Genomic DNA, 144,179 nt, shown 5'->3' with positions numbered 1-144,179 from the left:
CCATAGCTTATTTCTTATTCTTGACATGTTACATGTCAATTGTGCTTGAGCTCCCTGCCATCTTAACTCTAGGACCGAGGGTCAGAGCAGCCCCCATGTGGCTTACTTCGAGTTACCAGAGCAGAATGGAAGAGAAAATGGCCAACTGTGACTGCCTCTTAAAGCTTCCATTGGGAAGTTACACAGTCATTTGATTGTGCTGAAGTTTAAGGAGGGACAGGGGAATATAATCCTACCATGTTCCCAGACTAGGGGATATAAGATATTTAGACCATCCCCAGTGACTACCAGACATATGCTGGCTCCTATGAGAACACAGAGAAAAGAGCAACTAACCTCCCCTTGGAGTAGAAAGGGTCAGAGCTGGTTTTGCAGAGGAATAAATGCTAAGTATGAAGAGTTTTTTAACTAGTCAAGAACAGAACAGCATTCCAGGTAGAAAAACACATAAACAGTTCATTTGCCCAATAAATTTGCATGTGTTCGAGAATAATAGGGGGCAGAAGGAGAGGGTATGTGTGTTAGGCTGAAAACACAGTCAGGGGCTAGGTGTGATGAGGGCCCACATGTAGGGTTAAGTTTACGCTGTGATGACTGACACTATCGTTATCGAAAATTTGGTCCTTGTCCCCGATGCCAAATGAGAATAACAAGGACGAGGTTTTGAGGATAAAGGAAAGAGAACTTTATTGATCTGCCAGCAAATGAGGAGAGTAGCAGACTAGCGTCTTGAAAACTACCATCCTGCCTTGTGGGGAGAAAGCAGGCGTATTTAAAGGAAAGTCTGGGGCTGGGGTTAAGATCAGAGGAACAAGCAAAAACAGCAAGAATGCCCACCCACATTAATCAGTAACAAAGACTGCACAGTAACAAAGGACATAAGTTTTAGTTCCCAGCAATGGAGAGAGAGGATGGGAAAAGCAGTTTCGCTTAGAAATTATCCATCACACAGTTTTAGACTTGTGGCCCTGTTACAGTATTTCATGATGAGGACGTTTGGGGTGGGGCAATTCTTTATGTCTGGAACTGTTCGATCCATTGCAGGATATTTAACATCCTGGGCAGCAGACACTCCATGCCTGTAGCACCCCCAATAATTATGACATTCCCAACTCCCATACCCATTCCAAACAACCCCAGATTGGAAGGAATACCACCCCCTGTTGAGAACCACTGGTAAGTGAGATTTACTTACATTTTCTTCTAAGATGCAGGAAGTATAACCACATTTTGACAAAACTCAAGAAATGCCAAGAAGAAACAAGTTATTGCTAATAAACAATTGCCACAAAATATAAACTGTAGAACAGTAGCAGTTGGTGATTATGGTATAAAGACATTAGGCAGTAGAAAATATGCAATTTACATCATACCCCTCTAACTCTGCCCCTCAAGAAAGGATTGTTTTCTCTGTTTTCAAGAAGAACACAAGTGATTGAGAGTAAAGGATCGGAGAGAACTGAATCTGCTCTAATTTATTTTTTTTAAATAGACATCACTAAGTTTGCTGCTTGAATAACATTTTCCAACACAGCCCAAAAGGATTGTGACACACCACTGCTAACTGCTATTATAGAATTTAAGTTGGGGAATGACTTTATCTAACTTATATTTTTAACAGATCATTCTGGTAGCCTGATGTAAAGTAAGAGCGGTTTGGACTTTTGCAGAAGTCCAAGCAACCAATACCGAGGAATAAGAAACATAGTGAACTGGTTGGATTCAAAACACCTTTAGGGAGGAAGGATCAACAAGATTTGTTGCCCACTGACTAGAAAGAGTGAGTAAAAGGGAAGAGAGGAGGCTGAGGAGAAGCCAGAAGCCATTAAGGAAACAGATGATGAGAGACAGCATAATGTAGGCATACGGTTAAAGAAGGAAATTTACAGCAACTGACATAGTGAATCAGCCAGGCCAACAGTCTCGAGATCCTGTTCTGCAAAACTCTAGTCCTGCAAAATGTCCTACATAAAAAGCATTCTGTGGTCAATTAAGTTTGGGAAATATTGTATACTCTCCCCACATGGAGATTTACTATATGTATTAGTAAGAAACCAATTTAAACTTTAACCCAGAGCATACTCTGTGTATTTGGTCTCAGAACCCTTTTTACTCAAAAAACCCATTAAGATTCTGCAGGGGACTTCCCTGGTGGCACAGTGGTTAAGAATCCACCTGCCAATGCAGGGGACACAGGTTCAAGCCCTGGTCCAGGAAGATCCCACATGCCGCGGAGCAGCTAAGCCTGTACACCACAACTACGGAGCCTGAGCGCCTAGAGCCTGTGCTCCACAAGAGACGCCACTGCAATGAGAAGCTCGCACACTGCAACCGAGAGTAGCCCCCGCTCACCGCAACTGGAGAAAGCCCGCACGCAGCAACAAAGACCCAACACAGCCAAAAAATAAATAAGATAAGTAAGTAAATAAATAAATAAGATTCTGCAGAACCAGTGTTCCAAGGAACACACTTTGGGAAACAGTTCAAAATCCATGTAGGAGAACTCCTCCAACTTAACAAAAAAAACCCAACTCAATTAAAAAATAGGCAAAGCACTTAAATAGACAGTTCTTCAAAGAAGACATACAGATGGCCAATAAGCACATGAAAAGATACTCAACTCATTAGTCATTAGGGAAAAAGTAAGAGCATATCAAAACCACATGCGATACCACTTCTCACAGTTCTGAAGGCTGGAAATCCAGGATCAAAGTGTCAGCAGGGTTGATTTCTTCTGAGGCCTCTCTCCTTGGCTTGTAAACTTTGCCTTGTCACTGCGTCCTCATACTATCACCCCTCAGACTATGTTGTCTGTGCCCTAATCTCTTCTTCTTGTAAGGATACCAGTCACATAGGATTAGTGCCCACCCTAATGACCTAATTTTACCATAATTACCTATCTAAAGCCCTATCTCCAAAAACAGTCACATTTTGAGGTCCTGAGGGTTAAACCTTCAACATAGGAATTTGAGGGGCCCACAATTTACCCCCTAACAGAGGATAAGGTGGAGAAGCAATTAGACAAATGGACAATGCCAATTTACGAAGGAGCAAAGTGGTACTCTGATATATGTACTAAAACTGCCGGTAGAAAATGAAAAGGCTTCAGTAGGATAAGAAACTAGAAAAACCAGAACTAAGATTAAAAGGCAAAAAAATACCTTGAAGAGAAATGCTCGCAAGCTTTGTTACCAACAAAGAATTCACTCTTTGATGTGAAGAGAGTCTTTTAAATCAATTTTTTAAAAAAATCCAGATGGCCCTGTAGAAACATACTAAAAGATATGAAGAGGAAAATCCAGAGGAATACAAAAGACAATTAAATACAATCATGTGTAATCACTAGTTATCAAAGAAAAACGAATTAACACAAAATATTTCACTTATCACACTGACACGTATTAAAAACACTGATCTGGTAAGAAGTGATTGTGGGCAACGTGCAGAAAACACAAATTATCACGTGAGTTAGTTCCAACAGATAAATTAGCATTGCCCATTCAAAGTGTATAATCTATAAGCCAGCAATTCCACATCCATTGCACATGTAAATTCATTGCAGACTTGCTGACAGTAGCCCACAAATTTGAAACAACTTAAATGTCTACTGTTGTGGACTGAACAGTCTCCCCCCACAAATACATATGTCGAAGCCCTGACCCTAAAGTCACTGTATTTGGCAACAGGTCCTATAAGGAAGTGATGAAGGTTACGTGAGGTTATAAGGGTAGGACCTCAGTCCTACAGGGCTGGTGTCCTTATAAGAAGAGGAAGAGATACCAGAGATCTCTTCCTCCACACAAGCCCAGAGGAAAGGCCATCTGAGGACACAGCAAGAAGGCAGCTGCTCACAAGCCGGGAAGAGAGTCCTCACCAGTAACTGAATCTGCCAGCACCTTGATCTTGGAATTCCAGCCTCCAGAACTGTGAAAAAATAAACGTCTGTTGTTTAAGCCACCCAGTCTGTGGTAGTTTGTTATGGCAAATGCAAAATATCAGTCAAAAGTTGGTTACATCAATTACAGCATATTCATACAACTGGAGTACCATGGAGGCTTTCAGAAGAAACGTAGATTGATTCACATGTAACGCCATGGAAAGATGTTCCACCTTTATTATGTGATAAAATACAAGTTATCAATACATGTATATCATGGTCCCATTTAAAAACAAAGTGCTATATAGGCTCATGCAGATTTTTCCAATCTGGAGAGATCATGGAAACAAGGAGGGAAAAAGGGGTAAGAAAAAAAAAGAAATACTCACAGAAGTTTCACTTTTTTAAGTCATACACATCTGTAACTCTTATATTTTAAGAAAAAGCAAGGTTTTATAGTTAATTTGTAAATATATATATTAAAAAATAATAAATTCATGTTGACAGAATTTTCCAAACTCCAGAGGTAATTAACACCCCTTGAGTTTGCCTGTAGCATTAAGAGTTAATTCATTCCATAGCCTGGGCTTTATCTGAGTGATAATCCGACGTGATAGAAACCTGCCCTTTTTCCCCCCCAATATTTTATTACAAAAATTTTCATACATACGTAAAAGTTGAATTTTACAGTGAATCTCTATATGCTCACTATGTAATTCTACAATTCACATTTTACTATTCTTGTTTTATCACATATCTGTCCACTGCTCTATTCCTTCACCCATCCATCTTATTTTTTATATAAGAAATATACATATATTTCAAAGTAGGTTGCAGACACAAGTATACTTCCCCCTAAATATTTCCATATGTGTAGCATGCTAACTGCTTTTAAACACATAATGAAAACCCTTTCACACACCAGAAGAGACCACACACTTAACCTGAGACTATCCAAAGGAGAGGCTTAGAAAGAAATGGGGTTTGGAGGGGACTTCAAAAGGACTAATTAGGTTTTGTGTGCCACCTTAGTCTAACCTTCACTGAGAAAGTGCAGAGAAGCATCCACACCTCATAGCCAAACATCAATATGTTTGTAATTAATCAAAACTGCAAGTTAAGAAAAAATCAGAGGGAAAATAAAGATCTGGACAAATACACTGCTGTGAACCCTTTCCAAGAGGAGTTGGTGGCTCAGACTGGGAGGTTCTGCCCTGGTTGGCTGTAAGCCTCTAGCTTCTGGGAAGATAACACCAGCCAAGCATCCTTTCAAGTCCTTGAAGATATGGTCTGCTTCTGTTTGCCTATAAATATTTGCATGTTGGTATCATTGAATGTTCTCAGTTTTTTTCAAGCACTGTTTTAACTACAGAAACTAACCCCAAACAGCTTAAGACTGTTATGTAACACGCAGTGCAACAACTTATCCACCCTAACCTGAGAGATTTATTTATTCATTTTCAAGGTAGACCCAGGTTTTAAATTTTCCGATTAGCAAGTAACCTAATAGAATTAAAAAGCCATGCAAATCACCTTCCCTTTGATAGACGGGCCTGCCCACCAACCTGGTTTACGAGAAAGCAAAGCAAAGCATTTTTCTTCCTAAACCAGAGATTACACTGGCTCCTGCTTTGACGAAGGTGCCCAGCATGGTCCGTGAACATAACTGAGGAACGTAAATGCTCGGATTCTTTGCTACGACCGTGCCTTTCCACGGGTCCTCCCAGAATTAGAACTGTGAATACCTCAGCCCCCTCTCGGGAATGTGACACCTCTGGAAACCTCCCCAGAACTTTTGTTTCCTTGAGAGTAGGTGCCTTCTGTGATCATGGAAACACCTAAAGTTCCGAAGCTTAAGACTGCCAAAATTTTCTGCAATGAGGCACTATTTAGTAGAATAAAAACACCAATAGAACATCTGCCACAAAGATTAGAAAATCACGAGGTTTAATTATTTCACTACCTGGCCAGGATGTTCCCTCCGCCCCCATCCCCCAATGACAAACTACAGATGGCACATGTAAGTACAATCATGTGGGATTCGTGGGTGCTTGGACGGCATGCTTGCTTAAGAAAGAGGAGAATCCAAGGGGGGAAAGCAACTTACATGTCCATTTAAACGTATCTGTTCTACCTTACATTCCCATTTCTTTTTCCTACTTAAAATTCAACAATCCATTAAAAGCTAAATCCGCTAAGACTTTAAGTGGCCTTCATGGAGAGGAATAAATGACATTGCATTTATCTGTTGAGAACATCAATGGAAAATTAACTGGAGAAAGGAAAGATTAATTAATAAGAGCAGAAATGACTACTTAACTTCCTTTGATGTTAGAAATTATGAAAGAGTAAAATAACCACTCTATTTTATCAGGCACAATAAAACAGAGGAGGCAAAGCAAGAGGAAGCAAATGAAGTATTGACCTAAAAAGACAGGGGCAAACGTTCTGCCCCACAGCCCAGACTGCTTGGGTTTTTGAACAGAACTCAGGACCCCTCATTACTGACCTTGGGGCCGCCCACTTCTGTCTCTACACCAGAGATGGAAGTCAAGTGCTCTGAGAATCTAGCTGTCCCCATGGATCAGCCCAGCTTTGGAGGGAGGACCCATCAAACCCCAGCCTAAGAACTTTGAGCAACTCCCTAGAAGCAGCCGTACTTCCTGATCTCAAATTCCTGACAATCTAGTTGGAAAGACTAAATAAACTCACATATAAACCAAAGCAGTACACTTGGAAAGCAGGAATGGAAGACAGAGAGAAGCAACAAGAAAGGAAGATCCAGGAAGCTTTAGATCTCTAGGGAAGAGGGAGCAGGTCTCTGGAAGCTTGGAATACTGAGAAATTAAACATCCATGTCAAGCTTAATCAGATCTCCAAGGAGCAGGCAACTGACATCTGGTCTGCCCAGCCAATGCCTGTGCTAACATGGAATCAGTTTAATTATATTTACACAAACATGATGGAACAATATAATCACAGCATCAGACTCTCCCAACTTCCATCCTCCCAAAGCATTATTTGAATATCACAAAATTGCTTTGTAAACAGAAAGGCACACATACAATTGCTATAAATCCTGTAACGGCGCAATTATAGCTTGACCATTGTTTTGTTGTTGTCATTCACAGGACTTAGCAAAATGCCTGGTCCTTGGTAGGTGCCAAACTAAGAAAAGCTAAGTAAATCATCAAGATGATAAAAGCAAACTCTTTATAACTGAACTTAAAAACCACACAAAGGAACTGACAATTTTATATGTTTTAACTAGGTATCTTTTAGGGTTATTTGATTTTGTTGATTTCTAAAAGAAAAGAAAAAAAACAGCGCAAGAGATGTTTTCCTGAAATGAAATCGCTTTGCACAGGAATCTGACTTAAGGCTCCTAAATCTTCACATTTACCAGAACTTCCAAGTCCGTTCCCCTCACACAGGCCTCTGAAATAACTGATATCACCTCCACTCCCCAGGCTGAGGAGACAAAGCAGGAGGAGTTCCATATTCGGACGCCAATGCACAGCCAACGACACACATCCAGCTTAGTTAGGATGGACCGGGTCTGCCGTCCCCATTAAGCTTATTGCCCGGAGAGCTCAGCGAATTTGCATACAGCCATTGAGAAAGAGAACTGATACCAGAAGTGACAGCTCCACACTGAGTGCCTTGATTCATAGAGTGTTCAGTGACATAAATTTAAAGGCCAGGGCCCTCAAGCAACGTTTTAGGTTGGGCTCTTTTCCCCTTAATTACAAAATAAACGAAAGCAAGGAAGGTCTCCACTCTCCAGAGGCTCCCCTTGAAACACTGGAGCAGGCTGTTTCCAATTCAATCCTATGCCCACTGCCCCAGATCAACAGACCCTTTGGTTCACGATGTCATCGTCTGCCTTCCTCCACCGCAGGTGCAGGTGGGTGGCGACAGAGCCCAGCTTCTCTCCCAGAGGTTCCTTCATCTACAAAAGGAATAAAACCAGAGGAATTGAGAGGCGGTACCAGGACACTCATGTGACCAGGCAGCTGCACGTGGCAGGCCTTAGAGCTATTAAATTAACACACCCTCAGCCAGGAGGGAGGGCACCCCAGTCAGAGGTGGGAGACATCTGCCCGCTAACAGAGCGACTCCACGTGTGAGCCACAGACGAGCAGTGTCAGCATGATGTGAACACTTCTTAGAAATGCAGAGTCCCAGGCCCCACCCCAGACCCACGGAGCCAGAATCTGTATTTTTACAAAATCCCCAAGGGATTCACAAGCGTACTGAAGTTTATGGGATACTGTGCTAGAAGATCGACAAAAGAAAAAAGTTTCAGCAGCAACACTCCCATAATTAGAAATGCCTGTTTATCGGGTTTGGAAAGAGCCCTTGATTTAAATGATCAGAAAGCTAAGCTTTAACGTAGCCTCCATTCACAGGGCTGTCACAGTAAAATAGGACCAAACCTGTGTGTAGGCCATCAGTGAAATGCTGGCCCTGGTGCTGTGATTATCACCCCTGGAACATGTGAAAATTCTGATTCCACGGCCCTGCCACCAGACACCCATTCAAAGGGCTCTGCTAAGACCTAGAAACCTGCCTGTTGTAACAGGCTTCCCAGATGATTCTGACGCAGATGGTCCCGAAACACACTATAATAAACACCTCAGGGTTTAACCATTACGCCGTGAACTCAAAAGAAAATGATGTTGGTGTTAGACGTTCTTGTCCCCATCAGCCGGAGGGGGAGACATCAGGACTATGGCATGAAGCTGGACAAGGAGTGAACCTTGTCTACTCCTAAATACATCTCTCTCCCACACACACACCCCCCTCCACATCTATGCATGTGCTAAGCTGTAGAGCAAGGTGCTGCAGGGAATATGGGATTCCCGGGAGTGACGGGGGCCGTGGGGATTGTTTATAAGGCGGCTGGTTGGTCATAAACCTGTTCCTAATGAGGACAGAAGGGGGTGTCTGAACCACAGCTGGTGCAGTTAATTGGTGGGAAAGTTTGGGGCTCTGTGGTTCACAGTTTAGGGAGTTCTGTTTAGTCTAAAACAGATGACAACACGGTTATCTCTTGCAGATTCAGCCTGAAGGTGGGGGTAGTCAAACCTACACTAACTCTTACTGGTCCAGGTAAGACAAGTTCTTATATACCATAGATACTGATGAAATGATTTCTGTTGAGAGTTGACAAGACTTTAGAAAGCCTCTGGCCCGTGGACCACCTACATCAGAATCACCTGGTGGGCGTGCGGGGGTCGCTAGTTAATCATGCACTATCCTAGACCCACACACCAGGACTACTGCCGAACTGCCAGAGAGAGACGCCAGGATTCATGTTGTTTTGGAAGCCCCCATGCGGTTCTGGTGATCATCGGGTTTAAGAACCACAAAGACTTCACCTTCTAGGTGAGAAAAGCAAAGTGACATGCCACAGTCCCCAGCCCTGATTCCCCATTGAGCGCTCTACTAGGGGATGGGGGAGCTACCTAGACAACCTCCTCTGCCCCTGGGGCCGTCCTGGGAACCAGGAAAGCAGAAACACCGCTTTGAGGGAACTTTGTGCCAATCGTGGCCAGATCTTTCTCCCTATTTTTATTTGTTACAACCCCCAGTGGAATCCTGAGTGGACACTTAAAATGCAGCATCTTATACAATCCAGAGTCTCTGGCCTTACCCCAGAGCACGGCTCCAAGCTGGAAGAATCCGCCCTCAAGAAAAGAGCTGATGTTTATACCCACTCTACATCTGTTTGGGATTATACACAGTGTTTAGTATGAAAAAAAAAAAGGAGCAATAACATTTACACAGGCATTATCACAGTCTCTTTCTGAATTTTGCTCCGGAAAAGAATACAAACCTAGATTTTAAACCAAAAAAGCAATGTTTCATATGCTACCATTTGTGTTAAAACAAAAAGGAAGATAATTGCATACACATGTTACCTGCTTTCATTTGCATAAAATTTCCCCTAAGTTGCACAACAAACCAGAGGCCTGTGATGGGAGAGGGCTTTCCATTGTGCAACTTTTATACTTTTAAAGTTGTGAACCTTGGAATTGTACTGCCTACCTAAACTATTAAATTCAGTTTTACTTTCTTTTTTAATTGACGTGTAGTTGATTCACAATGTTGTGTTACTTTCAGGTGTACAGCAAACTGATTCAGTTATTTTTTTTTCAGATTTTCCATTATAGGTTATTACAAGATATTGAATATAATTTCCTATGCTATATAGTAAGTCCCTGTTGCTTATCTATTTTATGTATAGCAGTTTATATCTATTAATCCCATACTCCTAATTTATTCCTGCCCCCTTTGGTAACCATAAGTTTGTTTTCTACATCTGTGAATCTGTTTGTTTTGTAAATAGATTTATTTGTATTATTTTTTAGATTCCACACATAAGTGATATCATATATTTGTCTTCGTCTTACTTCACTTAGTATATTCTCTAGGTCCATTCATGTTGCTGTAAATGGCAAAGTTTCCTTCTTCCTTATGGCTAATATTCCATTGTGTGTATGTATGTGTGTGTGTGTGTGTGTGTGTGTGTGTATATATATATATATATATATATCTCACATCTTCTTAAGCCAATCATCTGCTGATGGGCACTTGGGTTGTTTCCATGTCTTGGCTATTGCAAATAGTGCTGCTATGAACATTGGGGTGCATGTATCTTTTTGAATTAGAGTTTTCTTTTTTTCTGGATATATACCCAGGAGTGGGATTGCTGGGTCATATGGTAGCTCTATTTTTAGTCTTATAAGGAATCTCCATACTGTTCTCCATAGTGACTGTACCAATTTACATTCCCGCCAACAGTGTGGGAGGGTTCCCTTTTCTCCACACCCTCTCCAGCATTTATTGTTTGTAGACTTTTTGATAATGGTCATTCTGACTGGTGTGAAGTGATACCTCATAGTGGTTTTGATTTGCATTTCTCTAATAATTAGCGATGTTGAGCATCTTTTCATGTGCCTGTTGGCCATCTGTATGTCTTCTTTGGAAAAATGTCTATTTAGGTCTTCTTCCCATTTTTTGATTGAGTTGTTTGTTTTTTGGATACTGAGTTGTATGAGCTATTTGTATATTTTGAATATTAATCCCTTGTCAGTTGCATCATTCACAAATATTTTCTCCCATTCCATAGGTTGTCTTTTCATTTTGCTGATGGTTTCCTTTGCTGTGTAAAAGTTAACTTTGATTAGGTCCCATTTATTTATTTTTGCTTTTATTTCTTTTGTCTTGGGAGACTGATCTAAGAAAATATTGCTACGATTAAAGTCTGAGAATGTTTTGCCTATGTTCTCTTCTAGGAGTTTTATTATGTCATGTCTTATATTTAGGTCTTTAAACCATTTTGAGTTTATTTTTGTATATGGTGTGAGGGAGTGTTCTAATTTCACTGATTTACATGTAGCTGTCCAGCTTTCCCAACACCACTTTTTGAAGAGACTGTCCTTTCTGCATTGTATATTCTTGCCTCTTTTGTTGTAGATTAATTGACCGTAGGTGTGTGGGTTTATTTATGGGTTCTCTATTCTTTTCCATTGATCCATATATCTGTTTATGTGCTAATATCACACTGTTTTGATTACTGTAGCTTTGTAGTAAAGTCTGAAATCTGAATGGGTTATGCCCCCAGATTTATTCTTTTTCCTCAGGACTGCTTTGGCAATTCTGGGTCTTTTGTGGCTCCATATAAATTTTAGGATTATTAGTTCTGTGAAAAATGTCATGGGTATTTTGATAGGAACCACATTAATCTTTAGATTGCTTTGGGTAGTATGGCCATTTTTTTAAATTGGGGTATAGTTGTTTTACAATGTTGTGTTAGTTTCTTCTATACAACAAAGTGAATCAGCTATATGCATACACACATCCCCTCCCCCTTGGACCGCCCTCCTCCCCCCCCATCCCACCCATCTAGGTCACCACAGAGTACCAAGCTGAGCTCCCTGCGCTATACAAGAGGTTCCCACTAGCTATCTGTTTTACACATGGTAGTGTATATATGTCAATCCCAATCTCCCAGTTCATCCCATCCCACTCCACCTTCCCCCCAACCCCGGGGTCCACACATCCATTCTCTACGTCTGTGTCTCTATTCCTGCCCTGCAAATAGGTTCATCTGTATCATTTTTCTAAATTCCACATAAGGGGGAACCCTCGTGCAATGTTGGTGGGAATGTGGATTGGTGCAGCCACTATGGAGAACAGTATGGAGGTTCTTTAAAAAACTAGAAATAGAACTACCATATGACCCAACAATCCCACTACTGGGTATATACCCTGAGAAAACCATAATTCAAAAACAGACATGCACCCCAGTGTTCATTGCAGCACTGTTTGCGATGGCCAGGACGTGGAAGCAACCTGGATGTCCATCGACAGATGAATGGATAAAGAAGATGTGGTGCATGTATGCAATGGAATATTACTCAGCCATAAAAAGGAACAAAATTGGGTCATTTGTAGAGACGTGGATGGACCTAGAGTCTGTCATGCAGAGCGAAGTAAGTTAGAAAGAGTATGGCTATTTTAACAGTATTAATTCTTCCAATCCAAGAGCATGGGATGTCTTCCCATTTCTTTGAATCATCTTCAATTTCCTTTATCAATGTTTCATAATTTTCAGCATATAAGTCTTTCACCTCCTTGGTTAAGTTTATTCCTAGACATTTTTAATGCAATTTTAAACAGACTGGGGTTATTTTTACTTTCTCTTTCTGATATTTCACTATTAGTGTAAAGAAGAGCAACAGACTTATGTACATTAATCTTGTATCCTGCTACCTTGCTGAAGTCATTTATTAGTTGTAACAGTTTTTGTATGGAGACTTTGAGGCTCTCTATATAGAGTATCATGGCATCTGCAAATAGTGACAGTTTTACCTCTTCCCTACCTATCTGGATACGTTTTTTTTTTTCTTGTCTGATTGCTGTGGCTAGAAATTCCAATACTATGTTGAATAGAAGTGGTAAGAGTGGGCATTCTTGCCTTATTCCTAAATTTAGCAGGAAGGCTTTCAGCTTTTGTTTTTAAGAAAAGATGACAATGAATGCTGCAAAGTTGATAATCTACAGCACAAGCTATTCTTAGTCCAGCAGGACCATGTGACTCACCAGGGCCAGCCCAACCCTCCTGTTTGTCTGCCTTGCTGGCACCAAGAAAGAGCTGGGATGACGTTTCTCCACTGGGCATGGGATAAACCCCTCCATCCCAAGCATGCCCCAACCCCTACTCACCATTCACTAACTTAATCTGCACAGGATTTCGTTTTCCTAAATAACTTCAGAATTATGGCCACAGAACTAACCTGCATAGTAAGGAGAGGGATTGATCAGAACACCACAGGCTGCATACCTGGCACCACTTACCTGGCATCTCTGGCATCCAGACACCAGCCAGAAGCCACCAAATAACAAAAATCCTCAGCTCACAGACAAGTAAATATTTGAGGACCACGAGGAGTCCTCGAATAAAAACCAACTGAAACCTGGGTGTTTCCCTGCTTAATGCTCCCAGGTGAAACTACTTACCCATCCCTATAAAAAAAATTGTAGCAGGAGTTCTTAATATAAGATCATAAAATTCAGATATTTTCAGGAAAGAAAAAATATGTATATTGTTCTAAGAAGATTCTCAAGGATTTCTGACCCCAAAAGGTTTAAGCATCATTGTTCTGGAACATGCATCTCAATGTGTGGTCCCAAGACTTCCCATATCAGGACCACCCAGACGAGAACACTTTTTAAAATGCATATTCCTACATGGAACAGTATTCGATTCCAACTTCCTTGAGGACACGATGCTAAGTGAAATAAGCCAGACACAGAAAGATAAATTCTGTAAGATCTTTGTTTATATGTGGAATCTGGGGGGAAAAAGACTCCAACTCATAGAAGCAGAGAGTAGAATGGTGGCTACCAGGACCTGGGGAGGGGGGGAGCTGTTGGTCAAGGGGCACAAAGGTTCTGTCATGCAAGATGAATAAGTTCTGGAGATTTAATACGCAGCACTGTGACTACAGTTAATAATACTGTACTGCATGCTTAAAATCTGCTGAGACAGTAGATCTGAAGTGTTATCACCGCACAAAAAAATAGTAACTCTGTGAGGTGATGGATGTGTTAATGAGCTTGATCGTTATAATCATTTCACAATGTAAATGGATATCAAATCATCACTTTTTATACCTTAAATATATACATTTTTTATTTATCAAGTATATCACAATAATGCTGGAAAAAATAAAATTTAGAGGAAAAAAATGAATTGTGCAGAAGGCACTGCATTTCCCGTAGGTGAAGAATTTATTTTCTCCTTAGAACACTCTTCAGGGTGGGATGGGGGTGGAGAATGAAACAAAAACCCCACATTTTTTTTTTTCTTGGCCGCACCAGGCACATGGGATCTTTGTTCTCCAACCAGGGATCGAACCCGTGCCCCCTGCATTTGGAGAACAGAGTTTTAACCACTGGACTACCAAGGAAGTCCCTGTAACAGCTTTTTAAATGCCATATTCAAAGGGCCAAATCTCCATCCTTACAAACCCTTCTTTAAAAAACATGCCTGACTTATATTTAAAGATTAAAAGAGGGCTTCCCTGGTGGCGCAGTGGTTGAGAATCTGCCTGCCAATGCAGGGGACACGGGGACCAGGGTTCGAGCCCTGGTCTGGGAAGATCCCACATGCCGCGGAGCAACTAGGCCCGTGAGCCACAATTACTGAGCCTGCGCGTCTGGAGCCTGTGCTCCGCAACAAGAGAGGCCGCCATAGTGAGAGGCCGGCGCACCGCGATGAAGAGTGGGCCCCGCTCGCCACAACTAGAGAAAGCCCTAGCACAGAAACGAAGACCCAACACAGCCAAAAATAAATAAATAAATAAATAGCGTTCCCTTTAAAAAAAAAAAAAAAGATTAAAAGAAAGTCTGACTTGTTTACTGATTATTAACTTAATTACCAAATATAACAGTTTACATTCTCAACGTATGATTTATTAAGCATGTAAACCTGATATTAACTCATGCCCAACTTGGTACAATGAGAGATAGCCTAATACGTGGAACTCCAAACATGTTGCACTGTTTTTACACCCTTCCAAGGTTTAATCCCATCATATCTGTCAACTGAAAAACCTCCTCATCTGATCCAGAGGGTTTTTTCTCCCAAGTTTTCTTCTTATGAGTCAAGATTTGTCCATGTAAAATTCCTTTTATGTTGGTATTTTAATTGAACACTAAAAAATAATAGTTCATGGAATACAAGATTTAGTGTAGCACATAAAAAAATAAAATGACAATAATAAAAAAAAATCCATCTCGCTCACATAAATTAAGGCAAAGCCCTAAAAGTTCAACCTATGACTATCATATATTCTGCAGTTGATTTTCCATTTTCACCCCCAAAATGCCATAAATTACAAAGTATTAGCATGCAGCAGTGCAACTTGGTACCGATCAGACACATAATTCTTCTCTAAAACATCTCAGCCATTTCTTATCCTATCTGCCTTTCCAAATCTTTATTAACTCCACCAAAAGAGCTTATTGAAAGCCCACCTGCATTGTGACCTCAGGGGCTTTCAGCCAGTAAAAACAAAACAAATTAGAACTCTGATATTCACATACATACAGGGGAAAATCAATAGTTTTAATTTTCACATGGAGGCCCACAATTTTCAACTGACGGCCTCAGCAGGTTTTAATGGACACAAACAATTTACTTTTACTGTTTTAATTGTTTTTAGTCAATCACTTTTTATTGCCCCTCTCCATCTGACTAAACAAATTAATCGAGCTATATTCATAAATGATGACTGGGTAAAACGGCCAGTTATGTATATTTTACTATTTGAGTCTCAATTACAGGCAGCATTAGGAAGTAGCTGGCCCAAAAGGTAGCCTCAGTCATTAAAGCAGAAAAGGGAACAAGTCAGAAGGAAAATGACAGAACAGTGGCCCTCTGTTGGCTTAGGGCATCCGCGGGCAGCTGTTGGCAGTCCCCGATCTCCGCTCTGAGTGCAAAGCGGCCATCTGCTGTCCCCCAGGGAGGAGAAGGGGCAGAGTCTCAGGTTACTGGGGTGGCAAAGGCCTTGAGAGCCTGCAGGCAGGTGAGGGCTGTTTTGCGTCGAGTTAATTAGGAGACTCGGCTACAGCTCAGGCAAGCCTGAGGTCACATATGCAGACTATGGTGCACGCCACCCACTTTCTTTGGAAGCAAACCCTCTCCTCTCTCCAAAAACCTGTGAAATCCTGGAGCTGAAAGCTCTTGCCTCTAAACAGTTCATCTGGGCTAGTTTTATGCCTCGCAGGCAAGCATGAGAAACCCCCCTGCTCACTGAAAAAGCTTCAACACAACCCACATTTTCCTGCTTAAAAAAAAATCCCTAAAAGTTGATCTGTAAGAGCCTTATCAAAGACAAAAGTCTTTGCCACCAAGACATTGTTACATTTTAACTCCTACATCTGCTTTGATCACATGGTCCAGCCCTGGGCTTGACTGGAATCACTAGTGAAAGTTAATCAATCCCAGCTGTCATCATGGCTTATAGGATGGAATTTTCCAGAACTGTCACGAAAGTGCTTTCTAACTTTGAAGAGTCATGGCTTCTTGGTATCTCACTAGGGATGGTTGTATCCTAGTGGGTTTGGCATTTGCAGATTCAATTACATGCACTGGCCAAAAAGAAAAAAAGAGGGAGAAGTGGAAAGGGAAATAATTGAAATAGTGCAAATGACTTTGCCCTCCATCCACTTGATGAGCGTATGTCCCAGAGAGAACATGAGATTGGAAATAAGACTCAGCTGTCCCCACAGTCACTCTAAGCCCGAGCCAACTCTTAATCACATCTGGTCTCAACTGAAGAAACCACAGAGAGTTCCAGTTCAGGGGGGAGAAGGTCCCTGTGTTGGATTTACTGTGAGAAGGAACCGTGGTTCTGGGGCTGCCCTCCACGTGCTCCTGACGCACTGCCTTTAGAACCTTCCCCGGTGCAGGAATGAACTTCCCTGAGCACCCGTGGGCATCGCAGTTGGAAAGTTCTGCTGTGCCTAACAAATCCAGAAGACTCTTCTACTGTAGTGTGATTTATGTACACGTCACAGCAGTCAAACCCGCAGAATCTCTGATTGACCAAAGGGCAAATAATTACTCCTTTTAATTGTGATAAATCACCCTGGAGCAGGCAAATATTTGATTCTCAATTAATTTCCTCGGCACTCCCGACAGTGACAGCACAGCTGCTCTGTCACTCCTTTCCCTTCCCTATTAGGACTGGGTGCAGATCTGAGTGAAGGGACAGGTGGCTGACAGTGACTTATAGGGGACAGGCTATGCTCTGAGAGCATGTGATAAAAGCCCTGTGATAAAAGCCAAAATTATGAGGAAATTAATATGCAGCTCAGAATTGGCATTTAGATATACCAGATAAATCAGAGGCCATCCTCAGATATTGCAAAACTGCTAGAGAAGAAAAGATGCTGAGTGTGGGAGCAGTATGTGCCTCCAGTGTCAAAAGAAGCAATCGTTTCTTTGAGAATTCAGTTGCCTGCTTTCCTCCTCTCCAAAGACTGGGGTTATATGGAGGAGCAGGGGACTAGGAGAGTGTCTTTCAGGCTCCACCCCTCACTAGCTACGAGATGGTATTCAAATTACATAAATTCCCTGTGCCTCAGTTTTCTCACCTGCAAAATGGGAAGAGTCACAGTGCCTACTTCTTAGGGCGGTTATTAGGACCTAGTAAGTTTATATAAATACTTGTTGCATAAATGAATAAATAAATGTTAGTTGCTCTTATTACTACTCACAGCAATATCATCTTCATTACTTTGGAAGTTTTAAATGCAGAGAATAAAGCAATAACAAAAGGAGCTAATACATACAGCGCTTCTATGTACCTGACTTAGCAACATGGCAAAACGTCCTCCAACTATATACCCTTTCCACAGGTACAACCCCTTTCAGGAGGGTCAATGTATCCTAGTGGGTCTAGCATTTGCAGATTCAATGTGTGTGAGGAAGTTGTGACACAGTTCTCTCTTCTGTCTTCTTTCTATACAGCTGCGTGGAGAGCTGTGAGATCCAAGTCTAGGGTACTGGGGAGATCAAATAAAGTCTCATAATCTTCTTTGGTCTGGATCCAAATGACTTAAGAGGAATAGGGAACTCTACATGTGCCAGCCCAGATTATCAGACTTCTCAGCACTGAGATTTGGGGTCTGTGGTAGCCATTTTCACAGAAAGTTCAAGGGCAGCACACTCAACCATATTACATAGTAAAGATGCACACATAAATTTGGATCAATATTACTGCCTGGACTCTGAAATATGGCTGCATGGGATATCTGGGTTCGAATCTGCGCTTGGAGACCTACAGGGAAGAAGAACAAAGTGGCATCACGTTGACTGTGCATCCTGACAGAGATGGAAGATGCTACACCCCAGTGCTGTCGAATTCAACATATTTTGCTGAATTGCCTCCTCTAGACACTTAGGATATAGTAACTAACTTAAGTACATTGTCCCAACCCCTGTGAGGCTTCACAGCCCACAGAGGCATCAACTTTTAACCTAAGGATGGGATAGAAAATTGCATCATCTATGTTCTTTGTTTACAAGCAAGACTGACTCCAAACAAAAGAGGAGTTAACTAGAAGGACAACTGTGGTCACTTGCAAAGATGGCCCTAAATTCTCACCCCTCCCAATCTCCATGCACTTTGCATGTAACGTTGCAGTGCCCACCCACCATAGCTGGGCTGACCTGCTCCTCCCTTTGACAGTAAGCTCAACTGTGACTTGCTTTGGCCAAAGGGATGTTAGCATATGTGATATAAGCAGAGGCTAAAAATGGACTCTTTGGGTAACAAGATGGTGTCATTCTCTTTTCTCGCACCTGCCCTCTAAGTACAACCAAGTACCATAGCAGTAATTGAACAGATGACCATAAAAGGAGGAGAGAGGAAGGTGGGCTGGCTAGGGACCTCAGGACTTCAGGAACAAAACACAGTAAGTTCCCTGGGTTTTCTTCTCCCACATGTCCCAGACCGGATACCAGATAGCGTATAACCCAGAAACATCAACAGGCATTAAAAAACAAAATAAAACAAAAACCACAAGAAAGTCTGCTATATCCTGGGCCAAGCCCTCGTCAGGGAATTAGAAAGGAGACCCATATCCAGTGACAGTGATAGCCTGATCTACCTGCAACATCAGCACCAGCAGAGCTCCAGGGAACAAGCCATTTTAATCTTCCCACAGCATCAATAAGAGAGAAACGTGGGCAGGTGGGATCAACCCACATCTCACACCAGGTTACACGGGCAGAGCTAGCATCTCTGGCACTCCACACAAAAGGCAACCCAGATCTGGCATTTCCAGCCCTTCACTCAGCAGCAGGAGGTGAACGAGGCCTGGACCCTTCTGGTTCCCCACCCAGTGGCAGAGAACCACCAGAGCTTGTGACTCTTGGCCATCCACCCAGCTACAGGCACTTTGCTTCCTGAGGCACTGCCAGAGAGAGAGTGAGAAGCCCACTTACACCAGGTGGCCAAAGAACAGATTAGGAGAAACCCTCTCTGTCCTGTAGGTCCAGAAACCTTCAAGTCCCACCTAACAACACCAGGTGGCACAGGAAAGTGCCCACCTTCCACCCCCCAACCCTGGGCAGCACCAGGAGGGTCCAGCAGCTGGGATCAGCAGGGAGCCAGAGAACAAAGCAGAGCAAAGTAAAACTAAACTGTCACTGAAACTACAGCCCACAAAAGTAGCCAGAACCTACACACTAAACCAAACGAAGTGACTTTCTGCTAAAATTAAAGAGCTAAATAGGGTTAAAAACGAGGAAAACCTCAACTTGAATGAGAAAAAACGATCAACTGACACCAGGACTGAGATGAATAAGACGTTTGAACTATCTGATGAAGATTTTAAAGTAGCTGTCCTAAAACTGCTTCAACGAGTAATTATTAATTCTCTTAAACAAAGTAATATGTTCTTAAATTAAAACTTCAGCAAATAAATAAAACATTTTAAAATGGAAATTACAGAACTGGAAAAAACAAAAACTGAAATTAAGAATTCAATGCATGGGCTCAAGAATAGTGTGGAGATGACAAAATGAAGAGTCAGTGTGAGGACAGATAAACAGAATTTGTTCAATCTGAGCAAAAGAGAGAAAATAGAAAGAAAAAAAATGAACAGCATCTCTGGGACCTATGGGACACTAAGAGAAAGACATTTTTATCTTTGGAATCCTTAAAGGAAAAGAGAAAGCATGGAGCAAAAAAAAAACAAAGAAAAGAAAAAGAAAGTTCAAAGAAACAATGGCTAACTTCCCAAATTTGACAAAAAATATAAACCTATGTTTTCAAGAAGTTGTGTGAACACCAAATATGATAAACCCAAAGTAATCAACACAAAGACACGTTATAAACTCTTGAAAACTAAAAACAAAGAAAAACCTTAAAAGCAACCAGAGAGGAACTGGTTACTTAACATTACTTACAAAGGAATGCCAATTTAAACAATTTATTTCTCATCTGAAACCATAGGGACCAGAAAGGAGAGGCACATTTTTCAATGGATAAAAGAAAATAACTGTCAACCATGAGTTCTGGAACTGGCGAAACTGTTGTTCAAGAAAAAAGGGGAAATAAAGACATTTCCAAATGAGAAAAAAAATGAAACTCTGTCACTAGCAGACCTACCCTTAAAGAATAGCTGAAGGAAACTCTCAGACCAGAATGAGAACGATAACAGAAGAAGGATAAGAAATTCATTTTAGGGCTTCCCTGGTGACGCAGTGGTTAAGAATCTGCCTGCCAATGCAGGGGACACGGGTTCGAGCCCTGGTCTGGGAAGATCCCACATGCCGCGTAGCAACTAAGTCCGTGAGCCACAACTACTGAGCCTGCGCGTCTGGAGCCTGTGCTCCGCAACAAGGGAAGCCACGATAGTGAGAGGCCCGCGCACCGCGATGAAGAGTGGCCCCCGCTCACCACAGCTGGAGAAAGTCCTCGCACAGAAACAAAGACCCAACACAACCAAAAATAAATAAATAAATAAATAAATAAATTTATTAAAAAACAAAAGAAATTCACTTTAAAAAAAGGAAGAACAATGGAATTGGTTTAAAGGGGGTTAAAATAATAGACTATCCTCATACTCGTGAATTGTTTAAACCATATTTTATGGGTGAAGCAAACACTGCAACATCATTTGCTGTGGTACTTAAGGCATGTAGAGGAAATACTTGAAACAACTGTATTTAAAAAGTAGGAGCAGAAGCTAGCACACCATTGTAAAGCAATTATACTTCAATAAAGATGTTTTAAAAAATAAAAATAAAAATAAAAATAAAAATAAAAAAAAAATAAAAAGTAGGGGTGGGACTTCCCTGGTGGCACAGTGGATAAGAATCTGCCTGCCAATGCAGGGGATACAGGTTCGAGCCCTGGTCCCGGAAGATCCCACATGCTTCGGAGCAACTAAGCCCGTGTGCCATAGCTACAGAGCCTGCGCTCTAGAGCCTGCGAGCCACAACTACTGAGCCCGCAAGCCACAACTACTGAAACTCACGTGCCTAGAGCCCGTGCTCCTCAACAAGAGAAGCCACCGCAATGAGAAGGCTGTGCACCGCAAGAAAGAGTAGCCTCCGCTCACAGCAACTAGAAACAGCCCACATGCAGCAACGAAGACCCAATGCAGCCAAAAATAAATAAAATTAAATCTTTTTTTTAATTAATTAATTAATTAAAAGTAGGGGTGGTACAGAGACCTAAATAGAACTAAGGTTTCAATACTTCGTTCAATGTGACAGACATCAATACCAGCAAGAGTTATGGGCTGTGATAAACTCCATACATATATTGTACAACCTAGGGAAACCATTAAAATACATAAATAAATTACAATATAAAACATAACACAAACAATAAAATAGATACTAAAAAAATATATAAAAGAATTCTTTAAAATATTCAAGTAATCATAGGAAGGCAAGAAAAGAGGAGCAGAGAAATGAGAAGCAGAGGAAACAAACAGAAAATAATAAAATGGCAGAGTTAAGCTCTAACATATCAACAGTTATTATAAATGTAGGTAGTCTAAATATACCAATTAAAAGGGATTCACAGAATCGATAAAGATTCATGACCTACCAATAGACTGTCTATAAGAAACTCACTTCAAACACAATGACAGTGTTTGAAAGTAAAAGAATGGAAAAGGATATATCATGCTAACATAAGTAATAATTTTAAAAAGCAGAAGTGGCTACATTAATTTCAAGTAAAGTAGACTTCAAAGCAAAGAAAATTACAGGGGACAAAGGAGGACATTACATAATGACAGAACAATCCATTCATCAAGAAGTCATAGTGATCCTAAATGTGCATGCACTAAAAAACAGAGCTTCAAAACATATGAAGCAAAAACTAAAAAGAGAAATAGGTAACTTTACAATTATCACTGGGTGTCAACACCCTACTCTCAGTAACTGACACATCTATTAGATAGAAAATAGGCAAAAATACAGAATAATTGAACACTATCATCAACCAACAGGAACTAACTGGCATTTATACAACACCCAACAACAGCAGAATACATTTTTCAAGTGCCCATGGAACATTTACCAAGATAAACCATAACCAGGAACATAAAACAAACCCCAACAAATTTAAAAGAATTAAACTCATACATTTTGTTTTTCAACTAAAATGGAATCAAACTATAAATCAATAACAGAAAGACAAAAGGAAAATCTTCAAACACTTGGAGATTAAATAACATGCTTCCAAACAATCCATGAGTCAAAGGGAAAGGCTCAAAGGAAATATTTTAAAGTACACAAAAACCAAATGAAAATTAAAATATAACATTTTAAAATATGCGGGGTGTAGTTAAAGCAATGCTGAGAAAAAAATTTATAACACCAACTGCTTAGATTAGAAAAGAGAAAAGGTCTCAAATTAATAATCTAAGTTACTACATCAAAAAAATTAGGAAAAGGAAAGAAAAATAAACCCGAGGCAAACAGAAAGAAGGAAATAAAAATAGTAAGTGCAGAAATCAATGAAATTGAAAATGAAGAAAATAGAGAAAACCAATGAAACCAAAACTGGTTATCGGGAGGGAAAAAGACCAACAAAATTTTAAAACTTCTAATAAGACTGACAAAAAGAAAAAGAAAAAAGACGCATATCACCAATATCAGGAATGAAACAGGCAGATCAGTACAGATCCTGAAGCCATAAAAAGGAAGATAATAAGGGCACACTAAAAACAACTTTACACATAAATGCAACAATTTAGAAGAAAAACATCAATTTCTTGTAAACCACCAACTATTAAAATTAACCAAGATGATAGGTAACTTGAATACTCCTATAATCATTGAAAAAACTGAATATACAATGTTAAAGCTACCTATAAAAGAAATGCTCTGGACTAGGCAGCTTCCCTGGAGAATGTAAAGAAGAAACAACACCAGCTTCGCACAACCTCTTCATCCAGAAAAAAAGAGGAGAAAGAAATGCTTCTCAACTCATTTCACGAGGCCAGTATTACCTTGATACCAAAAACCGAAAAAGACGGTAATAAAAAAGGAAAATTACAGAATATCTCTCACGCTACCTAGATGCAAAACTCTTTAATGACATACTTCAAATAGAATCCAACAATGTACAAAAAGAATTATACACTATAATCAAGTGGGATTTATTCCAGGTATGCAAGGCTGGTTCAACATTTGAAAATCTATCAGTGTAATCCACCATATCAACAGGCTAAAGGAGAAAAATTATATGATCATATCAATTGATGCAGTAAAAGCATTTGACAAAATCCAACACTTATTTATGATAAAAACTCACAGCAAGCTGGGAATAGAGTGGAACTACCTCATCTTGATAAAAAGCATCTATTACAAAAACCTACAGCTAATGTCATACTTCATGATGAAAGGTTGACTGCATCCCCCCTAATACTGGAAACAAAGTAAGATGTCCTCTGTTATAATTCTTATTTAACACAGCACTGAAATTTCTATCCAGTACAATAAGCAAGAAAAAGAAATAAAAGTCACGCAGATTGTAAAGGAAGGAGTAAAACTGTCTCTATTTGCAGATGTTATAACTGTCTATATAGAAAACCTCAAGGAGAAAGAAAGAAAGAAAGAAAGAAAGAGAGAGAGAGAGAGAGAGAGAGAGAAAGAAAGAAAAGAAAGAAAGAAAGAAAGAAAGAAAGAAAGAAAGAAAGAAAGAAAGAAAGAAAGAAAGAAAGAAAGAAAGAAAGAAAGAAAGAAAGAGGCCTTCTAGAACTAACAGGTGAGTTCAGCAAGGTATTAGAGTACAGAATCAACCAACACACAAAAATCAGTCACATTTCTACATGTTAAAAATGAACATGTGGTAACTGAAATTAAAAACACAACAGTGTTTACCATTGCACCAAAGAAAATGAAATGTTCAAATATACATACAACAAAATAGACATCGGATCTGTATGCTGAAAATCACAAAATTCTGATTAAAGAAATCAAAGAAGACCTAAATAAATGGAGAGCTATACCAAATTCAAGGATTGTGTTTCAACACATTAAGGATATCTACTCTTTCCAAATTGATCTATAGGTTTCATGCCATTTTTATCAAAATCACAACAAGGCTTTTCATAGACATAGACAAGCTTATTGTAACATTTATATAGAAAGGCCTAAGACTTAAAAGAGCAAAAATAATCTTGAAAAAGAAGTACAGAGTGGGAGGATTCACTGTACCTCATATTAAGGCTTATTATATGGCTACAGTCATCAAGACAATGTGATATTGGTTTAGGGAGAGACACATTGATTGATACAACAGAACAGAGAACCCAGAAATATACACACAAATATATACAACTTATTTTTCACAAAAGTGCAAAAGTATTTTAATGAACGATGGCCTTTTCAACAATTGGTGCTGGAGCAAATGAGCACCCATAGGCTAAAAATGAACCATGACTTAAACTTTACACATTATGCAAGAATCAACTCAAAATGAATCATGAATATAAATGTAAAATGTAAAACTATAAAACAGACATAGGAGAAAATGTTTGGGACCTAGGGCTAGGCAAAGAGCACTTAGACTTAACACCAAAAGCACAATCCACACAAGGAAAAACTGATAAACTGGACGGCATCAAAGTTGAAAGCTTCTGCTCGTCAGAAGACCCTGTTAAGAATATGGAAAGACAAACTACAGACTTGCAGACAATAAATCCATCAAAAGGTATACAGCATATATACAGAACTCTCAAAACTCAACAGTAAAAAAGCAAGCAATCCAATTTAAAAATGGGCAAAAGAGATGAACAGACGTTGCACTGAAGATAATATACAGGTCACAAATAAGGACATCAAAAGATTTTCAACTTTATTAGCCATTAGGAAAATGCATATTAACACCCCAATGAGATATCACTGCATACCTATCAAGTGTGAGAGAAAACATAGTGACAAGCAAATGCCAGCGAGGATGCAGAGAAACTAGATCCTTCGTACACTGCTGGGAATGATAAGTAACAAAGCCATGTTGAGTTTGGCAGTTTCTTATACAGTTGACCCGTGAACAACATGGGTTTGAACTGTTCAAGTCCACTTATATGCAGATTGTTTTCAATAATAAATAGTACAGTACTACACCATCTGTGGTTGGTTAAATTGGCAGATACAGGGAACCATGGATACAGACGGCCGACTGTAAGTTACAGGCAGATTTGTAACTTCAGGGAGGGTTAGCACCCCTAACCCTCACCTTGTTCAAGGGTCAACTCTACAACCAAACATGCAACTACCATATGCCCCCCACCCCGGCAATTGTACTTTTAGACATTTATCAAGAGAAACAGCAACTTATAATCACACAAAAACCTGTACGCAACAAAAAGCAACTGTTAATAGCAGCTTTGTTCGTAACAACCAAAAACTGGAAACAAACCAGATATTTCTCAGTCAGTGAATGGTTAAACTAGGTCGATTCTGTGGAATACTACTCAGAAATAAAAAGGAACAAACTTAAGAGAAAAACAAATACCGTATACTAACACATATATATGGAATCTAAAAAAAAAAAAAAAAAGAAAAGAAAATGGTCAGAAGAACCTAGGGGCAGGACAGGAATAAAGATGCAGACCTACTAGGGAATGGACTTGAGGATACAGGGAGGGGGAAGGGTAAGCTGGGACAAAGTGAGAGAGTGTCATGGACATATATACACTACCAAACGTAAAATAGATAGCTAGTGGGAAGCAGCCGCATAGCACAGGGAGATCAGCTTGGTGCTTTGTGACCACCTAGAGGGGTGGGATAAGGAGGGTGGGAGGGAGGGAGATGCAAGAGGGAGGGGATATGGGGATATATGTATACGTATAACTGATTCACTTTGTTATAAAGCAGAAACTGACACACAATTGTAAAGCAATTATACTCTAATAAAGATGTTAAAAATTAAAAAAAAATAAAACAACAAAAAAAACAACAAAAAAAAGAAATAGAAAATTATATGTAAGTTAAATAAAAAAATTTTTTCTGTTGCAAAAAAAAAGAAAAGGAACAAACTTGATATCTCAACAACTTGGATGAATGGCCAAAGAATAATACTGCGAAAGAGCCAATCCCCAAAGATCATATACTGTATGATTCCATTTAAATAACACTCTTGAAATGACAAAATTACAGAAATGGAGAAAAGATGCGTGGTTTCCAGGGGTTAAGGACTGGGAGTGGGGTGTAGGGGATAGAGAAAGGTGGTTATGGCTATAAAAAGTGATCTTTGTCGTGTTGAAACTATACTATATCTTGACCATAACGGTAGATACAGAAATCTACACTTGTGATAAAATTGCAAAGAACTAAATATATATATGCACACATAAGTGAGTGCAAGTAAACTGGAAAAATCTGAATAAGATCAGTGGGTTACATTAATGTCAATCTCCTAGTTGTGATCCTATAGTTTTGCAAGACATCATCACTGAGGGAAATTGGGTAAAGGGTACATGGGATCTTGCCATCTCTCTTACAACTTCATGTGAATCTTTAATCATCTCAAAATAGTTTTTTAAAGGGAAAAATTAGAATTTTTTCAGTGGACTCGAGTATTAGGACTTTATCTCTTGTGCCTCTACCGTCACCATGAAAACATGCCAGGACGAGCCTGCTGGAGGATGAGAGACATGTGATGCATAGTCAGTCACCTTAGCTGCCCAGACAAGGCCACCCTAGATCTGCCGACAGCCAGCAGATCTGCCCCAGTCATGTGAGCAACCCGAGCAAATCAGCAAAGCCAAATGGCAGCTGACCCCAGACACACATGCAACTAAGGCTTATTGTTGAATGCTACTGAAGTTTTTGTGGCTGTTTCTCATGCAGCATTATTATCCCAACAGATAACTGATACAATAACCATATCTCAGGAAAGACACAATCAAGGTAACTCAGAAAGGTAGGCAGCCCAGCTGTAACAAGGCTCCCACACGCAGCAACACAACTGCTCCCACCATTTTTTGTACTTGAGTCCTTTGGCTCAATTACAAAAGATTCAAATTCCCAGGGGAGTGTCTACCTGCCTTCACTTGAATCCTGTGCTCATCTCTTTGCAGGAAACAGCAAGACACCTTGACTGCATGCAAGGAGAGTGTGCGGGACCCCAAAGGAAAAGTGGGGTACAGGAAAAAGAAGGGATTATGGATGCTAGCCAGGCAAAAATGACAGATGTCCTCTGCCAGGATAGACGGGGTGTATTTAGTTACACTAGGGTGATGATCAGCTTTTAAACATAGATTTAGAATTCACAATTCTAATTTTTATCATTTTAGGGGAAAACAGCTTTGAGAAATTAGGCCACATTGAGACACAATGTGACAGAATGGTTTAATAAATATTTGGACCCTGGAACCAGATTGTGTGGGTCTGAATTCAGCTCTTCTGCAAAATTACAAACATCTTGACTTTGGACAATTAATTTGAAAAATGCCATATCCTCTACCCAGATATTAAAGATTTATAATTCTTATTACTACATTAAAAGTTCTGGAAATCTTATGCAGTCTCAGTTTACCACCCACTACCCTTGTGACCTTGGGTATGTCACTTAACCTCTCTGTGTTTCTGTGTCTTTATCCATAAAATGGGGATAATAACAGCACCTATCTCCTGGGGTTGTTGTTGAGACTTAGAGAATGCATCTGTAAAGCATTTAGAAGGGTGTCTGTTCTGGGACTTCCCTGGTGGCGCAGTGGTTAAGAATCCGCCTGCCAGTGCAGGGGACACGTGTTCAGTCCCTGGTCCAGGAAGATCCCACATGCCGCGGAGCAGTTAAGCCCGTGTGCCACAACTACTGAGCTTGTGCTCTAGAGCCCGTGAGCCACAATTACTGAAGCCCGCGCACCTAGAGCCTGTGCTCTGCAACAAAAAAAGCCACCGCAATGAGAAGCCCATGCACTGCTATGAAGAGAAGCCCCCGCTCTCCACAACTAGAGAAAGCCCACGCGCAGCAACAAAGACCCAACACAGCCAAAAATAAATAAATAAAATTTTTTTTTAAAAAAAAAAGAATGGTGCCTATCCTAAATAACAGTGTTACCTGGGACATAAACTCTTTCATTCTTTGTTTGAATATGGAAGCCCCTTGCTTTATCATTCCTCCCGGTGAGAGACGACAATTTATAACATTTGATCTGTGAGCTTTAACAACAAGAAAGGCCATATGTCACATCTCATCCCTCTGCAATTGGGGGAAATAACTAAAGAGCCGTAAATCCCTAAATCTTTATTTTAACGGCTGTAGTGACAGATCCTTTGATACCCAACATCCCATTTCACTATTGTAAATGTCTCATTCCTCTCAAGGTTTCAAAAGGATGCTTTACAGCCATTCCTTCATTGATCACATGGCTTATTGACATGGCCCAGCTGAGCCAACTGAGGCTTTTTAGCAGCATGGAGCAGCTCTCCCTCCATTTGGGGGCGTTTTGATTAATAGTCGATTACCACAACAGCTGTGTGGCCAGCGCACATCAGGCCCCAGTGGAATCAGATTAAGGGGAGCCTCCTGGTGTAGTGGATTAAAGAAGTAATTTTTCCTCTCTGGAGACTTGGGTTCAAACCTCACTGAAGCCACAAGAGAAAACAGGTTTTGTGGCCTCAGTCCATCCCACAATTTGTCAACATCCAGCAGGAGCAAAATCCATCCTGAAAGCCATTAATCAAAGAAAGTGGACTCATCAGAGCTTAGGATTGATGGGATGTGGGGAAGCTAAGAGGCTACAAGTGACACTCTCAGCCTAGTTAGAAAAGGGTTTGAGGACACAGGCTCAAAGGTGGATAAAGGTACAGACGATAACATTGTCTGTACTTCCACTTCCCCTTCCTCCACCTCTGGCAACCACCCATCTACCTTGTATCTCTGGAGATTTGCCCATTCTGGACATTTCACATAAATGGAATAATACAATGTACAGCCTTTGTGTCTGGCTTCTTTCACTGAGCATAAAGTTTTTAAGATTCATCCACGTAACAGTACTACATTCCTTTTCATAGTTGAATAATATTCCCTCGTATGTATATACCATGTTTTGTTTTCCTGTTCATCAATTGATGGACATTTGGGTTGTTTCCATGTTTGGGCTATGATGAATAATGCCACTATGAAAATTCATGTATGAGCTTTTGTGCGCACATACATTTCCAATTCCCTTGGGCATATACCTGGAGAGGAATTTCTGGGTCATATGGTAACTCTTTAATTTTTGAGGCAATGACAGGCTGTTTTCCAATGTGTCTGCACAATTTTACATTTCCACCAGCCAAGTAGGAGAGTTCCAAATTCTCCACATTCTCACCAACATTTATCATTATTTATCTGTTTTACTGTAGCCATCCTAGTGGATGTGAAGCGGTAATGTATTGTGGTTTTGATTTGTTAAGCATTGATTTGTTAACCATTATTGGCCATTTATGCCTCTTGTAGAAATGTCTAATCATATCTTTTGCCCATTTATTAACTGAGTCATCTTTATTGTTGAATTGTAAGAGTTCTTATATATTCTAGATACTAGTCCCTTATCACATACAGTGATATGCAAATATTATCACCCAGCCTCTGAATAGCCTTTTCACCTTCCTGATGATGTCTTTTGTGGTTCATTTGTCTGAACCACAAATGCTTATGGTTTTGGTGAAGTTCAGTTTATTTCTCTCTGGTTGCTTGTACTTTTGGTTGGAGACTCTATGGCAAAGCCATAGAGAAGACAGGAAAAGAGGAGGATTTTGGATCACTCAGAAATGTTGTAAAGGCTGCTTATTTGCTTTTTTTTTTTTAACATCTTTATTGGAGTAAAACTGCTTTACAATGGTGTGTTAGTTTCTGCTGTATAACAAAGTGAATCAGCTATACATATACATATATCCCCGTATCTCCTCCCTCTTGCATCTTCCTCCAACCCTCCCTATCCCACCCCTCTAGGTGGACACAAAGCACGGAGCTGATCTCCCTGTACTCTGTGGCTGCTTCCCACTAGTTATCTATTTTACATTTGGTAGTGTATATATGTCCATGCCACTCTCTCACTTCGTCCCAACTTACCCTTCCCCCTCCCCATGTCCTCAAGTCCATTCTCTACGTCTGCATCTTTATTCCTATCCTGCCCCTAGGTTCTTAAGAACCATTTCTTTTATTTTTAGATTCCATATATATGTTAGGATATATATATCCTATATGTGCATATATATATTAGCATACAGTATTTGTTTTTCTCTTTCTGACTCACTTCACTCTGTATGACAGTCTTGAAGTCCATCCACCTCACTACAAATAACTCAGTTTCATTTCTTTTTATGGCTGAGTAATATTCCATTGTATATATGTGCCACATCTTCTTTATCCATTCATCTGTCAATGGACACTAAGGTTGCTTCTATGTCCTGACTATTGTAAATAGCGCTGCAATGAACATTGTGGTACATGACTCTTTTTGAATTATGATTTTCTCAGGGTATATGCCAAGTAGTGGGATTGCTGGGTCATATGGTAATTCTATTTTTAGTTTTTTAAGGAACCTCCATGCTGTTCTCCATAGTAGCTGTATCAATTTACATTCCCACCAACAGTGCAAGAGGGTTCCCTTTTCTCCACACCCTCTCCAGCATTTGTTTGTAGATTTTTTTGATGATGGCCATTCTGACTGGTGTGAGGTGATACCTCATTGATTTGCATTTCTCTAATGATTACAGTAATGTTGAGCATTCTTTCATGTGTTTGTTGGCAATCTGTATATCTTCTTTGGAGAAATGTCTATTTAAGTCTTCTGCCCATTTTTGGATTGGGTTGTTTGTTTTTTTGATATTGAGCTGCATGAGCTGCCTGTATAGTTTGGAGATTAATCCTTTGTCAGTTCCTTCATTGGTAAATATTTTCTCCCATTCGGACGGTTGTCTTTTCATCTTGTTTACGGTTTCCTTTGCTGTGCAAAAGATTTTAAGTTTCATTAGGTCCCATTTGTTTATTTTTGTTTTTATTTCCATTTCTCTAAGAGGTGGGTCAAAAAGGATCTTGCTGTGATTTATGTCATACAGTGTTCTGCCTATGTTTTCCTCTAAGACTTTTATAGTGTCTGGCCTTACCTTTAGGTCTTTAATCCATTTTGAGTTTATTTTCGTGTACGGTATTACGGAGTGTACTAATTTCATTGTTTTACATGTAGCTGGCCAGTTTTCCCTACACCACTTATTGAAGAGGCTGTCTTTTCTCCATTGTATATTCTTGCCTCCTTTATCAAAGATAAGGTGACCATATGTGTGTGTGTTTATCTCTGGGCTTTCTATCCTGTTCCACTGATCTATACTTCTGTCTTTGTGCCAGTACCATACTGTCCTGATTACTGTAGCTTTGTAGTATAGTCTGAAGTCAGGGAGCCTGATTCCTCCAGCTCCATTTTTCGTTCTCAAGATTGCTTTGGCTATTCGGGGTCTTTTGTGTTTCCATACAAATTGTGAAATTTTTTGTTCTAGTTCTGTGAAAAATGCCAGTGGTAGTTTGATAGGGATTGCATTGAATCTGTAGATTGCTTTGGGTAATATAGTCAGTTTCACAATGTTGATTCTTCTAATCCAAGAACATGGTATATCTCTCTATCTGTCTGTATCATCTTTAATTTCTTTCATCAGTGTCTTATAGTTTTCTGCATACAGGTCTTTTGTCTCCTTAGGTAGGTTTATTCCTAGATATTTTATTCTTTTTGCTGCAATAGTAAATGGGAGTGATTCCTTAATTTCTCTTTCAGATTTTTCATCATTAGTGTATAGGAACGCAAGAGATTTCTGTGCATTAATTTTGTATCTTGCAACTTTATCAAATTCATTGATTAGCTCCAGTAATTTTCTGGTAGCATCTTTAGGATTCTCTATGTATAGTATCATGTCATCTGCAAACAGTGACAGTTTTACTTCTTCTTTTCCAATTTGGATTCCTTTTCTTCTTTTTCTTCTCTGATTGCTGGGGCGAAAACTTCCAAAACTATGTTAAATAATAGTGGTGAGAGTGGGCAACCTTGTCTTCTTCCTGATCTTAGTGGAAATGGTTTCAGTTTTTCACCATTGAGGATGATGTTGGCTGTGCGTTTGTCATATATGGTCTTCATTATGTTGAGGTAAGTTCCCTCTATGCCTACTTTCTGGAGGGTTTTTATCATAAATGGGTGTTGAATTTTGTCAAAAGCTTTTTCTGCATCTATTGAGATGATCATATGGCTTTTCTCCTTCAGTTTGTTAATATGGTGTATCACATTGATTGATTTCCGTATATTGAAGAATCCTTGCACTCCTGGGATAATCCCCACTTGATCATGATGTATGACCCTTTTAATGTGCTGCTGGATTCTGTTTGCTAGCACTTTGTTGAGGATTTTTGCATCTATGTTCATCAGTGATATTGGCCTGTAGTTTTCTTTTTTTGTGACATCTTTGCTTGGTTTTGGTATCAGGGTGATGGTGGCCTCATAGAATGTGTTTGGGAGTGTTCCTCTCTCTGCTATATTTTGGAAGAGTTTGAGAAGGATAGGTGTTAGCTCTTCTCTAAATGTTTGATAGAATTTGCCTGTGAAGCCATTTGGTCCTGGGTTTTTGTTTGTTGGAAGACTTTTAATCACAGTTTCAATTTCAGGGCTTGTGATTCGTCTGTTCATATTTTCTATTTCTTCCTGGTTCAGTCTCAGAAGGCTTTCTTTTTCTAAGAATTTGTCCATTTCTTCCAGGTTGTCCATTTTATTGGCATATAATTGCTTGTAGTAATCTCTCATGATCCTTTGTATTTTGGCAGTGTCAGTTGTTACTTCTCCTTTTTCATTTCTAATTATGTTGAGTCTTCTCCCTTTTTTTCTTGATGAGTCTGGCTAGTGGTTTATCAATTTTGTTTATCTTCTCAAAGAACCAGCTTTTAGTTTTATTGATCTTTGCTATTGCTTTCTTCATTTCTTTTTCATTTATTTCTGATCTGATCTTTATGATTTCTTTCCTTCTGCTAACTTTGGGGGGTTTTTGTTCTTCTTTCTCTAATTGCTTTAGGTGTAAGGTTAGTTGTTTATTTGAGATGTTTCTTGTTTCTTGAGGTAGGACTGTATTGCTATAAACTTCCCTCTTAGAACTGCTTTTGCTGCATCCCATAGGTTTTGGGTCGTCATGTTTTCACTGTCGTTTGTTTCTAGGTATTTTTTGATTTCCTCTTTGATTTCTTCAGTGATCTCTTGGTTATTTAGTAGTGTATTGTTTAGCCTCCATGTGTCTGTATTTTTTACAGATTTTTTCCTGTAATTGATATCTAGTCTCATAGCATTGCGGTCAGAAAAGAGACTTGATATGATTTCAATTTTCTTAAATTTACCAAGGTTTGATTTGTGACCCAAGATGTGATCTATCCTGGAGAATGTTCCATGAGCACTTGAGAAGAAAGTGTGTTCTGTTGGTTTTGGATGGAATGTTCTATAAATATCAATTAAGTCCATCTTGTTTAATGTATCATTTAAAGCTTGTGTTTCCTTTTTTATTTTCATTTTGGATCATCTGTCCATTGGTGAAAGTGGGGTGTTAAAGTCCCCTACTATGATTGTGTTACTGTCGATTTCCCCTTTTATGGCTGTTAGCATTTGCCTTATGTATTGAGGTGTTCCTATGTTGGGTGCATACATATTTATAATTGTTATATCTTCTTCTTGGATTGATCCCTTGATCATTATGTAGTGTCTTTCCTTGTCCCTTGTAACAGTCTTTATTTTAAAGTCTATTTTATCTGATATGAGTATTGCTACTCCAGCTTTCTTTTGATTTCCATTTGCATGGAATATCTTTTTCCATCCCCTCACTTTCAGTCTGTATGTGTCCCTAGGTCTGAAGTGGGTCTCTTGTAGACAGCATATATATGGGTCTTGTTTTTGTATCCATTCAGCCAGTCTGTGCCTTTTGGTTAGAGCATTTAATCCATTTACATTTAAGGTAGTTATCGATATGTGTGTTCCTATTACCATTTTCTTAATTGTTTTGTGTTTGTTATTGTAGGTCTTTTCCTTCTCTTGTGTTTCCTGCCTAGAGAAGTTCCCTTAGGATTTGTTGTAAAGCTGGTTTGGTGGTGCTGAATTCTCTTAGCTTTTGCTTGTTTGTAAAGGTTTTAACTTCTCCGTCAAATCTGAATGAGATCCTTGCTGGGTTGAGTAATCTTGGTTGCAGGTTTTTCCCTTTCATCACTTTAAATATGTCCTGCCCCTCCCTTCTGGCTTGCAGAGTTTCTGCTGAAAGATCAGCTGGTAACCTTATGGGGATTCCCTTGTGTGTTATTTGTTGCTTTTCCCTTGCTGCTTTTAATATTTTTTCTTTGTATTTAATTTTTGATAGTTTGATTAATATGTGTCTTGGCGTGTTTCTCCTTGGATTTATCCTGCATGGGACTCTCTGTGCTTCCTGGACTTGAATGACTATTTCCTTTCCCATATTAGGGAAGTTTTCAACTATAATCTCTTCAAATATTTTCTCAGTCCCTTTTTTTTTCTCTTCTTCTTCTGGGACCCCTATAGTTCGAATGTTAGTGTGTTTAATGTTGCCCCAGAGGTCTCTGAGACTGTCCTCAATTCTTTTCATTCTTTTTTCTGTATTCTGCTCTGTGGTAGTTATTTCCAACATTTTATCCTCCAGGTCACTTATCCATTCTTCTGCCTCAGTTATTCTGCTATTGATTCCTTCTAGGGAATTTTTAATTTCATTTATTGTGATTTTCATCATTTTTTTTTTTTTTTTGGTCTTTAGTTCTTCTAGTTCCTTGTTAAACGTTTCTTGTATTTTCTCCATTCTATTTCCAAAAATGGATCATCTTTACTATCATTACTCTGAATTCTTTTTCAGGTAGACTGCCTATTTCCTCTTCATTTGTTTGGTCTGGTGGGATTTTACCTTGCTCCTTCATCTGCTGTGTATTTCTCTGTCTTCTCATTTTGCATAACTTACTGCGTTTGGGGTCTCCTTTTCGCAGGCTGCAGGTTTGTAGTTCCCATTGTTTTTGGTGTCTGCCCCCAGTGCGTAAGGTTGGTTCAGTGGGTTGTGTAGGCTTCCTGGTGGAGGGGACTGGTGCCTGTGTTCTGGTGGATGAGCCTGGATCTTGCCTTTCTGGTGGGCAGGACCACGTCCAGTGGTGTGTTTTGGGGTGTCTGTGAACTTATTATGATTTTAGGCAGCCTCTCTGCTAATGGGTGGTGTTGTGTTCCTATCTTGCTAGTTGTTTGGCATAGGGTGTCCAGCACTGTAGCTTGCTGGTCATTGAGTGGAGCTGGGTCTTAGCATTGAGGTGGAGATCTCTGAGAGAGCTTTCACCATTTGATATTACGTGGGGCCGGGAGGTCTCTGGTGGACCAATGTCCTGAACTCAGCTCTCCCACCTCAGAGGCTCAGGCCTGACACCCAGCCGGAGCACCAAGACCCTGTCAGCCACACGGATGTTTGAGGGGCATGGTTCGTTATGGATAGGTCACGGAGCTCCCTGCAGTCAGCCATGGCAGACTCTGAGCAGAGCTTAGACTTCCTGATGGACTGTGCTTATTTGCTTTTATCAAAAGTCACAAACTCTCCAACCCAAGAGACCAACAGTGTGGGGTGTGCATATCTTTTAGTTGGCTCACAGAGTGGTACTGTTTTCATGGATTCAACATTTAAGAATCTGGATTCCCAGCAACTCCAAAAATATTTGAAGGGCTGGCCATACAAGGTCATTTTTTTTCCATGCCCTGCAGGAACCAAGCAGAGGCTGCTGCTTTAGCTGGGCATGTACTGTCCTGTTCATCATGCTCATCTGTCACCGCCTCCATGGGGACCCTCTACATATTTAAGGCTTAGTCCTGGCTGTGTTAAAGACATCTCAAGTCACCATTAGTCCCATTTTACAGATGAGACCACCGAGGCTCAGAGAAGAAATAACTAGCCCCAAGTTGCATAGCTAGAATTTGGTTGAAACGTGATTTAAGCCCAGTTCTGCTTCATTTCAATTGCACGTTCTTGACCGCCATGCCCTTCTGCTTGTGTGTCAACCACTCAGACTCTGCTACTCATCCCTTCCGCCCTCAACAACAGCAGATAGTCAATACAGTCACAAATATACACTGAGCACAATTCTAGGTCCTGAGGATGCAGCAGAAAACAAAACCAGTCCCTCCTCTTGTGGAGATGACCTTCTAGTGGGAGGTAGGGAGGGATATAAAGACAGGTGAAAACCTACAAGATATATAACGATATGATGAAAACAAAAGCTTGGCGAGGGGACAGAGAGGAATGGGAGTGATACTTTGGATAAGAGGGTTAGGGAGTGAAATAAAACAGAGGTGTAAAAGACAAACTCAGTGCCAAAGAAACTGGAACGTGATGCTCAGGAGTCAGTGAAAGAAGCTGCAGCATTCAAGTCACAGTAGAGGCTGGACCGGAGCTGAATCGTGAATGTAAAACGTGCTAGAATCATCAGTGATTGTCTATCATGTTCACACACTTTCCCAAGTGAAACCTTCCACCCTCAGCCACTGGAGCCGAGGTAGCCACACTGTATCCCCTACCACCTGCACCACACGCCCACCTTCCTTGGACAAAGCTGACTGGATGAACAAGGGGTGCAAGATCTAAGGGCAGCCAATCAACCCAAGAGCTGTCCAGTGACCAGTGATGTGGCCTAGCTCGTAAGACTGAGCAGAGCTAGTCAGATTCTTCTGCGCACACATTTGGTCTGAGAAACACAGAAACAGCGGCAGCGAGCTGTGAAAGCTGCACAAAAGAATGACACGCCAAGGCCATTTATAAGTTGAGGTTATAAAGGGGAGAAACTGAGTAAGCACAGGGAGCTGCTCCAATGGGCATATAAAGGATGGGCTGGATAGACCTGTGCTCAGCACCCCTTGTGCCCTTTTCCAGGCATGCCTTCCTCTTGAAGGTACTACACTTCCCAGAGCGCCGTGCAGCTGGGGCTTGCCATATAAACTAGGTTCCATCAGTCAGACCCATGTGAGAAATGACACAGAGGTTTCTGCTACATAGCAGGCAAGCATGATAGTGAAGACGGGGTTGAATTCTTCCACAGCCAGTCCCAGTGGGCTGAAGTCTTGTGGGCATCTGCTTTTCCTGGCTCAGTGTGGCTCTGGAGCCAACACATAGAGAAGCACCTTCAGGATCTCCAGAGAGCAGCTGCCGTGCATGGTGGTGTTTCCAGAGACAACAGTTCCAGCAACAGCGTCCCCAATCACCTCTTCCCTGATTGTGGAGGAGGCAGCAGCTCCCCTGGTGGCTGAGTTCTGCAGTGTTCCTCAGGCAGTCATTCTTGGTGCCTGCTCCTTCACCCCTTTTTATGCTTTGGAAGTACCTAGTCCCCTTTATTAAATCCTGTCTGCTTAAGATACCTGGATTGATCTCTGTTTTCTGCCACAGTTATGGGCTAAGTTGTGCCCTCACTCCCTCTCCCCCAAAAAATTCATATGTTGAAGTCTTAATCCCCAGTACCTTAGAATGTGACCATATTTGAAGATGGAGGTCTTTAAAGAGGTACCTAAGTTAAAGTGAGGCCATTATGGTGGGCTCTAATCCAATATGACTGGTGTCCTTATAAGAAGAGGAGGCTAGAGCACAGATACACACAGAGGAAAGACCATAAAAAGACACAGGGAGAAGATGGCCATCTATGAGCCAAGGAGAGAGGCCTTGCTCTCTGCCAACACCTTGAGCTTGGACTTCCAGCCTTCAGAACTATGAGAAATAAATTTCTGTTTAAGCCACCCCACCCGTGGTAATTTGTTACAGCAGCCCTGGCAAACTAAGAAGGTCACCAAACCCTGACTTATATAGAAAAGGAATAGAGCAAAGACACAAATGGGCAAAGATTCCACAAGCAAAACCCTGGCACCTACAAGCAAGATGGAGAGTAACCCCTTTAAAAAGGGTTTCTCTGACAAGCTGCATACTCCTGGGAAAGTTCCTCACCCTCTCTGGGCCTCAGTTTCTTCATCTGTTAAATGGGGGTAATTGCAGTTGTGAGGATTAAATTACATAATCCACGTAAAGTGCTGGGCACTGTGCCTTTATCGTTACAATAAATCCTCTCTTTGTGGTCAATTGAATTTGTTGCTTATAGCCTACACACTCCCAATAAAACTCATGGAGCCAATGCAGGGGACACAGGTTCGATCCCTGATCCGGGGAGATCCCATTTGCCGCAGAGCAACTAAGCCCGTGCGCCACAACTACTGAGCCTGCGCTCTAGAGCCCACAAACCACAACTACTGAGCCCGCATGGCACAACTACTGAAGCCCGCGTGCCTAGAGCCTGTGCTCCACAACAAGAGAAGCCACCGCAATGAGAAGCCCGCGCACCGCAACGAAGAGTAGCCCCCGCTCGCCGCAACTAGAGAAAGACTGTGCGCAGCAACGAAGACCCAACGCAGCCAAAAAATGAATAATTAATTAATTAAAAAAAAAAAAAAAAAACTCATGGAGGATATCTTGGTAGGTGGACCCTTACGGAGAACATAACCCACGAAGAGACAAAACCTCCGAGGTCTGAGTCCTATTCCTCCTCACTCAGGCCCCTTCTGGAAGGGGCAGTGTCTCCACTCTTTCCTGCCCTGGGCTGGTGCATGTGTGGCCTCCAGCAGTGGACAGAAGCAGCAGGCAGGGGCAGTGGGTTCAGGACCAAATCCCTGGTCAGCCCCGCCTCAACAATTATGTTCATTCAAGGAGTCATATTAAAAAACAACAACAACAACAGCAAGACAGAGGCTGGCACCTTAGCCGTTCTTAGCACTCTCTTAGTTACAAATGATAGAAAACTTGACCCAAACAGCTCAGGCAAAAGGGTGGATTTTTTTGGCTCACGCTCCCAAACCACCGTGCCAGGGAATGGATACTGCGATAGGCCCACCTGGGTCAGGACCCACCCTTCAACCAAGGACTCCGGTCAGAGAGACATGGTTCTGTCCTTCAGATCAAATGGCTGCCGAGGGACAGGAGGAGGAAAGCAGCATGAACCGGCCACTGTGAGCTCTGCAGCCCCACCAAGATGCAAATTAACCTAATTTCTAAGAAATAATAAAAACAAGATGATGATAAAAGAAGAAAATAATGCTCTTACATTACTTAAATCTACATCATCAATCTAGCACTTACATTGTTTCAAAGAGCATGCCATTCACTTTTTAATGGCTCTTGTGATCTTGTGGGGCCGTTATTTTTTTCTTTACTTTACAAATGAGGAAATTAAGTCAAAGATAAATTAGTTATCTAAAGTTCCCAAATTAACAAGTGGCTTTTCTTCTACTCTGGATAACCCCACAGTCCTTCCTTGTCTCACTATATTCCATACTGAGTTTTCTGTTGTTGTTTTCCTTCTGGGATGACAAAGGTTTGGAAACAGCAAGGAGAACCCATCAAGGGCAATGCTAAGTCCCACCACCCTGACACCCCGCCCCTCACAAGACAAGGTCCCTACAGATTTGGGTTACCAAACAGATCTCATCTTGCTGGCTAACTCTGACTGACAAAGACTGCTCTGAAACAATACAGAGAGACTTTCGAAGCTGCCTTGAGTTCAAAGGGAGAAAGATGCTGTCATCAATTCCCAATGTCTGCATGGGCAAAGGACATAAAACTTACCATAAGAGTGCTATGTGCTTGTTAACTTTACCCCACAATTCCTAGGCAAAGGAGCATCAACCCTGATTCTTTAGACTTCCAGCCTACTTTTTATTTTCCATTTCTATCCAACTTGCCTTTCAAAACACTTTGGAATAACACAGCATTCTTTCCTAGCATCCTTCTTCCTACACCCCCCAAGTTCCTGGGACGTTGCCTTGGTTGAAACATTATTTATTAACATCCCGTTACTATGCATTCATCTTCAGTATCTGGATCTTGTGGCCCCTCTGTTTCTCTTTTCCAAGCAGGGGTCTGACCCAGCACCTGCATAGCTCAAAACATGACTCTGCAGCCTACGGTCTCTTTCTTATTTATCAAGCCTTTCTAGGAAGAACAGGATCTTCACCATCTTCACCAGTGTAACTTTCTCATAGTCCCTGCAATATATATAACCATACAAAAGCAAATCGTACACGAAGAGATTCCATCGCCGCTGAATTCACACACATGTACACAGATCCTGCATGTATGTATAAACGTGCACGCACAAACTTCAACCTCATTTTTCTCTTCCTTAACCCTACAGAGAAAAGCTATAAACTCCAACGGTCTATATGTGTGTATGTGTAGAGATTGAGAGAGTTTCCAAATTTATACATTCTGCTCCTGTCCATCAGTGAGGAACAGATGAAAAAACGCTGGCATGGGATACCATGCAGCCACAGACATTAAACAAATACAGCAATGAAGCAGTGCATCAGTAAGTCCCAATATGGAAAAATCTCCATGACATATTATTAGGCAAGCAAAGCAGATCAGCGTGTGGAAAACTGTCAAGATGTCACGAGGCATTCAAAGATATAGGGCAGCCGCAAATACAAATAACCACCAGCAGTGAACAAAGTAAAGACATATGAACGGTGCCTTTCTGTTAAGACAATCAGGTTCGTTCTTACATCAAAAATAAATTTGGAAGGATATACACCAAACCATGCTAAGTCATTATCCTTGGGAAATGGGATCATGAGAGACGTTTATTTTTGAGATTATTTCTATAATGATTGAATTTTAATTAGCAGGGTGTATTAAGGTTTTTTAAATCTACTTCATAACATTTGAACTGTCATTTAGGTTTAAGAGTTCCACTGAGGACTTCTCTTAGAAAGGAAGGGAGAAAGGAGGAAAAAGAGGGTGAGGGGGATTGAGAGAAAGAGAAACTCAGCTCCCCCTTTAATGCAGGATCCGAACCACTCTAATCCCTAGAAGATTATTTTCAACTATTGCACAAACAGGAACAATCAAAGGCTAACTTTTTATAGTTGGAAATGAAGCACAGCAACGCCCCAGAATGTAAACAGCCCTGAAACTAGACGCAGCCGCTCTCTCTAAAAGCCTGGGGTATTGTGTTCCTGGATCAGCTTCTCTCGTCTTCGCCAAGCTCACCTACAGGCTGTCACAATCCACTCTCAGGCACCAGGGTTCGGGCGCACCCTAAGCAGGGCACAGACCTCTTCAGCACTTCAGTTCCCGAGGGAACCACAGGGAACTCTCTCCCAACGACCCTGGCACTTCAACTGCTCAGTCTTGAATGCGGCTATGTGGCCCCAACATTACTGCTCACATGGATATGCACTTCTTGACATCTTTTTTCTCCGAACTGTTTCTCCTTTAATTGTTCTGGATGCCAACGGATGCCATCAGCCCCTTGATGACAACCGGGCGTCACCGTGAACTTCTGCGGGAGACTTCCTCCAGCCACCTCCTAGTGGCCGTTTGCGGCACATCCAGACAGGGCAGGAATCCGTGATTCCATGCGGACAGTTCATTCCCTTCACCAAGTAACTCTCCGCTCCTTTCATGCAGGTTCCCGCTGTGTTATTGCTGTGACATGCTCCCATCCTTCTGGTGCAAGGTGGCCTTTTGTGGTTTTCCTCAAAACCTTGGTTTGCTACAATTCATGCCTTGATTAAAAATGTGCTGTCGGGTGAAACATGCCATTCAGGGGAGGGTTCTTTGTTGATTAGTAAAACAAATCAGGTCAAACGTTTTTCATATTTTTTTGCACGTCTACAATTCTGAAACGGCTTAGATTTGGCTCCTCAAGTGGTTTTGTTTCATAAAGAAGGGAGGCAAGAGGAAATTTACTTTTTTCTTTGGCAAGTGCTAGGAGTGGCAAGAGACATTATTTTTCTCTGAATTAATATCATCACTCTCAGGACTTCCCTGGGGGTCCAGGAGATTAAGACTCTGCGCTTCCACTGCAGGGGATGCAGGTTTGATCCCTGGTTGGAGAACAAAGATCCCACATGCCGCATGACGCGGCCAAAATATATATATATACACACACACACATATATATGTATATATGTATGTATATATATCAACATATATATACACATATATGTATGTATATATATATATCATTGCTCTGTAATAACATCATGAAAATAATTATATTTAAATTATGACAAGTTTGGTGCCAGTTTCTTTTGCTTGAACTTAAAAGTAGCAGCTACCTGTCTGAGGCCGGCCATCTGACCCATCCTGTTTGGGGGGAAAGCTTTTCTTTGGGGCCATCCATCCAACATTCCATAAAATTTCGATCCTTCCTGGACAAGTGGCCCTCAAACTCAGGGTTGATTCCGTTTATGCTCTACCTGTGCCTAAAAGTGTCCAGGCAAGCTCTGTATCCGTCTCATCACCTCTCTGTGAGGGCAGGGGCTTACCTGTCTCCATTCATGCTGCTCTGCTAGCACAGGGCCTGGCATTGTAAATACGTGTTGCTTTCATGAACTGACCCCGTGTTATTTTAAGTATGTTCCCTGTTTGTTCTTGATTGGCCTTCCCTTGGGTGGTGGCTCTCACTAGCCTTGAAGAACTAAAGGCAACAGACTCTGTCTTACTCGACATTTTATTCCTAGAAACCAGCACAGAGGCCCTTAACACTTTTTAAATTTGTTGAGCCACCAACTATATGCCGGGTATGGTGGAAGATACAAAGAAAAATAAGATAGGATTACTGCCTGCGATAACCTTGCCATTTGCTGACAATAAGATAAAAATAAGTGACATGTGAATATTTAATATGGAACCCTGTAAATGCCTTACAGGTGTTGCATTATTTCACTCTCCCAACAAGCCTTCAGGTAGGGTTTTTATTCCCATTTTACAAACAAGGGCACTGAGGCTCTGAGAAGGTTAGGAATTCTCTCTGCTTATAACTTGCTCATAGTTAGGAAGGGGCAGAGCAAGGACGCCCACCCAGTGGATCTAGTTAGGAATATTGGGCAAGAAAAGGCAGAGGATGGGTCCATGCTAATGACCGTGGGAGGGCAGAGGAAGAGGACCGAACTGTAACTTAGAGGAACAGGGACAAGTGACTGTTTCAACAGAACTCCTGCAGTTGCAAGTGACAGAAATAGAAATCCAACTCCATGTGGCTTTAAAAAGAGAACAGGGAAACTCACTGGCTCATTAAATGGAAAAGTCCAGGAATTTGACAGTGGCTGGATCCCAGTGGCTCTAACAATGTCAGGAAGGCTCGTCTGTATGTGTGGGCTCTGCTTACCTCTGGGTTCATTGCCATGCAGGCCTCTGCACTGACGATGGCACAGATGTCACCCGCTCCAGGCAGACATCCATCAGCTTAGCATCCCCAGCCAAAAGTCAGGGCACCATTCCCAGGGATGCCAGCGATGTCCTGAGCCCTACACGTACCCCTAAACCAATCACTGCATGTCAGAAGACATCAACTCTGACCACAATGTATATCTGCTCTCTGAGCACAACAAAAGTATATCAGTGTGTATATACACCCCACTATATTTAAAACAGATAACCAACAAGGACCTACTCTAGAGCACAGGAAACTCTGCTCAATGTTACGTGGCAGCCTGGATGGGAGGGGAGTCTGGGGGAGAATGGATGCATGTATATGTATGGCTGAGTCGCTTTGCTGCACACCTGAAACAATCACAACATTGTTAATCGGCTATACTCCAATATAAAATAAAAATTTTTTTAAAAAGTATATCAAAACTAAACTAAACATAAAATTAGATTAGTAAAAATAATTATGTCACAAATTACTGAGAATAATTTCAATTTAAGTAATACAAATTTACATTTTAAATAAATTTTTTAAAAATAAACTTTTAAAAACATGAGCAGCCCTATGATAGGGAAGCTGTGAGATGCGGACTGGAAAGGGAGAGAAAGTCCCCTGTAAAATCTTTCTTCTTCCATGTGACCAAGGTGGGAAGCATGACTAAGTTCCCCCAAGTGCACTAGAAGCCCTCATGTCTCACTTTGAAAGGCTGGTACCTGGTGAGTTAATCAGGAGTCTGTCCAAGTGAGGATATGAAAAACAATAAATACTGCATACATAGTATTCTTTAAGTAAACATTTTATTTATTTATTTTGTTGTTGTTGTTGTTGTTGCTGCGTGCGGGCTTTCTCTAGCTGTGGCGAGCGGGGGCTACTCTTCGTTGCCATGCACGGGCTTCTCATCGCGGTGGCTTCTCTTGTTGCGGAGCACGGGCTCTAGGTGCGCGGGCTCCAGTAGTGGTGGCTTGCGGGCTCAGTAGCTGTCGCTTGCGGGTTTAGTAGTGGTGGCACACGGGCTTAGTTGCTCCGCGGCATGTGGGATCTTCCCGGACCCGGGCTCGAACCCGTGTCCCCTGCATTGGCAGGCGGATTCTCAACCACTGTGCCACCAGGGAAGTCCCTAAGTAAACATTTTATTTTGGAATGATTTTAGATTTACAGAACAAAGTTGCAACAATAGAATGGAGAATCCCATAGAGCCCTCGGCCAGCTTCCCCCATTACTAACATCTTCTAATTTCATGATACATTTGTCAAAACTAAGCTAACAGTGATACATTACTAATAATTCCAGACTTGAGGTGGATTTCACCAGTTCTCCTCATTAATGTTCTCTTTCTGTTCCAGAATCCTCTCCTGGCTCCACATTGCATTTAGCAGTCTGGCCTCCCCAGCCTCCTCTGGTCTGTGAGAGTTTCCCAGTCTTTCCTTGTTTTCAAGTCTGTGACAGTCTTGAGGAGTCCTGGGCAGGTATCCTGTAGAATGTTCTTCATTGTGGGCTTGACTGATGTTTTTCTCAAGATTAGATTGAGGTTATATATATAACATTTTATTTTAACTTAAAACACATCTATGTACCCTCACTAGCCAATATTTTGATGAATGCTCAATACTTCCAAGGACAGGTTTCCTGACTGGAGATGTACACCATCCTTCTTGCATGAACCGTACCGATAATGTACCATTTGTAAATTTTGATTTCAAGCTCTTCGAAGAAGCTGTATCAATTAAGAATGCTTTGAGTTGTAACTAACAATGGCTGAAGCAATGCAGACATTTAATTATTTAATATATCAAAGAGTTTGAAAGTTGGCATTTTGGCATTGATGCTGTGGCTCCATGATGCTGTGAAAGACCCATGCTTCTTCTCTCTTTCCACTCTACCTGCCTTAGGTGTTGGCTTGTAGCCTCATGATCACAAAATGGTTGCTGCACTTCCAGATATTACATCTGCATTCAAGGCAGGAAGAAGATGAAACAGTAGAGCCTAACGCATTTGTTCCTTATATTAGAAAAGCCTATTTTCTCAGAATCACCCCCTCCTCAGGACACTTTCACCTATTCTTCAGTCAGAACTGAATCACAGACATATCCATTTCCAAAGAAAGCTTGGAAATTATGTACTTAGCTTCTACGGAAGAGTCAGACCAGAAGGAAAGAAGGTTGAAACAGATATTGAGTTACCCAGTCAACAAGGTCTGCCAAAAGAGAGAAAACCTACGAGCATTTCAAAGCCATCTGAATGCAGACTACTTCTACATTTTAACAAACTTTTTCAATATTTCAGTTTTCTTGCCCACATCTAATTCAACAGAATTTTTCCAGCAAATTATCTTTCTAATGCATTCATCTTAGTTTTCATAGAAATGACAATTTTTGCACTTTTATCTAATTGGATTACATGATATTCAATTTAATTCATTTATTTATTAGTTAACCCATTTAACTGAATTGATTTATTCTAAATTACAACACAATCGACATAAACAGGTTTGGGAGCAAACTCAGCCCGAGGGGGGTTGGGGCATGGGTACAGAGATATTCAGCTCAGTCAGCTGAGAAGTGCCTGGTGGGCAAGCCGAGGGCCTCACTTAGAACATTTCCTGAGGCATGAACACCACCAGCTGATCGGATGTTAAGTGGGGTTGCTTGTGAGAGCTTCTACTGAGCAAGCACCATGCTAGGCTCTGTGAGAAATATAGATAGAACTGCCATTTAGATGCTTCTAACAGCACTATCCATCTATCTCACAAGGAAGGTGGAGCAAACATAGATGGGCTTGAATGATAAGGAAGGTGCTGGCACAAAAACAGAACCATCCAGGTAGAAGAGACAAAGGACGCTGCCAGTACCAGCCCACATCCTCTTGGCCACTTCAGCACACATAGGTCAGACCTCCAATGACCAGCACCTGCGTCTCTTTACCTAGAGATTTCTCTGAGTACCACACCTTTCTCTGGCCCAAAATACTGGAGAATTCCCAGATGGCCAGCAGGAGCTGTTGTATAAATACCCCAGGCCCCTTGCCCTGTGGTGGGATAATGCTGGGAGGTGTGATTCCAACAGGATTAAGCTCCAGGTGCCTGCAGTGGTTGCTGGCTTGATAAGACAGACAATCTAGATTGACTCTTTTCCTGCCCTATCTTACTTCTTAACTCCCCTAAAGATGTTTCTTGGGATTACCTCCCAAATAAGCTACTGGTACCCAAATCCTCATCACAGGATCTGAGAAGTAACAAATTAAGAAAAAGAATATTAATAGCAGCTTCCATTCAATGAGATTTTACATGCCTAGAATTATGCCAGGCAACTTATATGTGTTCTCTCACTCTTCTTCACAACAATTCAACAAAGTAGGAACTACCATTACTGTGATCAGATAAAAAGCTGTGGCTAAGAGATGTTAAGTAACTTGTTCAACAACACACTGCTCAAAAAATGACAGACATCAACAGATGAACAAACTGTAGTATATCCATACACTGGAATATTATTCAGCCATAAAAAGGAATGAAGTACGGATACATGCTACAACATGAATCTCACAAACATCATGCTAAGTGAAAGAAGCTAGACAGAAAAGACTACACTACTATGATTCCATTTATATGAAATATCCAGAACAGATGAAACTCATAGAGACAGAATTCAAATAGGTAGTTGCCTGGGGCCCTGGGGAGGAAGGGAATAGGGAGAAATTTCTTTATCAGCACAAGATTTACTTTGGAATGATGGAAATATTTTGAAACAAGATAGAAGCAGTGATTGAACACCAGTGTAAATAAACTAAATGCCACTGAATTGCTCACTTTAAAAATGTTAATTTTAGGGGCTACAATTTTGCAGCCTGTGGAAGGAAAACCACATTCACAGAAAGATAGACAAAATGAAAAGGCAGAGGACTATGTATCAGATGAAGGAACAAGATAAAACTCCAGAAAAACAACTAAATGAAGTGGAAATAGGCAACCTTCCAGAAAAAGAATTCAGAATAATGATAGTGAAGATGATCCAGGACCTCGGAAAAAGAGTGGAGGCAAAGATCGTGAAGATGCAAGAAATGTTTAACAAAGACCTGGAAGAATTAAAGAACAAACACCTAGAAGAATTAAAGAACAAACAAACAGGGACGAATAATACAATAACTGAAATGAAAAATACACTAGAAGGAATCAATAGCAGAATAACTGAGGCAGAAGAATGGATAAGTGACCTGGAAGACAGAATGGTGGAATTCACTGCCGTGGAATGGAATAAAGAAAAAAGAATGAAAAGAAATGAAGACAGCCTAAGAGACCTCTGGGGCAACATTAAACACAACAACATTCGCATTACAGGGGTCCCAGAAGGAGAAGAGAGAGAGAAAGGACCAGAGAAAATATTTGAAGAGATTATAGTCGAAAACTTCCCTAACATGGGAAAGGAAATAGCCACCCAAGTCCAGGAAGCACAGAGAATCCCAGGCAGGATAAACCCAAGGAGAAACACACCAAGACACATAGTAATCAAATTGACAAAACTTAAAGACAAAGAAAAATTATTGAAAGCAACAAGAGAAAAATGACAAATCACATACAAGGGAACTCCCACAAGGTTAACAGCTGATTTCTCAGCAGAAACTCTACAAGCCAGAAGGGAGTGGCATGATATACTTAAAGTGATGAAAGGGAAGAACCTACAACCAAGGTTACTCTACCCGGCAAGGATCTCATTCAGATTCGATGCAGAAAAGCTTTACAGATGAGCAAAAGCTAAGAGAATTCAGCACCACCAAACCAGCTCTACAACAAATGCTAAAGGAACTTCTCTAAGTGGGAAACACAAGAGAAGAAAAGGACCTACAAAAACAAACCCAAAACAATTAAGAAAATGGTCATAGGAACATACATATCGATAATTACCTTAAATGTGAATGGATTAAATGCTCCAACCAAAAGACACAGACTCACTGAATGGATACAAAAACAAGACCCATATATATGCTGTCTACAAGAGACCCACTTCAGACCTAGGGACACATACAGACTGAAAGTGAGGGGATGGGAGAAGATATTCCATGCAAATGGAAATCAAAAGAAAGCTGGAGTAGCAATACTCATATCGGATAAAATAGACTTTAAAATAAAGATTGTTACAAGAGACAAGGAAGGACACTACATAATGATCAAGGGATCAATCCAAGAAGAAAATATAACAATTATAAATCTATATGCACCCAACATAGGAGCACCTCAATACATAAAGCAACTGCTAAGAGCTATAAAAGAGGAAATTGACAGTAACACAATAGTGGGGGACATTAACACCTCACTTACGCCAATGGACAGATCATCCAGACAGAAAATTAATAAGGAAACACAAGCTTTAAATGACACAATAGACCAGATAGATTTAATTGATATTTATAGGACATTCCATCCAAAAACAGCAGATTACACTTTCTTCTCAAGTGCACACGGAACATTCTCCAGGATAGATCATATCTTGGGTCACAAATCAAGCCTCGATAAATTTAAGAAAATTGGAATCATATCAAGCATCTTCTCCGACCACAACGCTATGAGATTAGAAATCAATCACGGGGGAAAAAAGTAAAAAACACAAACACATGGAGGCTAAACAATAAGTTACCAAATAACCAAGAGATCACTGAAGATATCAAAGAGGAAATCAAAAAATACCTAGAGACAAATTACAATGAAAACACAACGATCCAAAACCTGTGGGATGCAGCAAAAGCAGTTCTAAGAGGGAAGTTTATAGCAAAACAAGCCTACCTCAAGAAACAAGAAAAATCTCAAATAAACCATCTAACCTTACACCTAAAGGAACTAGAGAAAGAAGAACAAACAAAACCCAAAGTTAGTAGAAGGAAAGAAATCATAAAGATCAGAGCAGAAATAAATGAAACAGAAACAAAGAAAACAATAGCAAAGATCAATAAAACTAAAAGCTGGTTCTTTGAGAAGATAAACAAAATTGATAAACCTTTAGCCAGACTCATCAAGAAAAAGAGGGAGAGGACTCAAATCAACAAAATTAGAAATGAAAAAGGAGAACTTACAGTGGACACCACAGAAATACAAAGCATCATAAGAGACAACTACAAGCAAGTCTATGCCAATAAAACGGACAACCTGGAAGAAATGGACAAATTCTTAGAAAGGTATAAGCTTCCAAGACTGAACCAGGAAGAAATAGAAAATATGAACAGACCAATCACAAGTAATGAAATTGAAACTGTGATTAAAAATCTTCCAACAAACAAAAGTCCAGGACCAGATGGCTTCACAAGTGAATTCTATCAAACATTTAGAGAAGAGCTAACACCCATCCTTCTCAAACTCTTCCAAAAAATTGCAGAGGAAGGAACACTCCCAAACTCATCCTATGAGGCCACCATCACCCTGATACCAAAACCAGACAAAGATACTACAAAAAAAGAAAATTACAGACCAATATCACTGATGAATATAGATGCAAAAATCCTCAACAAAATACTATCAAACAGAATCCAGCAACACATTAAAAGGATCATACACCATGATCAAGTAGGCTTTATCCCAGGGATGCAAGCATTCTTCAATATACGCAAATCAATCAATGTGATACACCATATTAACAAATTGAAGGATAAAAACCATATGATCATCTCAATAGATGCAGAAAAAGACTGTGACAAAATTCAACACCATTTATGATTAAAACTCTCCAGAAAGTGGGCATAGAGGGAACCTACCTCAACATGATAAAGGCCATATACAACAAACCCACAGCAAACATCATTCTCAGTGGCGAAAAACTGAAAGCATTTCCTTTAAGATCAGGAACAAAACAAGGATGTCCACTCTAGCCACTATTATTCAACATAGTTGGTAGGAAGCCCTACCACGGCAATCAGAGACGAAAAAGAAATAAAAGGAATACAAATTGGAAAAGAAGTAAAACTGTCACTGTTTGCAGATGACATGATACTATACATGGAGAATCCTAAAGATGCCACAAGAAAACAACTAGAGCTAATCAATGAATTTGGTAAAGTTGCAGGATACAAAATTAATGCAAGAAATCTCTTGCATTCCTATACACTAACAACAAAATATCAGAAAGAGAAATTAAGGAAACAATCCCATTCACCATTGCAACAAAAAGAATAAAATACCTAGGAATAAACCTACCTAAGGAGGTAAAAGACCTGTACTCAGAAAACTATAAGACACAGATGAAAAAAATCAAAGATTACACAGATGGAGAGATATACCACGTTCTTGGATTGGAATAATTGATATTGTGAAAATGACTATACCACCCAAAGCAATCTACAGATTCAATGCAATCCCTATCAAATTACCAGTGGCATTTTTTACAGAACTTGAACAAGAAATCTTAAAATTTGTATAGAGACACAAAAGACCCCAAATAGCCAAAGCAGTCTTGAGGGAAAAAATGGAGCTGGAGGAATCAGACTCCCTGACTTCAGACTATACTACAAAGCTACAGTAATCAAGACAATATGGTACTGGCACAAAAACAGAAATATAGATCAATGGAACAAGATAGAAAGCCCAGAGATAAACCCACGCACCTATGGTCAACTAATCTATGACAAAGGAGGCAAGGATATACAATGGAGAAAAGACAGTCTCTTCAATAATTGGTGCTGGGAAAACTGGACAGCTACATGTAAAAGAATGAAATTAGAACACTCCCTAACACCATACACAAAAATAAACTCAAAATGGATTAGAGACCTAAATGTAAGACCGGACACCATAAAACTCTTAGAGGAAAACATAGGAAGAACACTCTTTGACATAAATCACAGCAAGATCTTTTTTGATCCATCTCCTAGAGTAATGGAAATAAAAACAAAAATAAACTAATGGGACCTAATGAAACTTAAAAGCTTTTGCAAAGCAAAGGAAACTACAAACAAGATGAAAAGACAACCCTCAGAATGGGAGAAAATATTTGCAAACAAATCAATGGACAAAGGATTAATCTCCAAAATATATAAACAGCTCATGCAGCTCAATATTAAAAAAACAAACAACCCAATCCAAAAATGGGCAGAAGACCTAAATAGACATTTCTCCAAAGAAGACGTACAGATGGCCAAGAAGCACATGAAAAGCTGCTCAACATCACTAATTATTAGAGAAATGCAAATCAAAACTACAATGAGATATCATCTCACACCAGTCAGAATGGCCATCATGAAAAAATCTAGAAACAATAAATGCTGGAGAAGGTGTGGAGAAAAGGGAACCCTCTTGCACTGTTGGTGGGAATGTAAATTGATATAGCCGCTATGGAGAACAGTATGGAGGTTCCTTAAAAAACTAAAAATAGAACTACCATATGACCCAGCAATCCCACTACTGGGCATATACCCTGAGAAAACCATAATTCAAAAAGAGTCATGTACCAAAATGTTCATTGCTGCTCTATTTACAATAGCCAGGAAATGGAAGCAACCTAAGTGTCCATCAGCGGATGAATGGATAAAGAAGATGTGGCACATATATACAATGGAATATTACTCAGCCATAAAAAGAAACGAAATTGAGTTATTTGTAGTGAGGTGGATGGAGTTAGAGTCTGTCATACAGAGTGAAGTAAGTCAGAAAGAGAAAAACAAATACAGTATGCTAACACCTATATATGGAATCTAAGGGGAAAAAAAAAAAAAAAAGGTCATGAAGAACCTAGTGGTAAGATGGGAATAAAGACACAGACTTACTAGAGAATGGACTTGAGGATATGGGGAGCGGGAAGGGTAAGCTGTGACAAAGTGAGAGAGTGGCATGGACATATATACACTACCAAACGTAAAATAGATAGCTAGTGGGAAGCAGCTGCATAGCACAGAGAGATCAGCTCGGTGCTTTGTGACCACCTAGAGGGGTGGGATAGGGAGGGTGGGAGGGAGGGAGATGCAAGAGGGAAGAGATATGGGAACATATGTATATGTATAACTGATTCACTTTGTTATAAAGCAGAAACTAACACACCATTGTAAAGCAATTATACTCCAATAAAGATGTTAATTTTAAAAACAAAGATGTTAAAAAATAAAAAATAAAAGCTAGAATGACCTTAAAAAAAAACAAAAACAAAAAACTACAATGAGGTATCACCTCACACCAGTTAGAATGGGCATCATCAGAAAATCTACAAACAATAAATGCTGGAGAGGATGTGGAGAAAAGGGAACCCTCTTGCACTGTTGGTGGGAATGTAAATTGATACAGCCACTATGGAGAACAGTATGGAGGTTCCTTAAAAGACTAAAAATAGAATTACCATTATGACCCAGCAATCCCACTACTGGGCATATACCCAGAGAAACCATAATTCAAAAAGACACATACACCCCAATGTTCACTGCAGCACTATTTACAATAGCCAGGCATGGAAGCAACCTAAATGCCCATAGATAGACAAATGGATAAAGAAGATGTGGTACATATATACAACGGAATATTACTCAGCCATAAAAAGGAACAAAATTGGGTCATTTGTAGAGACGTGGATGGATCTAGAGACTGTCATACAGAGTGAAGTAAGTCAGAAAGAGAAAAACAAATATCGTAAATTAACACATATATGTGGAACCTAGGAAAATGATACAGATGAACTGGTTTGCAAGGCAGAAATAGAGACACAGATTAGAGAACAAACGTATGGACTCCAATGGGGGAAAGTGCCTGGGGGGGATGGTGGTGGTGGGATGAACTGGGAGATTGGGATTGACATATATATACTAACATGTATAAAATAGATAACTAATAGGAACCTGCTGTATAAAAAATAAATAAAACAGAATTCAAAAATTTAAAAAAAAAAATGTTGACTTTAGGGACTTCCTTGGTGGTCCAGCAGTTAAGACTCCACATTCTCAATGCAGGGAGCACAGGTTCAATCCCTGGCCAAGAATTATATCCCGCGTGCCGCAACTAAGACCCGGCGCAGCCAAATAAATATATATTAAAAAAAAAAAAAAAAAGGAAAGAAATATTCCCCCTCTTTAAAAAAAGAATGTTAATTTTATGACAGGTGAGTTTCTCCTCAATATTATTTTTAATGGCAGAGCTGGGAGTTTAAACTAGAGACTGAAATAAAAAGAAAAATTAAATTAAAATAAAATAAAACAGTGGCTCTGGCCAAGTGTGGTCCCTGGACCGGCCATAGCAGCAGTACCTGTGAGCGTCTTAAAGATGCATATTCTGAGGCCCCACCGCAGCCCTCCTGAATCAGCAGCTCTGGGGCCGGGCCCAGCAATCTGGGTTTTCACAAGCCTTCCAAGGGATTCAGACGTACTAGAGACTGAGGACCACTGCCTTGTGCCCAGAAATCGAAACACGTCTGATTCTCAGCAGCACTCAGCCAATGCCCACCCAAACACTTCTCGTGAAAATCAACTATTTGCTGGATTTCTTGAAATTAGGACTTCAAGGCTGGCGTGGGTGTGGGTTTGTGTGGGTTTAAGTCATCACGCACACCCGTTGGCAGCCAGGTGGGATTCAGCGTGTCCTACTTTCAAGGTGTGTGGACTCTCCCCAAGCACAAGCCAGAGCTGGGCATCGTTGCCCTGGCAGGGGGTGGCCTTGGCAGGTCTGGCACGTCCACCTTCATCTGACTGTCAGGAGGCTCAGGTGGGCTGGGCCGTGTGCTCACCAGACCAGCTGAGACCAAATCACAAATGTTTCCTCAAGATGAAACAGGAGGCGATTCAAGGGTGGGAACAGCACTAATGCTCGTAAATAGTCCCAGGCGCCAATGAGTTCCAGACCTGTCCCTTTTTCAGGACCAGGAAAGCAAACTTGGTGAATTTACTAAACAGAAGGAATTAGGTAGAGAATCAAAATTATGTTCATCTTTATAGTAGGGTTACAGTTTTAGTTCAATTCCAGGGACAAACCGCTTGAAAGCAATAGTTCATTCTAAAAATGAATTCCTAATGAAACAGCCAAAATGCCCCAACCTAACTCATAGGGTTCCCTGCCCAGTGTTTTCATGGAACATCAGTTCCTGAAGGTGTTAATAGGAATGTCTGACAAAGGGTATGTGGTCAAGTGAATTTGAGGAAAGGTGCTCCCTCCTCTGACCTTTTGGAGACTCACAACACACATCAGCATATTAAAGGCTCTGAGAAGTCTTACAGCACAAAATCCTGCTGTGTAACCCAGGCTGTCACAAACCCCAGACCTATTTAAGAGGTGGCAGAGCATAGTGCTTTAGTGCAATTTCTGGAACCAGTGTCTGGCCCCACATCCTGACTCGGCCCCCGGCTGTGTGACCTCAGGAAAGTTACTCACCCTCTCTGTGTTTCAGTTTCTTCACTGATGAAAGCTGACCAAGTTCACAGAGGTGTTACGGGGATCAGCTGAGTTAATGGAGATAAAGCAAATACAACAGTGCTTTATGTCACCTAGTACAGATTCAATAAATGTTCAACGTGTAAGCACACACACATTTTTTAATTACTTAACTGATTTAATACAACATGTTGCAGGACCCTAGTTCCCCTAGACACAGTTTAGGAAATTTAAGAGATATGATCTTACCTTTGCCTAGAAAGCAAAGCAAAGGTCTGTGAGCTTTTCTGGAAGAACAGGAAAAAGCTTAGAACCAACTGTCACTTTAAGAGACAAATGGGATACTGGCTGGTGAGTGTGTATTTGTAATTCTGGTTGGAGCCCTTCACCTGTGTGCCGTTCCTCCTGTTTTTCATAAAAGATCCCTCTCTGTATAGATTCCCTTTGGAATGATCTCTAGATGCACAGAGAGAAGCAAAAGAGAGGGAAGTAAGGAGGAAAACTTTCAATGAAGATTTTGAATCTAAGTCATTAGGCCAAAGAGGGTGAGACAAGGTACATCTTGGAGGTTTGCCCACAGCCAATGTGACTGGATGAACTCCCAAAGATCTGGTCGCGACATGGCAGCAAAGGGCCATCCCTTGGCCTTGGGCACCAGAAGAATAGGCCTTAGCAACACCAAACACCTGTCAAATGAGGCTCCATCTCAAGGGGCCACAGGGAACATCATCTCAGGCAAGCAGCCTGGGGCAGTTCACCCTCTCTCATCACTGAGGGCTACTGCTTCTCAGACCTCAAGCCCCAAAGTTCACTTTCTATTTTCACAGTTTTTGACCTCTGAGGACGGCTGCGTCTAAAATAAGCAGAGAAAAAGAAACAGTAGTGATTTTTACCACTTCTCAGCCTAAGAAAACTGAGTAATGCTGACAAGCATCTCATGAGGCTCATGAACTTCTTCTTATTCAAGAAATATTTATTGAACTCTTAATAGTATGTCTTAGGTTCCATCCTAGGACTGGGATTATGGCAAGTAGCAAAACAGACCGTGTCCCTATATTTCTGGAGCTACCAAATGGCCAACTTGGGGCTCCGGGTTAGCCAAGAAGAGATCGGTGGGTGTCTGGGTGAATACTCACTGGTGAATTCCCTTACTGAGCACTTTACATCCATTATCTTATTTACTTTTCACAACAACCCTAGGCAGGCATTTCTACTTTCTCCCTTTAATACATCTGAACTGAGACTCAGAGAGGTATAGCCACTTGCTCAAAGTCACACAGCTGGTCAAGACTGGTGCTGGACAGGTATTGATTTTAGGCAGCCTGATTCCAGAGACCACATTCCACCACACCACACTTTTCAAGAAAGAAAGAGAATATGGAAAGGTCTTACCTTCCCTTCTTTCCTTTTTTCCCACAAATGAGAATCATTTTAGTGTTCAGATCCACGGAATGATATAATAGAGGTAATTTAACATTCTCTGAATTATTTTACACTCCTGCAATGATTATGAACTGTCAGAAAAAATATTTTTATTTGTCATTATTTTTTTTCCCAAATGAAGGATAAATGCTAGTTACAGAAATGTATTTACAAAGGCAGAAGGGTTTTTTTGTGGTTCATTCAGCAAAGCTCTGAGCAGCTGCTGTGAGGGACACACAGCAGACAGGACTGAGACTGAAAACTCGCCCGCCTTCCTGGAATCGATATCCTGGCAGGAGCAAAGGATGACAGGCACTTCACTGGGGGCGGAGGAGGGACGGAGGCAGCCTGGCCGGGGGCAGTCAGTGCAGGGCAGGATCTCTAAGAAAGTGAAGATAAGCTGGTAAAGGAAGGAAAGGGAGCAAGTGGGTGGGGTGGGCTATCAGGAAAGAAGATTCCCGCAAAGCAAAGAGTCTGTGCAAAGGTCCTGAGACAGGAAGGGACAAAACTCGTTGGCAGAAAGGAGAGACGGCCCATGATGCAGTCAGACAACACAAGGCTTTGTGAGCAGGTCCTGTGAGGACCGGAAAGCTTCAGCCTAAGAAAAGTGAGCACCACTGAAGCATTTTAAACAAGAGAAGGCACAAATAAGATCACCCGAATCCCACCATCCAGACATGACGTGTTCATATTTTGTTAATATGTTAATATTTTGCTGTGGATCCTTGAGAAATTTTTTCTAGGCACCTCTATTCACAAGCACAGACTTCTAACCTGTTCAAACGCAGAACCAGACAAGTGTCTTTTCTAGTCTGCTTTTTCCTCTTCACACTATGTGGTGGTCATCATTTTAGGTCAGTGAATATGGCTCTATGGCATTATTTTAATGATGGCTTGGTACACCATTTTGTTAAGAGACCAAAATGTCGTTGATAGACAGCGCCCGCTGGCAGCCAGCTAAGTTGTTCCCATTTTCCTCCTTTTGTAGACAAACCACAGTGACCATCCTGGCACATGCATCAGCCCGGATTTTTCCTTCCAACTCAACGTGGCTGAATTCTCTTTTCCTCACGTCTTTGGTCATCCCAAAGGCCTGGCTTGCCCTTGATCTGAAGGTTTGGTGTCTGAGTGCCAGTTAGGTTAAAAAAGATGTAGGGCTGATTTTGGCAGAGGAGAAGATGGCAGTTTCTACCCTGATGAGAAGCAGATGGTGGGACCCAGAGAGAGATTAGAATAAAGAGGAAACTGGCAGCTGGCTCTTCCTTTGGGAATCGTGGGGGGGAAGGGTCGGGGGGGGTCGGGGATGCAATAAGGATGAATTAAATGTTAAACCAAAAAAAAAAAAAAAAAATGGTGACATGAGCTGGAATCCAGCCACAGGCTCATCTTACATCTGACAGCGGCACATATGTCCAGAAGCTGGATTCTAAGGGGGAGAATTTCAGGGGCGTCTCAGTGCAGTGGTGACACACAGCATCCACAGCCCAGCCTGCCCGCCTTGTCCCCCGTCTCTGTCACCCCCGCTCATGTGCTCCAGCCTCCTGGCTCTTACCCCAGCCCACTGAGCCTGTCCCCCCATTCCAAGGGCTCTGCAGTGGCTGGGCCTCCCTCTGGAATGCTCCTCCTTGTATCTGCCCCGGGATGGAAACTTCTCACCACTCAGATTTCACTCTACTGTCCCCTCTCCATGAAGCCTCCACCAAACATCCTACTTAAAATGGTCCTTCTTCCCTGCACCACTCCCATGACTGTCTATCAAATGGTCTTCTTTCTTTTCTCCAGAGCACCCATCAAAAGCATCTTGTTTTTTATTTTACTTGTTTAGAGTCTGCCACTGCCTACTAGAATGTAAACTCTACAGGGAAAGAAATCTCATCTTCCTTATTCCTTCTTTGCATCCCCATCATCACTCAGCACACTGCCTAGAACAAAAGGCACACGGTACATGTCTGATGAAGGAATGAATGAGCAAAGTCACACAGCCCTGGGTTCAAATCCCAGCTCCGCAAACATAAGACCTGAGGTAAATAGTTAACTATGCTAAGCCAGTTCCTTATCTTTTTTCCTGGGTATGACGAAAGCTCCCACCTTGCTAGAGTGCTGTGAAGGTTAAGTGAGATGTCGCCCATGAAGCCCAGTGCCAGACACAGCTAGCGCTCAAGGCAGGGTACGTGGAGAACGGAAGTCTTCCTAGAGCAAACCCAGGTACATCAGGCTGTGTTGCTACCTTCAGTTCTTCCCTGGGCTTCCAAATCTATAATTTTACCCGGAACAAGCACCGCACAGGTCTCTTTAGAGCTGCTACAGACAGTTGAAGATAATTATCAAACAGGTCTGGGGACCAAAGTATTATTAATTGTCACTTGTTTACAACTTGTCACTTGTCACTTGTTTACAAAGATCAGTTTTTAAAAACAGGGCCTCCGAGGCAGGTTCTGACTTACTCATTAAGGCAGAAAACAAACTTCTATCCACGTTCACTTAGAGCTGTAAATGCCACTTGACTACAGCCAACCAGGTCCACACCCACGAGCTGCCCAGTGGTATGAATTATTTACAGAGCTTAATATTTGCATTGTTGGACGTGTCTCTCCTTGAATTCTCAAATTCCCAGCAAGAAACATCTCGCCTGGCTTCCCTGGTGGCGCAGTGGTTGAGAATCCGCCTGCCAATGCAGGGGACACGGGTTCGAGCCCTGGTCTGGGAAGATCCCACATGCCGCGGAGCAACTGGGCCCGTGAGCCACAATTGCTGAGCCTGCGCGTCTGGAGCCTGTGCTCCGCAACAAGAGAGGCCGCGACAGTGAGAGGCCCGCGCACCGCAATGAAGAGTGGCCCCCACTTGCTGCAACTAGAGAAAGCCCTCGCACAGAAACGAAGACCCAACACAGCCATAAATAAATAAATTAATTAATTAAAAAAAAAAAAGAAACCTCTCGCCTTATCTCATTAGCTGCTCCACGTGTGGAAGGGAGATGACAACTCCTCTGTTACACAGGGTTGGTAGCAAATAGGCCTCCCTTTTTCCAGGATGGAAAGGAACAATCGGGTGGTTTTCAAAGCATAGTGCTCCCTCTGGTGGTCATTATTCAAACTGCAACACCAGTACCCACACCACCCCCATGCCCCAGCGCCTGCTCCCCGAAAGCAATGGGAATTGGCCTTGGGGACACAGAGACGGCCTTTTACTCCAGCTAACTGAATGATAATCCCCTCTCACATGTGACTTTTATTAAATTATATGTGAGAGGGGGGAGGGTAGTGGGTACAGACTCGTCGTAAGGTAATGGGAATTAAGGCTGATGCCAGAATGAGGCCACACCTCGAATCAAATGTTCTGCTGTGAATTTCAAAGCAAACTTGAACCTTGAGGGGAAGGGGAGGTAGGGGAAGTGCTCGACTTTGTTTATGTTGAGCAAGAAAGGGCTTCCTGTTGCTAAGAAGACCGGATCTGAAGCGCCCAGAGCCTCCTCGGGCTGCCAACGTTTCTTACGCAATCCCCTTTGATGACTGGTGTAAATTTATGAAAATACGTGGAGGTGATTTCCCTGGAAATCCACCCGGGCGGGGAATGAAAGGAAATCGAGGCTTGGGGCAGAAAGCTGGAGCTGGGTCCTGCCAAGCCGGAGACAGAAGGCAGCTGTATGCTGGTCGCCTGGACCATCCACTCGAAGGCAGATCCCAGATCATCTGAATCTGGGGATGAAGTGCTGAGGGGTGCCAGCGCTGCTGGAAAAACCACACCCAGTTCACTCCTCTCAACAACTTTTTTAATGTGTAGATATTTCCCAACCAGAAATCAGTATTATCCCCCCTTTCTTTTTTTTTTTTTTTATTTATTTTATTTATTTATTATTTTTGGCTGTGTTGGGTCTTCATTGCTGCGCGGGCTTTTCTCGTTGCGGAGCACGGGCTCTAGGCATGCAGGCTCAGTAGTTGTGGCGCACTGGCTTAGTCGCTCCGCGGCATGTGGGATCTTTCCAGACCAGGGCTCGAACCCGTGTCCCCTGCATTGGCAGGCGGATTCTTAACCACTGCACCACCAGTGAAGCCCCCCTCTTTCTTGATAAGTGTTTTCTGTTGGTAAAGTTGAAAAATGCCCAATTTTCTTACCCTGTTCTGAACAAGAGCTAAACTCCTTCCAGCTCCCCATCACCCCTACCTACCGAAATTCCCCCTTGCTCATCTCAAGTGGCCAAAAACTAGACAGCAGGCTAAAAGCTATCAATGTGAGAACAGTTAAATCAAGCAGGTATTCCACACTATGGAGAACTCTGCGCTATGAGAAGAAATGAGTGTAAACTCTGTCCACTGACCTGCAGGGGTGGCCGTGTATATTGCTGAGGGAGGAAAGCTGTGGAGCCATGGGCAGGACACCCCAGAAGTGGCATCTATGTTTGTAATGTATTTGCATGAACAAGAGTAGGATGCACATAACTGAACCGGGACTTCAAGGGGGCGGGGAATGGGGGGAGTGCGGGAAGCATTTTCTTTCTACTCCAGATGTCACTCGTTAAGAAGATAATCCAGTCCTTCCATGGACATTTTTCCCATGTCAGGTGAATCCCAAACGCTCCTCTGCGAAGCCTTTCCCTGTCTCCCCATCATCAGGCGCCCTCTCTATCCTGCCTTTATTTCCCCCATGGAGCTGCTGCCGGTCTTCTTTGGCCTATTTTAGCACTCATATAGGGGTCTCATTTACCCCCATATGACTCTGAGCATTTGAACCCCTCTACCTAGGCCAGCCCGGCATGCAATGGGGGCTCAATAAATGCTTTCCAAAGCTCGGGAATGGGAAGAATCATTTAATCAATCATTTGGGGATAAATTCCTAACAACTGGGGGAAATGACTCGTTGAGAAGTGCACACAAATTAAACTCCAGGGACTTCCCTGGAGGTCCGGTGGTTAGGACTCCGTGCTTTCACGGCCGAGGGCACGGGTTCAATCCCTGGTCGGGGAACTAAGATCCCGCAAGCTGCGCAGCATGGCCCAAAAAATAAAAATAAAAATAATTTTTAAAATTTAAAATAAATTTTAAAAAATTAGACTCCAGGAGAATTAAACAAGTCAATTTAAAGAACCAAATATTCAGTCCATTGCCATGGTTTCCAAACTTCAGGGGCACCAGCACCACCTGGAGGGCTTGTTACAACACGGGCTCTGAGCCCCACCCCAGAGCTTCTGATTCCACAGGGCTGCAGCGAGACCTGCGCATCTGCATATCTAACAAGCTCCCAGGTGATGCTGATGCTTTTCATCCAGGGACCACACAGCCCCACATTGAGAACAGCTGCTCTGTGATCTTAGGGTAAGTTACTCCCCTTTAAGCAAAGGAAGAAAAGACAAAAAGAAAAGTGAGATTGGACCCAGGGTTCCCAGGCGTGGTTCCCCATCAGAATTAGACCCCTGCCTTCAGCTTCCTGAAATACAGAGTCCCAGGCCTGTTACCATCTGAAGCTGAGGGCAGAGCCCAGGCATCTGCATTTTTTGGAAACAAATTCCCCCAGGTAAGTCTCAGGCATAGCCAGATTTGGGAACTGCTGGATTTACCTGTACATAATGTAAAACCTTATGGGCTGAAAAATAACACTAGAATATAAAAGAAAAAAAACAGAAAGGTAGGATTTTTCATGGAATACGGTAGAAAGGTAAGTGACGCTGCTATATAGAGAGCTTGTTCAAATGTTTAAGGAAAACTTCGAAGCCCCAGTAGTTAAACAGAAAAAGACCTGAAAAGACGATCCGATTTGTAGCCATCAGCCCCCTCTGGAACTCTCTAGAACTCTTTGCGGGTGACTTCTCTGATCAAACAGTTCCCAATGCTTCTCTCCTATGGACCCACATGCACCCAGAGAGAAGGCTTTAAAGCAAAGGGAGCTTTCACCAGACTCCGCCCACCCCCCTGGCTGTCTGTCTCCAGAAGGACTGCAGGGCTCCCGCGCCACCCCAGCAGACGTGGCCATGGCAACAGCAGTCCTGATGGCATCAGCCACAGCACGTTCCTGCTCTGAGTCAGGATAGCACCAAAAGCTTAGGGACATTCTAATTTAACTCCTGGGTCATTTTACAGGAGGAAACTCAGGCTCAGGAGTGTTTAAATCCTATCAGTGGCAGAGACAAAAGGAAATTTGGGGCTCTCAAAATCTTCATGAGCATCTCAGCGCACCGCCCATCTTTAAAAATGACATTTTCCAGTTTATGTGAAGTCCAATGTAAGTGCAGCTTCAAGACCCACCCCCAGAGAGCCCCTTAAGACCGTCCAAGTCAGCACTAAATAAAACCAACAACATACCATTTCTTGGGCCCAGGCATGGGCCCCTCGCTTGACCTCATAACAAATCCGTGAGATTGTGCAGTTATCCCCATTTCACAGACAAGGAGGCCAAAGTCAGAAAAGTGAGGCAATTTACCTGAGGTCCACTGGATGGGTTTTTGTTTGTTTGAAGAGTCCCAGCTGTGTTTTCTTTTGCTGGTTTTCCAAAATAAAAGGTGTGGCTTCAGGCCAAGTGAATCCAGTTCCAGATCTGGAGTCTTTCCTGCTCCACCACAAGGAAGCAAAGTCCTGAACTGTCCCCACTGGCCGGGCTCCAGGGTCAGCACCGGGTGGGAGCCGCAAAGAGGAGACGCAGATCCGGGGGCCTGAGCAGGAGCTGGGTGGGCGGCGCCAGATCCCGGCGTGGAACACGTGGGGCAGGCTGTCCCTCAGACTCCTGGGAAGGCGAGATCCCTCTGCGGCCCAGGTGTACCTCCTGAGGGCCGTGAAGCAGGGCGAGGCTGAGTGGAAGCAGGGGGAGGGAAGGCCTGGGAGGATCAGCCCCTGCTCCGAGGACGCTGGGAGCTGCCTTGGGCGGACGGAGCTCAGGCCCTTCTCTCCCACCCTTGCAGTGCCCTGCTAGGGTGACCAAGCTAAAAGTGCACATAAACGTGTACACACGTGCATACACACATGTACAGGATGCCCAGTTCAATTTGAATTTCAGAGACACAATGACATTTTTTAAGCATAAGTATCTCCCAAATAGTGCACGGGACACACTTATACTAAAAAGTTATCGTGTCTCTGAAATTCAACTTGAACTGGCCGTCCTGTGTGTTACCTGGCAGCCCTGTTTGCCTGCATCCCCAAGCCTCAGGGGGGTAGAACTCGGCTGGTATGGGACTGGCTGGAGGCCCCTTTAACAGCCTCCAAAAGCAGACCCCCATCCAGTTTCTAAACAGATCTGCTCTGGGTCAGGCCCAGCACTTAAGCTACGTGCTAAGCACTGAAATTTTCATCATTATTTCTTCACTGACCGTTAAGTTACTTAGAACTAGTTTTACATTTCCAAACGTGGGAGGGCATTTTTGCTGTTGTTGTTTGATTTATTAATGTCTAACTTAACTGCGTGGGCCTGAGGGAGCTTGCTCGTTCCGCTCTCTGCCTCGTTCCCTCCACTCCAGCCCCAGCGGCGGGGTTATTATTCCTGCTCTTCAGGTGGAAGTGATGGATTCAGATCCCAGAGAGGCCAAGTGCGCCCGCCTTTCTCCTTCCCATCCCCCTCAGCCTCACCAGCCGCTGAGGAGCACAGACAGTAACCCTCCCCGTCCCCAAGTGGCAGCGACACGCCAAGCACAGAGAGGTCCCGTGACCCAGCCCCTTCCGGAGCCCGTGTGAGGCTCATTGCCAAGAGTTGCCTCCGCTGCTGGAGAGGGCAGGTGGAAGGGACCCTGGGGACGCCCTGGTCCAGAGCCTCTCTGGCTGTTGTGGGCATCGGAATCCCCTGGACCCTTATTTAAAACTCAGGCCCCCAGGGTCCCCCCACTGGCGCCTCAGAACCCCCAGGGTGGGGCGTGGGCTCTCCAGGTGACTCTGAAACCCACACCGAGGTAAAAACCGCTGCCCTCGTCCCACCCCTGTATCGTTACCACTGGGAACCCAAGACCAAGGGAGGGAGTCACCCGGCAGGTTAGTGGCAGGGTTACAGCAGGAACTCAAGGGTGGGAACCCCAACGCAGAAGCCAGCAGCCTCCCCAGGAATCCCTTAAAGCAACTTTCTCTCCGTAATCATTGTGTTCTCTGAGGCTGTCAGTTTATCAGACTGAGTGCTTTCAAATAAATGAACAGCAAAACATATGTCGAGACTGGAATGATAAAGGTCACCAGAGCTTGGGGCAGGCCAGGCTGTTCCAATGTTGCCTCTTTTAATCCTCACAACAGGACCAAGAGGCAAAATTACGACTGTGCCCATTTCGCAGACTGGGAAACAGAGACCTTGAGTGGAGAGCTGATTTGGTTGGGCTCGGGCAGAACTAAGGCCTCACGTTGCTGCTGCCCCCAGGTCCCTAATACTTAGCCTGCCTGTGCAATGCTGGGTTTAGCCCTTTACCGAGACTAAAGCACTTCAGCATCAGATCACCCCTGGGAGGTAGGAACTATTATTATTCCCATTTAACTGATGATTCACTGACAATAACATGTAGTGAGGCTTACTGTGTAGCAGGTGCCTTGCCAGCTGCTGTTTTCATGCCTCTTGTCACTTAATCCTTTCAACAGTAGGTCCAGTTTCTCTACCCATCTTAGAGACTGGGAAACTGAGGCTTGGAGACGTGAGAAACTTGCCCAAGTGCACACAGCTGCTAAATGGCACAGCAGACTCCACTGTGGTGCTCTTCATCTTGAGAACGTGGGCTCCCTGAGGGCAGCACTCTGGCTTTGCACCCCATTTTCCCTCAGGACCATGCACAGCGGTGGGCGCATAGTAGATCTTTAATTAATCCAATTCAGTGCAATTAAAAATCCAACTCGATACAACAGACTGAAATGTTAAGCCTCTCTTGGAAACCAATAGAACCTGCCATGAACACCTCGCCTCCCCAGGGCCCAGCACAGGGCCTGGCGCCCAGTAGGTGCCAGTGAACATGGCTTCCAGAAGGAGGTGCTCTTTCCCCCTGTGTGTCCTTGGAGAGGGTCCGCAGAGCGGACTCTGTGTCAGCTACACAGCAATCCCCGCAGCAGGTGTGTGGCCCTTTGGAGAAGGCAGAGCAGAGAGCAGGAGCCTTGTTCTGAAACGGCCGAGGTGAGGTCTGAACTCCCCCTGTGTCCCTCCCCCGCTCCCCCATCACCTCCCCCCACTCCCGCACTGCCCACTGACCCTGGAGACCTCCCTCAGCCCCTCCTGCCAATTGGCCTCTGGCTCCAAGGTCTTCAGGCTCAAAGCTCAGTCCCCTGAAGGGACTCGGTCTAAACCCGTGTGATGTTTTCCATGAAGCTCTTTAATGGGCTACTGTCTGTCACCTCCGCCTGCCCTGGAGACCGGGCCTTCTCAAGTCTCTCCTTGGACAGAAGGATTTAGCTCCGTGAAGTTTTGATTTTGCCACTCAGTGTGCACAGCTGAGCCAGAGGGCGGGGGGAGCAGCCCAGGTCATCACTGTATCCCATGCTCTGCTCAGCAGCTCCAGGCAAACTCAGCGTCTTCAGGACCTGACTCCCCAGGTGGCCCTGTCTGGACTCTCCCCATCTCAGTGGATGGAAGTTGCTCAAGTCAAAAATCTCGACATCACGCTGGCTCACTTCTTCTCACCGTCCATAGCCCATCTGCCAACAAACCTTGTCAGGTCCACCTTCAGAACGTACCCAGAAATGCACCCCTTCTTTCACTGAGACCTTTTCTCTCCCTCTCTCTCTCCCATTTCTTTTCATCGCTGTCAATTTCTATCTCCATCTCATCATGTGGTTTTATTTCCTCCAAAGGACTTCACACTTTCTGAAATTATCTTGTTTATTTGTTTCCTTATGTGTTTATTTTGTCTCCCCCCTCCCATGAATGTAAGCTCAAAGAACACAAGGACACTGTCTTGTTCTCACATGGACAGATGAATAAATAAAGGAACCAGAGAACCTGTGTTCTTAAGAAATGGGCAGAAAGCTTGGCTTCTAGCACCAGAAAATTGGAAATGGGAGTTCTGTTCTGCCTTAACACTAACGCTCTGCCTCTGTTTCTCAGCGAGTGTTCTTTTGGGTCCCTGTCCTAATTCTCACACACCTGAGTGTGTTTTACCCCGATCCCCTTTCAGATCCTATGGTTTGTCCTTCAAAATGCTTTTGGCACATTTAACGGCAAGGCTCTGTCGCCAAGCCTCCATATGTGTCTGCATATCTTCTGTTGTGGTTACTTTGAAGTTTGTTGAATTGTTTTGTTTTGACAGGACTGTCACATCTCGAAACTTATTGCTGACTAAAAACATATGCACGACTTTTTTTCCTTCTCTTTTTTCTTTATTTTAATTTTTAAGAAAAACTCCATCACCGTCTTGCAACTAAAAGCATGACCACAAGAGGGCACCCTGAGGCCGTGCTTTGCTCCGTGTAAAATGGACGGAAAATTTAGAGATGGTGGGGATGGTGCAAAGCACCGGGACCCTTAACCATTCGTCATTCCAAGAACTGCATCTCTCAGTGGTTAGTACACCCTTCGGGGAGCAGGCTTGGAAGAGAACATTAATAATAATAACAACAACAGCACTAAATAACAAGCTGCAGAACTTTGTCCGGTTAGTAAGAATTTAACAAAAGTACCATATTTATTCAAATATGCTTCTTTCTAAGTTCTTTTATCAGGGTTGAGTGACAGTGTATAGATCAACAGCTATAAGCATAAACCAAAGAAATCTGAAACTCCTGTAAATTACAGCCTTTGGGAAAACTTCCTCCATGATAGAATCGCCAGACAAGACTGATGGAGAAGTTGAAAGGGATAAAGGGGACTTAGGCACTCTTGTCACAAAAAGGGCCATTGCTACTCCATCAACTTCTTAGATAGTAATACCCTCAGAGGGAACTTTTGACCTTCAGTAATACTGTAAACGGGATGGTTTGATGGATGGATTTGAAAGAATTGGGGTGGGTGGGATAGGAAAAGGTTTTAAACATGCAAGTACATGTTATCAGTTGCCCTGACATAAGGTTGAGGCCAAAGGGAAAACTGACATCAGAGAACCCCTTTTGATGTTTAACTAACTGTGTGTCATTAGAGAGATTAGTTAGCCTCTGAGCCAACTTTTTAAAACATTCCTACACTAGGATAATAAGAGTACCTATTTCCAGGTTGGGAGGGTCAGGAAAAGTAAATCTAAATCATCTGATGCATGACGGATGCTTTGAAAGGGCTAAGCTAAATTATCATTTATCTCACATGCTCAGGCTGGACAGGTCAAATGACACCTCTGGGTGTCCATAAAAGAAATGTCTCTGTGTTGCTGTGGATTATGAATTAGGTCCCCTTTTGAAATTCCACAAGAGATGCCAGGAAAGATTTCAGGAGCTTCAAATTCAAATAAATTCATGAAGATTATCACCGCTTGATAAATGCCATTTGCTTCAGACCTTCCTAGCACAGCAGACAGAGAGATATTTAAAGACCTACTTTTAGATGTTGTTGACATCAACATCCGGTCAATGGCTGAAATAAGAACATCTTCAAAATACTTTAGGAAGCATTTGAATGACACGGGTTTCACAGAACATCCAAAGCCTGCTTAGCTCAAATTTCAGGGAGTGCAGGAGAGGAGCTGGGAAGAGGGGGACTCAAAAAGCCCACACCCTGCTGTAAAGGAGTCTCTCTCCATAAAAATGACAGGAGTTTAAACAACAGTTACCTCGAGCATTCACTGGAAGATCACATCAGCAAAATGTAATTTCAGGTGTCTAGTGATCACAAGAGTTTGTAACCACGGCTGGTGAGATGCTACTTGGCAAATTCATCTCTTGATACACCAAGGTGTGGTTCCCAAACTCTGGGGTTTTATTAACTAGGACACTTCTGATTTCTGCTCAGCCAACAATCATGTGTTGGTTTTTACCCTCATTCTGGTCTCCTCAAAGGAGAAGACTTGGGTCTGAGTTACATGTAAGAAGAGGAGCTCAGGGGAGGTAAGAGAAAGGGCAAAAGGCAAAGGGCAAAGGATACAGAGGCAAAGAACAAAGCCCTTTCTCCTGGTGAAGAAGCACACTCCCTGTGGAACTCTGCCTTCACATCACTGGCCAGAGCTGTATGACATGGCTGCTCCTGGGACCTAAGGGCCAGTAGTCACCTCTGCAGCCTTTACAGTAAAGGCGGGCAAAGGGAAAGTGGACGGTCATGGCTTTGAGTGTATCTGTCAATAGTCTGCCGCGGGGCCGAGGGTTTTCATTGTTTTATTTTACCAACTAAAGACACTAACACAGCACCATCTCCCCTGCTACCTCCATCATTTCATAAAAGAGAGATTTTAATGCTTCAAAAGGAGCAAAGACAATCTCAGAATAATGATCTGTTCTATACCTCGCATCCATTTAGTTAAGTGAGAAATTCTCCACATCGTCCTTGGTTTCTGCATTTCTTCAAAACCCACTCTGGAAACGGTGTGAGGAAGGGCTGCCCTTCTCATCGGCAGGGAGACCCTGTAAGACACGACACCAAGGAGCCTATGGTTTTTGGAGACACAACACAGAAAAATACTTTTTCTTTTTTTTTTTTTTCCAGATTCGTTCATCCTCATGACCATGGAACAAATCCTAGTGGAATTAAGTCTGGGCACAAACTTTTATGAGCTGTCGTAAATGAAGATGTACCATATTGGGCCAAACTAACACATCTGTCTGTTTCTGTTCCAGAGCATGACTAATATTCTATTATTAGAAACCAGGCTGGGACCTGCGGTCCCAGCTTCTGAATGAGAAGGACACGGGAGCAGCCAGGCGTCAGTCATCCAAATGCAAAGGCCTTCATGAAGGGGAGAGTGGTCTGGGCCAAGTCTCGACCAAGTGGACACAGGGAGCCGGTCCTCCCAGGCTGGTGACCCCTGACTCGAGGCATCTGATGCCAACTCAATGGCTCCACCACCGCTGGGACCACAACTGGCGATGACAACCACGGTGGGACAGTAGCTCCAAGGGGGTGAGTTGTCATTTCTCTTCTGTGAAGACATAGTTTGACACTTTCCCTCCTTTCCCCAAAGAAGACTGCACCTCTCACAAGAAACCATCCCATGTAAAGGAGAAAAGCAAATTTCACCTGGAGGAGAAAAAAAAAAAGCTTTCAATCTTTTGTCAATGGTTTTATAAATTACTTCTCCACTGGATAACTTATAGGTGTTTCAATTATTGGTAGTAACCCTTCAAGCCTGTTTTTCTGCTAATTTTTCCTCAACCTTGGTTAGGTTCTAAATTGTCTTAAATGTACGACATAGCTAGCCATGAGTGATTACACACCAGGAGGACAGCAGTACACATTAGAACAACAACCCCTTAGAACAGAGGTTAGCAGACGTTTTCTGTAAAGGGTCAAAGAGTAAATATTTTAGGCTCAGTGCACCATATGGCCTTAGTAGCAACTACTCAACTCTACCCTCATAGCAAGAAAAGATCTGTAGCCAGTACATCAGAGAATAGGTGTAGTGCATGCCAATAAAACTTTATTACAGACACCGAATAAAAACACTAAGTGTGGGCTTCCCTGGTGGCGCAGTGGTTGAGAATCCGCCTGCCAATGCAGGGGACACGGGTTCGAGCCCTGGTCTGGGAAGATCCCACATGCCGCGGAGCAACTAGGCCCGTGAGCCACAACTACTGAGCCTGCGCATCTGGAGCCTGTGCTCCGCAACAAGAGAGGCCACGACAGTGAGAGGCCCGCGCACCACGATGAAGAGTGGCCCCCGCTTGCCGCAACTGGAGAAAGCCCTCGCACAGAAACGAAGACCCAACACAGCCATAAATTAATTAATTAATTAATTAATTTAAAAAAAAACACTAAGTGTGTCTTTATGGCCCTTTATTGTATTTCAAATAATTTTCATGCATCACAAATTTTACTTTTCTTCCCATTTCTTTCCCAACCGTTTAAAAGTTAAAAACTATTTTCTACCTCACGGGCCATACAAAAACAGGCAGTGGCCCTGCTGTGTGCCCACCCCTGAGTTAGAGAAATAAAAGAGATAATGCATTCAGGAGCAAACTTAACAAGAAAAACATGCAAAACCTAGATGAGGAAATTAAAAACTTTTTTGAAGTCAAAAAAAGGAAACTTGGGACTTCCTTGGTGTCACAGTGGTCAAGAATCCGCCTGCCAATGCAGGGGACACGGGTTCGAGCCCTGGTCCGGGAAGATTCCACATGTAATGGAGCAACTAAGCCTGTGCGCCACAACTACTGAGCCTGAGCTCTACAGCCAGTGAGCCACAACTACTGAGCCCACGTGCCACAACTACTAAAGCCCGCACGCCTAGAGCCCGTGCTCCTCAACTAGAGAAGCCACCGCAATGAGAAGACCGCGCACTGCAATGAAGAGCAGCCCTCACTCGCTGCAACTAGAGAAAGCCCGCGTGTGGCAACAAAGACCCAACACAGCCAAAACTAAAATTAATTAATTAATTGATTAATTAATTAAATTTTTTAAAAGTAAACTTAAACAGAAAGATATCACGTACTTGGTTAGAAAGACTCAACATCATAAAGATGCCCATTCTTCCACAGTTAATTTTAAATTGTGGACCTTTAAAATGTTTATGATTGATAAACAACAAGGCATCTGATAGCACAGGGAACTATATTTAATATCCTGTGATAAACCAAAATGGAAAAGAATATGAAAAAGAATGTATATATATGTATACCCAAATCACTTTGCTGTATAGCAGAAATTAACACAACATTGTATATCAACTATACTTGAATAAATTTTTTAAGAGATGTATTATGACCAAATTAAAGTACCAACAGATGATTTTTCTGGAATCACACAAGTTGATTCTAAAGTTCATATGATATAGCTAAAAATACTGTGTTATATATTGGAAAGTTGGTAAGAGAGTAGATCTTGAATGTTCTTACCACAAAAAAACACATGGTAATGAGGTCTTGGCTAACACTATTGGTTATAATCATTTTGCAATACATAAATGTATCAAATCAACACGCTGTACCCCTTAAGCATACACAAGGTTATACGTTAATGATATCTCAATAAAAGTGGAAACAAATTAAGTTCACATGAAAAAACAAACAAGCAAGATTAGGTCTGGAAAACCCAGAAAAAAAAAGAGCAGTGAGGAGGAACCAGCTGTACTAGAAAGTAAAATACACTACGAACATCAGCATTGAAACCAACGTGGTATCGGCCCGCATATGGACAGAGCAACAGAACAAAGTGAAAGTCCAGAAATACACCCAAAAGCAGCAGCGTAGCACAGGGAGATCGTCTTGGTGCTTTGCGATGACCTAGAGGGGTGGGATAGGGAGGATGGGAGGGAGGCTCAAGAGGGAGGGGATATGGGGACATGTGTATGCATATGGCTGATTCGCTTTCTTGTGCAACAGAAACTAACACAGTATTGTGAAGTAATTATACTCCAATAAAGATCAAAAAAAATTAAAAAAATAAAAATAAAAAATATATATATATTAAAAAAAATACAGAAGTATACCCAAATGCACCCAGGAATTTACAATGTGATAAAGGTGGCCTATCAAATCATTGTGATAAAGATGAGCTTTTAAATAAATGATGTTGGGCCATAAAGACACACTACACATCAGGATAAACTCCTGATGGACCAAATATTCCATGCGAGAAATGAAACTATGTAACTTTAAACAGCGGATGCCTTTCTAAAAATAAATTCTAAAAAAATTTAAATTCAGAAAAGATTAAAAGAAAAAACTCAAATTCAGCTACATAAAAATAATGTTTGGCTTAGGATTTTTTTTTTTCTAAGCAAAAGCCATAGGAAAAAGACCAACTTGGGGGAAAACAATGTAACTCATGTCATAGAGTAAGGGTTAATTCCCATAATATATAAAGAGCTCCTGGAAGTTCTAAGGAGGAAAAACCAACAACCCAGTAGGAAAATGGGCAAATGGGTGTGGGAGGGAAATAGCAACAGCCCTTAAACACATGAGAGCCCCACAGGGTTGGTGATGAGGCCATGGGAAGCAGGCCCCCACCCTCACAGCTGGTAAGAGGACGGAATGGCATCACCCTGTGGAGGGAAATTCCTGGGAACTACCCAAATGACCGCAAAGTTACCTTTCGACTCAAGATCCCACTTCTGGGAATCCACCCAACAGACACTGCTGTGCATGAATCAGATGATATATTGGCAAGGTTATTCACGGAGGCACTATCGTAGCAGCGAAGATGGGAAACGAGTGTCTATCGCCCTATGGGATACAGTAGAGAGAATGAGGACGGTCTCTACGTTGGGTGTGGGGTGAACACCCGGATCTATTAACTGAAAAAAGCAAGGAGCACAACCGTACCTAGCATGATACCTTTGGGAAGGACAGAGACGTAAGACTATATATACTTAATTTGCTTGTATTTACGTCAGGAAACACTGAAAGGAAAAGCAAGATATTAATGAAAAATGGTTACCTATAGAGAGTTGGGGAAAAGGGAGATGGAGACAAGGGTGGGAGAGAGCTTTATGTCATCTTAACATTTTAGCTATTCAAAAAATCTAATTTAAAAAAGGACTTCCTTCCCTGGTGGCACAGTGGTTGAGAATCTGCCTGCCAATGCAGGGGACACAGGTTCGAGCCCTGATCGGGGAAGATCCCACATGCTGTGGAGCAACTAAGCCCGTGCGCCACGACTACTGAGCCCGTGTGCCACAACTACTGAAGCCCACATGCCTAGAGCCTGTGCTCCACAACAAGAGAAGCCACCGCCATGAGAAGCCCGCGCACCGCAACGAAGAGCAGCCCCCTCTCGCCGCAACTAGAGAGAAAGCCTGCGCGCGGCAACGAGGACCCAACACAGCCAAAAATAAATAAATTAAATAAATAAATAAGGACTTCACTTGTTCGTTTTTTAAAACTTTGATTGAACAATGTCTCAGGCTCCTATGAGTATGTGGGTGGGGGTGAAGAGTGCGGGGGTAGGTGGAGAATGTGATGCATGGTCATAAATACATCTATTTTCACATATTCAAAAAGGACTCTGAATATCTTCTTTGGTGCACATGGAAAACAATTAAGTCCCATTATTAAGAAGCCAAATCTGGTTATTAATTGGAAGGGCATGAGTATGAGAAAGAACGAAGAATCAGAGAGACCCCCCTGAATTCTCAGAGACAGGTAGTGGCTGCCCTCCAGGGAGCTGAGCCCCTCTGTGGGGCACGACCAACACACTCAACACAAAATGTCATTTTTTGACACCCGATTTAAGATAGAACTACTGCTCCTCCCATCCCCCCACTCCCCATCTTCCTCCCTTGCTTCACCTAGGTCCTTAGAGGTAATCACTGTCTTACATGCATTTCTACTTACCTTGTCTGTCTTCATTAATTGCTGTGTGTCCAGGCCCAGGTTCATAAGTAGCCTCTTAATAAATACGTCTGGATGAACAAAGGAGCAAATCACTGCCTGGATTGACTGATGGCTCTTTCTCAGATGCTGGATTCTAGCATGCTGGTTATATCTTCTCAGAAATCTGGATGCATCTCAATCACGGAGGGCCGGCGGGAGTCGTGGCAGTGGCCACAGTGAGGGCATGTGCAAAGCGGTTGTCCCCCTTCATACTCTGCCCCTCCAATCGAGTGATGCGCACCATGTGTGGCGGAATTAATCGCCACTGGAAACGTCTTTAAAAGGCTTATGCTGTGATCCCTCATTGAGACCACAAGTTATCATGTCCCCCAACCAAAATATATGTGTGTGTGTGTGTGTATGTGTTACCATGTCCTGAAAGTCACAGAAACAGAACAGCAAGGAGTAAATCTTTGACATCAGAAAAGCAAGTATTCGTTATTGGGGAAACGACTGAAATTACATATTTTCTTGCCAAGCAACAACCAAGAGTTTTGCAGAGTCTAAGAAAGAAAGAATACCCACAAAGAAGTGAAGCTGTGTTTTGTTTCATTGCAGGACCATCACAAGCCACAGCAGGGCAGACAAACTGCAAAATTTGCCAGGAGACGGTGAGGCTGCTGTGACCCACGAAAGCTCTGTGCAGGAATAGCACTCAGCCTGTCTCATGCTTCTGTGGGCGGCTTATTTTCTTACTTTACATAAAGTAGCGGTGTATCTTACAATTGAGATGGCTTGAAATATAGTATGTGGTTTGCCTGACAGATAATTCATCCTTCCCTCCACCACTTCCCCAGGGGCAAGGACATCTATTTCACACACAATAATTCTTTAAGGATTCCTTAAAATCCAAAGGCTTGTTTAGTTGTTGTTTTTTTCCGGAGAGGGGGGTTGGAGGGGCTGATTTTACACGTCCCAGTGTCAAACTGCTCACACCGAGCAAACAATGGCCACAAGTCAAAATATCATGTGGTCCCTTAAAGGAGGCCTGTTGTTAAATAAATTATGGTTCATCTACCACTGAAATACTACGCAGCCATTAAAATGACTGGGGTAGCTTTCCAGGTACTGATGTCAAAGAAGTATCACAAAAATATATAGGGAAGAAAAAAGGCCAAGGGTATCTCAATGCGTGTAATGTACATTCACTATGGTAAGGGAAGTCGGGGGAGAGGTAGGGACCACCACGGTGGTTTGCAATGGAATTAGGTTATCTTTGGAAAGATACAATTTCTTTAAGATGCTGTTTTTTTGAACTCATATGCAAGCAGCGCTTACTACATGCCAGACTCTTTTCTAATGGTTAGTCCTCATAACAGCCCCGTGAGGTTGGGACCTCCTCCTCATCTTACAGTCAGAGGTCACACAGCCAGCGAGTGGCAGAGTTGGGACTGAAACCCAGGGAATCTGCCCCAGGACCTTGACTGTCAGGCACTAAGCCCGGCTGGTAAGGGCACCTCCCTTGGGGTTCAGGAGGAGGATAAAACTGAGGGATTTGGAAGGAACACTAGTAGGGCAACAACAGTCTGGTATATACTGCTCTGCTCTATTTGAATTTTTGCCAGGTATGCATTATCTAATTTTTAAAATAAATTTTAAAAAATAGAGGATATACTCAAAATGTCTAGCTGGAAAAACACGGGTGATAAAAAAAAGATGTGAAGCTAGATTGTGAAGTTCATGGAGTGTGAAACCAAGCGCTTGGGTTTGTGACTGACGAAGCCTTTTGATGTACCTGAACTTGGGCAGGTCTGAGTGTCTCTGAGAAGCTTCAGATACCGGAATGGCTTCCTCTCTGCTGCCCTACTAAGTCTACAGGTCTCCTAAGACTAGACAGCACCTAAGCATAATAGGTAAAAATCATTGGGCTTTGGAGTTCACACCGTCCACGTTCGAAGGGTCCCAGGGCAAGTTGCCTTTCTTTACATCAAGTACCCCATCTGTAAAATGAGATAATATTAAGCATCTCATAGGGTTGATGGGAAGATTAAATGAGATAATGCATGACACGTGCTAAGGATACATAGAGCATAGTCAGTGCTCAGTTGGTGCTTGCCATTATTACCAGGTACTGACCAGGATTGAAACCTCGACTTTGATTCCAGCTAAATTGTTGTATTCCCCAGGGACAAACCGTATCTCCCTCTCCATGACTCTCCTCCTTAAAAGAAATGCCAGGTCCTGGATTAGATCTAGCTTTATACCCATAATTACCTTGAATGCTCCCAACAATCCTACCAGGAAGATACAGTTATTTCCCCCCCTTTACGAATGAGGAAACTGTAACTTACCCAAGGAACCTCAGGTGGGGACTCTGAAGCTATGACTTAACCCACGCCTCTGTACTCTGCCCATTTATACCATGCTACCTCCTTGGTTGTCCTGCTCACCTCTCAAGGCCAAACTGAACCCCACCTCATCTGAGACGCCTTCCCAGACTGCCACAACAGCACTAATGTCTGTGCTGTGCAAGTCGCAAGCTGCCTTTTGCTAAAAACTTGCAGTTATTGTTCTCCAAACATGACTGAATGGACTGAGTTTACTCTTGTAGCCCCCCAAATACACAGCAATTCATACAAGTTGCCACCTAAGAATTTTAGGTTCCCAGATTGAAAGTGGGAGATTATGTGCATTCCTAAATGCATATGTGAATTCTGTTGGTGACAATTAAGCTTAACCTCCCATTCTGTAGCACTGCAAGCAATGGAAAGAAAAACAATGATCCAAAATGAAGATGGCCAAATACTAACCATGTATTTACCCCTCAAAGTCTCAGCAAACATAGGCACCATTAAAGGCCTTGCAAACCTATTCAACCGCCAAGATTTCTTGAAGCATTATTGACCAACTATCAAGTCCCGTTATAGCACATTAAAGCAGGACTTCGCGGGGCTTCCCTGGTGGCGCAGTGGTTAAGAATCTGCCTGCCAATGCAGGGTACACGGGTTCGAGCCCTGGTCCGGGAGGATCCCACATGCCGCGGAGCAGCTAGGCCTCTGTGCCACATCTACTGAGCCTGAGCTCTAGATCCCTCGAGCCTCAACTACTGAGCCCGTGTGCCACAACTACTGAGGCCTGTGCACCTAGAGCCTGTGCTCTGCAGCAAGAGAAGCCACGGTAGTGAGGAGCCCGCACATGGCAATGAAGAGTGGCCCCCGCTCGCCGCAGCTAGAGAGAGCCCGCGTGCAGCAAGGAAGACCCAACGCAGCCAAAAATAAATAAATAAATAAATAAATAAATAAATAAATAAATAAATAAAGCAGGACTTCGCTAGTTTAATGACACAACTTACCACTTCCAGAAACACCCGTCCCCTATCAGGCAAGGGTGTAGTGTGGTGACTTTCTATAGGTCAGGGGAGCTGGTCACACAGTCACAGAAGTTTGTCATTTGGATCCACATTTTCTGGCGATTCAGTCTATCTGCCCCTGGATTTAGGAACAACCAATGGCGTGTACTGCTCCCAAATCCACAAACTTTGCAACAATGAAAGGCTTCAGGGATGAACTTGGAACCCTTCTAAAGCAGGGAGAAAGTAGTCACAGGAATCAAGTGTTTGTGTAGCCAGTATCCACAAAGCCCATTTAATTTCAACTGTTACCACTTGCCAAGCATAGGACTAGCTTGCAAGATTATAAAAATCAGTAAACCAGTGGTGTTTTCTGACTAGGACACTGGAAATTACTGGCATTTTTGTGTATTTGTCATTATTTTTAGTTAAAAAAAAATGCATTGCCTTTGGGAAGAAAAACTCTGAAAGCGTACAAATAAATCCAAAGACCCCAGACTCAACTGCTGAATTTTACACTGGAAAAAAAAAAAATCCGTTAAAATACGACAGTAGTGTACTCTTCATTCTAGATGGGCAAGTGGTCAGAGATCATGCGTCTTATTCCTAATCAACAGAAGAATCAGTCTTCGTATCAGTAACCCAAAACTCTATACTAGCTATAGCATTTAGTAAATAATAAAGTGGGGAGAAGTTAGAGATCAAATATGAGAAGATGAAACTCAATATTTAAATTCAGAAACATGCTGATAATACTCCTATCTTCTGAGTTGAGAGCCACAGATGTCACCATTTACTATCACCTACTGTGCAGTAATACATATGAAGAAATGAGAACCCACAACGGAAAATGGAATCCACCCTCTCCACTGAGGGCAACTCTACACTTTTAACCATGTAGTTGTCTGAAACTGCCATTTCTAAAATGATTCTAATACAAATGGTGTAGATCTGTGCATGACAACTAGTGCCAAATTATGCCAAGAGAAATTTTTACATGGTAAATCTCGATTTTACACATACCAGGTACGAGTTGCCCAGCAAAGAACAATCATCCATTCAACTCAGACGCACCATCTCTGCGGAAACACCCTGTTATCACTTAAGCAACAGAGCTGTAATGAAGTCATGCAGCTCCTCTCCCTATGGATCAGAAAATGCTTGTGGATCTTAACCTACCTAAGGTGAGAGAAAAGGGGGCATTGGAGGGAGGGAGTGTGAACTATTATGGCAAATAAAGTAATTCCACACATAAAGATATTCTTCTAGTTTATATTTTATTGCATTATGAAAATAATACATTTATTTGGCAAAGTAATCTAGGCTCCAAGTTGATGAAATAAAAGAAAATTCTGAAGAAAGTGTACTAATTATTTTTAAAATGTGAAATATTAGATGTATTCTAACCAATACATACTAGCATTCTTGCTAGGCCAATAATCCAATAAACCTAATTATAATAATTCCATATGAAATTACAAGGTGTTTTTGCATTCATCCATTTTATGATTAGCACAAATCTCAAGAGAACTAAGCTTCATCTGATCAAAACCAATGTATTTAAGAAACTCCTGTTCAGAAGACATTGTGAAACACTATCCAAAATTTTTATTTCCTTTGGTTCTACAAATTGCATTTTTGTCCTTACCACAAGTTACATTTCTCATAATCAAACATTGTAGCTTTAGATTCTGCCCCAAATATCTTTATAAGTAAACTAGTATATTACAATTACATTATTTGAAAAATTGCTGACTTTACAAATGCAAAAATGCATAAGTACATGCCTATCTACACCAGCAAAACAAAACACTCTGAACCTCCATGCTTTAACAGGCCACACCTTCTTACCCAGGGTTTCTGGGATGCCTTTCCAAGCCAGAGGGTTTTATAGCTCTGACAGGCAATTTCATTGCTCCATCCACACTTTTGAAAGGTGTAGTTACAATAAACCCTAAGTGGATTAAATTTATCTGATAATCAAACATTTAAAATATGACATTTTCCACTACTCATTTCTGTTCGCCAACATTTTCAGAACTGAAAAGATATATTTTAAAAAATGTACTGGGATAATGTTTTCACTGTCTCAAAAGGGAAAAGTGCTAAAAGTGTATTCCATGTATATTCTTGCTCTCCTCATCAGCATTTCAAATTCTTTTTACATGTTGGGTTCAGAGTCTAGAGTCTAACAGGTAAACAATCTGCTCAAGGCCAAAACAGAAAATAATATTTTAATCACCAAGGTCCTAATTCTTTAGATCTTTTAATATGACTTTGCTGATGTGTGTTAAGAAAATGTGCCTAAAATTAGCCTTCTAAAAATACACATCTGAATCAGTTACTCTTAGAACTGACATTTCCATGAAGCAAAGTCTGTGTAAGTGCACCTATGCATATACTCGAGGAAATTTACTTCCCAACGGACATCGTATCTCAAACCAGCTGAACAAGGTTTCCCAGTTTAACTACCTAAGTATTCCACCTATCCTAAAGAAAATATTCCATGAGCATTCTACAACTATCTGTATTAACAGCAACAAGTTTGATCTATGATCAACATAAGAATATCTAATAAATATTAAAACTATTAAACTATAGATTAAAATGCAGATCTCTCATAGAGTTGAGTGATGGCATTTTGGTACATTCACCATTATTGTACTTTATTTAATAAAGAAATATATTTGCCCTTGCCAAAATAGCAATTGCAAGTTTACAAATAAAACCACAGACCTCAAAGTCATGATGCTAAATCTTCAACTTATATTTAACAAAAGTAAATCAGTTTAAAAGTGGTCCATGGCACAATTAAAATAAAAAATATCAAAAGGTCACAGGATCTTAAAGAATAGGTTTATTGACAATAATTTCATAAATATTCTAAAGAAAATTTCAAAATTTCTAAACTTAAAATGTTTAAAATCTGCTCTCACTGGCAAAATATCCCTCAAGAAAATAAAGAAGAGGTCACTACAAATGAATGTCACATTTAAAATTTGCTTCATTTTAACATTTCTGCAAAATTTTTTTAAAAAATTTACAATGTGTGATTTTTTTTTCCCCTCTTGGATAACAGTAAGTAAATCAATACTCAGTTTTTATTTCAACTATGAGACATATTCACAAATATATCATCTAGCTACTGTAAACCTGACAGTCAAGTCAGTCAGTAGTATAATATCCTACAGACATAAACGGAGCCAACTCATTTTGGTATTTTTAGTCATAGCAACTGAAGTAGGCAAAATGCAAAACTTGTGGTTGCCGCCCAAATCACCCCAGAGCATATGATACAGTGTCAGAAAATGTTTGCATCAGTTTTATAAGTTCATCTGTGTACTTCAGGTATCTGAAATTAAAAAAAGGGATTCCTATATATTTTGATAAAAATGTACTCAAATATTTCATAACATTAATATTTATTGCTTTATATGAATACTGTATTGAAAGCCCAAGCATTCAGTTTACACACAGAAATTATACAATTATATACCGCTTCACAAAGGCAGTGAACACATTACATTCTACAAAATCTACTTTACAGAAATTTAAAAATTCTAAATATCAAAAGGTACAGCTGAAGAAACAGGTATAAATTTGGCAGCCAGTAATTTAGACAGGGAAATTGCAGCTTGCATGACTTTAAATTATGTGAATTTGAAAATATTGAGTTTAGAATAACCATTGTGCTTTGTGTTGATCTGAAAAATATAACACTGGCTGTCGAAGAAGCATGTTCAAAAATATTTAATTCACTTCAAAATGTCATACAAATTACGGTGGTTTTTATGTACCCCTAAAGCTTCAGTCATTTAGCTCCGGTACATTACTAAAGTAATATATTAATTCTTCCAGTACAGTGGTGTTTCATACCATTGACATCTGTATACTCTAGAATAATTTAGAAAGAAATGTGTAGTATTCACACTGTTCAGAAAAGCAAGCAAAAGGTAAAGGAACCTGCCTGGTTCTTCTGAGATGGTCTCGTGTCAGCTTTATAAGCATTCATTCTACAAAATAGTAAGCTAATGTTTGAACACAATTTCCAAGATAAAGCACATTTTCTCATAAATAATGAAGTCTTTTTCTCAGGCACCTCAGAAGTATACAAAAGAATTTTAGTTTGAACAGATCTCTTGGAATGTGTTTAACCTGGTATTTCAACAGACTTAAGATTTCCAGGGTTTCCCAAGGGCCAGATTTTATTTGAATTACTCAGAAGAGAAAGAAACTGTCTTCTGAAAGAGGTGAACTCAATCATTACCAATAGAAAAAGTATCCACTGTATTCATCTCTTATAGAAAAAGAAAAATATAACATTTCCCCCCTTAGAATAATATATATATATGTATATATGACTTAAAGTTCCATAGTACATAGTCAAACAATAAAATCTGGAAACCAACATGAAAGCCTATAATTCACATGTTAAAATGTTGAAACTATGACCAAAATATGAAAACTGCTAGAGCTGTCAGAAAGAGACAAGACAAAAAGCTTTCTTGCATATGTATAAACTAAATGTGATAATCTCCAAAAGTTTTCAAAATTATAATTATTATCTTCCAGTTTAAAATTTTTAACTCTAAATAAAAAAAAAAAAAAAAAAAAAAACTATACACAAACCACTGATTTGACCAGACCAAAAAAAGTCAGCGGTAAGCAGGACCCAGAGGAGCTGATATTCACAGTTCTTACATGTACAACTCTTTCAGGATTTATCCCATAAAGTACTTTATTTTACAACCTGCTTCTCTTGTAAAACTAAAGGTCCACTTTATTACATAAAAGATTTATACAGTGTAAAACCAGAACTGTATGTAAAATACTGCATCTAAATATTTCTAAATAGTTAGTCTTGTTCCATTGGTTCATCTGTGACTTCTGTGGCTTCCATGGATGATTCTGAGAGAATCTCTCCAGTTTTACTGGAATTGGATCCTATTAATTCTTCCGTTTCATGGCAATTGGAACTACTTACAGGGCCTGTATTTTCACTACCTTCAGAATGTAAACCTCTCTCAACTTGAGTCAGATCAGATTCCTCCATTTGATTATTTTCCTCAGAAGTCTCTTCATTCACAGTTAAGGCATCATCAGATTCTTTTTCTTGATTTTTTCTTTCTGGGATCATTTCTCTTGATGTCATAAAAGACTCTAAAAATAAGCAAATGTTGTTGTAGTTAAATTTGATTTTCAAAATACCTCCACAGTTAAGTTTCATGAATTCTGATACTCTACAGTTCAAATCATATCCCTGAAACTCAGCAGCAACTATAGAACACATACAGGTGGGAGAAAAGCCCAACATCAGCATTATAAGGAGTTCCATTATGTTAAATTCTTTCACGCAAAAATGAAGTACAAGAATTTGAGGATCTCCTTACTCCACCCTTTTACAGATGGTCTCTAAATACCTTCTTCTTCCTCTTCATCCTCTTCTTCATCCTCTTCTGTACAGTGCTGCCTGGTACAACTACTTTCTTTGTCTTTATTCTGAGATGAAGATGCAGCTTCTGTTTCTTCTACCATAACTGAAGAAATTTCACTGGAAGATGTTTGACTGGCCATCTCTCTGACGTCACTTTCTTTGTCAAACCTGAGTCTTTTTACCTCATGCCCCTCAGCTTCCACAGTATCTTCATCTGGATGTTTATTTTTTATAGGGCTCACTGAGGAACCTTCTGATTCAGATGTCAAAGAGTCACTGTAAATATTGTTTTAAAGTGTCATTAATAAGACTGTTTCTTCATCGTCTACATTCTCATTTTTAAGGTCTAATAATGTTTAACTGTATTTCAGTGTCAAAGTTAAATTATAACATCTGGGCAAAGAAAAACACAAGAGAATAATTTCGAGGACACCTAAACTGTTTAATAAATATTTCCCACTAGCAACTTGTCAATAAGTTACATGACCTTTCTGTTCAATTCTCCAGTAAGTTAAATGTCCTCCTATAATAAAACTACAAGTCTTCTACAGGGACATACTCTTTTTTTTTTTCTTAAATAATTTATTGTGAAATATTTTTAAACTCACAGAAAAAGAACGATCATATCCCCCTAAAGCAGATCCCCTTAATTAGCAACTCACTGCATTTGCTCCATCACCCTGTCTCCATCTCTGTTTATTCTTATTGTCATTAGTAATTTTCTGAACCATTTGAGAGTAAGCTGTAGATAAGATGCTCATTATTCCTGAGTAAGTCAGAACATAGACACCTTTCTGCATCATCACCAATTTAAGAAATCAGTTCTGATAAGACCCTTTTGTCCAGGCAGGCCAATACTCTTTAATTCCTCTCACTCATTCAGTCTTCCTTCCCTTAATGTGATGTACAAAATTTGAGATGGGATATAAATAAAAAGGTTTCCTTGTATCATCTACAATGAGAAATGATTCACAAAATTTCAACTCATTTATAAATATCTTCTCTTTTCAAGTAACTTTCAAAAAGAAGAAAAAAATGTATCATGACCACTTTCTTAACACCCTATTGTAAATAAAATCTCCCCAAATTAGCAGTTTAAGTCTTTTCTCTGCCCATCGTCAGCATGTGCTAATGCTGCAAAAAGCTGCAGCCCCTTTTAACTGCATTAAAACCTTTTCTACCCCTCAAAACAACAGTAAATTGTAAATAATAAATAATGAGGGCTGAAAAACTATCAATAAATGTTACCTCTTTTGGAAAACATGTTTTCTTTTAAATATAAGTCACATACAAACCTGTGATTTTTGTCCTCATTTTGCTTTAAGTTTGACTCTTTGCTGTCTGTGCTCTCAGGTAAGCCATTTGTTGTCATGGGGACTGACAAAGAAACCTTTGGTCGATTAAGTGGCCTGGGTGTTCCAGGTCCATTTATATTAGACCTACGGTAAAATAAATGAACATCATTTTCCCATTTTTGTAAAAAGTCATCCCTCCCAAGGTTTGTTTATATGAACATATCACAGAAACATTTTCTTTAATTTTGACTTTCAGAACCATGGGTTACCAAATTAACTAATTCTGTTTGGTATATCCTAACCCGCCATAAAATTCCCAATTCTTAAAAAGTATATTGAATTTCCTACCCAAAATTAAGAAACTGCAACTCTTTGAATAATAAAAATCAATAATCTCACCTTTCAGTGTAACTTGGTGAATTTCCAGGAAACATAACACCATTCATTCGATTTAAACTATTGGAATTGTTCTTCCTACAAGAAAAAAACACTTTTATGGATAGTTTAATTCTTTAATTTTGATGAGAATCACGGGTCTAAAAGATCTTTTGTAAGATCTCACTGTCACAGAACCAAATGAAAGACTTCTAAGAAAAATAACTATGGGATTATCTTAGTATGTTATTTAACAATATACAGGTACATTCTTCAAGAGTTCTAAAACAAATTCACCGTTATTGGTCTATGAAATCAGATATTTTAACCATTAAACCAGTGTTTCTCAACAGGGGGCAACATCTTCCAACAATCCCCCTTCCCTCACTCCGCATCCCCAGGGGACATAGAGCAACGTCTAAAGAAATTTTTCACGGGAAGTGGTGGACACTACTGGCATTCAGTGGAAGCCACGGACAGTGCTAAATCTCCTGCAATCCCAGGACATCCACCCATAATAAAATACCAGTGGTGCCAAGGAGTGTGCCCTAAACTGCTACCTTAATTTATTATATAAATCTTAGCAACTGGAAATAATTTTCCATCATGAAGAGCGATGTCATCAAGTAGCTATTACAAACCTAAGAATTATGTCCTAGAAATGACCTGTCTCGGATGGGATACCAGGGTCCAGACAGTACATAAATCCAACAGTGTTAAGACTGCAGTAAATCATGAATCTCTTTAATACAAATCTTTTCACTGGAAAAACATATAGGTAATGTTATTGGTAATATTCTACTTTGAGGACTGGATGGTAGTTTCATAAGCATTTACAAATGTTATCATGCTTAATTACATATAAAATAAATGCAACCTATTTTTAAGACTAATACATTAGAAATGATTTAATAATTAGAATATACTAGAAAAAGAAAAATCTCTGTACTTACTCTGAAGAAGGATAAACACAGCTAACAACCATCACATTCTGCAATAATTGCAAAAATTGGTGATTAATACGAGGAAAAGTACCACAAAATAAAGTTTAATTATGTTTTTAATTTCTCAAAATCTCCCTGGTATTAAGTTTCCATTTTATTACATTTTTACTAATAAAAGAAATGGCTAAACATATAAATCTCTAATCAAGCAATGAAAACTGAAACAATAGCGAAAGACCAAAATCTAATATCCCACTAAACTATTTTTTTGCCAGCCTCATTTTTTTTTTTTTTTTTACTCCACTCTAGTTACTTTAGAGCCCTCACATTATGTATTACAGGTAATAGAATAGAACCACGGTCTCTTATTTGAGATAGAATCACACCAAGATATTTAGAGTTTGAAGTATTTAGGCCTACTATAACAAACTTCCTTTTAAAGCAGTACCCAATCAAAAGCTTGATGTATAGCATGATATACCTCAAGGAAAGAGACTCAAACCTTTTTTATAATATAATCTTCCTGGTAACAATAACTTTATTAATAGTCAATATTCATTGAAAGTTTGCTGAGCCAAAGTCAGTGCTTTTACATTTAATCCTCCTCACAGCCTCATTATGATCCACACTATACAGATGAGGAAACTGAGACTTAGGTTATGTACCTGGTCCATGGTCAAACAGCTATGATTACTGTGACACTGCCTCATTATCCAAAGATTGCCCAAGTGGAATTACTGAAAGTCTCTGAACTGAAAGTAAGTACTGAAGAACCATCTCAGTTTCCTGCCCTTCAGGAATCTTACTAAATTGAAGGTACAGAAGCTCAACAAAACACATTAATCCAGTAAGGCCCTAAGATCTATTATAAATCACTAGGTAATGATTTTGGATTCCTGCTCCAAGGGTAAAATAAATTGAACTTCAATTAGAACCTTAAAATAACACTAGACTATGTTTTAGGATCAATCACTAAAACCAATGGTCCACAATCTTGGTTCCCATGGGGCTCCTTCATTCATTCTTCACTCCAGACAAGTCTATGTCTTGCTTTTCATTCTCTCAGACTGTTTCCTTTGTCCAGAATGCCCTGCCCCTTTAACATCCCCTCACCCACTAAAAACCTAATGCTTCTCTCATTCTTAAACATGATATATATTCTTCTCAATATCTAACTTAAATGCTTTGTATCAGCGATTTTCCAAGTTGTGCACCTCTGAACTCCAGAACTAAAGAAATGAATTCTGTGGGTAAACAAGTTTGCAAAACCCTCTATTATTAAAATATCAATTATAGAACTTCTTGGAGCTATTAATATGTTAAGATATACTAAGAATTTCCACGAGACAATAATAAACTGCTTTTCCCAAGCTTAACTGACCTCAAGCATTCCTCCGCCTCCCTCCTATTAAATCTTTCTCTGAAACTTAGGACATAATTTGGAAAACAAATTGGGAAAAACTTCAGGTAGGCTGAGAAACCTATTTCAAGAAAAGGTGCCTGAAACAGAGCCTACTCAAAGTTCTTTTCTGAAATCTATTATGCTACAGTTTAATATAATTCCAATAATAAAATATATACCTTTTCTACTCCTCTGAGAAATTTGTCTGTTCCTGTATAGTTTCTCCTTGGATCTGTGAGCAATTCACATAGTCGCTGAATAGTAAAAGGTATACTGCAAAAGAATATAATTTTTTAGTTTGAGGTCATTAATTATCAAGAAAATTAGGAACATTATTACTCCTGCTATTTCAAGCTTTATCTAGTCACCCCTGTGTTAAGCTACAAAAGAAAATGCTACAAATGAATGGATGAGTCACTTAAAAATAGGCAAGGCAGTAAGCACACCTGTCCTCTTATTTAAAAAGAAAACAATGTTCCCTCCCTTGCCTTAAAAAGCAATAAAAAACAACATTCAAAATTAACAGAAAGCTTCAAAACTGAGAAAAAATTTTAACATTCTTAATTCTGACAATTCAATTTTAAGTTTACAAGAGAGGCAACACAAATAATAATCAAGTAAGAGTTTATTTAAATACAGAAACTTTCTCAAGTATTCTTTTGCACACAAAGATTTTTTTAGTGTTCAAATAAAACTACAAATGTTTTGTTATCAGACAGAATAAGACAAGTGATTCCAATGAAAAAGTATTATAAATATAGTTATGCTCCATAATTAAAATGTTATGTACAACCTACATGTTTCATCAAACTCAAAATACATACAAATACACTCAATATTTTGGTAGGTACCTTACTGTTTACCAAATACTTCAACCACAATCAAATTTTCACTTGATCACAGAAAATACAAAACTGAAACATAAATTGGACCTAAAATCATGTTATAAACAGCAGTGTTTATCTCACACACTATTAGCATTCCTGAGAGTTACAATATGAACAGCAAACATGTGAGCAGAGAGATGACAAATGCAGCTAAAAAGTGTAAACGTAAACTTTAGACTTCAGTTATTTGCCACACAAATCTATTTATTCTCCTTATAAAGACAACTACAAAGCCTCAGATTAACAGAGTTATTATTCACAAAGTTATTTCTTGTTTACAGGCAGATCGACACAAAATTCTCTCCCCCCCACAAAGTAAGGCCACTAGTGATTAATAGTGCAGGACTCAAAAACCCAGTCTCTCTAACTTCAAATCCCATGTTCTCCCTTCCACTACACTGCACATACGTAAAATCGTAAATGTTTATTTTCTAGTTGGACAAACGATGTTTAGTTCTCGTATTCTTAGCACCAACACTATTCTTATGTTCTTTTAAAAATTCAATATACGACCTATGACAAATTCTGAAAAGGTATAAAATAAATATTATTCATATGAAAACAAATATTTTAGTTATGCGACAGACCAAGTATCAATCTTCTCTCAAGTCGTATATCAAAGCCTAAAAGTCAGAAAACTATCATTCTGCCAAAAGATTGAGCACTAACTAAGAGGCGAAACATGTGTCTCATTATCACAAATATTCAGAAGCAACCAGAAATACAGAACAACTTCTGATATTAATCAAGACTGCTATAGGAAAGTTCTTTGGTTTCTGAGAAAGAGTAATGTTTTTTTCTTCTTAAAATTCATAGTAAAGTACATTGTCAAAACTAATTATCTTTGTTTTTCCAAACTGTCTTTTTTCATATTTGACTGAAAGCTTCTTAACGGCAGGATATCTTCACATACAAGATAGTCAATATATAATTTATTTATATACATATATATCTGAAATGCAGTACCATCATGGATTTCAAAATATTACTGGTATACCTGTACCTTAGCCCCTCTTTGAGTTCACTACCTTCCAAATCCTAAACACACACACACTTCCAAATGCTATTCCCTCATTAATGACCTCAGAGTGATACTAAAATTAAAAAGGAGTTTTTACACATTTTTCAAAAATTAGCAAAATAGCACCCAGTGTTAAGAACATTCGAATACTATTTAACCAGCAAATACTTAAACAGACATTGTCTAGTTAGGTCTATTCCTCCAACTAAATTTCTTTCACACACTGATACTAGTACTTTCTCTTAAAATTAACTTTAAAAGATGCGTATCTTCCAACTCCCTGCTTAACAATGTTTTTACACTAAATGTTTTGGCTAATTTTCTCTAGGAAGGTAGGTAAAATGTTAGTCAATTATTAACACTGTATGCGTGGGTGAATATTAATACTGCTTTATGAGGAAAAATATATTATGTTTGCATAACCATGTCAGCCTATGACAAAATGAGGTTTACATTCTTAGACACTTTCAGAAGCTTTTAAAGTCATTTTACCAAGTGTCCAATAGATGGCACTAAAATGTTGTACAACTCTCCCTCAAGTGAACAGGCTTAAAACACAAACATTACTTGCAAATCAAAGTATCCACTGGAAACAATATTATAATTCTGACAACTGCATTGAAGATCTCTTCATAAAGTTTGTACTTTTTAACCTTTTAAGTAAACATGAGAGCCTACTATGAAGCAGAAATATTCATATTTACTCAATAGCAGACCTGACAGACACGTAATGTAAACAATTACAATTAAAAACAACCCAATTACAACAAGAAATGCTAATACAATTGTGTATACAGTGCTACGGAGACAGAATAAACTGTATGCCAGGGAATCGAGGATAAATGTGGGAACACTTAATTTAAGGTGGGTCTTTAAAAGGAGGTATAAGAATAAACCAGATAAATCCCAAATGAACGCCTGGTACAACTATATGAAAGTTCTGCTTTCTGTTACTCTTCATTACACATAAGCACACAAGATATTTTATTCTAACTCTGGAGAATATTAACGCGTTACCCAATAAATATCACTAGCTAAATTAAGACACATGCTAAGAAGAAAAAAAAAGCAAAAATGCATGCTGCTAACTCTCAATGAAAAGTATGAACCAGAATCCCGAAAACGGGAGAACGGGGGAGGATGTTCATTAGCAAAGATGTACTGTAATTTAGTAGAAAAGTATTTTGGGTTATTTAAAATAAAATGCAGTCAGTTTACTCTGCAAGATGTCACCAATATATTACCTTATTTACCCACATCATAAGATGAAAACTAAGATTATATAAGGAACTGAAAGAAAAAAACTTTAAAAAAGGATATGACTAGCTTGCATTTTTATTAAGCAAACCAAAAAAACCTATGTCTACAATATCTAATAAAACTTAAAAAAAACAACATTAAGTATTTCAAATTGTATTACTCAGAAATGGTACAGAACGCTATCAACCAGTCCACTTTTAATGTACAAATTACGTATAAGGCAGTGTGGCTTAAAAAAAAAATACTGGCTAGCCCACTGGGACACCTTGCCCGAGTCGAATTTACCTCTTTAAAGCCTTCATGTCCTTTTCTGGAAAAGAGAGATTCTGAAAGTGCACTTCTCATGTGATTATCATGAGCACTGAATACGACATCATGCATATAAATCACTTAAGGCCTGAAATATTTTAAAGTGTTCAATAAATCTTAGTTCCTATCATCATCCTGATCCCATCTGACCTTTAATGTAGATTGTGAGAAGGCACAAACCCTCCAAAGACCAACTACAGTGAAACAAAGCAAAAACTGTTTTTAAAAATATTCTTTTTAGGACTTCCCTGGTGGCGCAGTGGTTAAGAATCTGCCTGCCAATGCAGGGGACACGGGTTCAAGCTCTGGTCCGGGAAGATCCCACATGCCGCAGAGCAACTAAGCCCGTGTGCCACAACTACTGAGCCCGCACTCTAGAGTCCGCGAGCCACAACTACTGAGCCCTCGCGCCACAACTACTGAAGCCCACACGCCTAGAGCCCATGCTCTGCAACAAGAGAAGCCACCTCAATGAGAAGCTCGCACACCACAACGAAGAGTAGCCCCCGCTCACCACAACTAGAGAAAGCCCGCATGCAGCAACGAAGACCCAATGCAGCCAAAATTAAATAAATAAATTTTTAAAAAAAAATTCTTTTTAATTCCAAAGAAAGTAACTAACCCTGATGAAATAGGATCACACATTTTACATTACTTATATACCTGAATTTGACTGCAATCTGTCCCCATCTACTGACTTAAAAAAAAAAAAAGACCAAGTCTTGTATATCTAAAACCTATGGGGATTCAAATACCAAGAAAGCTGCTGAACATCAGAGAAAGACATCTAAGCACAAATCAGAAATTTTAAACACTAACACTAAGCCCTAAAGATAGAATTTTCTACCCTGTATTTTAACTTGAGAAAGACTCTAAGTAACTAAAATTTATGTTTTGTTTTTAATTTATCTTAGTCTGTTTAAAGGTTTGATCATCAAGATGTGCCAATATTCTGGATATATAACAAGGTATTAAGAAGGCATCCAGAAAAAAAGAAATGCACATTTCATTCAGAGTCTAAGATTTTAAAAATCAGATAACCTATATCTTGCCTTTATGTTATTATATAAGCAACGTTCCTCATAAAAAAAGATAAAGGAGTATAAAACACAGAGGCCATTAAAGTAAAAGGCTAAAGAGATAACCACAAAACCAGACATCCTATTTAAAAATTGCTAAAACAACCAATCACTTTTGTTTTATGCATAAAGATGTGATTTTTACCACATCTTTATTTTCTATTAATGACCACATTTATACTGTGTCTTAGTTAACAGAATTACTCGTTTGACCTGAACTATTTAAGTAGAAATTAACTTATATATCTCTTAGATATCAAAGGTTAAATGGGTTAAGTTTTGTTTACTCTTAAGTCCTACAGAAGTCAGAAATCACCACTGGAATCTTGTGATATTATCTGACCTAAAACAATATGCTCTTTCTGGATCAGGCTTTATTTAACATCTGTATCAATATACACAACATAAATATTCATATGCATATATTTCACAACTCAAATCAAATGTTAGTAATTGAGATTTATTGAAAACAGCACTGTAAAATGGCAAGTATAGAAAATTAAGAAAATGAAGAATTAGCCTCTTACAATAATGGTAAATAACCGTAAACTAGTATCTATACCATTCCCCATTCCAAAACAAATCTACAGCAATTGTCAACACTTTTAATCAAGTTAACCATCTTCTACAGTGCCTGAATTACTTTACTTGCCGCAAATAAAAATGTTAAGAAAAATTAATTAGGTTTCTGCTATTTCCTCTCTTTTTTTTAATACAGGTTTATTTCCTCTCTTTCAATTATAAAATTTTATTAGAGAGAGCATCACATCAAACCCTATTACCACCAGACAAGGCAAGGCAGGAAGGAGAATAAGGAGGGAAGGGTACTAAATAATTCCGATTCTCAACTAGTTATGCTAAGAAAGGGAGTAAAGAAAAAGAAATAAACAAATTTCAGCTAAAGGATTCAATATGCTCAACAAATACTGGCACAAATAACTAATAAAAAATGCAATAACTCTATTTTTCTCAACAGAGGAGCAGAAATTCCAGCAAGCAATAAAATAGGTAAAAGGAGTAAAGGAACAAAGTAACAAAAGGCTGGAACCCATTCTTTCATCCCTGAATAATCTGAGCTAACTGTAAAGCAAACAATACAAAATCAAAAAAGGAGTAAATGTTTTATATCTACAATCCAGATTTTAAAGTATTAAAAACCTTGTATATGAACCTTTAAAAAAAAAAAAAGTATGAAGAGGCAAACTCTCAGGTGCAGAAACTTACAAGATATCTGCACTTGTGCACACATGCATATAAAACAATCACGTGAAAGTTTTCAGGACTAAGCAAAATCTAGTTAATTATGTACATTAAAATAACTTTAGAAGACGCACACGTAGAGAATGGACTTGAGGACACAGGGAGGGGGAAGGATAAGCTGGGACGAAGTGAGACAGTGGCATGGACTTATATATACTACCAAATGTAAAACAGATAGCTAGTGGGAAGCAGCCACATAGCACAGCGAGATCAGCTCAGTGCTTTGTGACCACCTAGAGGGGTGGGATAGGGAGGGTGGGAGGGAGACGCAAGAGGGAGGAGATATGGGGATATATGTGTATGTATAGCTGATTCACTTTGTTATAAAGCAGAAACTAACGCACCATTGTAAAGCAATTGTACTCCAATAAAGATGTTAAAAAAATTTTTTTAAATAACTTTAGAGAAGAAATTCTACAGTCAGACTATAATCATGCCAAAAGATATGCACTGGATGCCTTAGAGATGTAACAAAGATTTTTAGGTATCAAGTAGTTGTGCAGTGTGCCTAGAACCCCTCATAAATACATAGCCACGCCGTTTTAGGCAACTACCCACAATAAGTGAAACTTACTGCTTATTTTAGAGAGGGCTTAGGTCTAACAGACTGTCAAAGGTGGAGGAAGACTTAAGTAATTAATTTATATTCATTATTCTTCCATTTCAATAATTAGGATTTAAAATAATCTTTTTAAAACTACTAGGAATGTAAGTTATTCTCTCTACCTCTCGAAATCTCTCTTTGTGTACCATTATAGGAATGAACTACTAGCTACAAGCAATTTCTAAATTATATTCATGGCGTCTAAGACAGGAAAAGGATTTTCATAAATGGCCTCAGTTTGAGTAAGCCTACATATACTCTTGTTCATTATAAATCCACATAGAGGGCATAAAACGGCAACTGTCTTTTAACCGACCATTCATTGAAGTTTCTAATTTCGTTAATTTTTAATTTTTGGTGTTTCTCACCTAAGAAACTGTAACTTCAGTTCTGGAGAGTAGCTATAATCCATCTTCCCCTATAAAATTTTAAAGTTCAAAAGTAATTTTAAAGGGACAAGAAAATATGACTAAAAAAATTTTTTAAAGAACTTTAAGCATTCAACTATGTAATTCTATCTACCCTGCCCCATTAAACAAAATACAGATATAGAAACATGCTTTTTATTCCTTTCACTCACTCATTCAACACCTGTTTGCTTGAAAACCTACTATGTTCAGGCATTCACTGTGCTACACCTTATATGGAAAAGATAGTCCCCCCTGGTGTCCAGAATCTGACAGTTCAGGAAGTCAAGCAAACAAGTGAATGGACAATTTCCGCTTTAAAGAGGGAAAATTTATATACTGACAATACTAATTTTAGAAAACAGATAATCTTTTCATGCCAATATATGTATTTTAAGAAATACGCACCATGCGGCACATGGGATCTTAGTTCCCTGACCAGGGATCAAACCTGTGCCCCCTGCAGTGGGAGCATGGAGTCTTAACCACTGGACCGCCAGGGAAGTCCCTATGCCAAAATATTTTGAAGCATTTAACACAGAGCTTTCACTAATTAAAAGCAAAAAACAAAAACAACAAAATGAAGTTACCAATAAGAAAATCACCAAAAAATTTAAAAAAACAAAAAAAACAGATATGAAACCACAATTCATAAAAGAGTCATTAAGGACATGGATGTTCAATTTCACTTGCAATCAGAGAGACACAAATTCACGTACATACCCACAAAAATACTGAAGAAATAAACTATCTGCATTTATATAAACATAGAAGCATAAATGAAAACATTTTGTGAGGTCAATTAGGCAATATTAATAAAAATTTTAAGTGTGCATACACCATGACCTAGCAACTCCTTTGCTACAAATTAAAAACAAAGCAACAATAAATCTATACATATATTCAACATATGACATTCATCAACACAAAAACGTATTTACAAGGAGGCTCACTACAAGCACTACTTGTAACAGCCAAAAAAATAAATGCCCATCACCAGTGGGAACAGAGAAAATGAACTATATATATATAATCTGTTCATATAACAGAAAATAATGCTGCTATTTCAAATAAACAAATAGAAGACACAGCTGTAAATGTACTGATATAAAGAAGATTTCAAAGCTCTTCTAAAAGTAAAATACAACTAGCATATAACATGTTCCTATTTTCTTTATATATTCCTAGGACAACTGGGGATCTTTTTAAAACTATGAACATACTTATGTCTTTTATAATTTAAAAGATGATCTATTACAAATAGCAGGAGAGGTATACTGGCAAGGACATACTCTCAAACTAGCTAAAAAAGAACAAAATGCTACTTCTACCCACCACTCTTAGCAAAAAATTTTTTAAAAGCAACAGCTTATCTACGTCTATTCAAACACAAAAGTAAAACTGAAAAATATTACAGACATGTTTTTATGTACCATGTACCAATTATATTATGATAGACAAAAATGGCTGAAATGAAAAATATTAATGTATCACTGATTAACACTTGGACTCTGAACTTCCCTGGTGGTCCAGTGGTTAAGACTCCACACGTCCACTGCAGGGGGCACAGGTTCAATCCCTAGTCAGGGAAGTTCCACATGCCACAGGGTGTGGCCAAAAAATAAAATTAAAAAAAAAGACTTGGATTCTGCCTGATTAAGAAAAATAATTCATAAACTGCCTTTCTGAAAAATCAGAGAAAAAAACATAAATTCAAAGTATTTACGGTTCAAAGATGAAAAATATTTTAAAAGTAATTATGTTTACGTATGCTTAGGCATTTAATGACTGTTCAAGTCATTTTCAGAGGTAGGTCGACTACCTATTTAGCAAATTAAGACATTACAAATATTCAGATTAATTTAATACCTACATATCTGTATTTCATCCAATTTAATTTGAAAGAATTGAAAATGGTATTACTAAATTCAGAATCACAAGTAGCTTCACACTCACAAAGCAGTGGTATAATTTAACCTGTTTCACCATAACTTGTAATTTTAAATGAGAGCCATAACTTATTGAAGTAAAAGATGAGTTACCATAACGTCTAAGTACTATCTGTCTAACTACCTCTGTACAATTTATAAACATCCCCAAGAAGTATTCTTAACCACATTCAATTCAATAGTAAATCTTACGTATACTTCTAATACATAGCATGTCTTCATCTTGGCATGTGCTTTAAAAAAAAAAAATAGTATTGATAAGTAAACATATGCATACAGTTAAAATAATTTTCAACAGTACAATAGGGTACACAGTGAAAATAAAGTCTCCCTCCAATCCCAAACCCCCAAGAGCAGCTCAATGATAAAGCTTTAATTTCTCCCAAATGAAAAGTATTTTAGCAACATACTTAAAACCAAAGCTTAAGAATTTGATATTTTAAGCCAAACTGTTAAGCAGGAGAACATAACATATAATAAAGGGTTAGGTGAATTACACTATCTTGTTGCAAATCCCATGTGATTAAGTAACTGAAGAAAAAAATGAGACTATTTATGCTACCTAAAAATACTCACAAATGAAATGTGATCAAATAAAAACTGCCCCTACATATGAATTCATGGTTAACATACCCACAATTCATTAAATTAGGTATTGTCACTCCACACTCCAAATTGTTAATGCCAATTTAAATACTGAACAATTTGTGCTTCCCTGGTGGTGCAGTGGCTGAGAATCCACCTGCCAGTGCCGGGGACACGGGTTCGATCTCTGGTCCGGGAGATCCCGCATGCTGCGGAGCAGCTGAGCCCGTGCGCAACAACTGAGCCTGCGCTCTGGAGCCTGCAAGCCACAGCTGCTGGGCCTGCGTGCCTGGAGCCTGTGCTCCGCGGCGGGAGAGACCACCACGGTGCGCCCCCCCCACGCTCCACGGCAGGCAGGTGGCCCCTGCTCGCTGCAGCTGGAAGGGGGCGAGGGGTGCCGCGCACAGCGGCAGGGACTCAACACAGCCAAAAATTAAAAATAATTAATTAATTAAATACTGAACAATTCAACTTAACAAATACTTCTTCCCTTCAATAAAGGGAACCCTAAAAATATAAAGTCCTGAAAAGAAAGTATTTAAAATAACACAGAGTACGACACACAATTTAAAGGTCAGCTTCATTTTAGTGGAGAGTAACTTTTCAGTACAATGTTTTACCAAGAGCTAAAAATGGTTACTTACTGGAGGGAAAAGAGGGACTCTAAAAAAATGTTTTAAAATAAAAAGTCACTAAGTAGAATCTTTTCATAAATTGTTACTTTTCATTTTAAAAGAAATGTTACTTATTTCAGTGATAGACAGGTTCTAGACAAAGTATAAAGATTTATAATATCAAATATAAAACAGAAAGAAAAAATTTTAAAATATTTGATTGTTTCCACTGCCATACACAGTTAAAGTCTAAATGCCACTGACCCATATAAAGGTGGTTCAAGTTTTTTTTTTAAAAAAGCTGTCAATATTTTAAATACTTGTAAGCTGGAAATCAATAACTACTATATAGATCACAAGACATAGAACTTGTTCTAATGGATAATCAGTTATCAAACAACCAGACACATCAAAAGTTAGAGAAAAATCTAATGTTCTCCTAAAAATTAAACCTTTAAAGTAGAATTAAATGCATACCCATTAAATCCAGTGACAATTTTCAGTATCCTTTTCTTCATTTCATCAAAGGGAATATATTCGACATTAGGGTTGGGAGGACCTCTTGGTTCAGGAGCTGAAGTTCTGAAATCATCCATCACTTTCTCCAGTTTGAAAATAAAATAGCCTTTAAACTGGGACCACTGAATCCTATAAGGAAAAAATTAAAAAAATATATAATACCATGTAGGGTCACAATTCTTGAACAAAAAGCACAAACACAGAATTTACCATGACACTAATGCTAACAAAATTAAGATCTGGAAAAGTAGTCGTGAAAATGTCTTCGTTCAGTAGCCTGCACCATGCCTGACCAACCTGACTCACAAGGTCCAACTCGGTTCCATCCAATTCTCCCAAACTCCTGACCCAAACAAAACCTAAATCAGATTAAAATCTTTAAAATTAACTACTTCTGGCTGAAAGCTTACTGTCTAAGTCCCCCTCTCCACATTTTTAAAACATTATCTTGTTCTGACTCTATCTAGCCCTCATAACAAACCTAACCCAGGAGGCGTTACTGCCCCCATTTAAAAGAGGCTATTGGAAATTGGCCCAACCTTACATTTATAATTTTAAGTGGACAAATGAGAATGACTCCATACCCTAAGCTCTTAACATCCAAGGTATAATGCTTATATAGACTAGTAAATGTTCTTGTTTTTTCTCTTACATAGCAAAATAAACTTCAATTTCTCCTTTTTCTTTTGCTGTCAACTAAAATTTTTAGTATTTTGTCATTTAAAAGGTATATATCATAGGTTCTATCCAAGATGTAGCCTGCAAAGTAAAAAAATACATAATATCCTTGTGTAATTTTCACATCTGTTCATGAACTTTTAATATAAACATCTTTTTACCCCTGCTCCCTCACATTTTACCACTAATATAAGGATATTTTGTGATACCTGCCTAAATAGCTTAAAGTCTAGGAGATGCAAGTCAGGAAGGCCAACCATTCCTCCAAACACTATAACCATTACTGACAGCAGACAGATCTCTTACACAGGAGATGACTTAAGCAAGATAAGACTGCTAGTCTGCAACCACTCTTCCATCCCATCCAGCAACCCTACAAATAAGGCAGCAGTTCTCAAAGTGAGGCCCAAGAGGTCAAAGCTATTTTCATAAGAATAGAGTTGACTTTTTCACTGTGTTGACATTTGCAATGACAGTAGGTGCAAAAGCAGCAGTGGGTAAAATGGACAACACTTCAGCACAAATCAAGGATGCAGTACCCAACCATACTAGAAGTAGTCGTTACCTTCTTTATCACCAGAGACTCACAGTTTAAAACAAAACAAAAAAACCTGTTTCACTGGAAAGTTTAATAAAACAAATTTACTAACTTAATTAAATCTGAACCTTTGAAAACACACACATCTTTTTAATATCCCGTGTAACAAGATAAGAAGTATACATAAAGGACTTCTGTTGCATAACAAAACATTATGGACATCTCAAGTCACAAAAAGTTAAATACTGCTGCCGGTTGAATGAAAGCCATTTTTACTTGAAAGGAATGTCAAACAAATAATGCTTATTCAGACCAAGAGAAATTGCTAGACATTACCTCAAAAATGAACAAGTGAGTCTATCACTCGAAGAAAATCAACTGCAATATTGGTGGCCATTGATAAGATTTCAACTTCAAAATAAAAAATGTAAAATCTAGAAAATGTTTGTTCTTCACTGTGAGCTTCAAAGGTTCCTGATACATTCCCAAGACATTTCAAAACCTACCACTGTTGATATAAAAAATATTGTGACACGCCCCCGCCAAAGTACAGGCAACAAGAGAAATAAATTGAGCTGTATCAAAGTCAAAAAGTTGTGTATCAAAGGACACTTATCAGCAAAGAGTGAAAAGGCAACCCACAGAATGGGATCAACTATTTGCAAATCATCTATCTGATAAGGTTTTAATATCCTTAAACATATAAACATATAAAGAACTCCCACAACTCAACATATAAACATATAAAGAACTCCCACAACTCAACACCAAAAAAACAGACAACTCTATTTTAAAAATGGGCAGGACTTCCCTGGTGGCACAGTGGTTAAGAATCTGCCTGCCAATGCAGAGGACACGGGTTCGAGCCCTGGTCCGGTAAGATCCCACATGCCACGGAGCAACTAAGGCCGTGCACCGCAACTACTGAGCCCATTTGCCACAACTGACATATCTGCACGCCTAGAGCCCGTGCTCTGCAACAAGAGAAGCCACCGCAATAAGAAGCCCACGCACCGCAATGAAGAGTAGCCCCCGCTCACCGCAACTAGAGAAAGCCCGCGCGCTGCAACAAAGACCCAACGCAGCCAAAAATAAATAAATAAAAATAAATAAATAAAAAATAAGTAAAAATGCACATGAATAGGCATTTCTTTAAAGATATAGGAATGGCCAACAAGCAAATGGAAAGATGCTCAACATAACTATTTAGGGAAATGAACATCAAAAATCACAGTAAGACAGAACTCCACATCCATCAGATTGATTGTTATCCAAAAAACAAACAAACCCCACACACAAAAAATAACAACTACTGCCTGGCAAGTATGAAGAGAAACTGAAACCCATGTGCATTGCTTGTGGGAATGTAAAATGATGGGGTCACTGTGGAAAACAGCATGGCGGTTCCTCAAAAAAATCAAAGAATTACCATATTATCCAACAATTCCATTTCTGGACACCCAAAAGAGGTGAAAACAGAAACTCAATCACATGAAACTCACTTACACACAACGGTAGAAACTACCCAAGTGTCCCTCAACAGATGAAGAGATAACCAAAATGTGGTATATACAATAGGATATAGCCTTAAAGAAGAAGAAAATTCTGACACATACTAAAACAATGATTAATCTTGAACACATTATGCTAAGTGAGATAAGCCAGACACAAAAGAACAAGTATTTTGATTCTACTTTTAAGAGGTATCCAGAATAGTCAAATTCAAAGAGACAGCAGAAAGGCATATGCCAGGGTCCTGAAGAAGGGATGGGCGAGATGTTACTGTTTAAAGGGGTACATAATTACAGAAGATTGATAAATGGCCTATAAGCACATGAAAAGATGCTTGACATTATTAGTCATTAAGAAAATGCACATCAAAACCACAAGATACCATTCCACACCCACTAAAGTTGTTATAATAAAAATGACGGACAGTGCTCGCTTCAGCAGCACATATACTAAAACTGGAGCAATACAGAGCAGGATGAGCATGGCCCCTGTGCAAGGATGACACGCGAATTCGTGAAGCGTTCCATATTTTTCGTGGATGGACCTAGAGACTGTCATACAGAGTGAAGTCAGTCAGAAAGAGAAAAACAAATATCGTATATTAACGCATATATGTGGAATCTAGAAAAATGGTACAGATGAACCGGTTTGTAAGGCAGAAATAGAGACACAGATGTAGAGAACAAATGTACTGACACCAAGGCGGGGGGGCAATTGGGGCAGGGGGGATGAACTGGGAGATTGGGATTGACAAATATACACCAACATGTACAAAATAGATAACTAACAAGAACCTGCTGTATTAAAACATGAAATTCAAAAAAAAAACTACAGGCTTCTTTTTTTCTGATTATAAAAGTAATAAAGCTCAATGTAGATACGTCAAGCAAAACAGGAAAAATATAAAATCATCGGCAATCTCACCTCAACATGACCATCATTAATGTTATTAATATCCTCCAGAGAGTATTTATGAATTTTCATATGCACTACTTCTTTCATTTTATGTAAATGAAGTTTGAATTATGTACTTTTTTCCATTCAATAATGTGTCATTCACATTTCCATTTTCAAAATATACTGACTTTCGTTATTCTAATGGTTCAGTCCACTGAATAGATGTATGACAATCTCTGACAGACAGATATATATATATATGTGTGTGGGCGTGTGTTTCTTTTATCTTTCACAGTTAATGCACTAAAACCTATATTCTGGTAAACGTTCTTGTGCATACCAATTTATATTACCAATAAAGGTATATGCAAATACTTCTAAAAAAAAATGATGGACAATAAACAAGTGTTGGGGGACTTCCCTGGTGGCGCAGTGGTTAAGAATCCGCCTGCCAATGCAGGGGACACGGGTTCGATCCCTGGTCCAGGAAGATCCCACATGCCGCGGAGCAACTAAGCCCCTGCACCACAACTACTGAGTCTGCGCTCTAGAGCACGTGAGCCACAACTACTGAGCCCACGCACTACAACTACCGAAGCCCACGCGCCTAGAGCCCAAGCTCCGCAACAAGCAAAGCCACCGCAATGAGAAGCCCGCGCACCGCAACAAAGAGTAGCCCCGCTCGCCGCAACTGGAGAAAGCCCACGCACAGCAATGAAGACCCAACGCAGCCAAAAATAAGTAAATAAATAATAAATTAAAAAACAAGTGTTGGGAAGGATGCAGGGCAATTGTTGATGGGAAGTGCAAAATGGTGTTGATGGGAATGCAACCTACACATTGTTGATGGATGCAGGGCAATCGTTAATGGGAAATGCAAAATGGTGTTGATAGGAATGCAACCTATACATTGTTGATGGGAATGCAAAATGGGTAGCCATTCTGGAAAATAGTTTGGCTTGGCAGTTCCTCAAAAAATTAAAGAGAGTTGATGTGTGACCTGACAACTTACTCTGTTAAATGAGTGAATTACATGGTAGGTAAATTTTACTACTATTATTTTTAAAATATGGTGAGGGTGATTATCTAAAGCTATCTGCATGACTACGTTTTCCCTCCTTTCCCTAGTCTTCTTTGGGAAGGGGAATTTGAGGTTTAACAAGCACACGCAGCATATTATAATCTCTAACATGCCTAATATTAATTTCTGAGTAGTATACAATTGTCAATGGTTACTAAAATTTATCTTTAAATTTCACTAGACTCCCTACAGTCATTTAACTAATACTTAAACACACCAGGGGAGGGTACTGAAATAGGAGTCTTACACTTTTCATTTCTTAAATTAAGAATCTTTTTGTAGTTTTAATAATCACCCACTAAGTCATAACCTGTTTCATTAATTAGAATCTCCATATACACATGGGTTTCTTAACCCACCTTTCCACTAACTGCTTGAGAATCCACCCATGACATCCAAACAACAGCAGCAACACATTAATGGGAATAGGGAGACAAGGAGTGATAGAGACCAGGTAAAGCAAACTATAAGGAGCTTCAAAGACTCTAGGTCACCAATTCTAGGTCAAACGGTAATTAAGTTCCATAAAATGAAATGAATTATGTACAATTTGTATTTTAAGTTCCAAATGTATCAAGCACAGTTACTCTAAATCAGATCCAATAGATGCAAGTCAAATTCCTATGCCATATATAATTGAAAAAATGCTTCTATAAAATGTGAAAGATAATGCTTTTTGATGTAACACAACTGATAAAAACAAAAGCAGAAAATGCTTCCCTGAAAATTATGTAATGTGAGCACAAACACAGGCCAAGAGTAAATCAACTAAAAATTTGGCAACAGAAATAATTTTCTTAGGAATGTACTCACAGGACAAGAAACTACAAAACAAAAACAAAACAAAAAAACCCTTATTTTTCACATGAAAATAAAATTATTCTAAACAGATGCTCATGAAACATAAACATGTTTTCAACTTTAGAATCAACTCCTCCACATAAAATTGTCCTCCAAAAATAAAATACATACTCAGAATTTAAATCTACTTTGCTAAAATTAACTCGAGAATTTACTGAAATTCATTACTCATTAATTTTTTAAAGTAACTTCACCTCCCTTCACTTCCTTTTCTTCTCTTTCCCTTCCATTTTTCCCTTTATGCAGTTTCTCCTCTACGAAGGCAAAACAACTCTTATCACTAATAAATATATCCTCCTTCCAAACACCACACTGACCTTTTTCTTCCACAGGAACTCTCAAGTACTAAAACAAACAAGTTTCCCTCACAATTCTCAGGTTAAAGGTATTTTTCAGAGACTCAAGAGCCGAAAATCCATCTCTTATTTCCCAGCTAGTTCCAGAACATTTTAGTGACCAGTAGCCACATCTTAACTTGTTGCCCCTTACAGTTCCAAATTCTATTAAGATTACTTCCTACTCAGACTAATTGCTTTCCACACAAAATCTGTGTGGGAAGCTAACAGAAGAGAGCACATGAGAGCCCTACACTATCTCCAAGGGAGAGCAGATACTGTACCATTTGTAAACAAAGGGGAATATGGAAAAAATGAATGAATGAAAACAAAAAGAAAATTAATAGGGCTGATCACTGACACAAGGTGACAGGCTTTGAATCAGGAGACTTAAAAGTGCCATGGAATTCAGTCGTAACTATCTGACTGGAGCAAACAAAGACAAGTAAATTTAATCTGAATATTGAATTACGTGAGTGATAAAGATGGGCAAAAATCAGAACACAACTGCTTACACAAAATCTTGACATTTTTAAGAACTTCCTTTAAAATACAAATCACTAGCTCAGAAAACCTCTACAACTGGGGTCCCAACCAAGAGAACATTCCTTGCATAATTTCTTTTGCATAATTATACCTTTAAAATATATTATACTTTATCAATTAATTGAGCAAGCATTAAAATGTCAGTGAAACAGAGAGCCCAGAAACAGACCCATACATAAATGGAAACTCAGTATATGGGAAAGGACAGATTTTTCAGCAAATAGTCTGAGAAATGACAGAGCTACTACAAAATTTTACTAGAGTTTAAAAATTTAAAAGATGTCTGTTCCCCCCCTTTCTGATGATATAAATAGGGCAGTCATTGGAAAAAATTACAAAACATAGAAACAATGAAAATTGTCCATAATGTGCCCAGTAATCATTACTAAAGTACATGTTTAGTGTATTTTTTCACTAATATTTATTTATTTAAATTGGGTATCCTTGATTAATATCCCTAACTCATTCACTGTGGGTACTGTTATGGGACCAGTAGTCTCTGAAAGTAAGATTTTTAATATATATCACATACGGTAGTACCATTATTTAATAACCACCATTTTAAACAAAGAATTTAGGTTTGCTTCCAGCTCATTACAATTAAAAATAACTGTATTTAATATCCCCAAAATAAACTTTGTAGGCATCTGTTTATTACCTTAGGATAAATTCCTGTAAGTGGAATTACTGAGTCAAAAGTATGAAATATAAGGACTTTTGATACATATATTCAAAAGCCCCTCAGAAATGCTGTACCACTTTATAGTGCCATCAGTATAGAAACACCTATTTCATTCCAGTATTACACGCTTTCAAAACTCTTGTATATTTAATAGTAGAAAAACACTTTAATTTGCCCTTCATTCATTGCAAGTGAAACTAAGTATTTTTACCTATGTTTACTACCCACAAAACATTTCTTTTGGGTCTGAATAGGTCCTTTACAATCCCTCATCCTGTAGTGCCTCAATTTTGGCACCACTGACACTGTAAGCCTGATAATTCTTTGTCAAAGACGGATATCCTGTGAACTGTAGAATGGTGAGCAGCAATCCTTGATCTCTACCCACTAGAAGTCATTAGCACCCAACCTTCAACTGCCCCCCAAATTCTGACAATAATAAATGTCTATAAATATTGCCAAGTGTTTCCTGGGAGACAAAAAGCACCCCCAGTTAAAAACCACTGCCTACTCCGCCCCTTTAAAATTGTCTTTTTCTTACTCTCATGGTATTACAGAAAAAGTAAAATTACTATGTAACACAAGTATGAACATAACTTTTGCATTCTCATTTTGTACCGACTGCTACAAAAATAAAAATTGTTGTTTTCATATAAATGTTGAAGTGACACTAAAATATTTATCTAATTGTTCCTATGTTGAAATTATCTTTGAAATGCCATACATTTCTTTGCTCAGAAACTCATATCTGAAGATGGAATGGTACCTGCTCCAAAGCAATAAAATTATGACACAAATTCTGAAGGGAAAGTATTTGGCACTAAAAGTGAAGTTTTCAAATTAAGAGTGCTAAATACCTAATGATAATTGTACACAAAAAGGATCCAATCAGATGGAAAAGAAAGCTTCAGCAGGTAACGCTAACGTTCAGGTAATACCTTAGTGCAAACTTGAGTTTCTTCTTTGGCAACTTGTATACTCATGATAAGGACTCTAACATGTCTAAAGATTCAAGTTACACTCCTCTACTCACCCATCTCTCTCTACCAATTAAAACAAAAAGTTCAAGAAACAGTGTGTTCTGGTTAGCTTGATTTATGCTTAACTCTTAGCTAACCTTTGACCCTTTTTTGAAAATCTTTCTCAAATTTACTAACAGATCAACATGGATCCTTCCCTTCCACACAGACAATTGAACCAAACAAGTATGAACCAAAGATAGATCTCCTCTAACAGTATGACTCAGGCTGAAGACAGCCGATTTAGAATTCAGAGGGTACTAGGTTTTTTTAAATAGCACTAGTTTAATGGCTGCAGTGGATCTACCCTCCTCCCTGCTACTAGAGAGTCACTCTTCTCATCCCATTCACCACTGATGCTATCACTTCTTCCATAATCCATTTGATACTAATGTCAAACTGCCATCAACAGAGATGAGTCCATTCTTCTACCACCACATGTGCCAGAGCCTAGGTAGGCCATGGGCCCTTTTTTTCATTCTACAAACTCACAATGTAATGTCAGTGTCAACAGCAGTTAGAAAGCCCAAAAACAATGTAAGACATTGATCCTTAACAAAATTAGTTTGAAAAACAAGATACATAAACAATAAACAAATAGAAATAAAACAGCATAAACTATCAGATGCAAAGACTTCAGTGACGGTATAATAGAACAAAGAAAAAGGAGAGATGAAATGTAGGTTTAGAGCCATCAAGAAAAGCCTTCAGGACAAAGTGGGACTTTAAAAGGTGAACCTTAAAAGCATGAGTAGAGTATGGAAAAAGGAAGTGGGAAAGTATAGGACTTAAACATAGAAGTTTAATATGGACAAATGACTTTTTCAAACTCAGCACTACTGGGGCTTCCCTGGTGGCGCAGTGGTTGAGAATCTGCCTGCTAATGCAGGGGACACGGGTTCGAGCCCTGGTCTGGGAAGATCCCACATGCCGTGGAGCGACTAGGCCCGTGAGCCACAACTACTGAGCCTGCGCGTCTGGAGCCTGTGCTCCGCTACAAGAGAGGCCGCGATAGTGAGAGGCCTGTGCACCGCAATGAAGAGTGGCCCCCGCTTGCCGCAACTAGAGGAAGCCCTCGCACAGAAACGAAGACCCAACACAGCCAAAAAAATAATAAAATAAATAAACAAAAATTTTTTTTAAAAAAAACATGTTGGGGAAAAAAAAAAAAAAAAACTCAGCACTACTGACAGTTTAGGCTACAGAGTTCTGTATTGTGGTAGGCTGTCCTGTGCATTGTAGGATGTTCAGCAACATCTGCGACCCCTACACTGTGATGCCAGTAATCCCCACCACAAATGGTGACAATCAAAACTGTCTCTAGACCCTGACAAATGAACCCTGGGGTTGGGGGGAAGGGAGGCTTGCTCCCAGTTGAAAAGCACTGCAATACACAATCTCTTTTGTTGAGAATTACACTGGTTCCTGAAAAACAGTAAGGCTGGCAAAATCAGAGGTGCAACACCAAACTCTCAAAAAATTTGAAGAATAAAACAGCACGAATATATATATTTTAAGAGACAGAAGAGAAATTCTAAAATGTACGTAAGTCATTCAAAAAATACTCATTAGCATTAAACTCTATCTCATGAATCACTTCTAGTCGTACAGGAAAATGCGCTGTGGAGATATGATCTAGAATTTATTTTTCCTCGGGTGTAGTCTTCTGTTCATTGAGAAAGGTGAAGGAAAAAAAAAACAAACAACAGCAAAAAGTCCTTCCGCCTGGACCCAGATATCAATTCATGTGGCGCAAAGCAAAGGAAGCTTTAAATACTCAAGTTTTTAAAGGAGATTGAATGAACATACATAAATGGTTTTATAATTTGTTAATGAAATATAAAATGAGTTAACACAGCAGTAGTGGTAGATTACTGTACACTTTAGTACACAGGTTTCATCCTGGAGAATCCTTTTAGAGTTTGAAGGTGAAGCTCAAAGTGTCTTTATAGTATTTGCAATATTGGCTTTTTATAGTGTGGTATGTGTCTATTTTGTGCTATTCCATTTACAGATTACTTTTATTAGTGTTTTGAAGTATGACCCAGAGTTATGCTATCTTACAATTACTAATAAAGATATAATTATTTAGAAAGCATTTTTCTCTATCTACATACTCTCAAAACAAAGAAAAAATAATAACCACTAAAAGCACAGTATCTACTGAGAAAACAATTTTGTACTCTAGTCCAAGAACTGTCTGAACATGTGAAAAACGAACACATCAACACTGAAATGGATAACCCTTCCTGAGAATCTCCATCTACATAAGATGAAACTAAGAAGATTAACTGGAAATTTTTTTTTCAGGGAAATGTTTTTAAAACAAGTAACTGACGAGCCCAAAGCTAACATCATGCTCAGTGGTGAAAAGCTGAAAGCTTTTCCTCTAAGATCAAGAACAAGACAAGAATGTGCACTCTCACCAGTTTTACTCAACATAGTACTGGTAGTCCTAGCCACAGCAATTAGGCAAGAAAAAGAAATAAAAGGCAACCAAGTCCAAAAGGAAGAGTAAAACTATCTCTATTTGCAGGTAACATTATATTATGTATAGAAAACTCCAAAGACACAACCAAAAGACTGTTAAAACTAACAAATGAATTCAGTAAAGTTGCAGAACACAAACTCAAGATAGAAAACTCAAGTGTGTTTCTACACACTAATAATTCACTACTGGAAACAGAACTTAAGAAAACTATCCCATTTACAACAGCATCAAAAACAATGATATACTTAGGAATGAATTTAAGCAAGGAGGTGAAAGATCAGTACCCTGAAAATTTTAAGACACTGATGAAAGAAAGTGAAGACACAAACAAATGCAAAGATATTCCATGCTCATGGAATGGAATAATATTGTTAAAATGGCCAAATACTACCTAAAGCAATCTACATATTCAATGCAATCCCTACCAAAATGCCAATGGCATCTTTCTGAGAAACAGGAAAAAAAAAATCCTAAATTCGTATGGAACCACAAAAGACTCTGGATAGCCAAAGCAATCTTGAGAAACAAGAATAAAGATGGAGGCCTCACACAATCTGATTTCAACTATATAACAAAGCTATAGTAATCAAAACAGTATAGTAGTGGCGTAAAAACAAACAGATCAGTGGAACAGAACAGAGAGTCCAGAAATAAACCCATGCATGTATAAATACAGTCAGTTAATTTTTGGAAAAGGAGCAAAGACTATACAAGGGGGAAAGGACAGTCTCTTCAATTAGTGGTGCTGGGAAAACTGAATAGCCATATGCAGAAGAATTAAACTGGATCACTATCTTACACCTACACAAAAATCAACTCAAAATGGATTAAAGACTTGATCATAAGACCCAAAACCATAAAACTCTTAAAGATGATTTTTTGGATCTGACTCTAAAAGCAAAGGCAAAAAATGCAAAAATAAAGAAATGGGACCACATCAAACTAAAAAGCTTCTGCACAGTGGAGGAAACCATCAATAAAATTAAAAGGCAACCTATGAAATGGCAGAAAATATTTGCAAAGCAGATAGCTGATAGGGTTAATATCCAAGATATACAAGGAATTCATACAACTCAATAGCAAAAAAAAAAATAATAATAATAACCTTATTTTTAAATGGGCAGAGGATATGAAGAGATTTCTGCAAACAAGACATTCAAATGGCCAACAGGTACAGGAAAAAGTACTCAACATCACTAATGCTGAACTGTACACTTAAAAATGACTATATGTCAATTATATCTCAATAAAGCTTGCGGAAAATGATTAAAATGGTAAATTTTATATTATGTATGTTTCACCGCAGTAAAATAAAATATAAATTTAAATAGCCATATTTAAAAGATACTACTTTTCAAACTGAGAGAGCCTCACAAAGGTTGACAAACAGATTAGGGGTCAGACATCATAGTAAAATTGCATAATTCTGGAATCAAAAAGAAGATCCTGCAAAACTCCAGAGATACAAAACAGGTCACATACAGGGCTTCAGACTTAACAACAGTGCAGGAAGAAAGCAACAGGAAAATACCTTTAAAATTTAAAAAAAAACTCTTTTCAACCTAGAATTTTGTACCCCAACTATCCATTTAAGTAAATGGGTAGGGAAAAAAAAACATTTTCGGACGATGAAAGTACAAAAAAAGATGTATTTCCTATCATGCTTTCTCTCAGTCCACCAAAACGATGAAGTAAACCAAGAAAGAGCATGTGACATGCTATCAAGGAAACTAAAGATCCAAGACGAGAAAGTGAATTTCAGAATAACGATAAAGGCAGATTCCAAGAGCGGAGGAATAAGGCAGGTCGAAGAGCAACCACTACAGAATGGAGCAGTTAAGAAGGCTCCACAAGATATTTTTTAAAAATATAAAATTGGTAGAAGACCTAATATGTCATATTTTGCAATGAGATCTAAACAACTAAAGTTTGGGGTGGAATTAGCCATAAGTATACAGAAAATTAAATGGAAAAAACAGCATTCACTAAGACAATGAATGTAACAAATGCTGAGCTGACCAAATTTTCAATATAATTATACAGAAGACATTGGGCAATGGAAGTGAGAAGTATGTATGTATGAAGGAGAGCAGGTAAAAAAAACTAAATCCTCACTGCGATTATTATGAAATCAATAATTAATTCTAAAAATTTATAAAGGAAAAAGTGATTTTCTAAGACTGTAACGTAGAAATAGGCAGATTAACACCCCTTCCCCCAAGAAAACAATGATTTTAAAGTGGTTATCTCTAGGGAATAGGGAAAAAAAGGAAAGCACACAGAAGACTTTTTTTTGTTCCCTTTGTTATATTAATAAACTCACTAAATCCTGTGCATGTAAAACTTCGATGAAAGTAAAAATCACATGGTAAAAAAAAAAAAAATTAAAAAGCATTGGTGCTAGAGTCTGAAAGCTTGGTTGGGTTCAAATTTTAGTTCAGCCACTTTTTCATTTGTATGACCTAAGAGATAACTCCAGACTCCCTTTGTTTCCCATCTCTAAAATGGAGGTAACAGTATCTACTTCACAGAACTGCTGTGAGGATTACATTAGTGTAAGCAGACTGCTTAGCAAAGTGGCTGACACCTAGTAAGCACTCAATCAATGGCTGTTTGTCCTCAAGAAACTCAGGATGCGGAGAACATCTGAGTAATATTGTAGAAATATGCAGAGAGTTTTCCAGACGGCTTTCCAGGTGTAAGAATGGATTGGGACAGTGAGAAAGACCTCTTTTAGGGCATAAGATGGTTGGGCTTATCTTATATACTCTCACATAACAGATATATAACAAATTGAGGCAATCTCTCCAGCCTAAGAGCACTTCTAGAGTCTCTTTAATTATTCCCTTCTATTAGAGAAAGGAGAAAATTTACCCAATATTCCTTCTTCACCCATTCACAAAATTATTTCCTTTTAAAAAGTAAACGTAATATTTTAGCTAAGGTAAGAATTTAGAACAGGAAAAAAAACCCTACACATCACCCAGCTTTGTTAAACCTTAGTTAGTCATATTTTTAATAGTTCTGAACTGGAAGATATTTAAATATATTGCACTTACTGCAAAAATTCTTTGACTCTACCAGTACCTCCAATCCATTGATCCTACCACCTTTTTACTGTCCCTCACCACCTTCATTATCAAGACTAAATTATAATTAATCATTAAACATTAGTCATCCCCTTGCATACAGCTGATTCTCTAGCCCCTCTCTGGCTTCACTGTATTCACAAAACCAACTTTACTAGTAGGTTAAAATGCAATCCCCACCAAATCTGTGCCTACACAGCAGCACACATGGGCACAAACACAAAATTAAAGAAAAATGCATCACTATGCTGGCTTGTTTCAAGTACACTACCAGATTAATATTTTATTTCCCTAGTTTATTCACTCCCAGACTCTTCTAGATAACTATTTCATATCTTCTCTCTCCTCAAACCCCCACTGAGTTCTCCCTCACTCTCACACTTAATGACCTTGAATTTCCAGAGACCCACCACATTTATCCACCTACTAGTAGGCTCATGCACACCCCGCATTCCCACCTGTTATAAACTACCCATGTTCTCATCTACTTACATGCCAGATTCTCCATTTGCACACCTACTCAAGACCATCACTTGTGTAATTCTCCCCTTTCTTCTATCAACCATATCAACTTTTTAAATCTCTAATGGATCCTTTCCACTACCTTACAAATACATCTATATTTCTCCCATCTCAAAATTTTGTTCTTCCCTCCACTTACCCTCCTAGTTCCCCCATCATTTATTTGCTCTCCTTTGAAGGAAAACTCCTTGAAATAGTTGTCCCCCTCCCATTATCCCTCAAACCCACTCCAAACAAGCTTTCAGTCCCACCACTAAAATTAATCTGCTCTTATCATGGTCATCAATTGCCTCCATATTGCTAAATCCAATGATCATTTCTCACACCTCATCTGAACAGCCTATAAAAAGTACTTCACACAGTTGATCCTTTTTCCTTAATTACTTTCTGATACTGTCTTTTAACTTGCTGATCTTTCCTACTCATTGACCTTTTCTGGTTTCACAAAACGCTCCATGCTGGAGTAATCCAAAGCTCAACCAATCAATTCTCTGTCTACACTTGGTGATACTGTCAAGTCTGGAGGTTTTAAATACTACTTGCCCATGAAATCTCCTGATCTCCACATTCACCCATTCAACCACCTGCTCCACATCAAAATAGCATTCAGCATGTCCAACAGTGAACTGCTGGTCTTTCCCACAAATTGCTCCTCCCACACCTCTTCCCATTTCAGGTGTGAAGAAATTCCATCCTTCTGGCTGCCATGTCAAACCGGAGTCATTCCTGACTCCATTTTTTCTCTCACACACCACACCCTATCTTCAGGAAATCCTGCCAGCTGCACCTTCAAAATGTATTAAAAATGTTGACTAATTCTCACCACCTCCTGCTACCACTTAATCCATCTCTTCAAAAACATTATCATCTTCAATAACTGCTGCTTCTAGTTTACTTTACCTAAAGTCTATTGTCAGCACAGTCGTTCATACAACCCTCTTAACACTTAAGTCTGACAATGTCACTTCTCAACTCAAAACTCCACAGTGGCTCCTGATTTCACTCAGAGTAAAGTCTAAAAAGTCCTTACCATGGTCCACATTGCCTACATGATTTGACCCCAATCCCCTTTAACCTCTCTGATTTCCTCTCCTTGGTCAGTCTACTCCAGCCACAGTGGCCACCTTTGTTAGTCTGCAAAAAGGTGAGAGACACTTCTTCTTAAGGGCCTTTGCACTGGAAGTCCTCTGCCTGGAATGCTCTTCTACTAAATATATGCATGGCCAACTTCCTGTCTCACTCAACTGTCACCTTCAAAATGAGGCTTACTCTGACCACCTTATTTAAAAGTACAACTACCTCTCCACCCTTAAACTCTCATTTCCCTTACCATTTTTCTTATTCTTCCATTGCCCTTACAATCTAGTAACATAATACAAAATGTTATTTATTATATTTGTCTATCTGCTCACATATTTGTTGACCAGTACATATCACAAGTACCAACAATATGTATGGCAAAAAATAAGTGCTCAATAATTATTTGGTAAACATCCTGAAGCCTACTCTGGAATAATATTCACAACCCACCTACAGTGGAAAAAAGAAATCAGAAAGAAAAATACCACTTTCCAAGCAGATTTGGGAAGTATTATATGTGCAATTGTTTTAGCAATAGGAGCATAGATTCATATTTGAACTGCAATGCTTAATAGTAATAGCAGCAAGCACATAACCACTAATGTCAAACACTGTTCTAAGCACTTTGTACTTAATAACTCAATCCTCACAACAACCCACGAGTCAGGTAGTATTATTTCACCCATTTTATTATCAATAAAGCAACTAAGAATAAAGTGGTTAAACAACTTGCCCATGGTTCATAGCAAGTAAGTAGCAGAGCCAAAACTTCAACCCAGGCACTCTGGCTTCAGAATCTATACTCTTAATAAGTCAATACATCTAGTTATAGGAAAAGTATAAGGGAAAAAAAAAAAAAAAACCCACAAATATGCATCTCTAAGCTACACTGTAGTGGGAAAAGATTAAAAAAAGTCTACTTGCCTTCAGGGAATTCACAATCTAAACAAAAAATAATAACATAACAAAACACACATAAAATGATAGAAGCAATCATGAAGTACTGTAGCAGACTAAGGCACACCTAACCCAGGGTCAAGGAAAGCTTCCCAGACCCTTAGTAAAAGGGTCATCTTAAAAGATGAGCAAAAAGGAAAAGAAAGGTCTTTGTTCCAAGGAGAGGAAACAATACGGGCATAGGCACTAAGATGAGGGAGCATGATCCACCAGAGAACTGTGAGTAGTTTAGGAGAGCAGAAAAACAAAGGAAGCAAAACTGGGGGACAACAAGTAGAGACATGATCATTTTAAATATCATTATAATTATCTTAAACTTTAATTTGAGCAAGGGGAAAGGTGTATAAGGATTTTAATTATGGGAAGAACATATTTACACTGTAGCACAACCACTGCTAAGAGCATAGATTAGACAGACTTTCTAGAAAGGGCAAGTAAAACTCCAGTTAGGAAACTATTTAGAAAGCCTATACAGAAACTCAAGCAAGATGGGAATGATGGATAGACAATGTCTAAAGAACCATAACCTGATGTGGTCTGTGAATCCTCATGTCCATTCACACTAACACTACCCTATTTCAAGTTCTCATTTCCTCTAGATTAAACTCCTGTAATAGCCTCCTGAGTGACTGCCCTAACTCCCAAGTTTGCCAAGGCAAAGCTCTATCTCTCCCTTGCTCAAAAATCATCAATAACTTGTAAAGTCTTTGTAAATGCAAAATTCTATACAACAGCAAGACACTCTCTGATCTATCACAAATCTACCTTCATAGCCCTGCATCTTTCCTATTTCTTTGTTCACTGTTCCTTCTAGCTGGACTAAGCATGTCTCTTATACCATGAAGCTCTTCCTAATTCTCCTTGCCAGAAATCAACCGCTGACTCTACTGTTCCCAAAGCATTTAATTTGTGACTCCCTTAAAACAACTATTATATTCTGCCCCAGACCATGATCACTAGTTCTATGTTTTTTTTTCCTTACAAGATCAGGTTAGGAATCTTAGGAAGCTAAGAATCATATAACAGAATTTCTCTTTTGGGAGGGAACTGTCTTTGTCATGAAAACACTTTGAAACTAACTTAGCAAAAGCTACAGCTTTAAATCATAATTAAGCATTTCAGCAATTCAGAGAGGTTGGTAAGTATACTGAATTTCTCAATAATAGAACAGGGGTTAGTTCCAACTTCATCTAGATCCTTACAGGTCAAGGACACTTCCTGCTGACATGTAAGTCACAGTTATAACCTCACAACAGTGAGATAAGTTTAATACACTTTACCTGTATGATGAATTGGGGATACTGTATATGCATATATGCTGGTTACAGCATATACCAATGAATTGGTTCCCCACTTTCCCAGAATAATACAAGGATGGACCTCCAGTAGCCAGCTGTTTCCCTAACCACACCACCTGCTCCCCTTCTAAAAGTGAATTAATCCTGGGGTGGGCCAACTGGATACTCTCCCCCAGAAATGTGAAATAGGGAGGAACAGGAATTTATTGGAACTAAGTCACCCCTTCGGCAGGAACCTAAAAAACATGTCCAGCAACTTCTACTGCTGATGCCCTGAAGTACCCCATCCTCATCACTGGCTTGGTGATATAGGTCAAACTTTGATTCCAAGTGCTACTTCAATATTCTTCCAATAAATCTTTCTTTCTCTTCTTGTTTTCTTTTGGGCTTACGTGAACCAAAATCAGTTTGTGTTGCTTACAAGCAAAAAAGTTTTAAATTAATTTGATGCTTTCAAAAAGCTAAAGATTCCTTCAGAATTAAATCTTTAATGTCCTAGCTTTAAACAGAAATCTGAGCTGTGAAAAAAAGGCTCTCCTGGATTTTCAAATTACAACTTAAAAGTTTATTTCTTGTATTTTCTTATTTAAAATGCTGTGATCCTAGTAAATTAATTTAAGTCTGAGTGGGCTTTCCCAAATGAGCCATTTGAATATTCAGTCTAGCAGAATACCCATGGTATTCAGAGAATTTGGATTTTAAATTTCTCCACATGTAACTCCAGAATGTCAAAGATCTGGCATGTCGTTATACACACTGAAAATCTCTTTATGACACATCATTTTATGGCTATTTTCTTCTTTATCAGAACTTCAACACTGACTATAGTTCGGTGAATTTTATCTTTTTCCAATATAAATATCCTAGGTCTTCAAAATACATAAATGCTCCTGCATCGGCCCTAAAGCTTGATTTTCCTACATTAGAAATTAGATCTGAATTTATAAATGTATGTATTTATGAATTTGAAAGACTAAAGGTTGCTTTCAGCCAATCATATCTTCAAATTTTTTTTCAATGTGAGCTTTTCGCCTTTTAAAGGTATAAAAAGTGTAATTAATTGCTTAGTCAGTGAAATTACAAATTAGAGAAATTAAACCACGAATGGTGAAACTTTGTAATAAAAACATTCAAACTGGAAGCTAAAAAGCAAACTTGATCCAATTACATTTGTAAAGGGCTACTGGCATTTCTTTTTCACATATGCCTGAAAAATGTGAATTTAATTCCTCAGAACACAAAGGTTTGCTCAAGTGTGCTTTAGTTTTTTCTGACTTTTTTTAAAGCTGCTATTAAATTCTCCTTTTTTATTTTACTGAAGCATATAAATATTAAGCATATTTGGGGGCACAGAAATGGGAGTGATTTTCACTTCTTTTATGAAATACTGCACTGTTCAAATTGTTTTAAATAAAGTACCCTATCCTGATCTTATAATTAAAAAAAAAAACATTTAAAATACTTGGCCACATTTCTCAACACTATGCCTCACAACAATACCAAATTAAATAATTTTAAAAATTACCACATTTAGAAAACTTCATTCCATTAATGCGATTCTATAATTTGAAGTTTTTGTACAGTTCAACTACAAATGTTTCAAAAAGCAAAACCTTCAAACAATCACAAACAAGAATATGATTTTATCCACAAATCCTCATACCAACAACTTTTAAAGACTACCAACTAAATATAAAAGGAATATACTTTCAAAATGTTTAAAACCTTTTCTTACTTGAAACATGCCAACACTTAAATCAATCTACTTACACTGTAAACTCAGAAGCCTTTCTCTTTAAATAATTCTTCCAAACTGTCTGTACTACCCATCCAAAACACTTAAATATGTACTTTTCCTAAACCTTCAAAGAGCTAACAACACTGTATTAATCAAATCTAAATCAGGAGCAACTGTAAGACTCTCCATTATTTTAAGAAAACTAGGACACTATTAACGTTTGAAAGACATTCAGTTTCAAAGATATTAAAATGTGGAAAAAACACATGCTGATGAGGAATATTTACAAAAAATTAATTTTAAAATGCCTTTCTGGGTAGCAAAGAGATTCTAGGGTTAAACTGTTAATTTAATAAAATTTGTAATTATGTCAAAATTTTGAGGTATATCTGGAATTTATATACATAGCAGAAAAAATTCAAAAAGCAAAATCTTAAAGCAATTTCAATTTTATTCCCATCTAATCTAACCAAGCTCTACTGCACTTCACACATTATGAAGCTAGTATTACTTGACACTAAAGCTTTCACCTCCCCACCCAAAACTTAAAAATAGAAATGTATATCAAAAATGATCATTATTGATATCAGATTACTCTTAGGCTTATAGCATATGCTGACTTAAGGATCAACTGAAAAAAATTACTCTCTTAAGGAACTACATTTTTAAGTTTCCCCAGTCCTAATTTTAAAGATAAACTTAACATAGTTTATACCGGCAAATACTGATGAAAGCAGTGAGCAAAATATTAAATGAAATATAACAAACACTGTAACGGACTGTGGTTTGTGTGCTCACCAGTGCATCCCAAGGTACCTAGCACAGTACCCAGTACAGAATATATGCTCAATAATCATTTGTTGACATCTCAATAAAGATTTGAAGGAACTTCAGCAAACTTGATACACAGAAATTACACAAAAACTAACTTGAAGAATAGTATATAACAAGGAAACCTCTGCATTCAGAAAACTTCACACCAGCATTTTTTACATAAAATGTCACATAATACGCATTTACTATCACATAGTATGCATTCAATAAATCCCAGCCCCTTTTCCTTCCACTTTCTTTTTAACAGTGTACACCTAAAATGTTTACTTCATAAAACTCAATTAACATCAAAATTTTTAAGAATACATCTGCATAAAACAATCCATATCTGAATGTAATCAGTAAATATAAAAAGACATACAAATCATTGGCGAATGTTATGGACTGTGTTTGTGTCCACCCAAATTTCTTATGTTGAGGCCCCTAGCCCACAGTGTGATGGTATTTGAGGATAAGGCCTTTGGGAGACAATGAGGTATGAGTGAGGTCCTGAGAATAACACCCTCCTGATGGGACTACTACTTTTAGTAGAAAAAATGGGGGGTGTGGAGGGCAGGCAGGAGAGCGGTCCCCCAGGCCCCACCCCCTCTACGTGTGGCCACAGCAAGAAGGTGACCTTGGGCAAGCCAGGAAGAGTTCTCACCAGAACCCAACCATGCCAGCACTGTGAGCTCAGACTTCCAGCCTCCATAACTGTAAGAAAATAATTTCTGTTGTTTGAGCCATCCAGTCTATGGTATTTTCTTACAGTAGCCCAAGCTAAGACAGCAAGTCTACTACTTTGAAGGAACAGTGACATATGATACAGAAGCATAAATGATCAAAAAACAAATTATGGCCTCTAAGGGCCTAGTGTGGTAGAAGAAATAATACTTATATTAAAATACCCATACAGGGACTTCCCTGGTGGCGCAGCGGTTAAGAATCCGCCTGCCAACGCAGGGGACACGAGTTCAATCCCCGGTCCAGGAAGATCCCACATGCACAGAGCAACTAATCCCGTGCGCCACAACCACTGAGCCTGCGCTCTAGAGCTAGCGACCCACAACTGTGGAGCCTGCATGCTGCAACTACTGAAGCCCATGTGCCTAGAGCCCGTGCTCCGCAACAAGAGAAGCCACCGCGAGGAGAAGCCCGCGCAGCGCAACGAAGAGTAGCGCCCACTCGTCGCAACTAGAGAAAGCCCACGCACAGCAACGAAGACCCAACGTGGCCAAAAATAAACAAATAAATAAATTTACTTTAAAAAAAAAAAGCCGGGCTTCCCTGGTGGCACAGTGGTTGAGAATCTGCCTACCAGTGCAGGGGACATGGGTTCGAGCCCTGGTCTGGGAGGATCCCACATGCCGCGGAGCAACTAGGCCCGTGAGCCACAACTACTGAGCCTGCGCGTCTGGAGCCTGTGCTCCGCTACAAGAGAGGCCGCGATAGTGAGAGGCCTGTGCACCGCAATGAAGAGTGGCCCCCGCTTGCCGCAACTAGAGAAAGCCCTCGCACAGAAACGAAGACCCAACACAGCTAAAAATAATTAAATAAATAAATTTTAAAGAAAAAGCCAATTGATGAAACCATTTAAAAAAAAAAGTACCCATACAGAGTAGAAAATGGTAAAATGAAGACTTTAGAAAGGCAAGATTACTATCTTGTTTTAAAATCTAGGGAGGCGTAAAAACAAGCAAAACTGACAAAGGATAAATAGAATCTGGACACAGGAAAAAAAGGGAAGAGAGAAAGCAAGCAAACTCAGAATTTTCACACATACACAAAGCTCAAAATTCTGATACCAATAATATTTTCTATTTTTTTCTAAATTAAGGAGAGAATATTTCTTTAATAGATGAAGACAAGATTCTTATTTTTCTCCCATTTAGATATTTAATCCAGCTCCTAACTTTGCGCCACGTTTTGGGCAAGGCAATTTCAGCACGCTCAAAGCCTACAGAACCACAAGTGGAAACAGACTAATAGAAAATATGATCAATGCGTGTCATAAATATGGTAGTTTCTATGGAGAAAAGGAAATCCAAAAGAGCTTCTCAGGAGATCCGTATGTATTTGAATGGAGCTGTCTGAACAGTCTTAAAAGACAAGTTGAAGTTATCCCATGAGGAAAAATGTCAGAAGCAACAAACAGAAAGATGCTATTAGAGGGACTTCCCTGGTGGGGCAGTGGTTGGGAGTCCGCCTGCTAATGCAGGGGACACGGGTTCACGACCTGGTCCGGGAGGATCCCACATGCCGGGGAGCAGCTGAGCCCTTGCGCCACAAGTACTGAAGCCCAGGAGCCTGGAGCCCCTGCTCCGCAACAGGGACAGGCCACTGCGGTGAGAGGTCCGCGCACCGCAGCGAGGGGCGGCCCCCGCTCGCCGCAGCTAGAGAGGGCCCGCGGGCAGCAACGAAGACCCAACGCAGCCAAAAATAAATAAATAAATAATTTTTTTTTAAAACAGATGCTATTAGAATTTAATACTAGCAAAATAGAGCACTGCATACTCAGTGAACTGCAAGTCACTTGGCAAAGTTACATACAGTGGCAAGAGACACATTGGAAAGGTAAAAAAAGCCCAGATCAAGAAACCAGTTTAAAGAATAAAACAGTATTTGCCTAACTAACAGGATAAAAGAATGAATGATACAAACTAGTAATGCTATACAAGGGAGAATTCAAAGGAAACAGAGACAATACATCCTAGTTAGACAGTCCTAGTCTACACCTGGTGTTCTGCCCAGTTTACCATGTGTATCATATTTAATGAAGTATTATTAATAACTACATTAAAATATGCAGGTTTGATAGACCTCTCTACCAAATTTGGACTTCCAATTTCTCTCACCTTGTCAGACTGTGAAATGCCTAAGTAATGAAGAGTCCTCACTTTAACACACAGTTGAATCTGAAAAATGACAGAAATCTTTCTCACCTGTTCCAGGCTCAATTTAACCCTTCCCTTTCAAAGACAGTATGCAGGGAGTGGCTATGGCAGCTAACTCCTTTGGAGGTGGGAGAAGTGGTCAACACTGCTGCCACTAATGTCCCACTGGTGTACTGGCCAGTTGTGTAGTGGCCTGTGACTTTGTGAGATACACATAGCTGCCAAGCTATCAGTCAGCAGAGTTCATGGGTAATCACAGATTAGGTATATGCAGAGCAGTTAATTAAGACACAAAGCTAGCAATCCACCAATGAAGTGAGAAATTAAAGGTTCTCTCTCTCCCCTACGCATATAAGAATGGTCCAATGAAGCTAGCTAATGGATATATTTGTGCAGTAGTAAGAACTATGCATACTGCTCTCTGCTCCCAGATCCTAACAGAGCTCCTAAAACCCTTGAAAATAAAGGTCCTAGGAGAATCTTCTGTTGTAATATTTAGTCTCTGGCCCCAGTTCCTGACACAGAGCTACTAAATCCCTTGGAATTCCCTGGGTGATAGAAATGTCTTTTATTCTAATGAGGCAACTCTGACTCTTGGTAGGCTCCTAGATGGGGGCTGGTCACCAGAAAGATGGAGTCATGATTAGAAGCTTGGAACTTTCAACCCCACTTCCCACTGTCATTCTCTGGAGAGGGGCTAAAAGTGGAATTAATCATCGATCATGCCCACCTGATGAAGCCTCCATAAACATCTATCAACTATGGGGATCAGAGAGGTTCTGCGTTGGTGAGCAAGAATGTATCCACATGCCGGGAGGGTGGTGCACCCAAACTCCACAGGCGTCTGTGCTCAGGACCCTTCTGGACCTCACCCTATGTATCTCTTCATCTGGCTACTCCTTCATAACCTTTAACATCCTGTGTAATATTAATAAACGAATAATCTAGATAGTAAACTTCCTGAGTTCTGTGAGCCACTCTAGCAAATTAACAAAACCTGAGGAAGGGGTCATAGAAACCTCTAATTTTTAGCCTGCTGGTCAGAAACACAGGTATAACCACCTGGACTTGTGACTGGTGTCTGAAGGGGGTAGGTAGGCGGCAGTATTATGGGACTAAGCCCTTAACATATGAGATCTGATGCTAACTCCAAGTAGAAAATGGCACTACTGAATTGTCGGAGACTCAGGTGGTATCACAGAATTGCCACATATCTAACGTCAAAAGTGCTGTGAGTATGACCAGCAAGGAGAAAGAGTTCTAGACAATATTTGATTAGATAAAAGGCAAAACATTTGGGACTTTCATCTTAACTGAAAATCAGGGAAGAGAACACTTTAATTAAACTATCAAATCTTCAGTAAGTAGTATTTATTTCCCAAAATCAGACTTTTCTATGTTTGTCAAATAGAATCCTAAAAGTTATCAATAAAACTTGAAGCCTTGGTTAAAGACCTTGATGGTCTTATCATACCCATCACTGTTTTTATTTCACAGGTCACAGAACAAAACTATTAGACACTTTTTAAAGCTTAACGTATGCTTTTTCCTATGAAACAGAAATCTTTCAACCTCAGCACTGAGATTTTGGGTCTGATAATGCTTTGTTGTTGGGAGTTACCCTGTGCAATGTAGCATTCTTGGCTTCACACTATATGCCAGTTGCGTCCCCCACTTGTAACAACCAAAAATGCCTCCAGACGTTGTCACCCCTGGTTGAGAACCACTGTTAAGAATTATTGAAACAGACAGTGAAATAAATATTACAGAATTAAATGCAAATTTGAAGAAAAATCCCACATCTCAAAAATCTCACCCATCTTCAATTACTTTTACTTAGACACCATCAGTATTTTACTTACATTTAAATAAAAGTATGTATTTATTCAAAACTAATTTTAAGAGAGTAGGAAACAATCTTAAGATACGTCCCTTTTTTGGGGTAGTATTTTCATTTCTTCTGCTTGACTAGGACTTTATGACACTTTTGAGATCTCAGCGTGTTTTCAGTATTCAGCCAACCTAAGGACAGAATGTAGTTTTGTTTTGTTTTTTTCTCTCTCAGACTAACTGGTTGTTTTGGCCTATTTACAAATAAATAGACCAGGACCACATGTGTGTGTGTGGGGGGGTATTTACCAGGACAAAATTTCAAATACAGTCATAAAAATGAAAGACATTGCTCATACTTTGTATTTGAAGTTTCTTTTACTGATAAATATGCCTACCTGTCTTTGGAATGTGAATAAAAAGACAGATACATGCCAGAAATAACAATTCAATCCACCCATTATAACAAAGACTATCCTTTGCTATACAGTCTAGACCATCCTTTTTAAACAACTTGCTGCTTGAGACTGTCTTTTTCTTTTTCTTTTAAGAATGAGAATTTTTTTTTAATTTTGTTTTATTTTTGGCTGCATTGGGTCTTCATTGCTGTGCGCGGGCTTTCTCTAGTTGCGGCGAGCGGGGGCTACTCTTCGTTGCGGTGCGTGGGCTTCTCATTGTGGTGGCTTCTCTTGTTGCGGAGCACTGGCTCTAGGCACGCGGGCTCAGTACTTTCGGCTTGCAGGCTTACTTGCTCCGCGGCACGTGGCATCTTCCCGGACCAGGGATCGAACCCATGTTCCCTGCACTAGCAGGTGAATTCTTAACCACTGCGCCACCAGCAAAGTCCTTGAGACTGTCTTAAACTCAAATTATTCCTAACACAACAAAAGTATAACTTATTTAGAAGTTAACTTTATCAAGGTACTCTATTATTTTATCAATAAAAATCTAGCAAAAAAAACTAAGGAACAAATCATAGCTTAATAAATGAGGGAGACAGAAATCTACAAATAGCAATAAACAAATGGAAAGATGCTGGCATAAAATAAAAGAAAGCAAATTAAAATGAGATACCATTTTTCATCTATCAGATTTTCAGACTTAAAAGCCTAATAATGTTCAGTACTGATACTGGACAGGTAACTTGATACAGTTTCTATAGGCATATGTTGAAACAAAAAGATTTCGGAAGGCCAGATAATAATGCACATAAAGTCCAACCCATAAATCCCATTCTTGCATCTGTGCCAACATAATTATGCTCACTTAAGCATTGTTTTGTTTTAACTGTAAACAATCTTTAAGACCATCAAAGTGGACAGATTAAATGAATTACAATACAGCCAAAATGATGGAATACTATGCAACCCCAAAAAATGATGTGTTTCAATAAGAGATACACAAATTGCAGAAGTATGATATTATATTTTTTAAAAGAATTAACATATATACACATATATGCACAGAAAAATTCTATTAAGAATATACACGAAACAGGTTAACAACAGTCTAGTTTGATTTTTCTTTTTTCCTGAGAGCACTTTTGTAATAAAAAACTTTTAAAACTAGACAGGCTTATCTAAAGGAGTATTAATTTCCATAATCTTTGTACATGAGTTTTTTCATATTATGGGCACAATAATAATTATTTAATTTATGTGATCCATTAAACTCAAAATGCAGTTATTCTCACCAAACTTCTTGTTAACCAATATGGAGATGTGAATTTTAAAAGCATATATATATTCTCCATATTGAAGATACTTTCAGAAACACTGAAAGTTCTGCAAGTATTTATATTTACCACCTGTCCATATACTCACCTAATATCAATATTTTGGAATTTTTTAAAGTGGCCAAATCCTAGCTGTGGCATTCACTTCTGCCATATGCTAGAGCAACTAAGATAGCAAAACCAAATGCCACAGACAATACTTACAAGAAAAGTGGATGACAAGGTAACAAGGTATTATCCTCATGAACCCTCTAATATGAACAGTTAGGACAAGATTAGAGAGGTATTAATAGCTATACAGGAGCAAGAGAAAGACAACTTGTCTTACAACAGCTTATTAACAGGAAAACCCAGGGTTCACCAACAGTCTTCACTGGGGAAAAAAGAAAACCAGGCCACATTCTATCCACATTTAAGATTACTCCTTGCAGAAATATACTTAATGTGCAAAGGCCCTAGAAAAGGCGGACTAGTCTCCACTTAAAGAACCACTTTGAGAAAAAAAATACCCACAATCTCAAAAGTTACCCTAGAGTCCTCATGAATAATATCCCTAAAATAAGACCAGAATAAAACTATCTCCAGAAATATTAAATTCACTTTACCACAAACAATTCTGAATAGAAATATTTTGTTGTTAATAAAAAAGCTACCTCACCCGCCTTCCCAGCAGTACACAACAGTGCAAAAATTACAAATACACCTGTAAGACCTCTTACATATCTCAAATTTCAAATCCTTCTATAATATGTAGTTTCTCATTCCATCACCTGTAAATATTACCACCTATCTCCCAATACTGCAAAGGTAAGATTTTGGGGTGACAGAATAACAAATCCAAGATGCATGTATTAAAGAGGCTTAAACATTCCACCTAAAATACATACATCAGTTCATCACCTATATGCTTCATATGTATACTGCAAAATTACAATTACTGAAAGGTTTCAGCATTTGGGGTCACCAGAAAATGATCAAAATCACAAATGTTAGGGTACATCAAGTCACCTACCTTACTGACCCTTTCAATAAATATCCCCTAACATAGTTTTTCTTAAACCACAAACCACCACACCCAACCTCCCCATACTTGCCACAATCCCTCCCCCAGGAAACCACCTGCAGTGTCAGTGCCTAGAAGGTCACATTATACCGTAGCACAAGGAAAGGAGGGGTGGACAGGTACGTGGGATCTGGCTTAGGTAAGCAGCATGGAAGTCTTAGAATTTACAAAAATAACAGTGGTAATAGATTCCTACCAAATGCATAGCTTCAAATTCTAAGTAGTTTTGTAAGGATTCTAAGATAGCTACAGTAAACAGGAAAGATGTGAGAAGACAACTGAAAAAGTGACAAGTGGTATAAAGTACTGGTTATGGGAGAATCTGAAGTCAGAATGGCTGAGTTTAAATCCCAATTCTGTCACTCACCAGGTGCACAATCAAAATTATTTAAGTTCTGCAAGCCTCAGTATCCTTATTTTTAAAAAGGAGACACCTACTTCAAAGAGTAGTAGTGAAGATTATATTAGGGTAGGCATACGAAACATTTGACAGTGTCTGACACAAAAGAAATGTTCATTAAAAGTTTGCCTTTTAGGGGGCGTCCCTGGTGGCGCAGTGGTTGAGAATCTGCCTGCTAATGCAGGGGACACGGGTTCGAGCCCTGGTCTGGGAGGATCCCACATGCCGCGGAGCAACTGGGCCCGTGAGCCACAACTACTGAGCCTGCGCGTCTGGAGCCTGTGCTCCGCAACAAGAGAGGCCGTGATAGTGAGAGGCCCGCGCACCGCAATGAAGAGTGGCCCCCGCTTGCCGCAACTAGAGAAAGCCCTCGCACAGAAACGAAGACCCAACACAGCAAAAATAAATAAATAAATAAATATATAACCCTTATGTTAAAAAAAAAAAAAAAGTTTGCCTTTTAGGAAGAAAAAAACCCGATACCCCAAAACAGGAGTTCTTATGTGAAAATCCTAGTCCCTTTAAGATTTCTGATTCACCACTTTAAAATCAATCAAAGACTCTAACTAGGTAGGAGTACTCACAAGCACCACATACAACAAAAAATAACATTAGGAGAATAAGATTTAAAGAGTCAAAATACTCAAGAGGCTCCACCCCCTGCAGGGAGCCCAGACAAATCATAGGGAGATAGTACAAGTACAGGTATGCACGTCTGAGACAGTCTAAGTCAGACCTGGCTACAGGAAAGAAGGAAACGATAATACCTGAAGCAAAGTTTTGGCAAGTAAAATGAACAGCTAGCTCAGTCACAAGTATAAAGAAGCCTGATGAGATTAGGGAACTCTTGGACCTGAAAACAGATCACTGTTACTCATCAGTATGTTTTCATTCTTAGGATTTCATTTCAGTAAGCTGCAAAAACTTTTAAATATCAAAACTGGTATTAAATACATGTTATTTTTACTATGAATTTTTATTTTTTATATCACAGTATATAAACAAGGCATCTAAGATTTGTTGAATGCCTGCTATTTCACAAAAACTCTGCGACCTAAGTGTTGTTATTCATATTTTCAGCTGGGGAACAAAGGAAAAGAGGGCATAGGTGACTAACTTGTTCCATCATGGTCATTCAAATAGGTTACAATGAAACTAGAATTTTAAGGACAGCCTGCTAACCTAGAGTCAAGCAGATTATAAGCACAGAGACAACAGAGATACCTTGACATACACAGCCCCAAGTGTGTCTTCACTCTACAATAAAGCTATCCCCCTCACCCCACCCCAACAAAGTCAAACTGGTAAGTGGTAACAAAAAAGCCCTATTTGAACTACCACATATATGGCACATTTTTTAAAAGCAATGGGTCACTATTACTACTATTTTACATTTTTACTAACTGAGACTTAAATTAGCTCTTATACACTTTACAGTCAATGGTGTATGTTCTCAATAATATTCAATCTATTTTGGTAGGAATGGAGTTTGGAGGGTGGTTACAAGAAGTGCCAAACCCAGGCAGCCTGATATACGAAAAGGATCGCTGTGGGTGAAACCAGAGAGAACAAAGATGAGCAACTGAACACATCTGAAGGCCTAGCAAAAATGAAGATCTAAAACACATTTCTGGGCTTCCCTGGTGGCGCAGTGGTTGAGAATCTGCCTGCCAATGCAGGGGACACGGGTTCGAGCCCTGGTCTGGGAAGATCCCACATGCCGCGGAGCAACTAGGCCCGTGAGCCACAATTACTGAGCCTGCGCGTCTGGAGCCTGTGCTCCGCCACAAGAGAGGCCACGACAGTGAAAGGCCCGCGCACCGCGATGAAGAGTGGCCCCCGCTTGCCACAACTAGAGAAAGCCCTCACACAGAAACGAAGACCCAACACAGCCATAAATAAATAAATAAATAAAATTAAAACACATTTCTCACATTCATCAGGTATTTTAAAGTACAGTGCTTTCACAGGCATATGTATTAAATGAAATAACAGCCAATGTTCTCCCCTTCAACTGTCTATACTCTGTTTTAGTAAGTGATTTAAGTTTTTTTGCTATTGATACTGATTTAGGTAGACAGACACAAACATACACACACACTCACTCACTCACCCACCCCCCCAACCCCCCCAATAATAAACTCCCATATCAGAAAGGTAAAAGACCTACAGTCCACAGAACAGAGGGAAACCACTGTAAATTCTGGACCATACGTTCCTCATCTTCTTACTAATAAGATGTTTTGAAGCCACATGAAGTTGGTGACAGGCTTCCAGTAATAGTCCATAAGCATTATGAACTCCAATTTATTGGCAGGCACAAAGAGATCTCTGGATGTAGATAAAAAGGCACACATGTAGGTAACACTAAGACAGACACTCTGGGAACCGCTTTGTGGCTCTCATGAGTTAGTGGTAACACTGACTGGTCTCTCTCATCCAAGTACAGACAAGTGATTCTCAATTTTTTTTACTGTCTCCAAACCACTAACCTATGTAACATACTCCCAAGAGGTAACATCTTCACCATCAGCAGACATTTAACAACAATCACTGTGCCTGTGCCCCACCCTTTACCACTGTTACTGCAATACCACCCCTGGTAACTACTGCCACAACACAGACTCCCACAGGCTTCTGAAATGGAAGGAAACTTGGAAATCATCTTTTATAAGCTCCTCATTGAGTACCTGAGGGAAATGTGGCCCACAGTAATTTAAGTGACTTACTGGAGACTAAAATAGTAGCTATGGGGAGGAGGGGGTTGTCACTACGCACTAGTCACAGCGTTAAGCACTTATAAAGTATAAACTCAGTGAACCCCCACAACATCCCTTGAGATGGATTTACTTTATTTCCCATATCTTACGATAAGGAAATTAAGGCACAGAGAAGTCGGCCTTGGTGACAGAGTAACTAAGTGGTAGAGCTGGGAATTCAAACCCAGGTCTGTCTTGTGCTCTCGTGACTCTCCAACCAGAGCTCTTTCCACAAGATTAAGTACCTCAGACTTGTTTCATGAGCCAAATGCACTCTATTTATGCCCAACACACAGACAATTCTAACTTTTACCCTCTCCCAAATTTTAGTATCTATAGCTACATATTTTCATTTATTCAAGTCCTCACAAAAGCTGAGGCAACTACATGGTATAAACCCCATTTCTGAAGTGAGGAAACAAGCTCACCAATTATTTGCCCTAATTCACACAGCTAATTCTGACAAGCTAATTTCAGAATCAAGCCATGCTCCTTCCCAGAATGACGTTACCACACGCTAACTCTCATGAAATTAGAGGACTAGCCAACTACTAGTAAAAACTGGACTGAACATGGAAAATATGAACTCACCTGCACACCAAAAAGATTGAAGATTTGAAGTTAATTCCAGTCAGAAAACAGAGTTGACACATCTAGCTTCCAGTGCATCACGCAGTAGATTTTGTACAGTGTACATGACACATCAGATTTACAGGTCTGATGTGATGAAACAAATGAAAACTACAATTTTCTTCATGTTCCTATCTTAGTCACTGCAGTTACTAAAATATTTAGATGCAAAAGGGCAACCATTTAACTAATATCTACTGAAAATCTACTGTGCTTCCTCTGTGTACCACTGTGATAATGGTACATGATAGGAATTTAGGTGGCACATGGGTAATTCATATTAATATTTTAGTATTTACAGATTTTAAAATGACATAGAAAAATATAACTAACGCAACAAACCACTGTTTCAGACCTCATTTCTCACAAGACTAACAGGAAGAAATTAACATGTTGATTATACTTCTGGGGAGGGGTCAAATGAGGGCTTAATCTCTATCTGTAGTATTCTTCCACCTTAAAAAAATCTGAAGAAAAGTAAGCTGACCTCAAAAAGAGCATTAAGTAAATAATTATACACATGCTACAAGGATGTGGCAAAAAAATCCCAAAGGTAGTATGTGAAACTGACATTTTAGAAATAATGTTCCAGTGTTCGATACTATGTTAGGCAAAACAAAATTCCCTCCCTAAAGAAAGCCACAGAAGAAGGATCTAACAGTCACATGGACTTAAGGAGATTTTATTTATAATAATGCAGATCTCAGTTGTTGATTACTACTACTTTTTAAGTAACTTTTATTTTCTTAGTAGTATTTCAAAATTGCTGAACACAAAGAGTTTGAAACTGCAGGGAGGAAAAAAAAGACTCAATATAAGCATTACCAACACAATAACAACTACTATTTATTGAGTAAATAAATAATGTTAACACTGTTTATGAAGCAGTGTATTTCCGTGTATTACATACTCATGCTATGAGATACTATTTTTTTTTTTTTTTAATAAATTTATTTATTTATTTATTTTTGGTTGTGTTGGGTCGTCATTTCTGTGCGAGGGCTTTCTCCAGTTGCGGCGAGCGGGGGCCACTCTTCATCGCGGTGCGCGGGCCTCTCACTGTCGCGGCCTCTCCCGTTGCGGAGCACAGGCTCCAGACGCGCAGGCTCAGTAGTTGTGGCTCACGGGCTTAGTTGCTCCATGGCATGTGGGATCTTCCCAGACCAGGGCTCGAACCCGTGTCCCCTGCATTGGCAGGCAGATTCTTAACCACTGCGCCACCAGGGAAGCCCCCTATGAGATACTATTATTATTCCTTTTTATAGATGAGGAAACTAACTTAACAGGGACTGACTTAAGAAGTTCTCTTAGGGACTTCCCTGGTGGCGCATTGGTTAAGAGTCCGCCTGCCAATGCAGGGGACACGGGTTCAAGCCCTGGTCCGGGAAGATCCCACATGCCGCGGAGCAACTAAGCCCGCGAGCCACAACTACTGAGCCCGCGTGCCGCAACTACTGAAGCCCGTGCGCCTAGAGCCTGTGCTCCGCAACAAGAGAAGCCACTGCAATGAGAAGCCCGCACACCACAACAAAGAGTAGCCCCGCTCGCCACAACTAGAGAAAGCCTGCATGCAGCAACGAAGACCCAACGCAGCCAAAAATAAATTAAAAAAAAAAAAGAAAAAGTTCTCCTAAATAGTGTAATTCTGAGAGGATGGCAGAGGTGCTACAATTTTTCATCTCTCCAAAATCCCTTGTATCAAACGTAACTAGACAGCAAACCCAAAACCAATAAGCAAAAACATTTACAACAAAACTCCCTGACAAGGTTATCTCACAAACCCCAAAATGTAAGTTAATGAGGAAATACTTATGGTCACATGACCTGTACCATTATCAGAATCTGTACAAGAGAAAACAGAAGTCGTAGTGAACAGGAAGGGCCTACAAATAGGAGAACCACAAAACAGCCAACAGGTGTTCACAAGAAATCATGGCAGGTCAATGTGAGAACAGTAGCTGAAACTGAGATAGGTTTTGCCCACTCACAGTAATAAGTGAAGAGAAAGGACCTCCAGTGAGGGCTGAAAGGGACAAAGTCTTGCTTCATGAGCTCTTGAAAGTGACCCACCAGAGCTCCCATCCAGAGGAGACCCCAAAGACAAGAGAAAGAGACAACAGAGATGAAAGAAAGACAAGGTCCAAATAAAAGTATTGATAGAACAGAGCCTAGAAATTTCAGAAAGAACGTTCCATATTCTAACACTTCACAAAAATAATGAGCAAACTCTGTGAAGTTAGGACAGCTACTCTGAACCATGCCTCCTCCTCAAAGTGCAGAAAAACTATTCTCACATAAAAATGCAAAACAGGGCTTCCCTGGTGGCGCAGTGGTTGAGAATCTGCCTGCCAATGCAGGGGACACGGGTTCGAGCCCTGGTCTGGGAAGATCCCACATGCCGCGGAGCAACTAAGCCCGTGAGCCACAACTACTGAGCCTGCGCGTCTGGAGCCTGTGCTCTGCAACGGGAGAGGCCGCGACAGTGAGAGGCCCGCGCACTGCGACGAAGAGTGGCCCCCGCTCGCTGCAATTGGAGAAAGCCCTCGCACAGAAACGAAGACCCAACACAGCCAAAAATGAATAAATAAATAAATTTATTTTAAAAAAAAATGCAAAACAGAAAAATATCAAGGTCAAATCTAACATGAAACTGTTGTAAGATAAAAGGAGAATAAGGAGCAAAATAACACCCCTCAAGACAGCAAAGGGAAGCTAGAAAGACTTGCTCAGAAACAGATCAAAACCTTATACTATTTTCAAAATGAGCTAAACACATTGAGAAAAATGATACAAGTCAGAATTAGAGAAACTCAGAAAACGAAGCAATAGAATACAGCAAAGAATCAGAAAAGAAAGAATTACTTCAGGAAATAAAGGCTAAACTAGAAAGCACACAAGAACAAATGATCACAACACAACGCAGTAAGAATCCTTCAAAAGAGGAAATTTTAAAAAACCAAAATGGAATTTAAAATTTCACTTTAAAAGACACTGTTAAGAGAATAAAAAGACAAGTCACACAGTGGTAGCAAGTATTTGCAAACCACATTAATGAAGAATTTGTATCCGTAACATATAAAGAACTCTCAAAACCCAATAACAAATCAAACAACCCCATTTTAACATGGGCAAAAATGTGAAGAATCAATTTACTAAAGAAGATATACAAACAGCAAATAAACACATGAAAAGATGCTCAACATCATTAATCATTAGGCAAATACAAATTAAAACCACTATACAATAGGCACCTATTAGAATATCTAAAGTGAGAAAGATTGACCATACTAAGTGTTGGAAAGGATGTGGAGAAACTGATCTCAACTCCCATGATACTGGTGGAAAAGCAAATTGGCACAATCACTCAAGAAAACAGTTCAGTATTTTCTAAAGTTAAACATACACGTACCACATGATCCAACCATTCCACTCCTGGATGGATTTTTACCCAAGAAAAAAAGAATGCATACAAAGACACATACACAAATGTTCACAGTAGCTTTGTTTAATAAAGAAAAAACTGGGGCTTCTGGGGTGGCACAGTGGTTAAGAATCCACCTGCCAATGCAGGGGACACGGGTTCGAGCCCTGGTCCAGGGAGATCCCACATGCCGCGGAGCAACTAAGCCCATGCGCCACAACTACTGAGCCTGCGCTCTAGAGCCCGCGAGCCACAACTACTGAGCCCGTGTGCCACAACTACTGAAGCCCGCACATCTAGAGCCCATGCTCCGCAACAAGAGAAGCCACCGCAATGAGAAGCCCGTGCACCGCAAAGAAGAGTAGCCCCCGCTCGCCGCAACTAGAGAAAGCCCGTGCGCAGCAATGAAGACCCAATGCAGCCAAAAATAAATAAATAAAATAAATTAAAAAAAAAAAAAAAAAAAAACTGGAAATAACCCAAATGCCCATCAACCAGTGAGTGAAGCAAGAACTGTAGGATATCCATGTAATGAATACAACTCAGAAATAAAAAGGAATGAATTGTTGATTTCTGAACAACGTGGATCAATCTCAAATTATGTGGAGTAAAAAAAGGCAGACAAAGAATATACTGTATGATTGCATTTATATAAAATTCCAGAACATGCTAACTAATCTACAGCGACAAAAAGCAGATCTTTAGCTGCCTGAGGGGAGGAGAGCACACACAGGGAGGGGAGATTACAAAGGGCATGAGGAAACTTCTGCGAGTAATGGATATATCCTCCATCTGGAGTGTGGTGATAGTTTCATGAGTGTAGATGTCAAAATTTACCAAACTATATATTTTCAGTAAACGAAGCTTACTGTTTTCAATAAATGAAGTTTTTTAAAATAAGCATTATTAAGTAAAGCTATTTTCTAAAAACAGAAATGAGGGAAAAAACCCAGGAATTCTTACCTTAAGAAACTCATCCATCCTAAAACATCAAAAAGATCTGAACTGCTATCTTTTAGATTCTCATTCTCGTATTTACAGTCTTAGAAGTTAGACAAAGCTCAGTTTAGCCATAAATGATGACAGAAACTGCAAATTTCAGTATCAAAAGTTAAGGCATGCCCATGTTGATTTAAAAAAACAAAAAACCAACAAAGGCTAAATAAAGCTAAATGTAAAAACACCAGCTGTTTGAATCATAAATTAAAAAATATTTTCCAAACTCCATAAAGAATCTAACACCACCAATCATTTTAATAGAAAATACTCTCAGTAAATGTACAAAGACCTAAAGATTTGGGGGGGTGGGAGGGGTGGACAGGGATGGGACAACTGATGACCTTTTTAAGTCCTCTCTCAGGACAAATAATTGTCCACAAAAATCAGGTTGAATTTCCCTAGCCACTTAGTGATCCAGTCAAACAGGATATTAAAGAGCTTTCTTGTAGAAACTTTCAACTGTTTATACATTTACAGCCAAAGTATTTTATCAAAAAGGGACGGCAGTTTGTACACACCTGGTAAGAGGTGTTAAGTATTTAACTCCAAATAATCTTGTTTATCAAAACTATGAAGTAAAATGCTTTTCCTCTTGATACTGTAGAGAGGTATAAGTTTGGACCAACTAGCAATCAGTATAAATACAAATTAGTTATTCTGAATCAATTTTTTAAAATCAAGATGTTCTAAGAGACTATAATTCAGAGGCAAAAATTACCTTTCTTTCCTGAAGGGTTCCATTTTTTAAAAGCACTAAATAGAAATTTAAGATTGAACACATCACAGTCACATTCCTAAGGTGACTGGTAATTTTAATAAGCACCAAGGAGTTTCAGCTTGTCTGCATGACCATTAAAGAGGGCTGTTTTTTTTTTCCTTTCTAAAATCAGACCAGTTATTAAAAGGCTACGCTGCAACCGTAAGCAAATCTCGTAAGAAATGAACATTTGCTAATAAAGCCAAAGAAAGTATACATCATTTGCTGAAGCTTACACTCTTTTATTAGGGCTCAAAAAGAATTTTAAAACTAGGCATGAAGTAAAGGAGCCAAAAGAAAGCCCACTTTTTAAAACTACCCCCCAAAAAAACCTCTCCCCTTCCTGTTCCCTGCCTCCTACACAAAGACGACAAGGCACCAAATCTGCACTGCTCTCTACAAATAAAGTTAGCCTGAGTTGAAAACAACTCCTGCCAAACAACTACACACACAACAATGAACTGAAATGTTCCTATGAAAACAGTGCTAACTTCATAGTATAAGTTTCAGATTCACAGCATTTGGAAACAAGCCTAATAAAATGCTGAGCGTATGTTAACAAGTTAGCTATCCTAGAAAGTTTACAGGACAGTAAAGACTGTAGCATCTGGAATGTGTCAGATAATCACCCTGAGTGCTCAAGAGAATAAATATAAGTGACACTTCAAGCACCCACATATATAAATATGACAACAAAAGGTTGCATACAGGACAATATGAGAAAATACCACCAATAAAAGAATCTGAAACAGAATCAAAGCCACAAAATTCTAGAAATAAGCCTGTTTGTTACGGCCAAAAAACAGTCATAATGGAACACGCATTCTTCTTTTTCTCTGGCTCTTCTACACTAACACATTCTAAATGCGCAAAAGCATAAAGAAAATTTTAACAAAGTTTTAAAATTCATTACAGAGCACATATGAAGTAAATAAAGCATATACACTTAGTAAATGCTTTAAATTACTGGAGCTTGTGCAGTTTAGACAGATGAAGTATTCAGTGCTTCTGAAATACACTTCTGTCCCTTTCCTGAGCAATTCTGAAGGATACACAGATCTATAACGACGATTACATGTTTTCAACTCACATTGTTTCTCCAGTCTTGGCTACATGACAAAGAAACTGATCCAGAACCGGACAAACTTCCTTTTTCCCCCTCTTCTCAAAATCTAGATAAGGGAAGAAAGAAAAGTTATTAGTATTTCTAAAAGTCCACCAACCATTTCCAACGCCTTCTAACAACAAACTTTCCTCCCAGTCCTTCCTCATATTAAGCAGCAATTTAAAAAAATTTTTTTAATTTAAAAAAGCCTCTCAACGAAATATCCACCTCTTACTCTCCAATTTCAAATGTCACTCTTCACAGGTAACGAGACCCCTCCTGAAGCGGGCACTCAACTCCGCCACAAACCAGCCCTAACGCAGTGCTTCTCTAAGTCTGGTCCAGGGGAACACCAGGACCACATTCATCTCAGAGACCGGCTAAAATACAAACCCCAGATCCCGACCCCACAGACTGTTTATTTACGTGAAGTTCATAAATCTGCGTTTTAAGAAAACACCAGCTCCCTCTCGTAGCCGTCCGCCAATGATCCTGGGTATCAAAGCCTAATTCTCAGAACGCTGAAATCATGCTCTCCTAAGTTTGAGAACCACTGTTCTCAAGCCTGTTGCTTGGAAGGCGAGCAATTCAGAGCCGGGAAGGCGACCACCTGAGAAGGAGGGCGCGTGGAAAGATGACTTCAGAAGCCCCGAAAAAGGCTCCCTGAGACACTTGAAAGTTGCTTTGCCGCCCCCTCTCCTCCCCCCACCCCGAAACCTTTCACTTTTCTTCTCCCCCCCGTGGCCCGGCGTGCGGGGGCCTGATGGAGAACGAAGCCAGCCTGGGAGGGAGCTGCGGGCCCAAGACCCGTGCCCCGGGAGTGGGAAAGGGGCCGGGGCCCCCGCGAGAGCTTCCCGGCTCCCCTCCCCCAGCCCAGACGCCGGCGGCCGACACAAAGCCCAGAGCGGGGCGGGAGGGAGCTGCCCACGGGGCTCCCCGCCCCCGGGGAAGCGGGAGGGGGATGGGAGCCGGGGAAGCGCGCCCTCCCCCACCAGCCCGGCCCGACCCCGGGAAACCACTTGCCCCAAAGGGAGATAGGACCGCGGAGGGTGAGGAGGAAGGGAGAGGGGGCAGCTACCCCCACCTTTCAGCGCCTCCTGCAGCCTCTCGACGTCCATGGCTTCCCGGAGTCCCTCGTAGCCTCCGCCTCCTTCCGCGGGTCTCCCGGGGACCGGAAGGCCTCCCCCCACCCCCCCGACGCCCTCCCCCTCCCTCGCACACACTCCGGCACGCAGGCGACCGGGGGGGGCACCAAAGGGAGCCGGGGGAAGCGAGCGAGAGAGCGAGACCGAGAGAGCGAACACCTCCCCAAGCCGCTACCACCAGCCCTCCAACATGGCGCCCGGCACGTCATCGCGCGCACGCTCCCCGCCGCCGTCCTCGCGCCCGCGGCGCGCCCAGACCCGGAGCCCGAGAGCGCGTGCGCGGCGAGGCGTGTGGCCCCCCGGCAGTCCCCCGCAAACCCGGCAGGGCCGGCCGCCCCGCCTCTCCCCGGGGATGGCCCTAGCTACCTGCGCCGACCTGAAGACGGAGTGGTCTAGGCAGGGGGGTGGGACGCAGACCCCCTGGATGTGAGTCCCTGCCATTTGCTAGCTGTGTGACCTTGAGCAATTTACTGAGCCTCTCTGAGCCTCACTTTCCCCATCTGTACGATGAAAGCACTAGTATGGACCACCCTATAAGGTGGCTGCGAAAATCAAGTGAGAGTGTGTACACTTGGCGGTCAGAGTACGCATTTAAAAAGCACTCAGTATTACTAGTAATCGGAGCAAAAATACCTCCTTGCCTGAATCCAAAGCTCGTCGATGACCCACTCTTGAAGAGACGCAATGCACACAGCAAAGGGATGAAAAGCTTCGGCAATGGAACCAGCTGGATTTAAAGCCTAACTTAACTATTTACTCCCTGTCTGACGTACTTAAACTCAGGTAGCCTCAGTTACCTCATCCGCAAAATGGGAGTTTGTAAAACAGCCCTGAGACTTGAGTGAAATGGCGACGGTGAAGCACTGAGCGCACAGGGTGCCTGGAACTTAAGCACTCAGTTAATGTGGCTGCTGTTTTTATTATCATTATGATTTTGATTACGTTACATAAGCGCCCAGGAAGTTAGAGAGGGCAGAGACCACAGAAGTACTCTCCCGCCCTGACATTTTACAAATGGGATACATGAGGCACGGAGAGCTAGTCTGGCGAAACAGCAGCAGAATCCAGAACATCTGGCAACTAGCTAGTGTGTGGACATTTTTATTATCCTCTCATGTCTGTGAGCTTTTCAAGAAAAAGATACTGAACTGTTCCACCTTCTCTTCTCAAAGCCTAACACAAATGTGTGAAAGGAAGGAAGGGAGAGAGGGAGGAAGGGAGGACAGAAGGCTATTTCTTGACTGGTGTTAGAAGGTGCAAATTTGGACACAGCCATCACAAGTGCTGACCCTCTTAAAAGATAGTGGCTCTGACCCTGAACCTAGGTGGCAGATGTAGGCAAAAGCCCCCCGCTGCAAAAAAATACTTTTCTCGATTTTGCCATCAGAGGACCAGTCCCTAGTATCTTGAGACCCTTTCACTGTTCTAAGCATCCTGCTCAGTTACAAATAGCCTTGCAGGGGATGTATTAGGGTGGCATCATCACAGTGGGCCAACACTTTCAATGCCCTGGATTTAGTTTATTACGGTCCCTTCCAGTCTGAAGGGGCCTATCCTCTACATAGCAAAGCTTAGCCGCCACTCTCTCTGCCACCCGGTACTCTCTTTAAGCAGGTGTCTTCCCGTATGGCCTGTGCAGGACAATACAGTTGCCACTAGCCACGTGTGGGTATTTAAATTTAAATTAATTAAAATTAAATAAAATTTAAAATTCAGTTCCTGAGTTCGTCAATGAAATTCAGTTCCGCAGTCATACTAGCCGCAGTACATGTGTTCAATAGGCCCATGTGGCTAGTGACTTTTGCACTGAGAGAAGATTCCATGATCGCCAAAAGTTCTTCTGGAACTTTCTGTTAGAGAACGTACCATGCTAATTTCTTCCACCTTGCTCTGTCCCTTTTCAGCAGCTGTTCCCCTCACTTGGCGATGCCTCAACTTCCAAAAACTGGATAAGGTCCATGAAAGGAGACAAAGTACACACAGCAGTGACAGCCGAAGGGAATCAGGGAAGGTTTCCCTAGAGGAAGTAGAAGCGTTTAAGCTTGAGAGATGAATTCTGAGAGGAAGGTAGCCAAGTGAAGTGGAGAGGAGATGCTTTCAAAGAGAAAAACTCTAGGTGCACGGGCGCTGAAATGAGACAGAAGATCCAGGTAGGTTCAGTCTGGCTTAAGCTGAGAGTGCAAGGGCAGAAGAAGCAAGGGATGAAGCTGGAGAAATATTTTCTTTGGTTCATTTCTTCCTTCTTCCTTGGAATGCTTCTCAATGTCTGCGATTGCTAGAGCCTCCTATTGGTACTAACTCCCTTAGAGCAAAACAGAATAAAATGTGACGTCCAGCCTCCACGAATGACCCTGAAGATCCTAGCCTCCTGGGGTTCATGTCCCAGTGTAGTCTTCTCCCAGGTGAATCAGGGAGAGCGGGTCCGTGTGAACAATAAGCGTGGGGGAAGGGATGGTACTTGACTTCTGAGGCTAACTCATAAAAGGTGCTGAAGCTTCTGCCCTGGGCGCTTGGATTGCTCTTTCTAGAGGAAGCCAGCTGCCATGTCACAAGAACATCAGAGCAGCCCTGTGGAAACGCCCAAATGGAAAGGATTGATGGCTTTAACGTGGGTCCTCGAGCCCCAGGAAATCCTTCCGATGACTGCAGCCCCAGCTGGCATCTGGATTGCAACCTTATAAGTGATCCCAAGTCAGAACCACCCATCTAAGCTGCACCTCAAGTCCTGATCCACAGAAACTATGAAAGATGACAAATCTTTATAATTGTTCTCAGCTTCTAAATTCTGAGGTAATTTGTTACACAGCACTAGATAAATAATGCACAAAGGAAAATATTAATAGTAACAACTAATATTTATTAAGTATTCTCTATGTGTCTAGCATTCTTCTAAGCACTGTATAAAAGTATTTAATTTAATCCTTGCAAACATCCTATAAGTGATATATTTTTTTAAATATTTATTTATTTATTTTTGGCTACATCAGGTCTTCCTTGCTGTGCGCAGGCTTTCTACAGTTGCGGTGAAAGCGGGGGCTGCTCTTCATTGCGGTGCGCGGGCTTCTCATTGCGGTGGCTTCTCTTGTTGCGGAGCACGGGCTCTAGGCGCATGGGCTTCAGTAGTTGTGGCACCAGGGCTCGAACCCGTGTCCCCTGCATTGGCAGGCGGATTCTTAACCACTGCGCCACCAGGGAAGTCCCCCTACACGTGATATTATTATGCCCACTTAACAAAAGAGAAAACTAAGGTATAAAGAAGTGAACTAACTTGTCCAAGGTCACACAACTACACAGGCAAGGGACTGACCCATGATTCAAAGCCAGACTGGTTTCAGAGGCCCAGACTCTTTCTTGTCCTCAGGAAGTTTGCAAACGACCAGGAGAGATAAGACATAATTATAGACTCTGATGCAAAGTAGAAGGCAAGTATGCAAATCTGGTGGTCAGAGGCCTGCGACATCTCTTTCAGGCAGAGATAGAAGTTTTACTTTTTGGAAGGGCCTCACTTAAAGACTGGAAAGGATTTGCACCAAAAGAGAAGAGGCTTCCAGGCAGAGGGAACGGTATTAACCAGGCAAACTGTCCATGAGGGCCTCCTAGGTACCACAGAGAACGCGTGCTTGGAATCTGTTCCCCCACAGAGTCAGGGTGTAATGGAAGAGATGTCCCTTAAATGCAAACATGCAAGAAGACTGGCCCGTTCCTCTGAGGGTACACAAGAGGGGGAAAGCCTGATGACACAGAGGAGAAGGTAGAAGATAGAGACAGAAGAAGATCGGGAAAGAGAAAACAGCTGGGACTGTGTCAGAAAAAAATGTGCAAGGATCTTCAAATAACCCCAGGGAGAAAGACTGGAGTTGGGCCATGCCTCTGAGATGAGCCTGTGGGGAGGGACAAGAATGGGAGATTGAGGAAAAGTCTAGAAAAATCCACACACTGTCTACAAGGGCTGAAGGGCACAGAACAGGCTGCGTTAAAATACGAATTGAAAGACTTGGAGGCTCTTTGATTCTCAGGGCCTTTTATCCATGCTTTTTAGTGCTTATTTGTATATCGCAATGAGTGGCAGGATGAAGCTGAGGTTGGAAGGTGGACAAATTAGGGTGAATCCAGGTTTCTAAACAAATAAGAGAATAGCTTCACCTATCCTCAAGGTTCACTTTTTTCCAAAGACTTTCAAAAGCTAACTGTTTCTTTATTGGAAATAAGGGCAACAAAGGGTGTGCTCCGAAAGACCCAGGGTTGTTTTCTGTGGTGCCATGACAGTGTGGTGGCCACTGGCAGCCACTCTGGGCTGAGAGCAGCGTTAAGAGAGGAGGCTGGCCGAGAGTAGTAAGTACTGCCTGGGTGGATGCCTGCATGAAGTCTGACTGCAGTAATGGGGGTGCACTTCAAACTGTGTGAACGAAATGGGAATTTATGAGGAGGGAAGGGTACGCCATAGGATCAGGGACTCTCCGTTCTGGAGGCCAGGAGTCTGAGATCAGGATGTAAGGCAGCCCACATTCCCTCTGGAGGGTCTAGGGAAGAGTCTTTTCTTTTTTTTTTTTAAATTATTTGTTTATATAACATTTTATTTATTTATTTATTTATTTATTTATGGCTGTGTTGGGTCTTCGTTTCTGTGTGAGGGCTTTCTCTAGTTGCGGCAAGTGGGGGCCACTCTTCATCACGGTGCGCGGGCCTCTCATTATCGCGGCCTCTCTTGTTGCGGAGCACAGGCTCCAGAGGCGCAGGCTCAGTAATTGTGGCTCACGGGCCTAGTTGCTCCGCGGCATGTGGGATCTTCCCAGACCAGGGCTCGAACCCGTGTCCCCTGCATTGGCAGGCGGATTCTCAACCACTGCGCCACCAGGGAAGCCCAAGAGTCTATTCTTTACCTCTCCCAGCTCCTGCTGACTGTCGGCATTCCTTGACGTGTGGCTGCACGCATCCCTCCCATCTCTGCCCCTGCGGTCACGTTGCCTCTTCTATCACTTCTCCCTTGACCTTACTCTTAAAAGAACACTAGTTATTGGATTAAGAGCCCATCTGGTTATCCAGGCTGATCTCCTCAGCTCAAGATTCTTAACTTAAATTACATCTACAAACACTCTTTTTCCCAGGAAGATAACAGTCACAGGTTCCAGAGATTAGGATGCAGACATAATCATTTTGGGGCTACCATTCAGCTCACTATAGTAATTAAACGATTTTTGTGGGAAGGTCCTTTGACACTTTGTAAATATCCCACTTCTCATCAAATTTTCAGTCCTGAGTTCTCGCCTCCATTGATGTTTCTTGGCTGAATTAATTATGACTACGATGGTTGCCAAATGGTGGTTTTCTAATTCCATCATTCCTTTTACATTTATTAGTTGGCATCCTACCAAAAGGAAAGTGTCATCTCCTCTCATTTATTCATGTTTTATTTATAATAATTTAGACTCACTGATTCCTATTTTATTCAATGGGTTATGATTCATTGCTATCATTATTTATTTTGATACCTAAATTGTCCTATACTTGGCCAGTGGGACCTTCTTCAAGCTGGCTTCTGCATCCTTTTGACATGTTCCCATCATTCTTGGAGCGCTTCTTATGGTCGGGTACAAAAAGGTATTCCAGGCTCATCTTGCATCTTCCTTCCCCAGCCCTGGAATTAGCCATTTCTCCAAGAAGTCCCAATTCCTTTTCGTGGAGAATGCGATTTAGAAACCTAGATGAGGCTCCTAGGGTGTTCATGACCATTGGGATGTCATTGCTTCTAGGCCCTCCACATATATATTTATTTCTGTATCTAGCTATATCCATCTATCTATCTATCTATCTATCTGTCTATCTATCTATAGATAGATAACTAGTGAAAACTATGAGTTCTCAGCTTCCAATTCCAATCCAACACAGGAGGATTCATTCTAGTTTTCTCCCTTTGCATATACATAACTCTCCAACATTGAACCTGGCTGCCATTCTCCTCAATATATTCTTTTATTCTATCAATCTCCCTGTTATGCAAGCGACCTATCACCAGTCCCTTTAACAGTTGCCTTTCTCACCTGTCTTGGGCTCTGACACCCTGCACCAGGCTACTTTCCCCACCCCCTTGCAAATTCCTACTTTTCTTGGCCACACTTAACTGGTTTGAGGCTGAATTATTCCAGAAGGAGGGGTAAATATTATTAGTATTTATAATAATAATAATAGTAATTTTAAACTTTTCAAATAACTGATAAATAATGTTTTATAAAGCAATTCAAAGACTACAGGGCAAGCAAACATCCCTTAAGATGTTCTCCCCCAGCCAGTACCCACCACAGATAGATGGAGCTTTATGAGTTTGTGGTGACTCTTTCCAGATGTTTATTAGGTGTTTACGTGTCTCACCTGTAGTATTACAACAGCCTCCAAATGTTCTCCTGCCTTCTGTCCTTGCCTTCCTACAATTTATTTTCAACACAGCAGCCAGGGTTTTCAATAAGAAGATCCGATCATGCGCCAATCCCTGCAGTCGCTCCTCATTCCACTCAGAGTAAAAGCCACAGCCCTTGCCCTGGGGCCTCTACGCACAATCTGCCCCTCCCTCCCCCAACCTCGTCCCCTGCCCCCAGCCCTTCTTCAAGCACCCGGGCCTCAGTGACCTCCATGATGTACTTTTTTTTTTTTTTTAAATAAATTTATTTATTTATTTATTTCTGGCTGTGCTGGGTCTTAGTTTTTTGTTTGTTTGTTTAAATGGGAATTATTTATTTATTTATTTATGGTTGTGTTGGGTCTTCGTTTCTGTGCGAGGGCTTTCTCTAGTTGCGGCAAGTGGGGTCCACTCTTCACCGCGGTGCGCGGGCCTCTCACTATCGCGGCCTCTCTTGTTGCGGAGCACAGGCTCCAGACGCGCAGGCTCAGTAATTGTGGCTCACGGGCCTAGTTGCTCCATGGCATGTGGGACCTTCCCAGACCAGGGCTCGAACCCGTGTCCCCTGCATCGGCAGGCAGATTCTCAACCACTGCGCCACCAGGGAAGCCCCATGATGTACTTTTAAACTGCGAGTACACTCCCCACTTAGGATGGTGCCCTAGCTCTTCCTTCTGCCTGGATCCCTCTTCCCTGGGATATCCACATGACCCTCTCATCCCCTTGAGTACCACCTTCTCAACGAGGCCTACTCAGGCCACGCTAAGTGCCGTGGCACCCTCCATCTTCCCCTGCACCCCTCAGCCACCTCCTCTCTCCCCAGCCCCCGCTCTACTTCTTTTGCTCCTAGCCCTTCTCATCTCGTAACATATTATGTCATTTCCTTTTTAAATTTTGTTTATTGCATGTCTCTGCATCACTAGAACATAAACACCCCGAGGACAGAAAACTCTTTTGTTCCCTGGTTTGTCCCAAGTGTCTTGAAGCTTTATGTAGTGTCTGTAACACCACAGGGGCTCAATAAATAAATATTTGGTGCATGAACATTTATTGAAGTAGTTCTTCTTGGCTTAAATTTCTCTCAAAAGGTAACGTATTCTTCTGCAGTTTAAGTTTTGGTTTTTTACTTAACAATATATATTGGGATCTGTTTTATTTTAGATATACTAATTAAAATCTTATTTTGCATAGTACTTTGAAGTATAGATGGAGTATTATTATTCAACCAGTCGTCTATGAATCACACATACAGCTACTCCAGTTTTTCTCTGTTAAAAACCAGGCCTTGCATAATTCAAATCTCGGTGTCCTCCTTTATAAAATAGACAGTATTCACCTCATAAGACTGAGGATTAAAAGAGATCCTGGGGTAGGACTTGGCAAATCTTTTTTTTTTTTTTTTTTTTTTTTTTGGCTGCATTGGGTCTTCATTGCTGCACGCAGGTTTTTTCTCTAGTTGCGGCGAGCGGGGGCTACTCTTCCTTGCGGTGCGCGGGCTTCTCATTGCGGTGGCTTCTCTTGTTGTGAAGCATGGGCTCTAGGCACGCGGGCTTCAGTAGTTGTGGCACATGGGCTCAGTAGTTGTGGCTCGCGGGCTCTAGAGCGCAGCCTCTGTAGTTGTGGTGCACGGGCTTAGCTGCTCCGTGGCATGTGGGATCTTCCCGGATCAGGGCTCGAACCCATGTCCCCCGCATGGGCAGGCGGATTCTTCACCACTGCACCACCAGGGAAGCCCAGGACTCGGCAAATCTTTTATTGCATTTTTATGCTGTTATTATTACCTGTGCTGTTGCAGCTACTACTGCAAGCCTCCTCATGACCATTTCTCCAGGATAGTAATTGTTGGAGAGGCACGCTTTTAATCAGCAGTGCCTATGGACTTCCTCAAACAGAGCTGTCACCTTCTGAAAGTATGTCACTGTACACCCACTTGTGGACTCAGTAATTTTGTCAAT

At 40.2% G+C, this 144,179-nt stretch overlaps 1 protein-coding gene and 1 non-coding gene across 4 annotated transcripts; one reads left to right on the top strand and one right to left on the bottom strand.

Moving 5' to 3' along the window:
- Positions 1-80,181: 80,181 nt before the first annotated feature.
- PPP4R2 (protein phosphatase 4 regulatory subunit 2) lies at positions 80,182-135,917 on the bottom strand. 3 transcript variants are annotated; one of them, XM_061197158.1, is made up of 9 exons: positions 135,773-135,917; positions 134,674-134,755; positions 96,917-97,087; positions 86,644-86,737; positions 85,072-85,109; positions 84,143-84,217; positions 83,744-83,887; positions 82,435-82,724; positions 80,182-82,174 (listed from the first exon to the last, which is right to left on the bottom strand). In XM_061197158.1, the coding sequence occupies exons 1-9, from the start codon at positions 135,804-135,806 to the stop codon at positions 81,870-81,872; spliced, it is 1,233 nt and encodes a 410-aa protein (XP_061053141.1). In that variant the 5' UTR covers positions 135,807-135,917; the 3' UTR covers positions 80,182-81,869. The 3 variants fall into 3 exon arrangements, with proteins under 3 accessions (XP_061053141.1, XP_061053140.1, XP_061053139.1); XM_061197157.1 differs by lacking the exons at positions 134,674-134,755; positions 135,773-135,917 and adding an exon at positions 93,253-93,302 and having other exon boundaries at positions 96,917-96,932; XM_061197156.1 differs by lacking the exons at positions 96,917-97,087; positions 134,674-134,755; positions 135,773-135,917 and adding exons at positions 93,253-93,302; positions 93,700-93,789.
- Positions 100,112-100,219, top strand: LOC133095876 (U6 spliceosomal RNA). The gene has a single exon (XR_009701730.1). It is a non-coding gene; the product is annotated as a U6 spliceosomal RNA (small nuclear RNA).
- Positions 135,918-144,179: the final 8,262 nt, after the last annotated feature.

The sequence above is a fragment of the Eubalaena glacialis genome, chromosome 7, assembly GCF_028564815.1.
Source record: "Eubalaena glacialis isolate mEubGla1 chromosome 7, mEubGla1.1.hap2.+ XY, whole genome shotgun sequence".
Taxonomy (NCBI): domain Eukaryota; kingdom Metazoa; phylum Chordata; class Mammalia; order Artiodactyla; family Balaenidae; genus Eubalaena; species Eubalaena glacialis.
This window is presented reverse-complemented; position numbering and strand designations above follow the sequence as displayed.

Excerpts from the sequence above, each read along its gene's own strand:
- PPP4R2 (XM_061197158.1), bottom strand. The coding sequence starts at position 135,806 with ATGGACGTCGAGAGGCTGCAGGAGGCGCTGAAAG. Across the intron at positions 82,725-83,743 it reads AATGAGGACAAAAATCACAG|TGACTCTTTGACATCTGAAT; the intron begins GTTTGTATGTGA and ends CAATATTTACAG. Across the intron at positions 82,175-82,434 it reads GGATGAAGAGGAAGAAGAAG|AGTCTTTTATGACATCAAGA; the intron begins GTATTTAGAGAC and ends GCTTATTTTTAG.